The following is a 136,144-nucleotide window of genomic DNA, read 5'->3' as shown; positions in this document are numbered from 1 at the left end:
GGCTCTGACCTGTGTGTTTCCAAAGGACCTGCACTTGGTTTAATGCTCTGCTGTCACAGTCTTGCAATTTTTAATAGTTTTTGAGCAAGGAGTTTCACAAGTTGCATAGCAAATTTTGATGGTATGGCTGGTGAACTCAGTGATTAAAGCATGGCTTTTTAGGGATAGGCTAGGAAGTCAGTCTTGTACTTCTTCTTTAGAACAATCTAAATGTAATAAAAGGGAAGTGCTTTTGAGCAGACATTTGGGTACACCATTTTTCTCAGTCTCTGTCCTCACAAATAAGTGGCTGTGGAGCTTCTTATTTCACAAAGATGGAGATCGAGCTGTGGTTGTACTGGTCAGTACTCTTTTCATCTGGCACACGCGGGCGGGTTGGGTGCCCTACCCCTCCATTGATGAACAGCTTCACTTTATGGCTTTCCACTTAATATTTTTCCCTTGACAGAGAATCAGCCGAGGGTGGTTCATCTCCTAAACTCCAGCATGCTTGCCCAGCCGCATGTGCCCTCTGACCTTGCACAGCAAAGTCCTTTGGGACCTGCTCCACACCTTGGACTTTCCAGCACCCTCTCCAAGCTCTCTGCAGCCATTTGCTTTTAGCATGAAGAGGCTTGTTTTTAAATGAAAACCTGTAGAATTGTTAAACATGCTGTCTATTGGAGAAAATAACCTATTAACATGGAAAGACTTCAAATCAACCAAATCTCAAAATAGACACTGAAGTTGTTAGCAAAAGCAATATACTTCATGGCTGTTCCATCATGGGGTCATTTACAGAAAATGCTGCTGCAAACCAGTGGGTAAAAGCAATGGCCAATGTTTGTCTTGCCATCTGTCTGTGTGAGAGAACCAGGGAGCGAATGAGAAGCTAAATGAGTTCTACATGAACATTTGCTCACCAACTCACATAACAGGGGCAGCAAAACTCTGACTTTTTAAAGACCCCTGGGAGCTATTGACTGTGGTGAATGGGAGAGACAATTTATTAGTGTGATGTATGTTTCTTAGTTTCTAATGATACGTAAATTATCCCATGAGCCATGATACATATGGTTTAAAGAGAATTTTAAATGAAAGCGATTTTTTCCCCTAGTAACACTAATTGCCTAGCAGCAGTAAATTACTCATCCCCTGCTGCCTGTGGGCTGTGGTCATTACTCTCTCCTTGAGGTTGAGTAGATGTCCCCTAAGAGGAATGTTTGCTCTGACAAAGCAAAGTTATATCCTCACTTGTGAGCCTGTTGTGCTGGGTCTACAGAGGGGAGGGAGTTAATCATGTCTTTCAGATCTAACACCATGCATTCCTGCCATCTTGCATGTGTTATCATGGTAACAGGACTTTGAGTTGGGTCTTAGCTCTTGGGGGAAAATGAGAAGTATAAATTAAGGCCTCTTGAAGAGGACTAGACAATGCTAGAAGCGAAACTTGAACAATATATTGTACTTGACCAGATGGCCAAGGTGTGGAGTACGGGGTAGGGCTTCTCGATAAAGGGAATAAGGGAATACTGTGGCAAAGGCTTGGACATCGGAGAGAGAACCCGGGCAGTTAGGAAAACTCTGTTTTAGGCTGGTTAGAATATAGGTTATTATACTTGGGGAAAATGATAGAAAACTGGAGAAGTGACAAGGGAGGGCCACGAGGACTGTGAGTACCAGGGGAGGGCTTTGCACCTGGGAGCTACACGACCAGAAAAGGCAGCACTGTGAGGGATGGATGGCGGTGGGATGATATAAGTAGGGACAGTTACAAAGCTGCTGCAATCACCCAGAATTTTTTAAGAGTGATGTTATAACTCTGTGATCAAACACAATAACAAGCACAACGAAAAATTTGCCTAAAAATATCTCTAAGGAATATATACCAGATCTCACACATATGTTTAACTATCTGCATATATATTTTTTATAGAAAGACTATTCTGCTCAATACCCTGTCATTTTCTTGAGAGTTCATGCTTTTGGACTATGCGTTTAGAGGGGAAGGGTCTCTTTTAATCACTTTTATTATTTAGAATTATATTAATTAGGATGAATGGATTAAATGCCTGAGTAGTTCTCCATCCCACATATGTTTGTATGTATGTATGTATTTACTTATTTATTACTTTTATTAAATTTGAGGGGTGACATTGGTTTACAAACCATACAAGTTTCAGTGTACAGCTCAACCAAGCATCGTCTGCACACCGCTCGTGCACCCATCGCCCCACGCAGAGTCTCCGTCCGTCCCGTCCCCTGCCCTCGCCCGCCTCCACCCACCCCCCATTTCCCTCAGGCGCTCACCACACTGTCTGTATCTCTGTGTCATGTATATATGGTTTTGGTTCACCCCTTCACCTTGTTTCATCCAGTTCCCCTCCTGCCTGCCCTCTGACAGCTGTTCCATCTCTTCCACGTGTCCACGCCTCTGTTTCTATTTTGCTCATCAGTTTATTTCGTTCATTAGATTCCACATATAAGTAAGATGATATGGTACTTGCATTTCTCTGACTGGCTAATTTCACTTAGGATAATGATCTCCAGGTTCATCCATGCTGTTGTGAAAGGTTAAGGTTTTTTGTTTGTTTCTGTTTTTACGACTGAGTAGAATCCCATCGGGTGAGGGTCTCTTTTCATCATTTTTATTATTGAGAATTATGTTTATTAGGATGATTGGATTAAATCTGTGTTTCTATCACGTGAGTAGTTCTCCATACCGCATATTTAAAAGAAGCTTATCCAAGATTGTCTGTTTCTGTGTCATCGGTCCCCATCTACGTTACACATACACACATTCTGAAGTACTCTGACCTTGGCCAGCCACAGTTTGTGTCTATAAAGGCAGAAAAATGCATGGGTATAACTGTTAACAAAGCCAGCCTGACATCAGTAGTCTGAAGCTTATGGACTGCACAGAGACTTCATGAGATTCCATGCTCCTTGCTCCTCCCCACGACCCGTCAAGGTTTGGGCGTGGGATCACAAAAATTCAGAACTATATGTGGTTGCCTGGGTCAGTGTTACAAGTAAGTGCACAGAGGTGCTGTGTCTGTGTCTCCCTAAGGCTGGGCGGTGTGTGGGGCTGTGTGGGGAGGTTGAGGGTAGGGCTCAGGGGGGTGACCTGACTGAGGGGCTCTGAGAAAGGATTGTGTTGTGCCCACTCCCCGGTCTTGGCATGGATGGTCGTAGTGAGTGTAGTCATGATGGAGGAGTGTTCCTGCCACAGAAGACCTAGATGGGGGTCAGGACAGTGAGGATGGCATGGCCCCGCCTCACAAATGGAAAACACATGAAAGTGTAGAAGCGCCTGAGTGTGTGTGAGCTGATCTGCCCCCTTCCTGCCGGAGCCCTGCAGAGGTCAGCCGCTGCGTCAACACCGACCCCAGCGACACCTCCTTTTAGGCTCCCTCCGGAGAATTCACCCCATGAGGGTCAGAGGTGCAAACTCTAAACACTTCCTAACTGCGTGACGGTGCAGGGGGTGGGAAATTCATCAAGGGTTTCCTTACCTCTCAAAGCAGGAGGTCAGGGGAGCCAGGATGGGGGTTGGTGGTGACAGACTCTCGAAGCTCTGCAGGCTGACCCCTGACCTGCACCCTGAGGAGACAGTGGGCTGCCTGGCTCAGGCCACTGTAGGTCCAGCCTCTCAATGCCCTTAGGGGGCCAGGTGATGGCCTTAGGGCGGTCCGCACCGGCAGGTGACTGGTCAATCAGCAAGATATTATGTGGGGAAATTGTCACGTCCACAATCGTGTCTGGACAGCGAGGCAGCCCAGTCTTATCTCGTATCTCCTGTCTCCCGAGGGCTCCCCAGGGAATGCATGTGAGCTTCCAGACAGACAGATCTGGAGACTGCTTCCCATCTCTTGTCTGGAGAAGCTCTTAAGAGACCACAGTTATGGACTGAGGAAGAGGAGGGTGGGTCAGTGATGAGTATTGTAGAGCCTTGTAGAAATGGCTCCATAATCCATCGGGCAAAGATGAGCATGAGGCCGATGAGGGAAGTCTGGGTGTGGGCGTGGCTGTGGCTACGGGGGGGGGGGGGGATGACAGGACTTCCCTCTCACACTTCTCTCTAGGCTTAGTAGGGAGGTCCTGCCCTTTAGTCCTTGTACAAAAGAATCCGTCAAAGTTTCCCCATGTATATGGTTGTGACAAAAGAATTGACATTTATTGTTCTGCATTAAAAATGAAGCAACTAAGTAGGATAAAACTCACGGATATATGTATTTCTTCCCCATTGGCCTTTTTAAAGAATGGCCATTCATGTTCACCACAGGCAGCTCAGAAGGGCAGTTACTGAGGCAGAGACAGGCTAGTATGATCAACCAGTATCACCCAGAATGTGTCTTCAAACGATAACTATTCATCACTTTACAACCATGTAGCCAAATAAGTTCCAGGTGAATTAAAAACTTAAATGTGAAAAACTCAGCCTCTAAAAGAACTAGAAAAACTATATTTAAAATATGTATTTTCCGATGGCTTTAGGCGACCCCTGTGTTTTGGTCGTTCGACCCCTGCCAGGGTCGTGACCCACAGGTTGAGAACCGCTGCTATAGATGAACATTGATCAGCTCCAAGAAGTAGGAAAGACTTTCTGAGTTTAAAGCTACACCTGAACCATCAAAGAAAAATCAGATTTACTACGAAAAAATAAAAAATTATTTAGAGAATTAACAATGTAAATAAAAATTTTAACGTGCACCAGGAAAAAAATAATTGCAGTGTATATACTGGCTTTGTATTTTTACTGTCTATGAAGAACTATCAGAGGTCCTGAGGGTCACCCCCCAATGACAAGGGCTAAATTTTCTGTGTCCCTGCATTTCATGAGCATAGCAAGCTTCTTGGAAGGTTGCAAGCACTCAAAGTTGTATATTTTTAAAAGTTGCATTTGGTTGAGTACCTACTATGCACATGTATTATTGCCGCTCACCCCAACAAACTTACAGCATCCATATCGGGATTCTATGCACCAAAGGGAAACACTGAGCACAGAGTAGGTTGCAGAGTCTGGCTTCACATCCAAAGCCTGTGACCCCAAAGCCCTCCTTCACTTTCTGGTTCTGCTGCCAGTCTTCCAAATATTACATACTGAATAGAATTAAATAGGGAAAAAATGTTCGACCTACTTAATGAGTAATGTGACTTCTATTTTCAAACAACACCTCATAAAGCAACATTCCTTGGACTCACAATGCTGGTGGTACTAATGAAAAGGAATTGGTATCTTCATGGAGGAGTTGAAAGTTCCATAGAACAGTGGTCCCCAACCCCCGGGCCGCAGACCGGTACCGGTCCGTGGACCATTTGGTACCAGTTCGCAGAGAAAGAATAAATAACTTACATTATTTTTGTTTTATTTATATTTAAGTCTGAACTATGTTTTATTTTTTGAAAAATGGCCAGGTTCCCTCTGTTACATCCGTCTAAGACTCACTCTTGATGCGTGTCTTGGTCACATGATACATTTATCTGTCCCACCCTAAAGGCCGGTCCGTGAAAATATTTTCTGACATTAAACCGGTCCATGGCCCAAAAATGGTTGGGGACCACTGCCCTAGAAGATCCTAGAAGGTCCATAGACCCACAGAAGGTCTTTAACACTAAATTGCCAAACGATTTAGATAAGCTGTTAAGCTGTCCCAACCCCCAGAGTCCTCATCTGTAATACAGGGATAATAAAATTGAGAATACAGAAAGGTTAAGTAACTCGTCCAAGGTCACACACAATAGTAACCACTAGAGCTGAGACTCAGACAGAAGCAGCCCATCTTTAGAGCTGGATAGTTCACAAGGTTGATGTAATGTCTGGGAGATAATGGATGTAAGCAAGCTTTCAAATGGATCAACTGGACTTATTGGTAAATGGAGATAAACAAGTTATAAACCTGGGTTGTTCTGATGCAAGAATTGTGAAAGTCAGAGCTTCATAGGAACAGCTCTGAAATCTGGGTGCGTCCTTCTTAATTTATTAAAAATAAATTAAAGTTTATTTTTAATTTCTATAGCTTAAAATGGATACTGGCAGACTGATTCTCCCCTCCTTCCACCCCCTTTATGTAAACTAGTATGGTAGTCCTGATTAATTAGTCAAAGTCAACATGCCCACAGTTAGAATCTTATATATTTGCTTCTTTAAAAAAGGGAAAAGAAAAGGAAAGAAAATTAAAAAAAAGGAAAAGGTAATTGCCTCCACAGGGGTGGAGTTTTTGGCATGTGCAGTAATGAATCACCAAGTAGTTATGATTGAAAAAAGATAGCCACCCCATAAAACCTCAATCCAGCACCTCTTTCATCTCACTGGCCAGAAGCCAGGAGAGTGGGCGTTAATAATGAGTGTTAATATCACTCATGTACTTTTCATGCCTCACTGCAGTATTTGATCATGGACAAAGTCAGCAGCTGTATGCTCATCTCAATTAGTGTAGTTTTTGGAAAATGCCCTTCATAGTCTCTGTCTTTCTAATCTATTTAATTTATTTTTCTGAATCATTTGCAAGTAGGTTGAATAATATTATATCCTTTTATGTCTCAATACTTCAGTTTCTGTTTCCTAAGATCAAGAACAATCTCTTATAAGATCACACTACAATGATCAAATTTAGGGAACTTGACATTGATACAATGTTTTTTATCAAATCTGTTGATCTTTCCTCATGATTAGATTCAGGTGTGCATTTTGGGCCAGAATATCACAGAAACATTGTGGTGTCTTCCTCAGGGTGTACTGTCCAGAGGCATATGATATTGGTGTACCCCTCACAGGTGATATTTATTTTGATTGCCCAGTCAAGGTGTTGTTTGGTTTCTCATTATTGTGGTGGCCATAAAAATGCATGGCTCAGATCTGTGGTGAAAAGCATAGCTGGTGGTCGCCCCAGCTGCTGCACTCAGAAGCCTTCGGCATGGAGACCGCCCTTCCCATTGGCTGCTCTCAGCCAATGAGTGACTTCAACAGCGATTTTAAGGCAGGCCCGGTCCTGCCAGACAGGGGGACCCCTCTAATGGGCTTCCCATCAACCTGGCTGAATTTCTCTTAGAACTGTGCTGCATCTAAGGCTCCACTACTTCACGCTTCATCTTTTACTCTCTCCTTCCAGATCAGACCAGCATCGCAGTCTGCTAGCCCTCCCTGCCAGCCCTGGTTCACTCCCCCTTCCCCCCCCACAATAATTCTTCTGCATTTCCAATCCTGTCTGAACTAACACAAAGTGATACCAAAAGTGTAGGAGGAAACAAGTGATAAACGGAGATTTGGGACTGACGTCCTCGTCGCTGGTGGGTGAAGAGGTTGCTGTCTAGAGGGGTACAGGTGGCGCACAGATACAAGGTGGTGGCCCCGCTGCCAAAGATTTCACTGGTGGTGACCTGGGGAAAGGTTCTTGTGGTAGGGAATGCCGCCAGAGCTGCAGTGATTCGGGATGAGTCCAGCATTTAGAAGATGTGTATAAAGGGATGCCTACAAAAACAGTAGAGTTGGCTCATCACTTGTAAGTTGATTGACACTCTGCAGAGGTATGAAAAACAAGTACATAGTGAAAGGTGAAGTGTGAGGACCAGAGGTCTCGGTGTTAGTTTACAAGAAGGTCCTGCTCTCTTGTGGTGCAAGAGCAGGTAGACTGAGCCGTCCACTGAAGACTTTCCTACCTGTGTTTTATAAATTAGAAGATGGAGGCTCAGAAAGATGAAGTAATTTGCCTTTAGCCACTCAGCTTTCTGACAGGTCTGCCTACTCTTCCTGCAGAAGCAGGTGTGTGTGTGTGTGTGGGGGGGGGGGCATGGATTCTACAGGAGCAGAACACCAGGGCCTTGGGAGGGAACATCGCTGTATCACACTCACTAGGTGTTCTATCTCATACTCTTTTCACTACAATTTTGACTTATCTATGTATGTATTTATTTATTTGCCAGATTATTTATTTATTTGCCAGATTCATGTTCTTCACCTCAGAATTCAGGATTACTCAAATGAGAGGAACAGATCAAACTGTAGCTAAATATGACAAGACATTCTAGCCATGCTTACAAGGGCTAGAAAGCCCATTACTAAGAAAATACATTTATTTAAACTAAACACTGAAATGAGTTTTCTTCTCTTTGGGTACGCATATAGCTCTGGCTGTTGTACCATGAGAGAAAGGTGAATGGTCAGAACTGTTTTACTGGGCCATGATTGCTTTACATTTATATGTTTGGAAATATATAAATGGGAGTAATTTTACTCTTAAAGATTAAAGTACAGTAACATAATTGAGATGTTACAGGCTTGTTCAAGAAACAGTCAGGGAAAGCTCTTTTTAATGCTAACAATCTATTGTAGGACCATGGACACATAATACTACCTTTTATGTGCATTTACACAGTACTAAAAAGTATGCAAAGGGCTTTCACATGTATTATTTAGTTTTATTTTCACAATATCCTGCACTACATAGAACAAGTTTTATTATTCCTTTTTTTTATATAGTGAAATTATATTCTTTCACAAACAGAAAAACTAAAGTTAATTGAAATGCCCATGCATTATAAAAAAATGAATCTAAAACCTGGCAGAAGAGGAATGCAATTTCTGAAACGACCTACTGTTCTGCCTGGAAACTTCCATTTATTTAATAATATTTAATATTTAATATAGTTGCTAATTCACTGGTGTCAGGGCTCTTCACCTGCAAATAACCCCCACTTCAATCTAGAATTCCTTTTGCTGCTCTTTGCAATCAGAATTTAATAAACAAAATAACACAAGCACTCAACATGAACCTTTTTTTCTTTGATATTGTTAAAAAATTTAAGTATCTTTAAACCTTTTTGATTGTCATGGAATTAAAGAGAGAGGAAAGAACCAACCTAGTAACTCTAGATCTGATCTATCTATTTGGGAGGTGGGATAAGAAGGTGGTATTATTTTTTTCCAGTGATACTACTTACTTCTCTGAAAGGTGCAATTGAAGTTTTGAGAAAAGATTTATAGACAAAACTCTGCTTTTTTAGCAACGTAGCTTCTTAGAGAATTATTTCTTTTATATACGTGGAGATTCTCTTTACCCCAAATAGTGCTTTTTGTCTTAAGGTCTCTCTTGTTTGATATTAATACAGTTACACAGGCTTTCTTTTGGTATTTGCTTAGTCTATATTTCTTATCATTACGACCTAAATATATCTATTCACATATTATGTAGCTGGATTTGTTGGCTCAATTACAGTACAGTTATCTCTCCTTGAATAGAATCCTTTATTTTGTTTACATTGCTGTGATAACAGATGCATTTGAACTTTTTTCTGCAGTCCTAATTTGTTTTCCAAATATCGCGCTCTATCTGCTTGTTCCTTCCTCTTCTCCCTTCCTTCTTTTTGGATTAATGGAGTTTTTCTTTATTTCCTTCTATTTCTTTTATTTTAGTATATACTCTTAACTTTTTACTTAAATTAGAAAAATTTAAGTTAATAAAAATCTCTGTGCTAGTCTTTACTAATATAAGAAACTTAATTAAATCTTATGTCTCAGGTCACCCTCATTCTCCATTTACTGTCTTACGTGTTTTTCTTGTCTAGTATTTTAGTTCCTTTTTCCGTCTCCTTTTCCTCACAAATTGCTATTTTTACCTATTGTCTGGTATGGGCAATGTGTATTCAGGTTTACTCATGCTTTTACCACTTACCTTAGTAAAAGTGCTTTTTGTGAACCACTTCTTCTTTCTGGGTTCAATTTCCTTTTTTTCTTTTTTTTTTCTTTTTTTTTTTTTTTTTCATTTTTCTGAAGCTGGAAACAGGGAGAGACAGTCAGACAGACTCCCGCATGCGCCTGACCGGGATCCACCCGGCACGCCCACCAGGGGGCGACGCTCTGCCCACCAGGGGGCGATGCTCTGCCCATCCTGGGCGTCGCCATGTTGCGACCAGAGCCACTCTAGCGCCTGGGGCAGAGGCCAAGGAGCCATCCCCAGCGCCCGGGCCATCCTTGCTCCAATGGAGCCTCGGCTGCGGGAGGGGAAGAGAGAGACAGAGAGGAAAGCGCGGCGGAGGGGTGGAGAAGCAAATGGGCGCCTCTCCCGTGTGCCCTGGCCGGGAATCGAACCCGGGTCCTCCGCACGCTAGGCCGATGCTCTACCGCTGAGCCAACCAGCCAGGGCCTCCTTTTTTTCTTTAGTAGCTCTTTTATTGAGCTTCAGTCTTCATCTAAAACATATCTTTATTGCACCCTCAGTTTTCAATAATTCCTTAGCTGAAAATTAAATCCTATGTTGACCACTGTTTTTCTTCAACACCTTGGTACTGATACTCCATTGCTATTGGTCGCTGTTATTGTTAACAAGTATTAACAGTTTAGGTGATCTGTCTGCTCTTGCCAGTTGTTTTTAAGATTTATTCATTTTATATCCTTCATTGTGTGTATGTGTGGCATTTCAAAAACTTAATTGTTTGAGATCATTGTAGCTCTTGAACCAAAATATTCACATCTTTCTTCATTTCTGAAAAATACTGAGTCATTTGTTTTTTAAAAAAAATACATTTCTTTTTGCTCATTGTCTTTTCTCGATTTTTGAAACCAATTAAAAATGTTTTGAACCATCTAACTCTCTTTTCTGTATCTCTTAATCTCTCTTTCATAGTTGCAACCTCTTTTCTCTTTCTGCTACTGTCTGATGAATTTCTTTAAATATATCTTCTTTTCTTTTTAGGTGAGAGGACAGGAGATAGTGAGGCAGGCTCCCACATGTGTGTGCTCTCACCAGGATCCATTTGGCAACCTCTGACTGAGGACAATACTCGAATACTGAGCTATTTTTAGCACCTGAGGCTGATGTGCTTAGACCAACCAAGCTATCTTTAGTGCCAAGGGCCACACTCCAACCAATTGAGCCACTGGAGGTAGGAGAGGAAGAGGGAGAGAAGGGGGAGTGAAAAGGGAGAGAAGCAGATGGTCGCTTCTCCTATGTGCGCTGACCAGGAATCAAACCGGGGATGTCCATATGCTGAGTCAGTGCTCTACCCACTGTGCTACTGGCCAAGACCTAGATATATCTTTTAGCTCATTAATTCTTCCTTCATCTGTTTTTAAATTTTTAAGGGGTTGATTGAGTTTTTTATTTTAATGACTCAATTTTTCATTTCTATAAGTTCTTTCTGGTTCTTTTTTATGCTAACCTCTTTCTCCTTTAAAGTGTATTACTTATATTTTCAATTTCTTGCATGAGCTGGACTCATTAATATGGAAACAGAATATAAATTTAATTTTTTCTCAACTGCCCATTTACATCTGATATATGATTGGCCTTTTTTCTGTCTTTTATATGAAAGCTTAGTCAAGTCTCATAAATTTTCTAGCTATTATTAGATAATTAAGTATCTTGTGATTACTTTTAGACACAGACACAGATCTGTTTCAGTAACTAATTTCCTACCTGGTATATTAATTAAATTTCTGAAATCCATTTGAAGTTAAAAATTTTCTCCTTCCAAGGCTGGAATTTTTCCAGCGGGGAACCTGAAGTGGGAGAGAGGCTCTGGTTGTCACTGGTGTTCCTTCTCTCTCCTGTGCTCTCTTCTCAGTCGTCTTAGTCCCTAAGCTCTCGGGATCTCTCCCAGGAGGCTGGGGGAATGAAACAATCAGCACACTCTTCCGTGGCTGGTACTATCTTCATCCGACTCTGAGGCTCTCCAGATAGCAAATGTTCAATAACAGTCTCTCTCTCATAGGATGCATTTCTGGGTTTTTCAGAGATTACCCCCCACCCTCACCCCCACCCCCAAACACCTCTAGGAAATTATAGCTGCAGCTACCATGGGTGGGCCAAGCCTCACTTGGAGCCAGTTCTTCCTGCTCCAGTCTTAGTCCTGGATTTCATAACCTTTTATTTGTGTGTTTATTCCTCCATGCATGGACCATTAGTCTTTTTATTAATATTTATACCATTTCTCCTCATTGTTATTTGCCTCCACAATTTCTGGTCCTACCATGACAATCAAAGTAAGCCATGTCCCAGGAATTAAAAGCAAACTGAGATTTAAGCCTCCTAGAAAATCTTCTATTGTAGCAAGATAATTTATCATGGAAAGTTTTCTTGCTTGTAAGTAAAATATTAATGTTTGCAGCACATAAATTTATGTGATATAATTATTACAATATGCTTCTTTCATAAAATTATAGAGTACTATTTTTTTAATATTATTTCTTGTTTTAAATTTTAGTACATTAAAAAGAAGGCTGAAAAACCTCACAGTTCTTGATCTTCCATTTTAAATGAGTCAAACTTGTGTTTTACACAGACTAAAGGCTAACAGATCAGATCGTTTTTATATGGGATTTGTGTCTTAGTCTGTTGTGTTAGTATCCAAAATACAAAAACATTAAATATTAATGTGGCCAGTACTCATCAAATCCCATTGAAAAAAATCAATCTGGGAGATGAAATATTAGTGTTATATTACAACTTTCTTTTGCAAAACAAGGAAAAGAATTTAGTGCGTAGACTCCAGAAAATTCTAACAAGATTTATTTACAACTGTTTTCTTTTTCTTTATCAGGTTTACCAGAATAAATATTTGTACAGCTGAAAGCGTTGCTAGTAGCGGGTTGTTGGTGGCTGCCTCAGGCAAGGCAAATATCTAGTCATAGCTGGAGCATCAGATTTGGGAGAAGTAAGCCTATTATAGAAGGGGTATCGTTGTTCACATGTGGTTTTGGCTTTGCCTGAGGGACCTTCAGCACCCCACATTCTTGACTATATACAACCTTCATGATGGTCTCTTACAGTATCTTAGTGTAGTATCTACAAATTTCTCAGGCTGCAAACTTTGTCAGCAAGCATATAACTATTTTTCTAAAATTGGACCTAAATTCTATCTTGACCCTCTTGATTGAAATTTTAGTTGTCTTACTTTCTAGGTAAACTTATGGAAGTTCACCAGTCTTGTTTGTTTGATGTTTATACTTAGGCTCTGCCCCTTGCATTTTCTCTCTGGTGTGAGATTTGGGTTCTGAATGGACTTTGTAGTATTTAGGTGTTGGGGTGGGGTGTGCGGTAATGCACTTCTGGTTGACTACATCGTTTTGAGAAGTGAATGCCCCTCCTAATCATGCAGGCCTCGGGTCCTGCCGCATCCACAGCTGATATTTCCCTTAGGTACTTTCCACAAAGAACTGATTTTAGTGTCATTCTTGTCACTCTGGGGCCCAAAGAAAACTCAGGATTCGGTTCCCCTTATGTCTAGCTATATCATGTCACCACTTCAGTTCTGCTGTTTCCATATCACCATGGCATGGGACACTTAATGCATGAATGTTTCCTATCAAAGACTCAGATGGCCAGCCGGGCATAGTACACTTTTCATGTTTGTTAGAATAGGCGAGGTTCTGCTGTGGTGACCAATGCTTCCCAGAGCTCAGCAGCTCAAAAGAACAAAGGTTTGCTTATCAATTGCGTGCCACTCCTGAGTCAGCCATGGTGCTGCTCCGTGCCCTCTTTATCTTGGCTCCGGGCTGACGGAGCCGCCTCTATCAGGGACATTGCTGAGATCAGGGTGGTGGAAAGGAGGAACTTTGGGCTAACTAGTGCAGCTCATACTTTATTAGCCAAAGTAAGTCAAATGGACAAGCAGAGAAATATAATTCTCCCTGAGGGAGGGGCAGCTTATACTTTTAAATAATACAGTCTACCACATTATCTCTGAGTTTCTAGTTTAAGGGATGGTGTGTGCTTCTCTAGTAACAGCCTGAGGAGTGCTGAGGGGTCAGAAACCTCATGCCCATGTCCATTGTTGTTTCTTCTCTGGACCCATTGGAGAACCTTGTCCCATCTTCAGGGAGTGTGGCCTGGTTCTTCATCTGTTTTCTTCTGATTTACTGTTTATGGGACAATAAAGTTTGAGTTCAGCTTATTTCAGCATTTAGCTCTTTGAAACTCAAGAGAACCCACCTTTTGCAAATCACAAACCTTGTTTTATTTAGCAGAGAGAGAGAAAGGAAGGAGAGAGATGAGAAGCATCAACTTATAGTTGCAGCACTTCCATTGTTCATTGATTGCTTCTTTTTTTTTTTTTTTTTTTCATTTTTCTGAAGCTGGAAACAGGGAGAGACAGTCAGACAGACTCCCGCATGCGCCCGACCGGGATCCACCCGGCACGCCCACCAGGGGCGAAGCTCTGCCCACCAGGGGGCGATGCTCTGCCCATCCTGGGCGTCGCCATGTTGCGACCAGAGCCACTCTAGCGCCTGAGGCAGAGGCCACAGAGCCATCCCCAGCGCCCGGGCCATCTTTGCTCCAATGGAGCCTTGGCTGCGGGAGGGGAAGAGAGAGACAGAGAGGAAAGCACGGCGGAGGGGTGGAGAAGCAAATGGGCGCTTCTCCTGTGTGCCCTGGCCGGGAATCGAACCCGGGTCCTCCGCACGCTAGGCCGACGCTCTACCGCTGAGCCAACCGGCCAGGGCGATTGCTTCTTATATGTATCTTGACCCGGGGACTCCAGCTAAGCCAGTGACCCTTTGCTCAAGCCAGCAAAATTGGGATCAAGCCAGTGACCATGGGATCATGTTGATGATCCCACACTCAAGCTGGTGACCTCGTGCTCAAGCTAGATGAGCAGGCACTCAACCATCAACCTTGGGGTTTCAAACCTAGGACCTCAGTATCCCAGGTTGATGCTCGATGCACAGTGCCATTACTAGTCAGGCAAACCTTGCTACTTAAATTATTGTTTTCTTTTGTTTGTTTGTTTACTGCTATGAGTTTCAGAAAAATCTACTTAGGAACCCGAGAGCTAAAAACTGTTTTCTTTTATTCTTTTTGGGTTTGGTTTTTTTTGTGTATTTTTCTGAAGTTGGAAACAGGGAGGCAGTCAGACAAACTCCCGCATGTGCCCAACTGGGATCCACCCGGCATGCCCACCAGGGGGCGATGCTCTGCCCATCTGGGGTGTCACTCCTCTGCAACCAGAGCCATTCTAGCACCTGAGGCAGAGGCCACGGAGCCATCCTCAGCGCCTGGGCCAACTTTGCTCCAATGGAGATTTGGCTGTGGGAGGGGAAGAGAGAGACAGAGAGGAAGGAGAGGGGGAGGGGTGGAGAAGCAGATGGGCGCTTCTCCTGTGTGCCCTGGCCAGGCATCGAACCTGGGACTTCTGCACACCAGGCTGACGCTCTACCACTGAGCCAACCGGCCAGGGCCAACTTTTTGGGTTTTTTATCTTAAAGATTTTGTCTGCTTTGTATCCTCCTTTATTAAATGCTGCCCAAAACAAATGAATGCTGAGGGGTCAGAAGGGCAAAATAAGAAAAGGTAGTAAAATAAAACCTCAATTATTATCTCCAAATGCAATTTTATAACAGTTGTAAAGAAAGTGAAATGGTTGTTAAAATAAAGCCTGCTCTGTGGAGGAGAAATTTAGGGCATTATTATTTTGAGGGATTAAAGTGTGTTGTCCTTGGTGGTGGCAGATTACAGTTCCTCACCCCATGATGTCCAAGGCTCGTTGAGAGGATGCCTAGCTTTTGCCTGGGACCTGTCTTCTGAGAAGGTCAAATGTTTGCCTATGGAGGAAGTTAGCCCCCTCCTCTTGGATTCTGGTTTCTTGGATCTTATAAAGTTGAACAAACCCTCAGGTCTCAATTTGACTGTACACATTTTACTTTACCTATAATTATTTGTTTGAAAAGTCATGTGATCCAATAATAAAAATATTATTTTTAGAAAATGTGGCTTATAAATGTTATACATGCTCATTGCAGAAAAATTTGAAATTGTGGAATAGTATATACAAATAAAAATATGATAATTTCACCTTCTTATAATGTCTATAGTTAACATATTAGAATGTGGTATTTTTTCTTTTATACAAACACATTTTTTTAAAAAGTGAAACAGATTTAGTTATGCAATTTTTATTTTATTTTATATAAAAATTAAATATAAAAGGATGAGAATATTCTTGTCATTATATATTCTTTGAAAACATGATTGCTAAGGCTGCATAACATTCAGTCCTATAGATATATAATAATTTGTTTGGTCAGTCTCCTACTGGATTTTTAGGTCAGACTTACAGCTTGTTTCCTAACATGTCAATTGTATAAGTAATACTGAAATGTTGATATTTGTGTTAAAATCTTTGTGTGGTGCTGGCCAGATAGCCTGGCTGGTTAGACCTTTGTTCTGAAGCACAGAAGTTGATGGTTCAATCCCTGGTTGGGGCACATACAGGAACAGATTTATGTTTCTGTATGACTATCTCTCTGTCTGTCTCTCTCTCCCTTCCTCTCTTGCTAAACTCAATAGTAAAAATAAAATAAAAATCTTTTTGTACCTTCAAGGGCATCTTTAGGAAATCTTTCTGGATGTGAATTTACTGGGTCAAATGGTATGAACGTTTTTAAAGTTCTTGTTATATCATAGTATGTTATGCCCAAGATCTCATAAATTGTAAGGTGCACCAATATTTTATGTACCACTGAGAAAGAATATGATACCATTTAAACATAATGCTATCTTATCACATATACCTTTCATTTTTATGATTTTTTAAAAATTTTTTTATTCAGCGATGGGGGGGAGGCAGAGACAGACTTCTGCATGTGCCTCAACCAGGAACCACCAGGCAAGACCACTAGGGGGGATGCTTTGTCCATCTGAGGCAATGCTCCATTGCTCAGCAACCGAGCTCTTTTAGCACCTAAGTCAGAGGACATGGAGCCATCATTTTTTAGCACCTGGGGCAAACTTGCTTCAATTGAGCCATGGCTGCAGGAAGTAAGAGAGAGAGAAAAGGAGAGAAGCAAGAGGGAGAGGGGTGAAGAAGCAGATGGGCACTTCTCCTGTGTGCCTTGACCAGGAATTGAACCCGGGACATCCACACACTGGGCTAATGCTGTACCTCTGAGCCAACTGGACAGGGCCTATTTTATGATTATTGAAAGAGTTTTGGGACTTACTTAAGCATATAGTCAACTTATATTTTATTCTTGTGTTCCCATAAAAGGTAGGGAAACACCGTAGCTAAAGTATACACTCTGAAACTTTCTCATCACTTTGACTCTGTGTGGTCCTTGACCTGAGTGCCATTGGGAACATTTGGATGCAGTATTTTTTTTAATGTTTTATCTACTTTGGGCTCCATGATTTTTCCCAAAAGCTGACATGCATTTTTTAAAATTTGGTCTATATGGGCAGGCAGAGTACAAATCACAACTGCTGCTTGGCTGACAGTGATCATAAAACACATCTCAATTTAGAGATATAAGGTCTACCGGAAAGTTCTGTCCGTTTCTATCACAACAAGTTTCGACACATAAGCACGTTTATTTGGCGCATGTGTGCCTCTCTATTTTTATCACTTAATGTATACATACTGACATAGCAAATTAACTAAAACAAAGTTGATTCACGTTAGTCTTATGTGTGAAGCGATAGTGTACCCATGGCTACTGATAAAGTTCATTTATGCCACTGTAATTTTTACGAATTTCAACAAGGAAGAAATGCTACAGAAGCATGTCTGTTGCATCCACCATATTTCCCAGACTTAGCACCCTCCGACTATCACTTGTTTTTGTCTTTACAAAATTTTTTGAAGGGCAAAAAATTCAAAAATGAAGAAGATATCAAACAAGCACTGGTTCAATTTTTTGCATCAAAAGATAAAACATTTTTCAAAAATGGGATATACAAATTGCCCTCACGCTGGCAAGAAATCATTAATAATAATGGCAATTATATTATTTAATAAAGTTTATTGACGGTAAGAAAAATTTGTATTTTGTTTTATTCCAAAAATGGACAGAACTTTCCGATAAACCTTATATTAACATGTGATAAAAGAAAGTGCTTCTGAGAATGATGAAGGCTGCTATACTGCAAATTGTCAACCAGAAAAGTTTTACCGATGTGCAGTCTCACCAGCACAATATGAAGCTACCCATTTCCATTAAACCTTAGTCAATTTGGGGGATTTTTATAATCAAAAATCTTTGCTGCCTGACCTGTAGTGGCACAGTAAATAAAGCGTTGGCCTGGAGCACTGAGGTCGCTAATCAAGGCACATACGAGAAGCAACTACTATGAGTTGATGCTTTCCGGTCATTCACCCACCCCCTCTAAAATCAATAAATAAAATATTTTTTAGAAATCTTTGCCAATTTGATAGGTGACAAAGTGTATATCATTTTAATTTACACTTGTTTTACTACTAGATCAATTGAGATTTCTTTTTATATGTTTTTGGTCTTTGTATTTCTTTTTCTGCTAGTTCTTTATATACTTGACTTGTTTTTCTGTTTTGATGTTAATCATTTGAATATCAATAGTTCTCTACATACCTCTCAATAAGTAATGTAGGATGGGTGTTCATCTTTTACCTAGCATATGCCACAAACAGTTTTCGTCCCTAATTTTTAGTTTGATTTTTTAATTTAAATTTACAGAATTAGTTTCATTATGTACAGAAATATCTAATTTGCACACAGTCAAGTTAAATAATATTTTCTGTGATTTCTTCTCTCTTTCTTATGTTTTAAAATGTTCACCCTCAATTTTGAATCAAATAAATATTAATCTTTTCTCATCTAATTGTTTTATGATTATTTCTCTTTTTTAAACAAATTAAAATTTTAATATATATGAAAATTTACTTTGTTAACCGTCTAACCTCATTTCTCCCCAAAAGCTAATAAATTAGATCAGGGTCACTGACTGAATAAGCCTTTCTTACTTATTTAAGATGGCAACTTCTTTAAATATAAACATTTTTATATTTACTATAATTTGTTATGGGATAGCTATTCTGGTCTAATGTTTAGTCTCTCTAGTTTTGTACCTTATTAATTAAGTCACTATGTAAATTATCATCCAAAATAGGATGCTTTTGCAAGTGAATTATGCCTGGATGACAGGCACAAATCTGGGCCCTGGGGTGCCTTAGTTGTTACAGTGTTATAAAATTTTCCCTATCTGCAAAAATAAAAGTTACATCATGACTTTTATATTCAAAATTGGTCACTCTTTGCTCAAGCACAAAAATATGCAGAATTAAATAGTGATAGGATGAATATCTAAGAAGTATTTTTGAATGATGCCTGTAAGTCATATGAGATTGTTCAATTGAAATGAAATTAAATTGATTTTGATTTTTGGTTTTCTGGTATTTGTTGACTCTTTCTGTGCCTTCCTATCACTTTGCACTTGAAGATACATGCAATTGAGAGACACTCTACAGGGCATCCTCTGGCTTAATGCCATCTCTCCTTTTCTTTGGTTTCTGTGGTTAACCTTTTGTTCAGTCTTTCCTCAGAACCTTCTAGCTAACTGGCATTTCAGGTATCACTTACATCTCTTACTTAATAGTTGCCATTCCACTTTCATATATTATTCACTTGGTCATAGGCATTCTCATTGCTAATTAGTACAGATGAACAAAATGTACCAGTTTTGTTACATTGCAGTTCAGATATTTCAGTTTGGTAATTTCCCACAGTTAAGAATGCAAAATCTGGCCCTGGCTGGTTGGCTTCAGTGGTAGAGCCTTGGTCCAATGTGTGGATGGCCCAGGTTCAATTCCCGGTCAGAGCACACAGGAGAAGCAACCGTCTGCTTCCCCACTCCTCCCCCTCACTTTTCTCTCTCTCTCTCTCTCTCTCTCTCTCTCTCTCTTCCCCTCCCACAGCCATGGCTTGATTGATTTGAGTGCATCAGCCCTGGGCACTAAGGATGGCTCTGTGGAGCCTCCGCCTCAGCCTCAGCCCCAGACAAGGATTGCTGGGTGAATCCCAGTTGGGGTGCAAGCAGGAGTCTGTCTCTCTTCCTTTCACTTGGAACCAACCAACCAACCAAACAAACAGAATGCAAAACCTATGAATTCTAGTCCATATGGTCAGAAGTCCAAGCCAAGTGTGGGACAGAGGAATGTGGGCCTCCTTCTATAAATCCAGAAAGAAGACATTTGTTGGAATCCCACATTGCTTGTTTCTCACTGTGGCAGGAGGCAGGCCTGTTTTTAATTTAATTTGTGTATTTATTTATTTTGCGCATTCATTCCCTTCCAAGTAAAATGCTGGCTGACACAGGGTCTCCAAGACCATCACAATTCTTTTCCATCAAACACTGTGGAATGCCCCCACATTCTCCTTATAGAAGCAATGTTTTAAATCTTTCTGTCTCCAGGAACACAAAACACAGCACTGTATACAGGAAGCTGATCCACAAGTGTACATTGGAAAAGTTTTGAATTCCAGCCAGGAATCTTTAAGGCAAAGTATAGCCTCTGGGCTTTGTGCTTGCCATTTTTTATATTATTTTAAACTTAGTTTCACTAATAAAAAAAATTTTGGTAGAGAAGTGAGATACCACAGACCTTATAAGGACATAAAGAAGGTTTTGGTAGATGATCCTTGAACTTCTTTTTTAAAAACTAGGATTTGGGGCCACCCCTTTATTTGTTCTTATCCTTTGCCTGTTTTCCCAGTTTTCCTGTCCTTGCCTGTAGGTCTGTCTATATATAAGCTTGTGCTCTTTCTGCCCTCTCACCTCTGCATCTGCTTTCTAGATCACTTCCTTGTCTTCTGCCCAAATACAACCCACATTTGTTAAAAATTATCTAGCTAAAATGTCATTTTCTTTTTGCAGCACAGTTCACGTATTCCCCTCCCCCCCCCTCTTTTTTTGAAGGATTCATACATTAAAGGCAATCATATCTGGCAATGCTCAGGTTCAGGAAGTTCCCAAGTTACAATAATGTGTTTCCAAACTGCCTTGGCTAATAAGTTGTTTGGGACTTGGAACAAATTTTTCCAGCAATAGTGGTCTCTAACTGGTATTTACAGTTCCCAGTCTAGCCTACCACAATTTACTCATTCAACATACTCCACATTTGTTGAGTTAAGCATTTGCTAAGTGCTGGTGGTTGAAAGTTTTTTGTGTTCACCAGGTTGCCCTTCAGCACTCTGCTGTTTGAGTTGGGTAGTCACTCCCCTCACCCCCTTCTCATATGTCATCTGCAAGGGTGTTACTTGTTCTGGGAAACATGGTCTTTCTTTCATACTAGTTTTGCAAGTTGTAGCCCTCTGCACACAGTTCATCAGTAAGACACCATAGTAATTTTCTGAAAACCCAGGTGAAGCAACAACAATTTGTACATGTCTACAAAATTCAGCCACATGGCTGTGAAGGTTTGAGGTCTTCACAAGGCTGTTGTGGCCTACGGGATGAGGTCCATTGCACAAGGCATAAAACATGGTCTTAAGAGAGAGCAGAATTGGACCTGAAGATGGCAGCAGAGTAGGCGGATGCACAGACACACAGCTCTCACCACCAAACTGGAATACAAATCAATTTAGGAAAAATCAGCGTGAAAAACCAACTCTGGACTACAAGAACAGCTCTCAAAAAACAAGGAGCAAAGAAGAAGCCACAACAAACCTGGTAGGGAGTGCCTGAATCTCCCCTGCTTACAGGAACAAAGGGAGGGGGTGAGGCTGAGAGCCCAGAGGGGATCTCACTCCAGGGAAAAGAGCAGAAAATACTGTTCACAGCCACTTGCCTGGCAACCAGGGAGCGAGGTGTATTGAAAAGATCAGCTTATCTCCCAAGTGGAAATGAGAGAGAGAGGGACAGACCGTAAGGGGCTAAGCAATGCAGGAGATGACCTAAAAGAGCTGACTCATCCAGTACTGGAGGCAGCCATAGCTGGAGGAGGGTCTGATCCTTCCCCACAAAACAGTACTGAATTGCTTCTGGATCAGAGATCTCCAGACATCTCTCCAGCTCCAATCAGCACAACAAGACACAGCTGAAAACAAGAAGTGGGGAGGAGGGGCAGTAACTCAGGTCTCCATGGAGATCTGAGATACACCTCCCCCTACTGAAGCTGAGAAAACACCCTGCCCCCAGAGAAATTAGTTGGTGCAAGAGGCCTTCAGAGTCTCAGGTTACACCCACCACATTCCTGGATACAGTTTCAAAGAAGCCCCCTGCTGAGATCAGTAAACAAGACTATCACCTGTTAAGAAAACAAACAAATCAAGACTTCAAAGCTGCCCAAATCCGAAAGTGGATTACAAATAATAGCTGATACCAACCCAAGAAGACCTAGAAATAACACAACTGAAAACTGGAGGCAGACAACACCAAGCCTAGACTCAACCAACTCTACAAATAAAACAAACAAACAAAAAAGAGGATGAGAAGACAAAGGAGTGCAATCCAAATGAAACCACAAGAGATACCTTCGAGAGATGAACTGAGTGATATGGAAATAATCAAACTTCCAGATGCGGAGTTCAAAATAATGATTGTAAGGATGCTTAGGGATCTTAGAACAACAATGGATGGTCATTATGAACACTTAAATAAAGAAATAGCACATATAAAAAAGAATCAGTCGGAGATGACAAATACAATATCAGAAATAAAGACCACAATGGAAGGAATTAAAAACAAGATAGATAGAGCTGAGAATCGAATCAGCGAGTTGGAGGACAACTGGAATGAAGGCAGGAAAGCAGAGAAGAAAAAAGAAAAGAGACTCAAAAAGTCTGAGGAAACTCTTAGAGAGCTCTGTGACAACATGAAGAGAAATAACAGCCACATCAGAGGTGTTCCTAAAGAAGAAGAAAAAGAACAAGGGATAGAGGCTTTATTCAATCATATCATAGCTGAAAACTTCCCTAAATTAATGCAGGAGAAACTCTCACAAGTTCAAGAAGCACAGAGTACTCCATTAAAGAAAAACCCAAAGAAACCTACACCAAGACACATCATAATTAAAATACCAAAGCTAAGTGATAAAGAGAAAATATTAAAAGCTGCAAGAGAAAAAAAAAGCTATCACCTACAAAGGATCCCCTATAAGGATGACATCCAACTTCTCAACAGAAACACTTGAGGCCAGAAGGGAATGGCAAGAAATATTCAAAGTAATGCAGAACAAGAACCTACAACCAAGACTACTTTATCCAGCAAGGCTATCATTTAAAATTGAAGGAGAAATAAAAAGCTTCCCAGACAAAAAACAACTCAAGGAATTCATTACAACCAAACCAATGCTGCAGGAAATGTTAAGGGGCCTGTTGTAAACAGATCAAAGTGGGAAAAGAATATAGCAAAAAAGGAATACAGCTTTAAAGAATAAAATGGCAATAAACAACTACATATCAATAATAACCTTAAATGTAAATGGATTAAATGATCCAATCAAATGACATAGGGTAGCTGCATGGATAAGAAAACAGAACCTGTACATATGCTGTCTACAAGAGACACAGCTTAGAACAAAAGATACACATAGATTGAAGGTAAAAGGATGGAAAAAACATTTCATACAAATGGAAGTGAAAAAAAAGCTGGGGTAGCAATACTTATATCAGACAAATTGGACTTTGAAAAAAAGGATATAGTAAGAGATAAAGAAGGCCACTACATAATGATAAAGGGAGTAATCCAACAGGAAGATATAACTATTATAAATATCTATGCACCTAATATAGGAGCACCTAAATATATAAAGCAGACTTTGATGGATTTAAAGGGCGAGATCAACAGCAATACTATAATAGTAGGGGATTTCAGTACCCCACTAACATCACTAGATAGATCCTCAAGAAAGAAAATTAACAAAGAAACAGCAGACTTATTGGAAACACTAGATCAACTCGATTTAATAGATATCTTCAGAACTTTTCACCCTAAAGCAGCAGAATATACATTCTTTTCAATTGCTCATGGTACATTCTCTAGGATAGACCACATGTTAGGGCACAAAAGTGGTCTCAACAAATTTAAGAAGATTGAAATCATATCAAGCAATTTCTCTGATCCCAACGGCATGAAACTAGAAATGAACCACAACAGAAAAGCTCAAAAATTCTCAAACACATGGAAACTAAATAGCAGGTTGTTAAATAACGAATGGATTAAAAATGAGATCAAAGAAGAAATAAAAAAATTCCTAGAAACGAATGACAATTAGCATACAACAACTCAAAATTTATGGGACACAGCAAAAGCAGTACTGAGAGGGAAGTTCATAGCACTACAGGCACACTTTAAGAAGCTAGAAAAAGCTCAAATAAACAACTTAACCCTGCATCTAAAAGAACTAGAAAAAGAACAGCAAGTAAAGCCCAGAGCTAGTAGAAGGAAGGAAATAATAAAGATCAGAGCAGAAATAAATGACATAGAGGCTAAAGAAACAATACAGAGGATCAATGAAACTAGTAGCTGGTTCTTTAAAAAGGTAAACAAGATTGATGAACCTTTAACTAGACTCACCAAGAAAAAGAGAGAGAGGACTCAAATAAATAAAATTAGAAATGAGAGTGGAGAAATAACAACTGACACAACAGAAATACAAAATGTTGTAAGAAAATACTATGAAGAACTGTATGCCAAAAAACTAGACAACCTAGTGAAATGGACAAATTTCTTGAAACATACAATCTTCCAAAAATCAATCTGGAAGAATCAGAAAACCTAAACAGACCGATTACACCAAATGAGATCAAAACGGTTATCAAAAAACTCCCAACAAAGAAAAGTCCTGGGCCTGACGGCTTCACAACTGAATTCTACCAAATAGTCTAAGAAGAACTAAGTCCTATCCTTCTCAAACTATTTCAAAAAATTCAAGAGGAAGGAAGACTTCCAAGCTCCTTTTATGAGGTGAGCATAATTCTGATTCCAAAACCAGGCAAAGACAACACAAAGAAAGAAAATTATAGGCCAATATCTCTGATGAATATAGATGCTAAAATCCTCAACAAAATATTAGCAAACCGGATGCAACAATATATGGAAAAAATCATACACCATGATCAAGTGGGATTTATTCTGGGGAGGCAAGGCTGGTACAATATTCGTAAATCAATCAATGTGATTTATCACTTAAACAAAAAGAAGGAGAAAAACTATATGATAATTTCAATAGATGCAGAAAAAGCATTTGATAAAATTCAGCACCCATTTATGATCAAAACTCTCAGCAAAGTGGGAATACAGGGAACATACCTCAACATGATAAAAGCCATCTATGAGAAACCCACAGCCAACATCATACTCAATGGGCAAAAATGAAAAGCAATCCCCTTAAGATCAGGAACAAGACAGGGGTGCCCCCTTTCACCACTCTTATTTAACATAGTCCTGGAAGTCCGAGCCACAGCAATCAGACAAGAAGAAGAAATAAAAGGCATTCAAGTTGGAAAAGAAGAAGTAAAACTATCATTATTTGCAGATATGATATTATATATAGAAAACCCTAAAGTCTCAGTCAAAAAACTACTGGACCTGATAAATGAATTCAGCAAAGTGGTAGGATATAAAATCAATACTCAGAAGTCAGAGGCATTTTTATACACCAACAATGAACGGTCAGAAAGAGAAATTATGGAAACAATCCCCTTCACTATTATAACCAAAAAAATAAAGTACCTAGGAGTAAACTTAACCAAGGAGACTAAAGACTTGTACTCGGAAAATTACAAAGTATTGTTAAAAGAAATCAAGGAAGATACAAACAAGTGGAAGCATATACTGTGCTCCTGGTTAGGAAGAATAAACATCATTAAAATGTCTATATCACCCAGAGCAATCTATAAATTCAATGCAATACCAATTAAAATACCAATGACATACTTCAAAGATATAGATCATATATTACAAAAATTTATATGGAACCAAAAAAGAACACGAATAGCCTCAGCAATCTTAAAAAGAAGAATAAAGTGGGAGGTATCACACTTCCTGATATCAAATTATGCTACAAGGCCATTGTACTCAAAACAGCCTGGTACTGGCATAAAAGCAGGCATATAGATCAATGGAACAGAACAGAGAACCCAGAAATAAACCCACAGCTCTATGGACAACTGATATTTGACAAAGGAGGTAAGGAAATACAATGGAGTAAAGACAGCCTTTTCAACAAATGGTGTTGGGAAAATTGGACAGCTACCTGCAAAAAAATGAAACTAGATCACCAGCTTACACCACTCACAAAAATAAATTCAAAATGGATAAAAGACTTAAATGTAGGCCGTGAAACCATAAGCATCTTAGAAGAAAACAGGCAGTAAGCTCTCCGACATCTCTCGGAGCAATATATTTGCTGATTTATCTCCACGGAGAAGTGAAATAAAAGACAGGATAAACAAATGGGACTATATCAAACTAAAAAGCTTTTGCACAGCTAAAGACAACAAGAACAGAATAAAAAGACAAACTACACAATAGGAGAACATATTTGACAATACATCTGATAAGGGATTAATAACCAAAATTTATAAAGAAATTGTAAATCTCAACACCAGGAAGACAAACAATCCAATCAAAAAATGGGAAAAAGAAATGAATAGACACTTCTCCAAAGAGGATATACAGATGGCCAATAGGCATATGAAAAAGTGCTCAACATCACTAATCATTAGAGAAATGCAAATTAAAACCACAATGAGATATCACCTCACACCAGTCAGAATGGCGCTCATCAATAAAACAACACAGAATAAGTGCTGGCGAGGATGTGGAGAAAAGGAGACCCTCCTGCACTGCTGGTGGGAATGCAGACTGGTGCAGCCACTGTGGAAAACAGTATGGAGATTCCTCAAAAAACTGAAAATCGAACTGCCTTTTGACCCAGCTATCCCACTTTTAGGAATATACCACAAGAACACCATAGAATGGCTCCAAAAGGAAAAATGCACCCCCATGTTTGTGGCAGCATTGTTCACAATAGTGAAGATCTGGAAACAGCCCAAGTGTCCGTCAGAGGACGAGTGGATTAAAAAGCTTTGGTACATATATACTATGGAATACTACTCAGCCATAAGAAATGATGACATCGGATCATTTACAATAACATGGATGGACCTTGATAACATTATACGGAGTGAAATAAGTAAATCAGAAAAAACTAAGAACTATATGAATCCATACATAGATGGGACATAAAAATGAGACTCAGAGACATGAACAAGAATGTGATGGCAACGGGGGGTAGGGAGGTGGGGAGAGGGGGGATGGGGCGAGGAAGGAGAGAGGGGGTGGGGTAGGGGAGGGGCACAAAGAAAAGCAGATAGAAGGTGACAGAAGACAATTTGACTTTGGGGGAGGGGTATACAACACAATCAAATGTCAAAATAATCTGGAGATGTTTTCTTTCAACATATATACCCTGATTTATCAATGTCACTGCATTAAATTTAATAATAATAAAAAAAGAGCAGAATTTCTTAGATGGTGTGGGGCAGCTTATCATTCAGGTTGTTTCTTGGAATAAGTTCCTAGTTGGCGTACAAAAGTTGAATGAAGAACAAATGAATGAATGAATGAATGAATGAATGAATGGCAAAGGGTTACAGGCAGTCACTGGGCACATGCACTTGCTGTTTCCCAAGTTTTGCTGCATGAGTAAGAAGGACCTCAGATTACAATATTTCCCTTCTGTGAGGTCACCAGGAAGGCCCAACATTTAGCATGTGTCTGATCTCATTTTGCTTTGCAGAGTTCAGAGAGAACAAAGTCTTCATGACATTGTTTTACATTGCATCTTTCTTCTTTACCAAAGGTGGGTCAGTGGAGGCTTTATATTTATTTCCTCTTTGAAAAACAAGGTACCCAGGACTATTTACCCTAGGAAGCTAAAAAGTATTTCGTAACTTTAAATACTTTATGTTTCCTGTTTCAATCAAAAGATGCCTAGGAAAGGCCCCAGGCCAGATATACGTGATCATCCTTGGACTCTGGGGCTGCCTGCACCCTTGGGTAGTTTTGGGGTTCGAGTTTTAGAACAAGTGTTCAGCCTGGCAGTGAGCCTGCTTCTTTCTCACAATGGGGTTGTGGGTGGATGGGTGTAGGCTGCACTTCCCCCGCTGCCTCTTCAAAAGAAACCTGAGAGACAGAGGGACAGCACTTAATACGGATCTTTGAGGTATGGCTCTGTAAGGTTGTGGATGATAGCGGTCCTTTTGTTGGCTCCCTCTCCTCCAGGCGGGCCACCCTCCTGGGGACCAGTCCCAGGCCGTACAGCATCTGCAGAAGAGCATGATCCGTGCCTTGCCGGTGGGGGGCGCTCTTCCATGGGAACGGTTAGACGCCCAGGGTAGGGCGGGGCAGGGCGGGGACGCGGCCCCTCCGCCCCTTCAGCACCACCCCTTGCTCCGCCAAACTTCCCTTGGGCTCCGGACGCGTCGCAGCTGCTGTTGAAAAGGAGGGGCGCCGCCGCCACCCACTGGGTCCTTCGGTGCAACTCGTGCCAGGCGGGAGCCGAGCACCTGGTCGCCCCGTCGCGCACTGCCCGAGGGTATGCGGCAGCCGCAGGGGCCCCCGCTCCCGGGCTCGGCGGCGCGGGCGAGCGTGAGCGGTGAGTGGAGCGCCAGGCACTTGGGAGGGTTCCCGGAGTGCAGCTGGCCGGGGCACGCGTGGGGAGGGCGGTTTGCAGGGGCCTCCGCAGGATCCAGCTTTCGGGGTTGCCTGACGTCCAGCCCGGGGCCCAAACCCGCTCCAAGCACCTGGGACAGGACCCTTGCGGTGGAGTGTAGAGCACCTTGCCCTTTACCACTGCGCCCTCTCCCCCCAAGAGCAAAAAGTATTCGGGATGCCGAAGCCGCGAAGCGTGCGCCCCGGCGGTGGGCGGGTGGGCTGGGCGCCGAGGGCGCGGCCAGGCTCCGCTCTGCTGTGGACAGGTGCTTCTCAGACTGTCCTGCCGGCGTCTGCGGGAACATAGGTTCTCCCGCGGGGCTCGGGGATATAACAGTTACTCCTGGTACGGTGGTGTGTCAGGGAGCAGCTCGAACCATGCAAGGCATCTAAAACTTCGGGAAATAATTATTATTAACTAATAGCACTGTTGGCAGGTTGTGCTTAGTAAGAGTAAGTGACGGTTCCCGTGGAAGACAAAAGTGCTTTGTTCTGTAGCAGTGTTACTTTATTGCTTTCCCTCAGCAAGCTGCGACTACCCAAAATTGTTTAGACATTTCTCAAGCATGTAATTTGAGGAGTGACCGTGAATGTTGAAGACAATTTAATCTTATTAAGGTAACCATGAAAACGACTCTCTAAAACATTTGTAGGCAATTTTTAAGTGAGTTATTTCCACGAAATGCCTCCCCCCCTTTCCGCCCGTAACTTGTTATTGCAGCACACTTACCTCCTCACGCCTTTGCCACCCAGAGCATTACCTGTCTTGGAATGTTACTTTAGAAGTTAAGGGCTGCCTCGCTTCTTACCCTTCCTACTTGTTTTCTATGAGTTAAAGAATAAAGTACATGTTAGGCACAAGCAGATGATCCCTTTATCAGTAGGTTGTTATTCCATGCACTGCACCATGTTTCATTAATGCATGAACTTTTGTATTGCTAAGATTGTTGGGTTTTCTGGTGAACTATCTATCAAGTTGCTACCCTGCTTCCCATGAGACATTGGGTCCAATTTTGTGTGATTGAGTAGTGAGTAGAATTCCCCCCCTGCACCCCCCCCCCCCAGAAGTGATACAGTTAGAAACACACAGCCTTGGCTCTGTTGATACCATGCTTTTCTAAACAAACTGAACTATTTAAAAGAAAGAAAGAAAGAAAGAAAACCCTGCAAGCAAACCCTTCCAATGAGGCTTATGTATTTGACATAAGCTTCCAGAGTTGTTTTTTTTTTGACCCAGTGTCATGACCCCGTATCAGAACATTTAACCATTTGGGTATAACTTACATTGGCTGTCACTGTCATAGAACTAGAAAAATAGATCATTTAGGCACATCTTTTTCTTGTATATTTTTGTCTTTAGAATCCAAACTTTGTGGCTTTGATTTAAATACAAATGACACACCCTCTTTTCTAAATCTGACAAATGCATAAATCAACTACCTGATTCTTTTAGATCAGATCTATTTTAGTTATCTGGCTGTTTTATAAGACATTTGATAGAACAGATCTGTATGTTTTCTATGAATGAAAACTGAAATGAGAACACTAAAATTCTTGATTGTTTTTTGCATATGTTCATCAGAATCTGAGAGTCTACAACATGTTCATTCTCTCATTTTTCCAAAACGCACGCGTGTGCGCGCGCGCACACACACACACACACACGAACAAATGTGCACACAGCATTGTAGCTGGGCAGCAACTAAGGCACACACTTTCAAAGTCATATCCACAGGATTATGGCTGGCTATTTCTCTTCTAGGTTTTCCATCTTCCTGCTGGGAACAAAAATCCACCATGACTTAAACCCAGCCTCCTTTCTCTTTGGGCTGGAGCAAGGGGAATCGCTGTAACTCGATTGGGAATTACTATAGCTCAGATTGCCCATTAGCCTTTCTCCTGGGAGTAGACATTAGCTCAAAATGCTTTCTGGCCTGTGATTATACCCAACAGGGTGGTTAAGTCTGATTGCAAGCTTCTAAATGGCAGAGCCCAGGCCCAAGGCATTATGAATGTCGTATAAAGAAAAGAGCAGGGCTCTTCAGTCAGACCAACCTTTGTTCCCAGCCAGGCTTTGTGACCTCGGATACACTGCTTTGCCTCCCTAGACCTTTATTTCCTTGTCTGCAAAAATGAAGGTTATAGCCACCTCCCAAGATTAAAGAAAAGCACTTAGCACGGTCTCTGATATACACAAAGTACTCCTTAAATGCCAGTTGGCTTCTCTTCTCTTCTCTTCTCTTCTCTTCTCTTCTCTTCTCTTCTCTTCTCTTCTCTTCTCTTCTCTTCTCTTCCAGGTAGACATTAAAGTATTGACATTTCTGGAAATATGGGTGTTAAGAGTACATTGGTCCATCAAGAGTGCAAAGATAGATCCCCAAGCTATAGGTGACTTCGAGAACTTCCACACCCTTTCCTTACTTGCCAACCCCCTTCCTGGCTGTGATCCTTTTGCTCGTTCCTCATCAGCCCTCCTGCAGGTACTGAGCTGCCTTCTCTCTGGCCTTGCTGATCCTGTGTCTCTCCTACTGGATTCTGTATGTATGTGGAGGAGTCCCCACATACATTTTCTACCCCAGGGATGTAGTCCTGCTATGGATGGGAGAGGTGTCTGCAGAAGCCCTGAGTGTGCACTTTCACAGTGCTGGGTTAGAGAAGCAGTTGGACTATGGGGCCCAGGTTCTAATACAGGTCCCAATTTTCTGAGTTCAAATGACCTTGAATAAACCACTTGTCATCCTTGAATCTGTTTTCTCATTTACACAATGGGAATAATACCATATCTCCCCATGTATAAGAAGCACCTTTTTATGAAAAAATTGGGTCTAAAAACTGGGTGCATCTTATACAGTGGTTGTAGATTTTTTTACTTTCATTTCCCACTTTTTTGTGCTTGTTTTTGCACTCATCGTTGAAGACAGTGACTCGTTATCAGACACAGATGAGGACAAGCTAACAGATGGGAGTTTGACAGTGATGAGGAGTTGTATGAATTTTATGATGAATAAAACTTGAGTTCAATAACTTTATGTAATACTTTTTTCTCCAAATTTCGGGCCCCAAAATTACAGTGCATCTTATACATGGGAGAGTCATACATGGGGAATTACAGTAATTCCTTTTTCTACCCACCTACGCAGGTTGTTGGGTCCCAGTTGGTCATGTATGTGAAAGAGCTTTGTACCCCATGAGGGCCATATAAATGTTGGGAGTGAAGAGGCAGGGCCTCTAGATGCAGGACACCGTGGACAGGCTGTGAGGTGGTAGGGTCTCCATGTGGGTGTTGGGGCACTAAGTGGACGTGGCTGCAGTCTCTCCACTCCCCTCTCCTGCCTCTGATGTAAATGAGACATCAAGGACACAATCCCACTGAAGGTTGAGAAACTACTCCGTGGGGGCACAAGAGGGAGATAAATTTTAGGACTGAGATGACTTAATTCTGTGCAATTGAAGACAGAGGGCAAAGTTCCAAAGAAGCTTTATTTCCCTCTTAGAATTACCTGCATTGTCTGTTCATTGCAGTTCTTACTGGACAAAAACAGCGAGCTGACTAACCAGCCAGTATGTCAGAAGAGAGTGGTGGTGGCAGTCATCAGACATGGGAGAGAGGTGCCCCATGCAGTCCTCACTGCACTGTGCCTTCGTGTTAACATGGGTCTCTAAGGTTCACTCTCCAAATCACTCAAATCACTAAACTGACTCAGGGCATTTCCCCCTTTCGAACAGTTAAGCTAATTATTTTGTTCAATCTGAAAAGTATGTTGCTGTCTGCCTGACCTGCCTGGTAAGCAGGTGAGTAGTAGCCAGTGAGAAGAAGGTTCTGATTTCCTGGGTTGTACCCCAACTCTTCAATTCCAGGCTGATGTCTCTTCTTCTTTATTCCTCTGCATGTCCTGGCCTGGCCTCTGCAGCACCGGGCCCCTAGACTTCTGTCCTTTCTGCCTTTTGCCTTGAACTCCTCCCTTGCCTGTGATCCTGACACCATCCAGGCTCCATGGACCTTACCTCTCAGATGTGAATCATTCGTACACCTCAGGCTGGGCCAGACTTGCGGTCACTCTGGAAAACAACGCGCCCAGTACAGCCTTCCTCACCCCTTTCAAAGGTTATGCATTGGCCCCCCAGTTACTCATCAGCAAGTCCTATGTCTTCTTTGTTACCTGGGGCATTGCAGGTTTCACTAGCCTTGGCCTTGACTCAGCCATGTGCAAATTCAGAGGTATCTAGGGATGGGTGGTGTGGCAGGTGGCAGGGTTGCGTTGGAGTGTACTTTAGCCCCTCCATAAGCTGTACAAGTTTGCCCCCAAAGCCCTCCAAGCAAACACAAGATCTGCATGAAAGCAGTGTGCTTGCTTTGTAAATGCAGCTTTAAGCAAGCCTCCTAGGGTCCCCTTTCACTGAGACTGTCCCAAAGACCCTCTTGTACAGAGATTCTGAAGCAGTCTCAGGATAATTCAGACTACGAGAAGCGTGGGCTGTGGAGTCAGTCAGAGTCCTTTAACTCCCCAAGGGGAGCTAGACACCCAAAGATAAGGCTTGGAGTCCTTGGGAGCAGCTAGTAATGAAAGACAGAAACAAGGGATCAGGTAGAGAACACCACTGTTTTGTTTGTCTTCCTGCCCTGTTGACTTTTAATAGATCAAGTCCTTTGAATTAGGGGCTTTTCCCCTGGCCTAAACTGTCATGTGGATCTAGCAAAGAGGAAATAAATATAATCTTTTTTTTAATATCCCCATAGCATTTAAATTAGTCAGGGTTTTCAAAAAACAAACAAAAACAAAAACCCTATAGGATATATAGGATATATAGGATATATAGGATATATCCTATATATATAGGATATATAGGATATATAGGATATATATATGGAGATTTATCATAGAAATTGGCTCCTGAGATCAGGGAGGCCAAGAAGTCCCAGAGTCTGTCACCTGCAAGCTGGAGAGCCAGGAAAACTGGTGATGTCATTTAGTCTGGGCCTGAAGGCCTGAGAATGAGGAGCACTGACGTCCAAGGGCAGTGAAAGATATATGTCCCAGCTCAACCAACAGGGCAGATTGTCTACCTTGTTGCTATATTCTGGGCCTCAGTGTATACCACACGAGGCCCACCCACAGTAGTGAGGGCTATATCTGCTTTCCTCTGTCTACTGAGTCAAATGCTAATCTCTTCCAGAAACACCCTCATAGACACACCCCAATAATGTTACCAGCTATCTGGGCATCCCTTCACCCAGTCAAGTTGACACATAAAATTAATTATTGCACCACCAAATCAGGAAACTGAATTGGTACAAAACTACCATCCAATCCATGGAGCCTGTTCATATTTCATCAGTTGTCCCCTAAATGTTGTTTTTCCCCTGTCTGATCTAAGATCCATGGTAACTTCATCATGTCTCTTCAGGAATCCTTTTTCAGACATTCCCTGTTCCTGAAGTCCTTGCAGTTGTACGGATCTCAGAGTATAGTTCTTACATTCTGCAGGATGACTCAGCCTGAGTCTAGCAGGTATTTCTGCAGAACCAGACTCAGGTCATGTGTTCCTGGCAGGAATACACACTCTGCTCTGCTCGGCACATAACACTAGCTGGTACAAAATGTCAGCCTGTCCTACCCCTGGAAGATTGGCTTGAGTCACCTGGCTATGTTGGTGTTTGACAAATCTTCCCACCTTAAATTTATCATTTTTCCCTTTGAAATTTATTGGTGTTTGTGAGCAAGTATTCTAAGATTATGCTAATAGCTTATTCTCATTAAACCTCCACCTACAGCCTTATCATATTGATGATTTCAGCCTGAATCATCAGCCACCTCTATGAAGACTGCCAAATAATGATTCTTCATTTCTGTCACTTCTGTATTTGTTAGTTAGCATTTTATTATAAGGAAGAACGATTTTCTCCCTCATTTATTCATTTATATTAGGAAGTATTCATGGATTTCCTTTATACTCAGGATGTTGAAATCTGTTACTATTGGTCAAATGGTCCTCAGTTTGGCCAGTGGGAGTCCCTTTGAGCTGGCCTTTTGACATCCCTGTCATTTACTGAGCACTTCAATGTTTAATTTCTGGCACTACGTGATATTCCAGGCTCATCTTGTACTTTCCCTGACTTAGTCATTCCTCCCTTTTGATAGAGAATGGTATTCAGAAACCAAGATATGGAAGGTGGACGTGCCCATTGTTCCTGGGTGTCACTGCTTTAGGTCTTTGAAAGCACAGAGCTGGGAAATAGAAACATTTAAAAAATTTTCTACAGTACTCCATGTATTATAAAATTATTAATTCATACTAATACCTCCAATTCCAATCCAACACCCAGGGACCTTCTATTCTTCCCTCTTTATCTCTTTGTATTATATATATCTTCTCTGGCAGTTAGAAACTCAGTCCCATTATCTTTAATATTTGTACTTATTTGTGTACAGTATATCCCCCAACCACAAAGGCCATCCTGTCTCCTCTGTGTCCGCTTGCCTTCCCACACTGCCTCTTGTCCTTGGCTGCCACGCCTGCCAGCCCACGTGTCTTTGCAGCCTCATTATCAGCCTCCAGTTCCTCTAGTTCACTGCTCTGTGTGGCTTCCCAACCAAGCTGCCCATGCCTCTGTGCACCCAAACTGCCTCCCATCATACTGCATTGTCAGCCACATGCTTAGCCCTCAGTTCTAGGGAGAGAAGCAAAGAGAAGGCAAAGAAAGAGAGAGGATGGGAATGAAAAGGAAGCAAAGATAGAAATGGTATATATATTTTTAAAGTTTTAATACACATTGCCAGATTGCCCTCCCAAAAAAATGGGACAATTTACAACAGGGGTCCCCAAACTTTTTACACAGGGGGCCAGTTCACTGTCCCTCAGACCGTTGGAAGGCCACCACATACAGTGCTCCTCTCACTGACCACCAGTGAAAGAGGTGCCCCTTCCGGAAGTGCCGCGGAGGCCGGATAAATGGCCTTAGGGGGCCGCATGCGGCCTGTGGGCCCGTAGTTTGGGGACACCTGATTTACATGTTCACCAGCATATTATGAGAGTGCCATTTTCCCTAAACCTTTGCCAACACTGAATTTTATCCATCTGTTTAAATGTCAATCTGATCACACTTTACTTTTGTCTCTATTACAGCTCATGCCATACTCAACCGTGTATTATATTTACTTCTGTTTTATCTTACCCTTTAGATCAGGGTTTCTCGGCCTTGGCACAGTTGATATTTGGCTGGATAATTCTTTGTTCGGGGCTCTCCTGTGCATTGTAGCATATATAGCAACATCTCTGGCCTCTACCCACTACATGCTAGTAGCACCCCTCAGTTATGCCTACCACAAGTATCTCTAGAGATTAGGAGAGGTCCCCGGGGAGAGTGGAGGATTAGCCCTGGCTAACTATCTGCTGCTCTAGATAATGAGCTCCCTGAGTGCATTTTACCTCTTTATACATAGGTGTGGGTTTTTTTGTTTGTTTGTTTTTTGACAGAGACAGAGAGAGAGTCAGAGAGAGGGACAGATACGGACAGACAGGAAGGGAGAGAGATGAGAAGCATCAAATCTTCGTTGCTGCTCCTTAGTGTTCATTGATTGCTTTCTCATGTGTGCCTTGACGGGTGGGGGTGACTACAGCAGAGCAAGTGTCCCCTTGCTCAAGCCAGCGACCTTGGGCTCAAGCCAGCGACCTTTGGGCTCAAACTGGTGACCATGGGGTCACGTCTATGATCCCACTCTCAAGCCAGTGACCCCATGCTCAAGCTGGTGAGCTCGCACTCAAGCCGGCAACCTCAGGGTTTCGAACCTGGGTCCTCCTGGTTACAGTCCGACGCTCTATCCACTGCACCACTGCCTAGTCAGGCTATACTTGTTTTTATATATCTTTTTCCTGTGTATAGTGAACAGTGGCAAAATCTCAAGTGGACAGGAATGAGAGGAATCAGTGGCTGGGTAGAATCCACTCTAATGGGACCAATGGGTCTTGCCTATTACATGTACGTAACTTTCCACATATGTGAAATTTATGAACATCCAACAGAGGGAAAGGAAAAGAAATATCAACAAGGATTGCCACTAGGTCATTATTAGTCTTTCTTAGTTAATTTCCAGTTTAATTTCTTATAGGCAGATAATTGAAGTCTGTGGCCTAGGTCAACTGGTAGACTATTTAGTTGATGAAGAAAATAACATGCTTTAGGAGAGGGTGTTTCTTAAATGACATCATTCAACATGTTAGAAGTAAACTGGTTGCTTGCTCTTCTTAGTTTTCCCTAAAACAAGCAAACTGACTAATCTTTGCTATTTTCTATCATGTATTTAGAGTTTTAGCCTATCATTTTCATTTGATTATGTGAACTTGCCTCATAAACTTTTGTCAAAAATTCTAAGTAGAGCCCTGGCCGGTTGGCTCAGCGGTAGAGCGTCGGCCTAGCGTGCGGAGGACCCAGGTTCGATTCCCGGCCAGGGCACATAGGAGAAGCGCCCATTTGCTTCTCCACCCCTCCGCCGCGCTTTCCTCTCTGTCTCTCTCTTCCCCTCCCGCAGCCAAGGCTCCATTGGAGCAAAGATGGCCCGGGCGCTGGGCATGGCTCTGTGGCCTCTGCCTCAGGCGCTAGAGTGGCTCTGGTCGCAATATGGCGACGCCCAGGATGGGCAGAACATCGCCCCCTGGGGGGCAGAGCACCGCCCCGGTGGGTGTGCCGGGTGGATCCCGGTCGGGCGCATGCGGGAGTCTGTCTGACTGTCTCTCCCTGTTTCCAGCTTCATAAAAATGAAAAAAAAAAAAAAAAATTCTAAGTAGAGATACATTTACTAATTTTTATTGACGTTTACCATAATCATATTGTCTTTCTTCTGGAACCAGTAAATGTTTATAAAAGGGAATAATGTTGTTATAGAGGACAAGTCTGCATATTTCATCTCTTGGGGGACCATAAAATTAACCACTGAAAAAAGGCTGCAATGGCCAGTGTGGTGACAGGATCCCGGGACCAGAGGGATGACAGCTGGTCAGAGTGAATCAGTCTCTCCCAGGTTTAGTTTTCTTATGTGTAAAACAGAATGCTGCGCTGCTCATCTTACCATGGGAGCAAATGGGAGAAGAGGTGTGAACTCACTCTGACATTCATTCACTGGTATATCAACGAGTATATTTTGATGGATTACTCGATGATCCAGATGGAGTGAGTGGTACTTTAGAGGAAGTATTATAATAGAGTCAGAAGGTTAAACATGAGGTTTTCAATGCAGCTGGCTAACCTCCTCTTACACCTGTTCATCTAGGACTAAATGTTTTCCGTGGTAATGGGAAACACCAGCTAATGACTCTGGACAGGGTGGTAGAGGAGAGAAGGTCTTGGTTTTGGGGTGGTTATTCCAGGGACTCATCCAGCCTGCAGAAGGGAGTTGCCCCCTTTGGTCTTTCCTCCCTGGTAATCTCTGTTGGGACCCTTTCTCCCCTACCTTTTGGGAACAGGCTTGCTCTGTTGCTTACTGGACTTGTCTGAGGCCCATGGACGCAGCTGTGAGCTGAGGGCTTTTATTAGCCATATTATTCACTTTGTCCCATAACCCAACAAGTTAGAGTTTGTCTCCCTTTTGTAACAAAGGAAATTGAGTCTCAAAGAGGTTAAGGAACTTTCCCTAGGCCCCACTGGTAAAGAGCAGTAATGAAATTAATACTGTTTGTCAGAAGCTATTCTAAGTATCTTATATAAATCTCCTAACTGTTTTAGGAAGAAGGTACTGTTATTCCCATTTTATAGGGTTTTTTTTGACAGAGACAGAGTTTTGGGTTTTTTTGACAGAGACAGAGTCAGAGAGAGGGACAGATAGGGAGAGACAGGAAGGGAGAGAGATGAGAAGCATCAGTTCTCTGTTGTGGCACCTTAGTTGTTCAATGATTGCTTTTTCATATGTGCCTTGACCGGGGGGCTACAGCAGACAGAGTAACCCCTTGCTCGAGCCAGCGACCTTGGGCTCAAGCTAGAGATCTTGGGCTTCGAGCCAGCGACCGTGGGATCATGTCATTGTCCCACATTCAAGCCAGTGACCCCGCACTTAAGCTGATGACCTTGTGCTCAAGCTGGTGAGCCCATGCTCAAGCCGGCAACTTCAGGGTTTTGAACCTGGGTCCTCCATGTCCTAGTCCAATGCTCTATCCACTGTGCCACCACCTGGTCAGGCTAGATGAGGAAATTAAGGCACAGAGATGTTAACTAACTTGCTGGTAAACAAGGCTTCAAACTCAGACCAGCTATCTTCAGAGTTTCTGCATGTGGGAATCTGGTTTCTGTCTTATCCCTGTATGTCTTTCTGGCGCCCTTGCTGAAGATCAGTTGACTGCATAGGTTTATTTTTGGGCTATCAGCTCTGTTTCATTGGTCTATACCTTTCTTTATGCCAGTACAGTATTGTTTTGATTACTGTAGCTTTATAATATATTTTTTAAAATCAGAAAGTTTGAGGCCTCCAAATTTGTTCTTTTTCAAAATTGTTTTGGCCCTTTGGAATCCTTTGTGGTTCTATATCAATTTTAGGATTTTTTCTGTTTCTGCAAAAACTTTTGATCTATATAACTTTCTTAGGAAGTATTAGCTACCATGTATTGAGCACTTCCTAGGTACTGTGCGTCTTGCTGAACACTTTATAATCATAAATTTAATTGGATTTAACAATCCTATATGGTAGATGTCGTTGTTATGCCATTTTTAGAAAGGAAGGAAAAGGCTGTGGCTGGATAAGCAGTGCGTGAAGTTAGCGTCGTTGCTGAAAGGGGCGAACTCCACCTGACCCAGGTGCAGCTGAGGCCAAGTAGGCTGCTCCTTTCCCCTCACCAGCCCACTCCTCTTGTGCGTCACAGCCCACCGTGCTGTCCTTGAAAGGTTTAGTTTACCAGAACTCCGCAGGCCTGGCATTCCCTTCTCTAACCTTGGTTTGATTGATTGACAGAGAGAGGGATAGGGACAGACAGACAGGAATAGAGAGAGATGAGAAGCATCAATTCTTCATTGCAACACCTTAGTTGTTCATTGATTGCTTTCTCATATGTGCCTTGATGGGGGGTGGGGGGGGGGTTACAGCAGACTGAGTGACTCCTTGCTCAAGCCAGCGACCTTAGGCCTTCAAGCCAGCGACCTTTGGGCTTAATCCAGTGACCTTGGGGCCATGTCTGTGATCCCACGCTCAAGCTAGTGAGCCACACTCAAGCAGATAAGCCTGTGCTCAAGCTGTTTAACCTCTCTTTTAAATAAAATGTTTATTATTTCTTTATTCTGACTGAGAACATCCATTATATGATGGAGGAATAGAAACAAGAAAAGCACAAGCAAATAAAACAAAAAACGAAAACACTCCTATTCAGAAGGGTGGCAGATAGATGTGTAGCAGCCACAGGTTACTAAAAATGACTCAGCTCGGAGGGGTAGGAATTATTCAGACCTCTCTGCCCTGGCTGTGAAGTCAGTTTGTGGCTGGTCCCTGTTTCTGCTCTCAGGGAGCAGACTTCCAGGGGCCGTGACTTTGACTCCGTTCCCTGGAAAGTTCTTTTTTGTCCATTACCCTCTGTGGCCGTATCCATGAGAAATGTCTAAGATTTTATACTGCCTATTTTTTTCTTCTAGGATTTCAATGGACTTGAGTTTAACATTTAAGTCTTTAATCCATTTGAGTCTATTCTTGTGCACAGTGTAAGAAGGTGATCTAATTTTATTATTTTGTATGTGTTAAATTTTCCCAACACCACTTATTGAGCAGGCTATTTTTACTCCATTGTATATATGTTTTTGCCTCCTTTGTCAGATACTAATTGACCGTAAAGGCGTGGGTTTATTTCTGGGTTCTCTGTTCTGTTCCATTGATCTGTATGCCTGTTCTTGTGCCAGTACCAGGCTGTTTTGATTACAATGGCCTAGTAGTATAACTTTATATCAGGAAGTGTGATACCTCCCACTTTATTCTTCATTTTCAAGATTGCTGTGGCTATTCAAGGTCTTTTGTGGTTTCATACACAGTAAATTTTGTCCTAGTTCAGTGAAATACACCTTTGGTATCTTTATAACAATTCATTTGAATCTGTAGATTAGACAGTATGGACATTTTGATTATGATCATTCTCTCTATCCATTAACACGGTACTGAGGAAGACTTGTGTCTTCCTCAGTTTCTTCAGTGTCTTATAATTTTCTGAGTACAGGTCTTTTACATCCTTGGTTAAATTAACTCCTAGGGTTTAGTTATTACTTTTTTTTTTTTTTTGAAGCAATTGTGAATGGGATTGTTGTCTTAGTTTACCTTTGTGATAGTTCATTATTGATGTATAAAAATGCAACTTATTTTTGTATCCTGCTACTTTATGAATTCAATTCAATCCTAGTAGGTTTTTTACTAGAATCTTTAAGGTTCTCTATATACAGTAACTTATCACCTGCAAATAATGACAGTTATACTTCTTCCTTTTCAATTTAGATGTCTTTTATTTCTTCTTTTTGTTTGATTTCTGTGGCTAGGACTTCCAGTACGATGTTGACAAAGAATGGTAAAAGCAGACGTCCCTGTCTTCTTCCTGATCTTAATGGAAATGCTTATAGTTCTTGCCCAATGAGTCTGATATTGGCTGTGGGTTTGTCATATATGGCCTTTATTACATTGACGTGTGCGTCCTCTATTCCCACTTTGCTGAGAGTTTTTGTCATAAATGGGTGCTGGATTTTATCAAGTACTTTTCCTGCATCTATTGCTATAATCATGTGGGGTTTTTTGTGTGTGTGTGGTTTTTTTGTTTGTTTGTTTTGTTTTTGTATTTTTCTGAAGTGAGAAGCAGGGAGGCAGAAAGATAGATTCCTGCATGTGCCCGACTGGGATCCACCCCGCCTGCCCAAGAGGGGGCGATGCTCTGCCCATCTGGGATGTGGCGCCATTGCAACCAGAGCCATTCTGGTGCCTGAGGTGGAGGCCATGGAACCGTCCTCAGTACCTGGGCCAACTTTTGCTCCAGCAGAGCCTTGGCTGCAGGAGGGGAAGAGAGAGAGAGAGAGAGAAAGGAGAGGAGAAAGGATGGAGAAGCAGATAGGTGCTTCTCCTATGTGCCCTGGCTGGGAATTGAACCCAGGACTTCCACACACCAGGCTGATGTTCTACCGCTGAGCCAATGAGCCAGGGAAGATCATGTGATTTTTATCCTTTATTTTCTTGAGGATTTTAGCGTCTATGTTCATCAAGGATACTATAATTTTCTTTCTTTGTAGTATTTTTATCTGGTTTTAGAATTAGGATAATGCTGGCCTCATAAAATGAGCTTTGACTCTCCCCTCCTCTTGAATTTTTGGAAATAGATTGAAAAGGACTGTTTGATAAGATTCACCTGTGAAGCCTTCTGGTCCAGGACTTTTGTTTGCTAGGAGATTTTTGATTACTGCTTCAGTTTCACTAGTTGTAATCTGTCTACTAAGATTCTCTGATTCTTCCTGATTCAGTTTTGAAAGATTGTACGTTTCTAGGAATTTATCTATTTCATCCAGATGGTCCAATTTGATGACATGTGGTTGTTCGTAGTACTTTCTTAAACCCATTGTGTATCTTTGGTGTCAGTTTTTACCTTTCCTCTTTTATTTCTTATTTTATTTTGGGGGGGACTCTCTATTTTTTTCTTCATTAGTCTGGTTAAAGCAGCGGTTCTCAACCTGTTGAGAACTGCTGAGTTAAAGGCTTGTCAATCTTATTAATCTTTTCAAAGAGCCAGCTCTTGGTTTCATTGGTATTTTTTATTCTATTTCATTTATTCCTGCTCTGATCTCTATTATTTGTTTCCTTCTACTCACTTTGGGCTTTTTTTGTGGTTCTTTATCAAAGTTCTTTAAAGTTAAGTTATTTCAGATTTTTCTTGTTCCTTGAGGTAGCCCTGTAATGCTATGAATTACTCTGTTAGGACTGCTTTTGCTGTGCCCCATAGATTTTAAGTGGTTGTGTTCTTATTTTTATTTATTTCAAAATATCTTTTTATTTATTTTTTATATTATTGTTAGTTCATTCATTGTTTAGTAACATGTTATTTAAATTCCATGTTTTGGTGTGTTTTTCAGTTTCTTCTTTGTGATTGATTTCTAGTTTCATACCATTATGGTCAGAGAAAATGCTTGATATGATTTCAGTCTTCCTAAATTTACTGAGACTTATTTTGTGTTCTAACATGTGGTCTATCATAGAAAATGTTCCATGTGGGCCCTGGCCGGTTGGCTCAGCGGTGGAGCGTCGGCCTGGCGTGCGGGGGACCCAGGTTCGATTCCCGGCCAGGGCGCATAGGAGAAGCGCCCATTTGCTTCTCCACCCCCCTCTCCTTCCTCTCTGTCTCTCTCTTCCCTCCCACAGCTGAGGCTCCATTGGAGCAGAGATGGCCCGGCGCTGGGGATGGCTCCTTGGCCTCTGCCCCAGGCGCTAGAGTGGCTCTGGTCGCGGCAGAGCGACGCCTCTGAGGGGCAGAGCATCGCCCCCTGGTGGGCAGAGCGTCGCCCCTGGAGGGCGTGCCGGGTGGATCCCGGTCGGGCACATGCGGGAGTCTGTCTGACTGTCTCTCCCCGTTTCCAGCTTCAGAAAAATACAAAAAAAAAGAAAATGTTCCATGTGTACTTGCAAAGAATGTATATACTGCTGCTTTGAGGTGAAATGCTTTAAAGATATCAATTAAATTTAGCTTGTTTACTGTCATTTATGGCCACCATTTCCTTCTTGATTTTCTGACTGGATGATCTATCCAGGGATGAGAATGGCAGTTAAAATCTTCTACTATGACTGTATTACTGTTAATCTCTCCCTTTATGTCTATCAAGATTTGCTTTACATATTTAGATGCTCTAATGTTGAGTGCCTAAATGTTTATAAGGTTATATCCCCTTTTACATTGTTCCTTTTATCATTACATGGTATTCTTCTTTGTCTCTTATAGAGCCTTTGTTTTACAGTTTGTTTTGTCAGATATAATAAAATTTCTCCTTTCCATTTGCATGGAATACTTTTTCTATCCCTTTACTTTTAGTCTGTGTGTATCTTTTATTCTTAGGTGAGTCTCTTGTAGACAGCATATATATGGGTCTTGCTTTCTTATCCATTCAGATACTCTATGTATTATTTTTTTTTTTTTTGTATTTTTCTGAAGCTGGAAACGGGGAGAGACAGTCAGACAGACTCCCGCATGCGCCCGACCGGGATCCACCCGGCAAGCCCACCAGGGGCGACGCTCTGCCCACCAGGGGCGATGCTCTGCCCCTCCGGGGCGTCGCTCTGCCGCGACCAGAGCCACTCTAGCGCCTGGGGCAGAGGCCAAGGAGCCATCCCCAGCGCCCGGGCCATCTTTGCTCCAATGGAGCTTTGGCTGTGGGAGGGGAAGAGACAGAGAGGAAGGAAGGAGGGGGGGTGGAGAAGCAAATGGGCGCTTCTCCTATGTGCCCTGGCCGGGAATCGAACCCGGGTCCCCCGCACGCCAGGCCGACGCTCTACCACTGAGCCAACCGGCCAGAGTCACTCTATGTCTTTTGATTGGACCATTTAAGCCATTTACATTAAAGTGATTATTGATAGGTATATATTTATTTCCATTTTATTTATAAAACTATGGTCCTCTGTTTTTTCTCCTTCTTCTTCCCCTTCTCCTTCTTTTTCTCAGGCCCTTTAACATTTCTTGTAATATTGGTTTGGTGGTAACAAACTCATTTAGCTCTTTCTTCTCTGGGAAGCTGTTTATTTCTCCTTTAATTTTAATTGATACTTTTTCTGAGTACAGTAGTCTTGGTTATAGGTCCTTGCTTTTTATCATTATTTCATGCCTGTCCCTTCTGACCTGAAATGTTTCTGTTGAGAAATCAGCTGACAGTCTTATGGGAGCTCCCTTGTAGGCAACTAATTGTCTTTCTCTTACTACCTTTAAGATTCTCTCTCTGTCTTTAACCTTTTCCATTTTTATTATGATGTATCTTGGTGTGGGTCTTTTGGGGTTCATTTTGTTTGGGACTCTCAGTTTCCTGGACTTTTGTCTTTTTCCTTCACCAGGTTAGGAAAGTTTTTGGTTATTATTTCTTCACATAGGTTCTTGATCCCTTGCTCTCTCTCTTTTCCTTCTGTGGTAACCCTATGATGCAGATGTCATTATTCTTCATGTTGTCCCAAAGGTCCCTTAAGCTATCCTTATTTTTCTTTTTAATTCTCTTTTCTCTTTAGCTGTTCTGATTGGGTATGTTTTTTTTTTCTAGCTTGTCTTCCAAATCTCTGATTTGATTCTCTGTTTCATCCATCCTACAGTTTATTCTTTCCAGTGTATTCCTCATTTCAGATACTGTATTCTTCATTTCTTACTGGTTCTTTTTTATGGTTTCTATGTCCTTTTTCATGCTGTTGTAGTTCTTATTAAGTTCCTTATAATTATCACTAAGTTCTTTGAGCATTCTTATAACCATTTCTCTGAATTCTATGTTTGATAAGTTGTTTGCTTCCATATCATTTGGCTCTTTTTCTAGAGATTTTCCTATTCTTTCATTTAGGGTCTGTTTCTTTGTCTCCCCATTTTGACTGCTTCTTTGTGTTTGTTTCTATGTATTAGGTGTGTCTATTATGACTCCTAATCTTAGGCGGTGGCCTTATGTAGTAGTTGTCCTGTAGAACCCAGTGTTGCTATCTCCTTGATCACCTGAGTTGGGTGCTCCAAAAATTTTACTTGTGTAGGTTATGTGAGCCTTCTGTTGTAATTTATTCTTGATTGCTTTTGGCTCGTTTGGCCTAGGATCAACCCTCAGGCTGTGAGGCTTAATCTTGACCATGACTTGCAAGTTGCTGTGCAGGTGCTGACCATGTGATGCAGAATTCACCTAAGCAGGGTCTGGTGCCCGCTGACATCTCCCTTTGGATATGCCTCTTATGAAGCTTATTGGATTCTGCTCTGATGTTGTCTGAAGCTGGCCCATGGGTATGTTGGCTCTGGGACTCTGGAGGGACTCTGATGCAGGCCAATGTCAGACACTGCCTGTGACTGGCCTTGGCAACCTGTTTAGACCTATAAAGTGGTCCACAGTGTGGCTGCCTGGTGCAGTTCTTATAAGCATTCCTTATTTCCCAACTTCTCTGCTTGGCCTACCTCTTTCTTCCCCTCTTTAGTGGTCTCTGCCTTAAGGTCATCTAAAACCCGGACTAAGCTGTACCCTTACTCTAATATTTACCGTATGTCTGTGTTCCCTTTGTTCTGTGGCAACATCTTATTGAGAGGCCCTTTGAGAGGATGTAAGCAGTGATGCTCTTCTTGCTATTTGTAGTTATAGAAGCAGTTAACTTCTCTAATCTTCCAGGGCCCCCAGTTTCTGGATGCTATCTGTTCTTTTCCACTTTTGCTTACAAACTTAGAAACAGTTCTGGTCTGGGTTTCTCTCTTTCTTGTAATGCCTTGCTCAAAGCTTCAAGGGGGAGCCCCATGCACTCCCATATTGTTTCTTTTCAACACCCTCACCGAAGCTGCAAGCTTCTTAGGCCAAGAGGCCCCAAAACACGTGACTTGAAGAAAACACAAACAAAAGTTTATTTTTCTCTTGTTAACAGCCCTGAGGTAAGTGGTTCAGGTTCAAAGGGTTCTGTATGTCTCGTTTCTCCACCATCTGTAAGGGCCCTGCTTCTGCACTCTCATTGCTTAAAGACTGGTTTCTTTTTTTTAAAATTAATTTTAATGGGGTGACATTGATAAATCAGGGTACATATGTTCAGAGAAAACATCTCTAGGTTATTTTGACATTTGATTATGCTGCATTCTCATCACCCAAAGTCACCTTCTAACTGGTTTTCTTTGTGCCCTTCCCCTCCCCCAACCCCCTCCCTCTCCTCCCCCCACCCTGTAACCCCCACACTCTTGTCCATGTCTCTGAGACTCATTTTTATGTCCCACCTATGTATGGAATCATATAGTTCTTAGTTTTTTCTGATTTACTTATTTCGCTCAGTATAATGTTATCAAGGCCCATCCATGTTGTTGTAAATGATCCGATGTCATCATTTCTTAGGCTAAAGAGACTGGTTTCTTTATTTGTAGTGTGCCCAAGCCCATTGCCTCTGGTTTCTCTCCCCGTGACCATCCACTTGTGTTTACAGCACTGTCAAGTTGCTGTAAACATTTGTAAGTGCTTATTCACGATATCTATACTTATCTCCTCATTGATGGAAACTAGTTCGTGTATACTTTGAGTCATGCTTCTGGGGTCTTGCCTTGTCTTAGCGATGAATGCTGGATTGCAGGTCTGTTTGTGATCCAACTTGCAGGAAGACAAAGGAACACGGAGGAGTGCACGCTCATTGTTTTAGGGCCGACCTGGGAGTGGCGCACTTCAGTTATGCTCACCTTCGGTTGGTAAGCACTTATTCATGTGGTCACCTTAGCTATGAAATCTGGTAAATGGAGTTTGTTACTTGATAAGGAAAGGAAAACACAATTTAGGAGTCTGTGCCATAGAACATAAAGCTAAATAATGATACAAAATATAATTACAAGAGAAGTTGCAATATACAACATACAATTGTTAATGAGTTGGAAGAACAGCTGAGCTCACTGTCACACCACACACAGGATTTCTTAGGAAATGGAATCTGGGCTGGGACCTTTTATTCAGCCCGAGATTCAGAGGCTGGTTGTGTGGTCAGTTAACAAGGGGAAGTTCACGTGAAAAGAGGCTGAAACTCATTCTTGAGGGAAGTCCAGAAACCACACAGCCAGGTTTGGGACTGAGTTAGAATCCACAAGTGTGCTGAGGAAGGAGCATCTTTGAAGCCCTGGAACACTACAGTAGACAGGACCCAGGGGGGCATCAGGGAAGAGAGCCCGATCATCCATCCTGAGCCCAGGAAAAGCACCGAGAACAGGGAGCACTAAAGGTCCTGACCAGGGTGAGTGTGATGAAGCCTCTCCAATTCCAAACCTCTTTGCCAGCTTGTGAATGATGTACTATAAACCAGTGGTCCCCAACCTTTTTTGGGCCACGGACTGGTTTAATGTCAGAAAATATTTTCACGGACTGGCCTTCAGGGTGGGACAGATAAATGTATCACGTGACCAAGACAAGCGTCAAGAGTGAGTCTTAGACGGATGTAACATAGGGAATCTGGTCATTTTTTAAAAATAAAACATCGTTCAGACTTAAATATAAATAAACGGAAATAATGTAAGTTATTTATTTTTTCTCTGCGGACCGGTACCAAATGGCCCACAGACCGATACCGGTCCGTGGCCCAGGGGTTGGGGACCACTGCTCTAAACAACTAAGGAGACCAGGGACCAACACCATTTTAGTCCCTTTCATTTAAAACCTGGTGTTTAAACTTGAAACTTTATTTCTTTTTGTGGCCTCATCATCTCCAGCAGCAGAACTGAGGGAGATTGAGAGTTCTAACTTGCATACCTGCTACCCTCATGGTGACTTTTTTCTTGTCTATTTGGAAGGCAATTGGTCACTTTTTTTTTTTTAAATAATTTTATTTTTTTAATGGGGTGACATCAATAAATCAGGATACATATATTCAAAGATAACAACTCCAGGTTATCTTGTCGTTCAATTATGTTGCATACCCACCACCCAAAGTCAGATTGTCCTCTGTCACCTTCTATCTTGTTTTCTTTGTGCCCCTCCCCACCCCCTTTCCCTCTCCCATTCCCCCCTCCCCCTCGTAACCACCACACTCTTATCAATGTCTCTTAGTTTCACTAGTATGTCCCACCTACGTATGGAATAATACAGTTCCTGGTTTTTTCTGATTTACTTATTTCGCTTCGTATCATGTTATCAAGATCCCACCATTTTGCTGTAAATGTTCCGATGTCATCATTTCTTATGGCTGAGTAGTATTCCATAGTGTATTTGTGCCACATCTTCTTTATCTAGTCATCTATTGATGGGCTTTTTGGTTGTTTCCATGTCCTGGCCACTGTGAACAATGCTGCAATAAACATGGGGCTGCATGTGTCTTTATGTACCAATGTTTCTAAGTTTTTGGGATATATACCCATTAGAGGGATTGCTGGGTCATAAGGTAGTTCTATTTTCAGTTTTTTGAGGAACCACCATACTTTCTTCCATAATGGTTGTACTACTTTACATTCCCACCAACAGTGTATGAGGGTTCCTTTTTCTCCACAGCCTCTCCAACATTTGCTGTTACCTGTCTTGCTAATAACAGCTAATCGAACAGGTGTGAGGTGGTATCTCATTGCCGTTTTGATTTGCATTTCTCTAATAGCTAAAGAAGATGAGCATCTTTTCATATATCTGTTGGTCATTTGTATTTCTTCCTGGGAGAAGTGTCTATTCATATCCTCTTCCCATTTTTTTATTGGATTGTTTGTTTGTTTGTTGTTGAGTTTTATGAGTTCTTTGTATATTTTGGATGCAATTGGTCACTTAACATGAAAGAGAGAGGACATGAGAGGTGTCAGGGCTTGAGATTATTATTGAGGAGTCATCACATAGAGGTCATAGTTTATGCTCTAGTAGTTCTAGTGGAAGAAAATGTAGAGGAAAAAGAGAGGGCCGAGAACTGAGTCTGGAATAGACTTCAAGACTGATGGAAGAACAGGAGACAGACGTAAATACTGAGTATGGTGGGACAAGGTCCAGGAGAGGATAGAGTCACAGAGGCTTGGGAGAGGAGTTTCAAGAATAACTGTTACCACTTTCCACAGTGAAGCCAAAGAAAAAGAGGACTGGAAACAGGATTTGTGAATTATTCAATAATTTAGAACACATTTGTATTTTGTGCCAATTATAAGCAAGTTTCTGTGCTTTTGTTTCAAAAAAGAACAGGGAGACAGAAGGATACCAGTTCTGCTGCCAACAGATTTAGAAGTGAGGTTAAGACAAATAAATATTTAATAAGTATGTTGAATGCCATACACAGGTTCCAAGAATGTATCAGCCAATTCCTTAAGAGAATAGACTATACTTTCTTTCTACTTCCATATTACCCAAGTGTTACTCAGTATAGTGTGATCAAGTTTTTGTCTCCTCTGCTTCCAGTCAGCTAACTGAAACTCACCAACATGTAAATCGGTATTTGTTGTCCATTGACTGCATGCCCCTATGTTGGGCATCAGGTGCCCAAACATGAGTAAGAGACTCTTCTAGCCCTTAAGAAGGTGGCCCTGGCCGGTTGGCTCAGTGGTAGAGCATCGGCCTGGCGTGCAGAAGTCCCGGGTTCAATTCCTGGCCAGGGCACACAGGAGAGGTGCCCATCTGCTTCTCCACCCCTCCCCCTCTCCTTTCTCTCTGTCTCTCTCTTCCCCTCCCACAGCCAAGGCTCCATTGGAGCAAAGATGGCCCAGGCGCTGGGGATGGCTCCTTGGCCTCTGCCCCAGGCGCTAGAGTGGCTCTGGTCGCAACAGAGCGACGCCCCGGAGGGGCAGAGCATCACCCCCTGGTGGGCAGAGCGTCGCCCCCTGGTGGGCGTGCCGGGTAGATCCCGGTCGGGCGCATGCGGGAGTCTGTCTGACTGTCTCTCCCCGTTTCCAGCTTCAGAAAAATACAAAAAAAAAAAAAGAAGAAGCTAAGGAGGTAAAGGCTGACACTGAGCAGGGAATGCTTCTACAGTGCAAAATCAGGGGATTGTCCTGAGACAAGAGAGTCTGAATTTAGTAGAGAAAAACCACTTTAGGAGAATCAATGAGTGCACAATGAAAGTTCTGGTTGTATAGATTCCAGCTCTTAGATTGCTGTGATGTTTGTATTCATCGGAAGGATCAGGTGGAGGAGCAGAGGTGAAGAATGCTGCATTAAAATGAGGCTATGGATGCAACAGGGACAAGCTTACTCCTGAGCCCTCCCTCAGTGCTCTGAGCCGCCAAGCTTTTTTGTCTACTCAGGGACTATGTCTGGCTTGTGTCCTCAGGGTCTAGAGACCTATTGCATTTATAGCATCTCCACCAGGGCTGTAGATTACAGAGCTTTCGGGAGAGCGGCATTTACCCAACATCCCCCACAGCTAGCCCTGCACTGGAAATGCCACTCAGGAGCATGTGTCAGTGGTGCCCAGTGAGATGCAGCCCTTGTACTAAGTCAGTGTTGCTTTGCCTCGCATCAGGCTGCAGTGCCCATGGCTCAGGTTGTCATTACTGTCCCCCGTGCCCTCCTCACAGGCCTGGTAAGGAAAGTCCCCTACTTCCTTATCTGCAGTGTCTGTGTCAAGCCTGGTTTATCCTTAGGCACACATTAACACTAAATTAATGTCATTTATTTCCATGATGAACAAGACTAGGCCCACAAAGAGAGTTGGAACTGATCCTGAGACTGCACTGTGCCGGGATCTGCTGGAATCCGGGGCAGTCATCTTTGTTTTGTCTAATTCTGATAACTGGGTAAGCCACTCATTCATTGAATCCCTGTGTGTAGAGAAATTTACTAGGGTTCTGGTATGTGTAAGTGGACGTGGAGGGCATCAAAAGAATTGTGCTACTTGGTCAGTAGTTGCAGCCATCACGGCCATGCACATGTAGGTTCCCATTGGATTCAGGCAGACGGTAAAGAAACAGTGGGGCCAAAAAATGGTGGGCCATTCCTTTATTCAAGTCTTGCACCAGCTGATGAGCAGACACACAGGGGAAATACTTTTCATTCATTCAGAGCTCACAAACCCTGACACATTCTCCAGTTCCATAACCAGGAGAATCTTCTCCAGTTTCTCCTAGAATCAAAGGCCTCACCAGTCTCAGTAGGGCTCACCAAAGCCCCTCACCTCCGGTTCCCCATCTGCACACCTTCTCTCTCTCTGCACAAACTGGCTTCTTTCTTCAGCACTGCAATCTCTGTGCTCTCCCTGCAAAATATGGCTTCTCTCCTCTCTCTTTTCAAAACTCTGCCTCTTCTTCTCTCTCTTTTCAAAACTTCCTGGCCGGAAAACCTCTCCTCCAGCAAACATTAGCAAGACAATGGCCCTTCCCAAGCAGGAAGGTAATTTACAATTTCACAGATCACATAACTGGTGCTGCCCAACACCAATTTTTTTTTTTTTTCTGAAGTAAAACGCGGGGTTGGTGGTGGGGGTGGGGAGGCAGACGGACAGACTCCCACATGTGCCTGACCGGGATCCACCGGCATGCTCACTAGGGGGCGATGCTCAGCCTCTCTGGGGTGTTGCTCTGTTGCAATCGGAGCCATTCTAGTGCCTGTGGCGGATGCCATAGAGCCACCCTCAGTGCCTGGGCCAACTTTGCTCCAGTGGAGCCTTGGCTGCAGGAGGGGAAGAGAGAGATAGAGAGAAAGGAGAGGGGGAAGGGTGGAAAAGCAGATGGGAGCTTCTCCTGTGTGCCCTGACTGGGAATCGAACCTGGGACTTCCACATGCCAGGCCGATGCTCTACTGCTGAGCCAACCGGCCAGGGCCCAGCACAATTTTTTAACACTAAAAGTGAGCAAACTCAAAAAATAAAAGTTTTACACACGCATTTGCACAACATGGTCTATGCCAGAAAGAGGATTTATGTTGATAATCAGAAAATGTTATATGATCTAGATCAGGGGTCCCCAAACTACGGCCCGTGGGCTGCACGCAGCCCCCTGAGGCCAATTATCTGGCCCCCGCTGCACTTCCGGAAGAGGCACCTCTTTCATTGGTGGTCAGTGAGAGGAGCACAATGACCATCTCATTAGCCAAAAGCAGGCCCATAGTTCCCATTGAAATACTGGTCAGTTTGTTGATTTAAATTTACTTGTTCTTTATTTTAAATATTGTATTTGTTCCCGTTTTGTTTTTTTACTTTAAAATAAGATATGTGCAGTGTGCATAGGGATTTGTTCATAGTTTTTTTTTTATAGTCCGGCCCTCCAACAGTCTGAGGGACAGTGAACTGGCCCCCTGTGTAAAAAGTTTGGGGACCCTGATCTAGATTTTATTAAAAGATTTAAGAAAATTCATATCATACTAAAACCTTGTGAATTACACTTTTTGCTGTATTACAATGTGCTTTAAATGACATCTGTATTACTCAGAGTTCCACAGGAAACAGATCATCCAGTCAAACTGGTGATTGGAGTGGGGATGGTAACTTGGTAACTGGTGGAGGGCAGAGTTCATGTAAACCTGCAAGAGACAGTGCAGCTGCAGCACCCCAGAGCTAGAAACAGCAAAGAGCAGTTAACACCCCTGAGACCAGAAAGACCAGGGGAGGGAGTAGGAGAGGCTGCCGAAAGGAGCCAACCCACAGCAGCCAGGCAAAGCCTGTCGTGCTGTCCCACAGACAGCATAACGGAGAAGGTTGCAGTGGAGCTGGCGGACCCCGTGATGAGATCAGGCACAGCCCTTCTGTGCCTTTCACATGCATATCGCGAGCTGGCTGTCTTTACACAGATATGCTGTTTTACTACCAGTCTGGCCCTGGGTGGGAGAGGGAGGCAGGATGATGGGGCAGGCTGTGAGCCTCCCGCGTTTGTGATGAACCTGCTTCCTGATGAGTGTAGAATTTTTGCAGGGACCCTCTGACTTGTTTGTTTAGCAATTACACCCCACTTCTTTCAAATCTCTGAAGCCTTGATTAAAACAACTGTTTTCCACTACAGCCGCATGCTTTGAAAATATGATTTCCCTTGCTGTGTAGAGTTTCCGGATTCAGTCAGGCACTGATCTGGGCTGGTGTGGTGTTCAGAAGCGTGGAGGGATCACTACAGATCACTACTGACCTGTCGCTGGTGTCAGGGGCGGGGCATTATTTTGAACAAACCAAGTAGAGTAAGAAGCTCTTGAACATTGTCAGAGCCAGAGGCAGGATGTGGGGTCATGAAGTGGAACGAGCAAGGGAATGCAACACCATGGTTACGTTAGGACAAACAGTTTGGAACTAAATTTTATTCTCAATTTTACAACATGAAGAGATCTAATTTTCTTCTCATGGCAAGTCATTTGCTGTGAGCAAACACTTTGAAATTTCTCAAAAAACATTTTTACCAAGTGACAACATTCTTTGTACAAGAAGACTATCTCTTTAAATAGTTATTTTCACCTCCTTCAAAGCTGCTGACATATGATTACACAATGGTCTAAGGCAGCGGTTCTCAACCTGTGGGTCACAACCCCGCCAGAGGTCGAACGACCAAAACACAGAGGTCGCCTAAAGCCATCGGAAATACATAGGAGACCCCTGTGTTTTGCTCGTTCGACCCCCGCCGGGGTCGTGACCCACAGGTTGAGAACCGCTGGTCTAAGAATTGTTTCCTATATATTAGAACATGTGCAGTTATATTATTTATACATCTTATTAATTTTGATTAGCATCTTTACTTTGAAGAGGGTCAAAGGACAAAATCTATCTGTCATCTTTCTACCCTAATGAGTTAGATTAAAATTGTGTAATTGGGGTGGCGAACACAATGCAATATATAGATGATATATGATAGAATTTTACACCTAAAACCTATAGAATTTTATTAACCAATGTCACCCTGATAAATTCAGTAAAAAACTAAAAATCAATTGTATAACAGAAAAAGAAAACACAGCCTGACCAGGCAGTGATGCAGTGGATAGAGCACTGGACTGGGATGCGGAGGACTCAGGAAACCCCGAGGGCACTGGCTTGAGTTGAGCGCAGGGTCGCTGGCTTGAACATGGGATCATAGACATGACTCCATGGTTGCTGGATTGAGCCTAAAGATCACTGGCTTGAAGCCCAAGGTCGCTGGCTTGAGCCCAAAATCACTGGCTTGAGCAAGGGGTCACTCGCTCTACTGGAGCCCCCCGGTCAAGGCACATATGAGAAAGCAATCAATAAACAACTAAGGAGCCGCAGCGAAGACTTGATGCTTCTCATCTCTCTCCCTTCCTGCCTGTCTGTCCCTATCTGTCCCTCTCTCTGACTCTCTCTGTCTCTGTCAAAAAAAGAAAAAAAGGGGAAAAAAGAAAAAGTAAACACAATGAAAGATTTATGTTGCATCAACCAAACTAGGAATGTGCTGATCCATATAAAATCTTGATCTCACCTCTTATTTGGTTTTTAGTTCTGTATGTTTTCACATTTGCTTTCCTGTTTAATCAAGAGGATTAAGATAGTCTTCAGTCACCAGTGACATCTAGGGAACAATAAATTTGACTATGCTTGTTTGCTAAACAAGCCCTTGGATTGAAGCTGTATGTGTACACCATGGCCTCCCATAAATCCACCCACTCAGTGGAAAGAGAAGAAGCAGTAATTGAACCAGCTGACTGACAGCAGGCGGCCCTCCCTACCTAACGGGCTCCACAACGTGCTCTGACACAGGAACCTGTTTATTCCTATAAGGTCAGGCTGCAGTTTTTGTGTCACCACCTCTGAGCTGAAGTGTACTCGAGGCACGGAAGTTTCTCATTTCTCAAGCACACCCAGTGTGTGCCTGCCTCTCTGTATAGCTGTTGTCTTTACTACCAAGTAGAGGCACTGTCTATATTGTGGAGACCTCTTTCTATGAAGAGGACAGTGTCTCTTACTCAGAACAGTTTCATGTGCTTGAGATTACCATTCACTCTTAAGAAACAAAGTAATGAATCTTCAGCAAGTTTGAATTGAGCTTTCTCAAGAGAAATGATCTAGTGTATTAAGATAAGGTAGTGGCCCTGGCTGGTTGGCTCAGTGGTAGAGCGTCGGCCTGGCGTGCAGGAGTCCCGGGTTCAAGTCCCAGCCAGGGCACACAGGAGAAGTGCCCATCTGCTTCTCCACCCCTCCCCCTCTCCTTCCTCTCTGTCTCTCTCTTCCCCTCCCGCAGCCAAGGCTCCATTGGAGCAAAGTTTGCCCGGGCGCTGAGGATGGCTCTGTGGCCTCTGCCTCAGGCGCTAGAATGACTCTGATTGCGGCAGAGCGACGCCCCAAGATGGGCAGAGCATTGCCCCCTGGTGGGCATGCCTGGTGGATCCCGGTCGGGTGCATGCGGGAGTCTGTCTGACTGCCTCCCCGTTTCCAGCTTTGGAAAAATACAAAATAAAAAAAATAATAATTAAAAATAATTTTAAAAAAAAGATAAGGTAGCAGGTACCTACACTTAACAGGCATCCCCAAAGTAAGCATAGGAGCTTTACCCAATAATAGAGGAGGCTTCCAAGTTATAATTACAAACAATGTTCTTTTTAAATTGAATTGCAAACACATTGCTACCCTCTGTGTATTTTACCACAGCAAAGAGTAAAGTAACTGCTTATGAAAGAGGGGCTTTATTTATTTGTAAATTACTGCAGTATAGTAGAGTTGATAATATCCTTTCTCCCTATCTTAAAAAAATTTTTTTAAGTGAGAGGAAGAGAGAGAGCAGACTCCTGCATGTGCCTGAACCAGATACACCTGGCAACCTCTGTCTGGGGCAGATGCTTGAATCAACCAAGCTGTCCTCAGCACCTGAGGCCGATGCTTTTATCAAATGAGCTATCCCCAGCGCCCAGGGCCAATGCTCAAACCAATCAAGCCACTAGCTATGAGAGAGAAAAAGAGAGAGAAAGGGGGATTAAGGGGTGGAGAAGCAAATGGTCACTTCTCATGTGTGCCCTAACTGGGGATTGAACTCAGGATATCTGCATGCTGGGCCAATGCTCTATCTACTGAGCCAAGAGTCCAGGGCCTTAAAGGTTTTTTAAAATTATTTATTTATAGAACAATTTTATATGAACAGAAAAACAGTGTAAAGCCAGTAGCCATGGCCACCATCACAGCCGCCTGGCCCATGCAGGTTCACATTAGATTCGGACAGACAATAATGAAACAATGGAGCCAAGAACTGGTGGGCCATTACCTTTAATCCTAGTTTGCACCCGGCAGGCAAGTAAAAACACTCACTGGGCTCCAAAACCCACTTATTCAGTGTTCACACAGCTACTGACTTATCCGAGTTTCCTAGAATCAAAAGTTTCTAGCTCACTAGCCTTATTCATCTCTGTTTCCCATCTCCTCCTCTCTGCACAAACTCTGCACAAACTGGCTTCTTCAGCACTCCGCCATCTTGACTGCTTCTCCTCTCCTCCAGGTGTTCTCTCTCTGCTCTCCTCCCTGCTCTCTGCCCTCCTCCTAGAACACAATCACTCTTCCCCCGGAACGTGATCTCTCTTCCTTTGAAAATCTTTTGGCACAGCCTGACCAGGCGGTGGCGCAGTGGATAGAGCATCGGACTGGGATGCCGAGGACCCAGGTTCGAGACCCGGAGGTCTCCAGCTTGAGCGCGGGCTCATCGGGCTTGAGCAAAAAGCTCACCAGCTTGGACCCAAGGTCGCTGGCTCAAGCAAGGGGTTACTTGGTCTGCTGAAGTTTCACCCATGGTCAAGGCACATATGAGAAAGCAATCAATGAACAACTAAGGTGTCACAACGAAAAACTGATGATTGATGCTTCTTATCTCTCTCCGTTCCTATCTGTCTGTTCCTATCTATCCCTCTCTCTGACTCTCTCTGTCCCTGTTAATATATATATATATATATATATATATATATATATATATATATATATAAAAATCTTTTGGCGTGAAAGCCCTCCCCAACACATATTAACATAATCACGCCTATTCCAAGCAAGAAGGGCAAATAATATTATCACCTGGACGACAGGCTTCCATGTGGGCAGTGCCATCTTTAACAAAGTAAACATAATATATTTTATCTACCCAACACTGAGCAATAAATAGTATAGAGTTCCCACATTATACCCCCCACTTTGCACACAATTTGCCCCTATTAGTAGCATCTTACATTAATGTATATTTGTTACAATAATGAACCAATGTAGGTACATTATTATTTACTTACATTCATACTTTATTCAGATTTCCTTAGTTTTTATCTAATGTCCCTTTCCTGTTCCAGGATCTAGGGTACACATGATATTTAGATGTTATGTCTTGTAGGTTCCTCTTAACCATGATAGTATCTTAGATTTTCCTTGTTTTTGATGACTGATGGTTTTTGAGGAGTTCTAATTAGGAATTTTGTAGATTGTCTTCCAACGGGAATTTGCCTGAGGTTTTTCTCATGATCAGGCTGGGGTTATGGGTTGTAGGGGGAGATAACAGTGGAAAATGTCATTCTTAACATATTCTGTTAAAATTATGAACTAACAACATATATAACTTACCACTGTTAATGATCTCCATCACCTTGCTGAACTTGTGTTTGTTAAGTTTCTCCACTGAAAGTGACTCTCCCCTCCTCCATCTTTTTATACTGTCCTCTTTTGGAGGAAGTCACTGTGCACATTTAAAGAGTGGCAGTGATGTTCCCCTCCTTTAGGGTGCTATAGCTACATAATTTATTTGGAGTTCTGCATGGGTGATTTGCCTCTCATTTCTCATTTATTGTTTTATTTAGTCATTTACTTATATTATTATGGACTCTTGGATGTTCATTTTACACTTTGGGTTATAATGCTTTGATTTTATTGCTCAAATTATTCTAGTTTTGGCCATTAAGTCCCCCTCTCTTTTAAAGTTATGTTTCCTTGAGGAGCAATATTGTCCGATGTCTGTACTGACAAGGAAGAGGTCTCATTGTGGGACTGTCCTAAAGACCACCCGGTGTTGTTTGCTCTGATGAAGCCACTGTTCAAGAGTGGCAGACATTCCTCTTCACACCTGTCAGCCAGCAAGCCTGGAGCCAAGTCTCTAGAGGGAAATGAAAGAGTTGTGAGACTCAAGTTAGAAAGCATACAGAAGAAGAAAGCAGTAATGCTCAGTGTAGGTAAACGGTTAGGGTGCGTGCTTGCACACATGCACAAGGATACTCCCATTTAGTTCTACATTTAACAAGTGTTTACTGAGTGCCTGCTGCGTGCTGGTCATTGTTCCAGGTACAGGCCTGTGCTGTAACAACACAATGTCCCTGACATCCTCAGCCATGGGGAGATGGACTGTCACCCCAGAGGAGATAGCGTCAAGTAGTAAGAAATGCAATGAGGGCCCTGGCCGGTTGGCTCAGCAGTGGAGCGTCGGCCTAGCGTGCGGAGGACCCAGGTTTGATTCCGGGCCAGGGCACATAGGAGAAGCGCCCATTTGCTTCTCCACCCCTCCGCCGCGCTTTCCTCTCTGTCTCTCTCTTCCCCTCCCGCAGCCAAGGCTCCATTGGAGCAAAGATGGCCCGGGCACTGGGGATGGCTCTGTGGCCTCTGCCTCAGGCACTAGAGTGGCTCTGGTCGCAACATGGCGACGCCCAGGATGGGCAGAGCATCGCCCCCTGGTGGGCAGAGCGTCGCCCCTGGTGGGCGTGCCGGGTGGATCCCGGTCGGGCGCATGCGGGAGTCTGTCTGACTGTCTCTCCCTGTTTCCAGCTTCAGAAAAAAATGAAAAAAAAAAAAAGAAATGCGATGAGGAAAAGTACAGCACTAAAGGGCAAAAGTGCAGGGGGGCGGCGAGAGACTCTTTTAGAGAGTGGCAGGGACGGGATCTCTGACGAAGTGACATTTGAGCAGGAGTGAGGTGGAGATACAAGCCCTTTGAGTTTCTCAGGAAGAAGCTTCTGGGAAGAGGGAATGGCAAGTCCAAGACCCTGAAATTAATGGCTTGAAATGAACCTCAGCGGTCATATGTGTTTAAATATCCCATGCTCTCCCGATTTTGCCATTAACATGGATTATCAAAAGGAATCCAGTGAGCAAGCATGATTGCTTTTATGCAGGAGTGGTCTCTTTCCCAGCTGTGAGCATACCTAGCCTCCAACTCCCACGTGGCTGGAAATTCCAGAAAGGAGAGGACTGGTCGATATCTGTGGACCATGGGGAAAGAAAACACGCACAGCACCGAGTGAGCTTGTTTGGGCGACACCCTGATTCTTCCTGGGAGGAAGGGAGAGTGTACTGAAAGCCAGTGGAAAGGCCAGCAGCAACTCGTCTCGTAAGATGGAGCTAGAAATAAAGCTGCCCGAGTGGTTTTCAGACGTCTTAATTTTCATAATTGTTTCCACATTCTGGGCTGGCGGGGCATTTTTTTTAGAGAATCAAGTTTGGGAGAGTCTAAATGAGAGCTTTGCTCATGAAGTTTTCATTTGGATTCTACATATAAATTCTCTAAGCCATCATTTTATGAAGTCTTAAATTAAAGTTTGAAGTTGTGGTAATAGCTCCAAAGTTTAACATCTTTTGTTTCTGGGTCAGAACTATTCAAGCCCTCTATACTTTTAGTATAAAAGAAAAGAAAAAGTAAAAAAAAAAACAACTTGGGATTTGGCAGAATTAAAGCTTAGCAATGTTAAAGTTGTCTTGGTGTGGACCATATTGTGTGGCCTATTATCATAAGATGTGAAAATATGTTTGCAGAAAAATGCCTTTTTCTGTGCTTCCTAGGGCGTTTAAAACAAACAAACACCCTGAAGACTGTTTAGAATGACCCCTACCCCCTTTTATAGTGCAATACGGTATTTGAATGTCATTTGATGGTCATTCTATTTTGGTAATTCTATAGCTATTTTAAGTATGATGTGGTCTACCTGATATTTTGTTTCCCTTTGGAGAGACAGTATAGTGTTGTAGATAAGCATGTGGGCCTGGGAGCACAGCTGCCTGAGTAGAATCCAGGGTCTTCCCTGCACTAGTTGTGTGACCTCAGAGAAGGGCGCTTCAGTGTCCTCATCTGCAAAATAGCTATCTATGATAAGAGTATCAACAGCATTGCTGGAAGGATTAAGTGAGATGACTCATGTAAAATGCTTAGTCTGGCACCGGGCACAAATTGATCACTCAAATATCAGCAATTAAAAATACAGTAGTAATAATGAAGTAGAGATAGTAATAACCCAAGAACACATAGTTAATAAATGAAGGAGTTCTCTACTTGGCATATGTAGTGGGTGATGTGTAAGTCAGCAAAGGCACTCAATTGAACCTTTTCATATTAGTAGGGGAAGAGATAGTGTAGGACAGAGATTTACTCCTTCATTCCACAAATGCTGATGCTATAGACAGGAGCATAAAAGACAGGTGCCTGCTGTGCTGGAGCAGACTGGCCTAGGGTGGGGGATGGACTATAAATGCATAAACTCAAACGAAAATATGTAACAGGTGGTAGATGCTCTGGGGAAAATACAACAGGGCTCTCTGGTATGAGAGCTGTGGGGTTACATTCCACCCCCCTTCTTTTGGCCACCATGAGCTTGTTCTTTGTATCTATGGGTTTGGTTCTGTATTGTTTTGTTTATTCATTTGTTTTGAAAGTGGTATTTTTTGTTTCCACATATAAATAAAATCATATGGTATTTGTCTTTTTCTGTCTAATTTATTTCACTTAGCACTATACACTCTTAATACATCCATATTGTTCGAAATGGTAAGATTTCATTTTTTAATTGCAGAATAATATCCCATTATAGATACATATATACCACTTCTTTATTCATTCATCTATTGATGAATATCTAGAATACTTCCATATCCATGGCTAGTACGAGCAATGTTGAGATGAACATAGTTGTTCATATATCATTTCGAATTAGTGTTTTTGTTTTCTTTGGATAAATACCCAGAAGTAGAATTGCTAGTTTGTATGGCAGCTATTTTTAATATTTTCAGAAATGTCCATACCATTTTCCATAGTAGTTGCACCAGCTTATAATCCCATCAATAGTTTATGAGGGTTCCGTTTTCTCCACATCTTCATCTGCAACTTATTTGATGATTTATCATTGATAGCCATTCAGACAGAATGGCTTAGCAATGTTAAAGTTGTCTTGGTGTGGACCATATTGTGTGGCCTATTATCATAAGATGTGAAAATATGTTTGCAGAAAAATGCCTTTTTATAGGTGTGAGGTGATATATCATTGTTGTTTTAATTTCCCTGATGATTAGTGATGTTGAACATCTTTCATAGGTCTGTTGGCCATCAGTATGTCCTCTTTGGAGAAATGTTTATTCAGGTCCTCTGCCCATTTTTTATTTGAATTGTTTAGGTTTTTTGGTGTTATGTTATATGAGTTTTTTACATGTGTATTTTAGTTATTAACCCCTTATTAGACATAGATCAGTTGCAAATATCTCCTCTCATTTTGTAGGTTGTCATTTTGTTTTGTTTATGGTTTCCTTCACTGTACAAAATCTTTATAGTTTGATGTAGTCTTATTTATTTTAATTTTTCTTCTATTGATCTTGTCCAAGGAGTCATATCTGAAAAGATATTGCTAAAAGAAATGCCAGAGTGTTTACTGCCTGTGTTTTCTTCTAGGAGTTTTATAGCTTCAGGTGTGTGGGTTACTTCAGCTTGGTCAGAGAAGTTATCTCTGTGAAGGGGATATTTAGGCTAGGATCACAGAATCATGTTTTAAGGTATGAAAGTGGTCAAGAGAGGATAAATCTGATCATTTGTTATAAGTTCACCAACATTTTTGGTAATTTCCAGCTAAGAAAATACAGTGATCTGTAGTTAATATGTGCTGGGGACTGTCAACAACCTTGGTGGCAGATGGCAAAGGAGAAAAAAATCAAAAAGACTAGTTCACAAAACTTCTGGTTATTCATTTTTGGAGCTCTGGGGTGATTGCATTAGGAAATCTTTTATATAAGTGTTGGGGGAAAAAATTGGATCCTGATTGGGTTAGTTGTCAGCATATAAATAGTTTTATCATTACATGAAGCTTTAAGTAGAAAACCAATTTATTTTCATTATCACTGAAAAACTCGAAAATGTGCTTTGATGGTAAATGTAGTAATAATGAACATAAGTAAATCCTTGAGGCTTTTCCTTTGAATATTAATTTTGATGTTTCAGACTGTAGTTGTCAGAGAAAGGTAGAATACTTAGGTAGAATGTGTGCTCCTAAGACAGACTTTTATAAAGTAGCCTTTAAAAGTTTATTTATTTATTACAGAAATTGTGGAACAGAAAATCTGGAAATAATTTTTAAAAAATGATCTACAATTTCACCATTCTTTTTTTTTAATTTTTAAAAGAATTCATTGATTTTAGACAGAGAGGAAGGGAGAGAGAGAAAGGAACAGCAATCCGTTCCTGTATGTGCCCTGACCAGGGGTTGAACCAGCAACCTCTGCACTTTGAGCTGATGCTCTAAAAAACAGAGCTATCTGGCCAGGGCCACCATTCTTAATATTACACATATCTTTTTTATCTTTTTCTTTCTTTATTTTTTCTTCTTCTTTCTTCTTTCTCAAGTGAGAGGAGGGGAGATAGGGAGACAAATTCCTACATGTGCTCTGACCAAGATCCACTTGGCAAGCCCTGCCTGGGACTGATGCTTTGCCCATATGGGGCCATGCTCGCAACCAACCTATTTATAGCACCTGAGGTAGAGGCATACCCAGTGCCTGGGCTGATGCACTTGAACCAGTTGAGCCATAGATGCAGGAGGGAAAGAGAGAGAAAGAGGGAGAGAAGAGGTAAGGGGAAGGGTGGAGAAGCAGATAGGTGCTTCTTCTGTGTGCCCTGATGGGGATCGAACCTGGGACATCCACACACGGGGCCGATGTTCTACCACTGAGCCAACTGGCCAGGGCTACACTTATTAACTTTTTTCTGTACCTTTAAAATATAGTCAAGACACCTCCCATATTTATGGGTATATATACACATGTACATATATATACATTTACATATACATACATGTATAATAATTTGTAATTAAAATAATGTCATATGCTTTTTCTCATATTACCACAACTTCACAGTAAATGTAATTTCAATGGCGGCATGATATTCTCTCCTAATTTTTTTTTTTTTTTTTACCAATTCCCTCTTTTTTTTTTTTTTTACTAATTTTATTTTTTTAATGGGGCAACATCAATAAATCAGGATACATATATTCAAAGATAACAAGTCCAGGTTATCTTGTCATTCAATTATGTTGCATACCCATCACCCAAAGTCAGATTGTCCTCTGTCATCATCTATCTAGTTTTCTTTGTGCCCCTCCCCCTCCCGCTTTCCCTCTCCCTTTCCCCCCTCCCCCCCGTAACCACCACACTCTTATCAATGTCTCTTAGTTTCACTTTTATGTCCCACCTACGTATGGAATAATGCAGTTCCTGTTTTTTTTCTGATTTACTTATTTCGCTTCGTATAATGTTATCAAGATCCCACCATTTTGCTGTAAATGATCCGATGTCATCATTTCTTATGGCTGAGTAGTATTCCATAGTGTATATGTGCCACATCTTCTTTATCCAGTCATCTACTGATGGGCTTTTTGGTTGTTTCCATGTCCTGGCCACTGTGAACAATGCTGCAATAAACATGGGGCTGCATGTGTCTTTACGTATCAATGTTTCTGAGGTTTTGGGGTATATACCCAGTAGAGGGATTGCTGGGTCATAAGGTAGTTCTATTTTCAGTGTTTTGAGGAACCACCATACTTTCTTCCATAATGGTTGTACTACTTTACATTCCCACCAACAGCGTATGAGGGTTCCTTTTTCTCCACAGCCTCTCCAACATTTGCTATTACCTGTCTTGCTAATGACAGCTAATCGAACAGGTGTGAGGTGGTATCTCATTGCAGTTTTGATTTGCATTTCTCTAATAACTAAAGAAGATGAGCATCTTTTCATATATCTGTTGGCCATTTGTATTTCTTCCTGGGAGAAGTGTCTGTTCATGTCCTCTTCTCATTTTTTTATTGGATTGTTTGTTTGTTTGTTGTTGAGTTTTATGAGTTCTTTGTATATTTTGGATATTAGGCCCTTATCTGAGCTATTGTTTGAAAATATCATTTCCCATTTAGTTGGCTTTCTGTTTATTTTGTTATCAGTTTCTCTTGCTGAGCAAAAACTTCTTAGTCTGATGTAGTCCCATTCATTAATTTTTGCCTTCACTTCTCTTGCCATTGGAGTCAAATTCATAAAATGCTCTTTAAAACCCAGGTCCATGAGTTTAGTACCTATGTCTTCTTCTATGTACTTTATTGTTTCAGGTCTTATGTTTAGATCTTTGATCCATTTTGAGTTAATTTTAGTACAGGGGGACAAACTATAGTCCAGTTTCATTCTTTTGCATGTGCCTTTCCAGTTTTCCCAGCACCATTTATTGAAGAGGCTTTCTTTTCTCCATTGTGTGTTGTTGGCCCCTTTATCAAAAATTATTTGACTATATATATGTTGTTTTATTTCTGGACTTTCTATTCTGTTCCATTGGTCTGAGTGTCTATTTTTCTGCCAATACCATGCTGTTTTGATTGTCGTGGCCCTATAATATAGTTTGAAGTCAGGTATTGTAATGCCCCCAGCTTCATTCTTTTTCTTTAGGATTGCTTTGGCTATTCGGGGTTTTTTATAGTTCCATATAAATGTGATGATTTTTTGCTCTATTTCTTTAAAAACTGTCATTGGAATTTTGATGGGAATTGCAATAAATTTGTATATTGCTTTGGGTAATATGGCCATCTTGATTCTATTTATTCTTCCTAGCCAAGAACAAGGAATATTCTTCCATCTCATTATATCTTTTTCGATTTCTCTTAACAATGGTATATAGTTTTCATTATATAAGTCCTTTACATTCTTTGTTATGTTTATTCCTAAGTATTTTATTTTTTTTGTTGCAATTGTGAAGGGGATTATTCTTTTGAGTTCGTTCTCAGTTGTTTCATTGTTGGCATATAGAAACGCTATTAACTTCTGTATGTTAATTTGGTATCCTGCGACCTTACTATATTGGCTTATTGTTTCTAGTAGTCTTTTTTGTGGATTCTTTGTGGTTTTCGATGTATAGGATCATATCATCTGCAAAAAGTGATACCTTTACTTCTTCTTTTCCGATATGGATGCCTTTTATTTCTTTGTCTTGTCTGATTGCTCTGGCTAGAACCTCTAGTACCACATTAAATAAGAGTGGAGAGAGTGGACAATCCTGTCTTGTTCCTGATTTAAGGGGGAAAGCCTTCAGTTTAGTGCCATTTAATATGATGTTAGCTGATGGTTTATCATATATGGCCTTTATCATGTTGAGATATTTTCCTTCTATACCCATTTTGTTGAGAGTCTTAAACATAAAATTGTGTTGTATTTTATCGAAAGCCTTTTCTGCGACTATTGATAAGATCATGTGGATTTTGTTCTTTGTTTTGTTGATATGTTGTATTACGTTAACCGTTTTACGTATGTTGAACCATCCTTGAGATTCTGGGATGAATCCCACTTGATCATGATGTATTATTTTTTTAATATGTTGTTGTATTCGATTTGCTAGTATTTTGTTTAGTATTTCAGCATCTGTATTCATTAAAGATATTGGTCTGTAGTTTTCTTTTTTTGTGCCATCTTTGCCTGGTTTTGGTATGAGGGTTATGTTGGCCTCATAAAATGTGTTGGAAGTATTGCTTCTTCTTCAATTTTTTGGAAGACTTTGAGTAGAATAGGAACCAAGTCTTCTTTGAATGTTTGATAAAATTCGCTGGTATAGCCGTCAGGGCCTGGACTTTTATTTTTGGGGAGGTTTTTAATGGTTTTTTCTATTTCTTCTCTACTAATAGGTCTGTTTAGGCTTTCTGCTTCTTCTTGACTCAGTCTAGGAAGGTTGTATTGTTCTAGGAATTTATCCATTTCTTCTAGATTGTTGAATTTAGTGGCATAAAGTTTTTCATAGTATTCTACAATAATTCTTTGTATATCTATGGTGTCCGTGGTGATTTCTCCTCCTTCATTTTGGATTTTGTTTATATGAGTTCTTTCTCTTTTTTCCTTGGTAAGTCTTGCCAAGGGTTTGTCAATTTTGTTGATCTTTTCAAAGAACCAGCTCTTTGTTCTATTAATTTTTTCTATAGTTTTACTGTTCTCTATTTCATTTATTTCTACTCTGATTTTTATTATCTCCTTTCTTCGGCTGGTTTTGGGTTGTCTTTGTTCTTCTCTTTCCAGTTCCTTAAGGTGTGAAGTTAAGTGGTTCACTTGGGCTCTCTCTTGTTTGTTCATATATGCCTGAAGTGATATGAACTTCCCTCTTATCACTGCTTTTGCTGCATCCCATAGATTCTGATATGTCGTATTGTCATTTTCATTAGTCTGTATATATCTTTTGATCTCTGCACTTATTTCTTCTTTGACCCATTCATTTTTTAAAAGTGTGTTGTTTAGTTTCCACATTTTTGTGGGATTTTTTTTCCTCTTTTTTGCAGTTGAATTTCAGTTTCAAGGCTTTATGATCAGAAAATATGCTTGGTACAACTTCAATTTTTCTGAATTTGCTGATGTTGTTTTTGTGGCCCAACATATGGTCAATTCTTGAGAATGATCCATGTACACTGGAGAAAAATGTATACTCAGTCACTTTGGGATGAAATGTCCTGTAGATGTCTATCATATCCAGGTGCTCTAGTGTTTTGTTTAAGGCCACTATGTCTTTGTTGATTCTCTGTTTGGATGACCGATCTAGAGCCGTCAGCGGTGTATTGAGGTCTCCAAGTATGATTGTATTTTTGTCAGTTTTTGTTTTAAGATCAATAAGTAGCTGTCTTATATATTTTGGTGCTCCTTGGTTTGGTGCATATATATTAAGAATTGTTATGTCTTCTTGATTCAGTGTCCCCTTAGCCATTATGAAATGGCCATTTTTGTCTCTGAGTACTTTTGTTGTCTTGTAGTCAGCATTATCAGATATGAGTATTGCTACGCCTGCTTTTTTTTGGATGTTATTTGCTTGCAGTATTGTTTTCCAGCCTTTCACTTTGAATTTGTTTTTATCCTTGTTACTTAGATGAGTTTCCTGTAGGCAGCATACAGTTGGATTTTCTTTTTTAATCCATTCTGCTACTCTGTGTCTTTTTATTGGTGAGTTTAATCTGTTTACATTTAGTGTAATTATTGACACTTGTGACTTCCCTATTGCCATTTTATAGATTGCTTTCTGTTAGTTTTGTGTCTTGTTTGATCCTTCTCTTTCGTTTTTCTATATTTTGTTTTTATTTGGTTGTATTCCATACATCTTTCCTCTGTTGCTATCTTTTTTATCTCATGTGCTTCTGTGGTGGTTTTTTCAATGGTGGTTACTTTTAAGTAATGAAAAGGGTTCCTACCCTGTTCATTGTAGTGCACTATTTTGTGAGTACTTTTGCACTCCATCGTCCTTTGCTACTGTTAATCTCCATCCTCTCCCCCCCTTTCTTTTTGTTGTTGTCACAGTTTAAATTTGGTTTTATTGTGTTCTTCTTGGAGCTTTTACTTGTGGATTTATTATTTTTTTGTTGTTCTTTGTATCTGATTGGAGAACTCCCTTTAGTAATTCCTGGAGTGGGGGTTTTCTGATGATAAATTCTCTCATCTTTTCTGTATCTGTGAATGTTTTTATTTCTCCTTCATATTTGACAGATAGCTTTGATGGGTATAGTATTCGTGGCTGAAAGTTCCTCTCTTTCAGGACTTTAAATATTGGGGTCCACTCTCTTCTAGCTTGTAGAGTTTCTGCTGAGAAATCTGATGATAAATCTAATGGGCCTTCCTTTATATGTTGTATTCTTCTTTTCCCTGGCTGCCTTGAGAATTTTTTCTTTGCCGTTGGTTTGTGCCAATTTTATTATGATGTGCCTTGGAGTAGGTTTGTTGGGGTTAAGAAATCTCGGAGTTCTGTTTGCTTCATGAATTTGAGGCTTTAGTTCTTTCCACAGGCTTGGGAAGTTCTCATCTATTATTTGTTTGAGTATGTTCTCCGTTCCATTTTCTCTCTCTTCTCCCTCTGATATACCTATTATTCTTATGTTATTCTTTCTGATGGAGTCAGATAATTCTTGTAGGGCTATCTCATTTTTTTTAATTTTTGAGTCCCTTTCTTCTTCTCTCTGTTGTGCCTCAAGTTGCTTGTCTTCTATTCCACTAATCATCTTTTCTATCTGGCCTGTTCTTTTAGCTAAGCTTGTTACCTCGTTTTTCAGCTCGTGAATTGAGTTTTTCATCTCTGTTTGATTTGTTTTTATAGTTTCAATTTCCTTGGAAATATATTCTTTGTGTTCATTGAGTTGTTTTCTGAGCTCCCTAAATTGCCTTTCTGTGTTTTCTTGTATATCTCTGAGTATTTTTAGGATTTCTATCTTGAATTCTCTGTCATTTAGCTCCAAGGTTTCCAATATATTAAATTTTTTCTCCATAGATTTTTCCTCATCTATCTGTGTTACCTCTCTTTCTTTTGTATCCATGATATTTGATTTTCTCTTCCTTAATGGCATCTGAGGGTGGTTTTGTTGATAGTATTAATGAGATTTAATAAAGAATAAAAAGTTAAAAAAATAAAAAATTGAAAAAAGTTTTGTTTTTTTAAAAAAAATTAATAATGAAATAAAGAAAAATAAAATAAAATAAAAATTAAAAAAAAAAGGAAATTATTCCCCCCCTCCTTTTTTCCTCTCCTCTCCTCTTCTCTCTTTCTAGAGAAAATCTTGTGGTGAACTGTGAATTATATTGTATTAAATAGAACAAACAATGCCTGTAATGGAGGGCCTGAATTTGGGAAAAGTAATAAAGGGGCAAAAAAAAATAAATAAATAAAAATAAAATAAAAATAAAATAAAAAGGGGGGGTTATTGACCCACAAAAAGCAAATAAGGAAAAAATTTGGATCAAGAATAAAATGATTTGCGTTTAGGTGTTGGTTGACTAAGAGTTATGATGAGAGGAATAAGAGGGAAACAGGAAAATGGGGGGACAAATTAAAAAATTACTATTGTATTTAGTGGAATAAGAGCTTGATAAAATGGAGAGCCAGGGATGGGAACACTGCTAGTGAGTTAAAAAGGTGAAGTAAAAACCCCCCAAAATGCCACAAACATAAGTTTGAGTCCCAAATAAGATAATTTGTTCATTATTGAGGTTTGAATGAGAGGAGACATAAAGGAGAAAGGAAGAAACTAATATAGAGGGAGAAAAGAAAGAGAGAGAGAGAAGAAAAAGAGGGAACCACTAAAAGAAGAAAAAAGAAAAAAGAGGAGAGAGAGAGTTAAGGGTTTTGGAGTGCAACCCTCATAGAGAGAAAGGAAGAGGAAAGAAAAGATAATGGGAGATGTAACACTTATGGGTAGTGTAGTTCAAGGAGAGGAGAGAGTAAGACCGGTAGAGAGTTAAACGACCAAATTGGAGGAGGAAAAAAAAAATCAAGGATGAAGATAAGAGAAACAAACGAACAAATATAATAAAATGGGAGAGGTTATAAAGTCTGCGGATTATTCTTGATTTTGAGAGGTTATCTTCTTGCTTTTTCTTTTCTCTCCCTCTTCCTGGTCGGTGACTCTGTGCCCGGGTTCTGCCCCTTTGGCACGCTCAGGTAGAGGTTTGCAGTTGATAAGTCTCTATGGCAATGTCATGTATTGTGCTTTAGTCACGTTGGCAGTCGAGGCTCATTAGCATTTATAGGCTCCGACAGTGAGAGAGTCCGTGTTCCTGGAGCCTCTCTCCTAGTCTTTCCTTCCTCAATTAGTAGCCTGATAATCCAGCTATGGGGTTGCTGCTGCCTCTGTCTGGATAGTAAGAGGCTCAAAGAGCTGACCACTCCCCACTCTATTCCCACTCAGCACAGGGCTCTGGGTAAGGCTCAGTCAGTCAGAGCTGTTAGCATAAACAGCCGGGGCTTCCGCCCACTCAAAGACCTCTGGCTCTGCCACTCTGTCCGGTAACACGGGCGGGCACCCACTCCCGGGGCGCTTGGAGGAAACTCTCGCTCACTATATGCACGCGCAGATCAGGATGTCAGGCCGGAAGTCTCGCCCTCTGAGTGAAACCCCCCGCCCTCACGGAAAAGTTCCAGCGTTGGAATTGGCTCTCGCTCCGTCCCCGTGCGCGGCTTTTGCAAGGGGCTGGGGCGGCCCAAGATTCCGCTTTTGGCCCACACAAAGGCCCCTGACTCGGCCCCTCTGTGCGATAACACGGGCGGGCACTGCCGAGGCACTCGGAGGAATCTCTTGCTCACTATCTGTGCGCGCACACCAGGATATTAGACCAGCGGCCTCACCCTCTGAGTGAATCCCCCTCCCGCACAGAAAAGTTCCAGCATTGGAATTAGTTCTCGCTCTCTCCCCGTGCGCGGCTCCCCCAGGGCGCTGGGGTGGCCTGGAGATTCCACTTTTGGCCCACACAAATGCCTCTGACTCTGCCTCTCTGTGGGACAACACGGGCGCACACTCCCGGAGCTTTGGAAGGAATCTCTTGCCCACTATCTGCGCGCGCCGACCAGGAGATCGGGGAAAATGGCTGCCCCGCTTGTCTTTCTTTGTCTGGGTTTGGCGCGATTGTTAGCTGTATTGCCCGGGTTGTCACAGGAACAGTTTTTCCTTGGCTTGGATCTCCGTGCCACAGCCTGGTTCAGCCGTTTGTGCCGTGGCCTGGATCTATTCACCCCCTTTGCCTGCCTTAGTTTCTATATTCTCAGTTTCCAGTGAAAGCCGCCCTGTTTAGGTTAGTGAGGAAGGCGGAGCATTTCTTACTCCCTATTTCCTTCGGGGTTTGGTTATATATTTAGCCAATTTTTCGCTCGATCATACCTTCGGGTGTATTGCGAGACATCTGGAGGCTCCAAGGATAGGTTTTTCTATTTCTGGTTGAAGATCTTGTTGAGTTTTGGGGGAGATTTATCGGTATCGCTTCCTACCCCGCCATTACTCTGATGTCATCTCCTACCATTTTTTTTTATTTTTGTCTATTTTGCTGAAAAGTAGAATTTGACTTAATGGTAACCACCCTTGAAAAAACCACCACAAAAACACTTGACTTAAAAAAGGTAGCAACAGAGGAAAGAAGTATGGAATACAAACAAACAAAAACAAATGATAGAAAAACAAAAGAGAAGAATCAAACAAGATACAAAACTAACAGAAAGCAATTTATAAAATGGCAATAGGGAACCCACAAGTGTCAATAATTACACTAAATGTAAATGGATTAAACTTACCAATAAAAAGACACAGAGTAGCAGAATGGATTAAAAAAGAAAATCCAACTGTATGCTGCCTACAAGAAACTCATCTAAGCAACAAGGATAAAAACAAATTCAAAGTGAAAGGCTGGAAAACAATACTCCAAGCAAACAACACCCAAAAAAAAGCAGGTGTAGCAATACTCATATCTGATAATGCTGACTACAAGACAGAAAAAGTACTCAGAGACAAAAATGGTCATTTCATAATGATTAAGGGGACACTGAATCAAGAAGACATAACAATCCTTAATATATATGCACCAAACCAAGGAGCACCAAAATATATAAGACAGCTACTTATTGACCTTAAAACAAAAACTGACAAAAATACAATCATACTTGGAGACCTCAATACACCGCTGACGGCTCTAGATCGGTCATCCAAACAGAGAATCAATAAAGATATAGTGGCCTTAAACGAAATATTACAACACCTGGATATGATAGACATCTACAGGACACTTCATCCCAAAGCGACAGAGTATACATTTTTCTCTAGTGTACATGGAACATTCTCAAGAATTGACCATATGTTGGGCCATAAAGACAATATCAGCAAATTTAGAAAAATTGAAATTGTACCAAGCATATTCTCTGATCATAAAGCCTTGAAACTAGAATTCAACTGTAAAAAAGAGGGGGAAAAACCCACAAAATTATGGAAACTAAACAACATACTTCTAAAAAATGAATGGGTCAAAGAAGAAATAAGTGAAGAGATCAAAAGATATATACAGACAAATGAAAATGAAAATACGACATATCAGAATCTCTGGGATGCAGCAAAAGCAGTAATAAGAGGAAAGTTCATATCACTTCAGGCCTATATGAACAAACAAGAGAGAGCCGAAGTAAGCCACTTAACTTCACACCTTAAGGAACTAGAAAAAGAAGAACAAAGACAACCCAAAACCAGCCGAAGAAAGGAGATAATAAAAATCAGAGCAGAAATAAATGAAATAGAGAACAGAAAAACTATAGAAAAAATCAATAAAACAAGGAGCTGGTTCTTTGAAAAGATCAACAAAATTGACAAACCCTTGGCAAGACTCACTAAGGAAAAAAGACGCAGGACTCAAATAAATAAAATCCAAAATGAAAGAGGAGAAATCACCACAGACATCATAGATATACAAAGAATTATTGTAGAATACTATGAAAAACTATATGCCACCAAATACAACAATCTAGAAGAAATGGATAAATTCCTAGAACAATACAACCTTCCTAAACTGAGTCATGAAGAAGCAGAAAGCCTAAACAGACCAATCAGCAGGGAGGAAATAGAAAAAACTATTAAAAACCTCCCCAAAAATAAAAGTCCAGGCCCAGACGGTTATACTAGTGAATTCTATCAAACATTCAAAGAAGACTTGGTTCCTATTCTACTCAAAGTCTTCCAAAAAATTGAAGAAGAAGCAATACTTCCAAACACATTTTATGAGGCCAACATAACCCTCATACCAAAACCAGGCAAGGATGGCACAAAGAAAGAAAACTACAGACCAATATCTCTAATGAATACAGATGCTAAAATACTAAACAAAATACTGGCAAATCGAATACAACAACATATAAAAAAAATAATACATCATGATCAAGTGGGATTCATCCCAGAATCTCAAGGATGGTTCAACATACGTAAAACGGTTAACGTAATACACCATATCAACAAAACAAAGAACAAAAACCACATGATCTTATCAATAGACGCAGAAAAGGCTTTCGATAAAATACAACACAATTTTATGTTTAAGACTCTCAACAAAATGGGTATAGAAGGAAAATATCTCAACATGATAAAGGCCATATATGATAAACCATCAGCCAACATCATATTAAATGGCGTAAAACTGAGGACTTTCCACCTTAAATCAGGAACAAGACAGGGTTGTCCACTCTCTCCACTCTTATTTAACGTGGTGCTAGAAGTTCTGGCCAGAGCAATCAGACAAGACAAAGAAATAAAAGGCATCCACATCGGAAAAGAAGAAGTAAAGGTATCACTTTTTGCTGATGATATGATCCTATACATCGAAAACCCAAAGGACTCCACAAAAAGATTACTCGAAACAATAAACCAATACAGTAAGGTCGCAGGATACAAAATCAACATACAAAAGTCCATAGCCTTTCTATATGCCAACAATGAAATATTAGAAAACGAACTCAAAAAAATAATCCCCTTCACGATTGCAACAAAAAAAATAAAATACCTAGGAATAAACATAACAAAGAATGTAAAGGACCTATATAATGAAAACTACAAGGCATTGCTAAGAGAAATAGAAAAAGACACAATGAGATGGAAAAATATTCCTTGTTCTTGGATAGGAAGAATAAATATAATTAAAATGGCCATATTACCCAAAGTAATATATAAATTTAATGCAATTCCCATCAAAATTCCTATGACATTTTTTAAAGAAATGGAACAAAAAATCATAAGATTTATATGGAACTATAAAAAACCCCGAATAGCTAAAGCAATCCTAAGGAAAAAGAATGAAGCTGGGGGCATTACAATACCTGACTTTAAACTATATTATAGAGCCACAATAATCAAAACTGTATGGTATTGGCAGAAAAATAGACACTCAGACCAATGGAACAGAATAGAAAGCCCAGAAATAAAACCACATATATATGGTCAAATAATCTTTGATAAGGGGGCCAACAACACAAAATGGAGAAAAGAAAGCCTCTTCAACAAATGGTGTTGGGAAAACTGGAAAGCCACATGCAAAAGAATGAAACTCGACTACAGCCTGTCCCCGTGTACTAAAATTAATTCAAAATGGATCAAAGACCTAAATATAAGATCTGAAACAATAAAGTACATAGAAGAAGACATAGGTACTCAACTCATGGACCTGGGTTTTAAAGAACATTTTATGAACTTGACTCCAATGGCAAGAGAAGTGAAGGCAAAGATAAATGAATGGGACTACATCAGAATAAAAAGTTTTTGCTCAGCAAGAGAAACTGATATCAAAATAAACAGAAAGCCAACTAAATGGGAACTGATATTTTCAAACAATAGCTCAGATAAGGGCCTAATATCCAAAATTTACAAAGAACTCATAAAACTCAACAACAAACAAACAAACAATCCAATAAAAAAATGGGAAGAAGACATGAACAGACACTTCTCCCAGGAAGAAATACAAATGGCCAACAGATATATGAAAAGATGCTCAGCTTCATTAGTTATTAGAGAAATGCAAATCAAAACTACAATGAGATACCACCTCACCCCTGTTAGATTAGCTATTATCAACAAGACGGACAATAGCAAATGTTGGAGAGGCTGTGGAGAAAAAGGAACCCTCATACACTGTTGGTGGGACTGTAAAGTAGTACAACCATTATGGAGGAAAGTATGGTGGTTCCTCAAAAAACTGCAAATAGAACTACCTTATGACCCAGCAATCCCTCTACTGGGTATATACCCCAAAACCTCAGAATCATTGATACGTAAAGACACATGTAGCCCCATGTTCATTGCAGCACTGTTCACAGTGGCCAAGACATGGAAACAACCAAAAAGCCCTTCAATAGAAGACTGGATAAAGAAGATGTGGCACATATACACTATGGAATACTACTCAGCCATAAGAAATGATGACATCAGATCATTTACAGCAAAATGGTGGGATCTTGATAACATTATACGGAGTGAAATAAGTAAATCAGAAAAAAACAAGAACTACATGATTCCATACATTGGTGGAACATAAAAACGAGACTAAGAGACATGGACAAGAGAGTGGTGGTTACCAGGGGTGGGGGGAGGGAGGACGCAGGAGGGAGGGAGGGAGAGTTAGGGGGAGGGGGAGGGGCACAGAGAAAACTAGACAGAGGATGACGGAGGACAATCTGACTCTGGGTGAGGGGTATGCAACATAATTTAATGACAAAATAACCTAGACATGTTTTCTTTGAATATATGTACCCTGAATTATTAATGTCATCCCATTAACATCAATAAAAATTTATTAAAAAAAAAAAAAAAAAAAAAAGAAATAAAAAAAAAAAAAAAAAAAAAAAAAAAAAAAAAAAAGTAGAATTTGAGGCCAAGAGGTAGGAAGCTGCTTGGCGGGAAGTTCTGGCTACATGATTTCCCTACGTTGTAAGATGAAACTTCTTGGTCTCAGGATAATTTTTGTTAAAATATATATCTAAGAATGTGCCTGGCTCAAAAGGCAGTTTTCTGAGGAATCTCCATACTGTTTTCCACAGTGGCTGCAGTCTGCATTACCTACAGCAGTGCAGGAGGGTTCCCTTTTCTCCACATCCTCACCAGCACTTATTATGTGTTGTTTTGTTGATGAGCACCATTCTGACTGGTGTAAGGTGATATCTCATGGTTTTAATTTGCATTTCTCTAATGATTAGTGAAGTTGAGCATTTTTTCATATGCCTGTTGGCCATCTGTATGTCCTCTTTGGAGAAGTGTCTATTCATTTCTTTTGCCCATTTTTTGATTGGATTGTTTATCTTCCTGGTGTTGAGTTTTACAAGTTCTTTATAAATTTTGGTTAATAACCCTTTATCAGACATATTGTCAAATATGTTCTCCCATTGTGTAGTTTGTCTTTTTATTCTGTTCTTATTGTCTTTAGCTATGCAAAAGCTTTTTAGTTTGATATAGTCCTATTTGTTTATCCTGTCTTTTATTTCACTTGCCCGTGGAGATAAATCAGCAAATATATTGCTGCGAGAGATGTCGGAGAGCTTACTGCCTATGTTTTCTTCTAAGATGCTATTATGTTAAGTGAAATAAGCCAGGCAGAAAAAGAAAAACATCATATGACCTCACTTATTTGAGGAATCCTATGAACAATGTGAACTGAGGAACAGAATTGAGACAGAGGAGGGATCAAAGGGACTAGAGGAAAAGAGGACAGAGGGAAAGGGGATGATAGGATGGGATAAACCTGAAGGGAAGGGGGGAAGGCTCAATGGGGAGGGGGCAAGGGAGATGTTGAGGGAAATACGGGGGAGGGGGGATGCATTTGGGGTGACACTAGAATCTATGTAAACACAATAAATTAAAATCATTAAAGAAAAGAAAAAAAAGAATGTGCTGTTTTAGTTTTCATAAATTTCCACCAAATTTATGAACCCAAACTAAAATGTTAAGACTTCTTCTAAAGGAAACTAGGAAATTTTAAAGGTATTCTTGGTAGTATTATAATTCCAACATCTTCCCAACATATTATTAATTTTGATATTGCTGATGAATTAATCAAGGATAATGTAATTTTTTTTCTTTTTTTTTTTTCTTCTTTTTTTGTATTTTTCTGAAGCTGGAAACGGGGAGGCAGTCAGACAGACTTCGCATGTGCCCGACCGGGATCCACCTGGCACGCCCACCAGGGGGCGATGTTCTTCCAGCCGGGGCGTCGCTCTGTCGCGACCAGAGCCACTCTAGCGCCTGAGGCAGAGGCCAAGGAGCCATCCCCAGCGCCCGGGCCATCTTTGCTCCAATGGAGCCTTGGCTGCGGGAGGGGAAGAGAGAGACAGAGAGGAAGGAGAGGAGGAGGGGTGGAGAAGCAAATGGGCGCTTCTCTTGTGTGCCCTGGCCTGGAATCGAACCCGGGACTTCCGCACACCAGGCCGACGCTCTACCACTGAGCCATCTGGCCAGGGCCGGATAATGTAATTTTAAATTAGAAATATGTTTCTCTTAGGTATCTGAGCATATAGCAAAGTAAAATACATTATTAGTTTTTATTAGTGAAGGGACACAGTAATTGCATCATTAAAATTTCTCATGTCATTCTTTGATTTTTTGTCTTGAATTTCTATATACTTTCAACATTGTTGAAAGCTAAATTTTCTCCTTAGATACTTAAATTAAATTTTACTAGATTAATATTTTCTGCTCAACTCTGATATGCTGCTAGTAGGATCAGAAACACAATCTGTCTCAAGGGCAGTTTGACAGTATGTATCAGAAACTTTTAGATAAATTTACATTCTGTTACTTTATCAACTTGAAATCTATAGATTAATCTTAAGGAAATAATTGGGCAAGGATGTATGAAGATTAATACACAAGAACGTCCCCTTGCTTATGAAAGCAAAATATTGGAAACAACCTAAGTGCCTAACATTTAGGGATTAGTTAAATAAAGAGTGGTATATTCATATACTGGAATATTAAGAGCTATTAAACAATCAAATATGTCTACATTTTTCATTTGGGAAAATTATAACAATAAAGCATAGCTATTTTGGCCTGCTATGTGGAGTTATATGATATTGGCAATTAAATACTGGTGAATGTCTGTGAAAGAGACTAATTTTTGTTTTGTCATTATTAAAATTGAGCCCCCCTTTGTAATTGAATGGCACTAGAACTATGGGTCTCCTGAGACCACTCTCAGTTTGTTTGTTTTAAGCATGTAAGGTGATATTCTTACCTTCCATTTGCTATGGCAGAGAGACCGTGTCTAATTCATTTAAAAGTATCATCTTATTAAAATGTAAATTAAAAATAAGACTGCCTAAGATTCATTTCCGTCTTGTACTACTTCAAGTTGATATCTGATATGTTTATCCTGAGTCTGTATGTGGTATTGGATTAGAGAATTTACGAGAACCTTAAAAGCTGGGGATTTCTGGTAAGCGTTGCTGTTAGAGCCACTTCATTGCCAGCAGTGAACTGCACACTGCCCAAGCCTACTGGATCTCCAGCAGTTAAATTGCAGCCTCATTCCTTGTGAAAGGGTCCGTGGTTATTCTCCCCAGAAGCTAGATTTCCTGGCCTTCAACTCCAGTCTCCTTTGATAGGACCATTCATGGCTATCCTCAGACCCTTGTGAGGCAGAACACCTCGGTCCTCCTACCATGTATAGATGGATGGGCAGTCCATGAGCCTCTGGGATCTAAGAAATCTTGTCCTGATATTCGTATTTTCTTTGTTTGCCTGATACCCCAATATGGGGTCTACTTTCAGACATGTGTCCTGAGGACTTGCTCTCACTTGGCAGGTATGTTCTCATATCCTTGGATGTCTGCCCAAACTCCGGATCTCAGTCCTGCCCAGGGAGGCCTGTCCTTCCACCTCCCGCTGTGTTGAAGGGGCCCACAAAAGGAAATTGACCCGAAGTGATTGAGTTGGAAAACCCAGCAAACAAATTCACATTGGTACAGTTTGGTTAGGAGAATAAGAAAGAAGTACACAAAAAGGTAAGGAAGGAGTGTGGAGACCAGACTCCAGCCCTGTACCACATCTTAATGAGTGTTGTCATTGTAGCTTGAAACCAAAAGATGGTGAAAGGAGAGTCAAGAGTGGAATCAGAGTGGTAGAAAACTGATCTCCTGGGGAGGCCGTTTTGTCATGTGAAAAGTAACTCAACACTGTTATCTTGACAAGAATGTGCCTGCCATTACCAACCGGCCTTTGATTAATGAACGGAATCCATAAATAAGAAATGGGCTGGATACCACCAGGAGAAAGCATTGAAATGTTGTGCTGTAATTGTTACCAATACAGAGTGGATATTGCACAGTTCAGAATATTTGCCTTTTTAAATTTGCTGACATTGCTGCCTCCATGTTTGTTTATTCATTGATTCATTCAGCCAGTCAATCAGCCAGCAGCCAGCAGGTACCTGTCACAAGGCAGCCAGGAAAAATGGGTCCTGGGGTTATAATGGTAACATATACCCTCCCTCACTGAGCTTGCACCTAGCCTGGGAAACAGACAACAGTTACCAATGTGAGGTAATGCTGTGATAGGAGGTCAGGGGCTGGGGTCCTGGAGCAAGGAACATTTACTGAGATCCAGAAGGACTGAGAGGAGCTGGCCAGACAGGTCTTTGCAATGTTAGCTGGTGGTTTATTGACTTTGCAAAGAATGATATTTGTTTCTTCTTTAAATTTCTTTCTAGGATGTTCAGTTCTTCTCCACAATGAATGAGTGTCACTATGATAAGCATATGGACTTTTTTTATAATAAGAGCAACCCTGACGGTCCTGATGAGTGGACAGAAACAAAGCTTCAGATTGTTTTATGTGTTGGAACTTTTTTCTGTGTGTTTATATTTTTTTCTAATTCTCTGGTCATCGCGGCGGTGATTAAAAACAGAAAGTTTCATTTCCCCTTCTACTACCTGTTGGCTAACCTAGCTGCTGCAGATTTCTTTGCTGGAATTGCCTATGTATTTCTGATGTTCAACACTGGCTCTATTTCACAAACGTTGACTGTCCACCGCTGGTTTCTCCGCCAGGGACTTCTGGATACCAGCTTGACGGCCTCCCTGACCAATTTGCTGGTTATTGCTGTGGAGAGGCACATGTCAATCATGAGGATGCGGGTCCACAGCAACCTGACCAAAAAGAGGGTGATATTGCTCATTCTGTTTGTCTGGGCCATTGCCATCTTTATGGGGGCGGTCCCCACGCTGGGCTGGAATTGCCTCTGTGACATCTCTACCTGCTCTTCCCTGGCCCCCATTTATAGCAGGAGTTACCTCATTTTCTGGACAGTGTCCAACCTCGTGGCCTTCTTCATCATGGTTGTGGTGTACTTGCGTATCTATTTGTACGTCAAGAGGAAAACCAACGTCTTGTCTCCGCATACAAGTGGGTCCATCAGCCGCCGGAGGACACCCATGAAGCTAATGAAGACGGTGATGACTGTCTTAGGTAAGGGGAACCCAGTGATCCATTATTTTTACTCATTCGGCAAATATTTATTGAGCACCTACTGTATACAAGGTACTTACTAAGTCATAGGAATGCAGCAATGAACAAAAACAGACATAAATCCTGCTTCGAGCTTATACTCTAGTAGGGCAAGGCAAAATGAGTATTCTAATAGGGATAGACTAAATAATTTTGTAATACAGTTTATAATAGAATTTATATAATAAGAGGTTGATGAATCTTACCGGGAAAAATAAAGCAGGGGAGGGAAATGAGGAGTGCTGAGTAGGTATAGTTTGCAATTTTAAAAAGTGTTGTGAGGGACTTTTGAGCAGAGACGTGACGGTGGTTAAGGAACCAAGCATGTATATGTCTGGGGAAGGGCACTCCGTGCAGAAGGTCCAGTGAGATGGGGCCCTGAAGAGAAGGAGGCCAGTGTGGCTGGAGTAGAGAGAACAGGGGAAAGGAGAGGCGATGAGGTCAGAGATCTGAGGGGGTAGGGTGGGGCAACTCACATTATGGAGGGCTGTGCACTTATCATAAGGACTTTGGCTTTTGTAAGTGAGATGAGAAGCCATTGAAAGGCTTTGAACAAAGGAGTGACGTGATCTGACCTGGGTTTTAATGGCATCACTCTGGCCGATGTTTTCAGTAGGACCGGAGCAAAAGCAAGAGCTTTTCTTATGAGGGTATTTCAGTACTCGGTGGAGATAATAGCGGTGGGGACCCGAGGGCAGTTGGGAGGGATGAGCTACGGTCAGATTCTGGGTGTTGCTAGAGGTGGACTTGATAGGATTTGCTGGCTGGTAAGTTATAAAGGAAGGCGAGAGGAGAAGGGGAAGGTGGGGAGTGTTATTTACTGAGATGGGGAAGACAGAAGAGGGAGAGATGTGGGAGGGGTGTCAGGAGTTTGGTTTTGGACAAGCTAAGTTTAAGACCCGATTAGACAACTCTGTGGAATCCCTGAGTAGGCAGTTGGACATGTGAATCTAGAGTTCAGGATTTAAGTACTGTATGTATTGGAGAGTCATTGAGGGAGGAAGTGGTATTTACACCACAAGACTGGATGAGCTCATTATGGAGAAGAAAAGAGGACCAAGGAATGAGTGTAAGGAGCAGGGGAAGGCAGGAATCAACCAGCAAAGAGGCCCCAGAAGGAGCAGCCAGAAAACCCAGGAGAATACGGTGTCCTTGAAGCCAGGAGAGGGAAGCCCCGGGGGAAAGGGAGTGACAGCACCCGGTGAGCTTGTTGGGTTCAGCAGAGTAGGAGTATGTCAGTGACCTTGAGAAGACTAGATTAGTGTAGCCAAGAGCCCAATCCAAGTAAAATGAAGAAAGGGAGGAGAGACTTTAGGACGGCTCCTGAGAAGTTTGCATTGCCTGTGCGCCTGGTACCGAAAAGATATATTTGTGTGAAGAAGATTCCCTTCATTTTGTTTTCTCTGTGGTAGGTGGCCTGTTGCCCCCACAACCCCAGTCCTGGGTTACAGGTAGAATTTGTGACGTGTGGGCAGACAAGAACATTTGTGGTTTCACAGGCCTTGTACATTAGGAGGCCTTTCCTCAGCATGTGTGGTGACTGCAGCAACAGGGACTTTTGGTGAGAGAGCCGGGAGTATATTCCTGTCAAGTCCCAATGCAGAGGAATTATGGAATGAAACATTGGAAAACAACTCATATTAGAGGGTGTAGGGTGTATGTGGTGTGGAATGGGAACCAGCACAATGTCTCTTAAGTCCTGAAATGGCCAGTAAGACTTGGAGATCTGCACATACAGAATATGATTTTTAAAATAATTCCCAACTCAGGATTTATTTTAGTTAACAAATAATTAAGTAATGTTTAGTATGTGTCAAACATTCTCCTAAGTATTTTATGTATATTAACTTTAATGCTTATGGCAACTCTGTGAGGTAGGTACTATTTATTTAAGCTATTACTGGTGGAACTAAGAGTGACCAGTTGGCCTTTGGGGTTCACATGTTTAACACCACACTTTGCAGCTGGTTATGATTTGTTTGGACTTTTTACTGGTCTTGTCTTTGTTCTGCCTTCTGCTTTGACCACTTCATTCTTCTTTGAGTGCCTTGACAAGAACATAGACAAGAATAAGAAAAGGAGGGGTCAGTTAATCAATGTTTACACTCCTGAGCTAGAGAGTATATTTTTGGTGAAGAGTAAAGTTTGTTGTTTGTTGGTAGTGTGAACGCTGCTACTCTTCTTGCTTAACTTGCACACATAATTGTTTGCTTGGCTAGGTGTCTTGAGAAATTACCTGCCTGGGTTTTCCAGCATGTTACATTCACACGCAGCATGAAATGGAGAAGACTTCCGTAATCCTAGGAGGAGAGAATAGGACTCTGTGAGGCCCCTTGTGGTCACTGGCTTCAGTTTCGTGTGTGACTTTGTCTGGACTATGCGGAAGGATTTAAAACAAAGCCGCTGTGTGGTTTTGGTAGGTATGGTATTGGATAAGAGGGAAAATAACGGAATAAACAGTGAAATTGCCAAATAGGATAAGAGAAGTCGTGGCATTGAGATGGAACAACGTCGGGGAATTGGTTAATGACAGGAAGACAGTTTGGTGCTGAGGAATTGAGGAAGTCCCTCAGTGGTGAGACAGAGGGATCTGGTGGAAGACGGGAAGTTTGGGGACAGGGGAAATGAAACTGAAGAGCTAGGTGGCATGAGGTTTTTAGACCTGTCACTCCTGATTTCTTTGGGAGCAGAAAAATTTGGTTTCTACCCTACCTCACAGGTGTGATCTGAAGCACATCAGCTCACCTTTTTTTGTTGTTGTTGTTAAATTTTTTCATATGAGGTGGAATAGGTAATATTTAAGTTCTTTCAAAATTAAAAAATTCAATGATCCTATTGTAACAAAAAGTAACCATAGCCAACACGGAGTTCTGTGGACTATGTATCAAAGCACAGAGTCTTCCTCCTTGAGAACATCTACCATAGTATCTCCTTAAGGGAGGAAGCCCCTCAGTTGCTCTGATACTCAGTTGCCTGAGCCAAGTGTCTCCCATATGATAGAATATTAGAAAAATCCACAGTGCTGGCATCTACAATCACTGTCACTCATTTTGAATATATGGAAATTTATAATGATAACATGATTTAAACATCTTTATAAGAAAATGCTAAACCTTTCTATTTACTCCTTGCTATGTATGTTGTAAGAAAGGTTAATTTAAGGTTAAAGTTTCTTTTTCTTTTTTTTTTTTTACAGAGAGAGAGTCAGAGAGAGGGATAGATAGGGACAGACAGACAGAAACAGAGAGAGATGAGAAACATCAATCATCAGTTTTTTGTTGTGACACCTTAGTTTTTCATTGATTGCTTTCTCATATGTGCCTTGACCATGGGGCTAAAGCAGACCAAGTAACTCCTTGCTAGAGCCAGCGACCTTGGATCCAAGCTGGTGAGCTTTTGCTCAAACCAGATGAGCCTGCGCTCAAGCTGGTAACCTCGGGGTCTCGAACCTGGGTCCTCCGCATCCCAGTCTGACGCTCTATCCACTGCGCCACCGCCTGGTCAGGCAGTTAAAGTTTCTTATAAACACATCTTCTTTTAAATATTAAAAGGTTAATCAATAAGTACATCTTAACTGTTTGTTAAATCACATATAAGCAAAGGTTGTATGAATTCAGTGAGCTGAATCTCATTTTGGTAAAGAAAGAAAAGATGGACAGGTCTGTAGAGTTTGGGGAAGGCTTCTTAGAGAGCTTGGGATATTATCTGAAAGGATGAGTAGAATTTGTGTCGGCAGGAGGGCAAAGCATTCTCAATAGGAGGAATAGTGTAATCAAAAGTGTGATGGGGCCCTGGCTCGTTGGCTCTGCGGTAGAGCCTTGGCCCAGCATGTGGAAGTCTTGGGTTCAATTCCTGGTCAGGGCACATAGAAGAAGTGCCCATCTGCTTCTCCACCCTTCTCTCTCTCTCTTCCCCTCCTGCAGCCAAGGTTCCATTGGAGCAAAGTTGGCCCGGGCACTGAGGATGGCTCCATGGCTTCCACCTCAGGTGCTAGAATGGCTCCTGTTGCAACAGAGCAATGCCCCAGATGGGTAGAGCATTGCCCCCTAGTAGGTATGCTGTGTGGATCCCAGTCAAGTGCATGTGGGAGTCTGTCTGCCTCCCTGCTTCCAATTTCGGAAACACACACACACACACACACACACACACACACACACACACACAGTATGACAGTAGAAACATCTAAAACTTTTGCAGCACCAGAGGGAAAGGCCTGTGGAGCACAGATGTTGTAGTACAAAAGGAAGTAGCTCAGCTGTGAGCTGGCAAAGTTTAGTTGGCCATCCTCTTTGGAAGGAGAAAGGTAGACCAGGTGATCTTTGTGCTTCTTTCCAGCTTTAAGTTGTTGCCTGGACACAGAAGCTTACAGAGCTGGAAGGGGAGCAGATTCTTCCCTTGTTGAGGGAGGTGGTAGTACTGATGATGGTGATATGAATTTTAAATCTGTGCATGATTGGAAAGGCATGTAGTCATTGTGTTCCCATTTCAGCATCCCTGAGGCAGAATGCTTGCTCACTTCTGGGTTATGATGTGTGATGGGCCCTTTATGTGAAAGAAGTTGCTTATTGACTGTTCTCATCGAAAAGACGTTGGGGACCTATGATCTTACTTTCCACAGGGCACCAAGGCCCTGCCTAAGAAAGAGGCTTGTATTTTGAAATTCTACTTGTCAACATGGCTAATCATCTGCAGCAACCAAACACACGAGAAACCTCACGTGGAAACCTCTCATTTATTGTCAGACAACACGCCTTGTAAGCTGTACATACAGGGGTGTTTTGTTTCCCAGAAAATGAGCTGAACTTCCTTCTATTTTGCAATGTCTTGAAATGTAAAAGAAAAGGAAAGTTGAAAGGATGTGTGAACCATACTTTTGTTGATTTTTTTAGAGAGGAGAGAGAAAGAGAAGGAGGGGGAAGAGAGGGAAACATCAACTCATAGTATTTGCTTCTTGTATGTGCCTTGACCGGGCAAGCCTGGGTTTCGAACTTGCGACCTCAGCATTCCAGGTTGACACTTCATCCACTGTGCCACCACAGGTCAGGCTATAAACCATACTTTTGAAATCTTCCATGAACCTTCCTGTCTCTTAGGGTGGTGGCTTTCAAACTGCAGTTTGTAACCTACTAGCAAGTAGTCAAATCAATTAAGAAATTTTAACTGACACTCTTTTAAATGGCATGAAATAGAAGAGAAAGTATCTGAGGGCATTGCACGTAGTAGGTTTTAGGTATTGCTTTGTAAGGTGTGTACTGGTTTATGATATAAAATGTATTTTTTTATTATGTGTTATGATCAAGAACGTTTAAAAAGTCATGGTTTTAGAGTCAAGGGTTTTCTGTTTTTTGTTTTGTTGTTGTTGTTGTTTTGCTAATAGTAACTGAACTCTTTTAAAAGATGAGACACATTATAGTTAAGGAACTTTCAAAAGGTTTGCGGTAATTGAAACAAGAGCTGGATGATTTTCCTTCTGGTATCTCCCTCCCACCTCTCCACTTAGATCCAAGCTAAATCCTCTTTGTCTTCTTTCAGGGTAGAGAAGAGGGAGGCAAGGTGGAGGTAACAGAAGAAACAATAGTCGGAGTTCTCTTGCTAGGAACTGGGTGAAATGTAGTACCATTATGAGCCTTGCTAGAGCCCAACTAATAGTCATTCACAGCAGTTTTGCAACACTGTGTCCTTTTCTGTGTTTTAATACATTGTCCTCATTCTGTCTCACAGAAATCCTGCAAGGTCAGTGGGGATGCTGTCCCATTTTCCTGCCACTCCCCTAGATGCACCCTGTACTCAGCTATAATTAATTATTTACAGCTCCTTGTTTTGCATCCCTACACCTTTGCACTTGCTGGCATACCTTTCCTCTGGCTCTGCTGGGGAAACTCCCATTCGTCTTGGAAGAGCAACCCCAGGGCCTGTCTTCTCTGAACCTTTCTCTGCCCTCCCTGCGTCAGTCTGATGGCACCTCCTTTGGCCCACCTCTAACTTGTCCGTACCTTATTCAGTTCACTTAATTGTTTGCATGCCTTTATTTTGAAGTAGAATATGTATTCTTTGAACTCAGAGACGGTGCCTTATCTATCTTTGCATATCTAATGTGTAGCACACTGTATGTAGCACCCTTGTTGGGATTACAATAGAATGAATAAATAAGGAAATCGAGGTGGAAGGAAGTGAAGTGGCTTTTCAAAAGCTGGGACTATAACTACAACCCAGGTTTTCTCATATCCAGCCTGGCCTTTGGCACGCTCTGGGTTTGACGTGCCTGTGAGGTCAGAAGGGCCAGGGAATGAGTGAGTGTGTCATCTTATAACACGGAGACTGAGGTCTCAGAAGACTAAGTGGTAGTGCTACAATGGGGACAGGAAAACAAAGGAACATTTGTTGAGTGCCTACTATGAGGAGGTCTGCATGTGACCTGCTTTTAGGTTTTTATTTCATTTAATCCTCATAACAACTCTGCAGATCGTTTTACAGATGAGGAAACTCAGGTGGACTTATGCATCTTGCCCATTGATCCATACTGGTATAAATAAAGTTATTACTCATTTTGTGCTATGTGTGATCCTGAACATCTTCCATGTTTTATTTCATTTAATCTTCGTGACAGCCCCATGAGGGCAGTTTTGTTATTATTACAAGTGGAGGAAACTGAGGCTCAGATGGGGTTCAATGTCTTGCTCATGATTAGAAAGAGAGCTGAGACTGGAGTCCAAGCAGATTGACTCCAGGGCCCTCTCTCCAAGGTTAGTTAGCAGCCTCTTTTAAGTGGTGGAGCTAGAACCGCGTCAACTCAAGTAATGAGGTTTGTAACTTGTATGTCCCTTGATTTCTAGTTAAGTTTGTTTCTGGAGGTTCTAGCAGGGGAGCGCAGCTACTCGTATACCCTTGACTGAAGAACAGTCCTCTCCTCTAGCGGGGAAGGTCGTCCTCTTCAACGGAGCGCGCAGCTTCGGGAGGGACGCGCATGGAGCTGTGAGGGAGGAAGGGGACACCCGCCTAGCAGCCAGATCAGCTGAATCAACCCTGGCGATCAATGGGGTGACAGATGTCACAGCCAGATCGCCCTCACATCCGTTAAATTTGTTTCTGTAACGTCACTTGAACTCTCAAAGTATAGCTCGCTCTTGATTGGTTTTAAAGATTTTGCAGCATGATTGTGACTATTATGATGGTATCTCCCAATTTCCAAACTTTATGTTCACTAAAGTAAATGGCAAGAATAGGGGCTTTGAAAAGAAAAAGAACAGGAAAAAAAAAAAAGAATGGGGCTTTGTAATAGGGATAGAACCAGATTTAAACTCTGGGTTTGCCACTTCCAAGTTGTGTGGCCCTGAGCAATGTACCTAACCTCTCTGTGACTTCGTTTCTCCATCTGTAAGCTGGGGATGATAGCACCTCTGGCATGGCAAGGTTTTGAGGACACAGTGAGATAATACAGGTGAAGTACCTACCGTTGTGCTTGGCACATAGTCAGTACTAAGGAGAGTAAGCCACTCTTCTTAGGCCTTAATTTAATCCTTAAGAATCTTGTCCAATATTCAAACAGAGTACCTTACCCACCAGAAATGTCACAGGTACTGTAGAGATGGAGACTGGAGGCCTACTGTTGGTGCCATCATGATGGCAGGTTTTGTACTGTGGACAAGTAGCCAGAGGAAGCTAACGGAGCATGCTTTGCAGAGGCTACCTGACAGCTGGCGAATGGCACCACTTGGTCCCTGGGGACAGGGCCAATCTGAACATGTGGTCAGCACAGAAGAGCTCTGTGCTTGCATTGCTAGTTCCTCTAACCGCCCCCCGCCTCAAGCCCCAGGGAAATTCTGTTACTGATTCCTGTCTCTGACAGATGATCTTTGCATTAATAATTCATTTCACTTTTGCAACACTTATGAATAAAACATTATAAGCAGGACCCTGACCATCAAGTGTTAGCTTAATAAGAATCCCATAATACAGCACCAACATCTTGTGTGTAGAGCTCCAAGATAGTAGTCATAAGAAAATGTCCTCATCTTGCTAATGAATCCTACCGGGGTGCTGAGTTGGTCAGGTTCTACTACCACCTTTACTGGGATTGGAAATTTGCCTTTTGTCTGGAAAGAATGGGGACCAGAACCCAGATCTTTGATACTGTTTCTGTTTTCAACCTTTATCAATGAAATGTTCTTGCTCCATTTACAAAAGGGGGAGGGGCGCGCACACACACACGCACACCGCACACACAGGCACATGCTCAAGCAGAAACCGGGAGCCCGAAGAAGCTAAGCAGAGCCCCCGGAAAATTTGAAACATTTGTCTTCAGCTTTTGTGGCCTTATAGTGGCTTCTGTATCACAGGAGCCTGCTTTCAATGTTTGCTGCCTTGCATGCCTTAGTAATCAAATATCTGTTAAAAAAAATTAAAGCTTTGTCTTAAGAACTGTTGAGTGAAATGGTCAGATTGTTGGCACGCAGGAGCCCTCTTGTTGCTGTGCAGTTCTATCAGAACACCTAATTCTTTTCAGAGTCAAGCCACCCAGGCACCAGTAAGTACTTAGGGCATTGACTCCAGGGGGTGTTCATACTTTTGTTTTGGAACAGCTAATCCAAGGAGCACCTCTCGCAGATGCTTTTCCCATGCGCTGCAGGACATTGCATCAGGGGCCCCAGGGCAAACTGTACACGAGTGAGTGCAGAAGTATGATCTCCTCCCAACTGCTGCTCCCAGCAATGCTCTTTGACAGCCCGTCCCTTCCGGGGGATGGCGGTGACTGAGAAAACCGCAGTCTCTGATGTTAGGGGGAAACAGCTTCAAATTTAAAAAAAAAGAAAATTGTATATATATCACTGTACCACCTTTTCAAATGGTCTCCAGTTGTTGGCACTTCCACCACCAGTTTCGGTTCTGCCCTTCCCCTCTGTCTCTCCTCGTGTAGCCCTGTGCTATCTCACCTCGGGCTCTTGGTTCTTGGTTTTTCCCCCCTGCTTCACTGTTGCAGAGGCTTCCCTATGCAGTCAGCACAAAAGCCATTTTTCCAAATCATTGTTATTGTTTCCAGCGTGATCACTGCTTGCCCTCTTCCATTTCCTCCACGTCTCCGTCAATCCTGTTCACCCCGGTCCATCCACCCAGCCTCCCACTTCCAGTCACTTCCCTCAGAGCTTTCTTCTGGTTTCTCTTCTTCTTAGAAACCTGAAACCCTTCTCTTACTGGAACAATCATTGAATATTTCCTGAGTGTGGGGTACAGAAACACTTCTCAGTGTCTCCCTCTCTCCACCCCCCAACATTGCTGAAATAATTGACAAATAAAATGGTATCTATTTAAAGTGCACAACACAATGATTTAAGATGCATGTACATGGTGGGATGATTACCAAGATTAAGATAATTAACATACCTCACATTGTTAATTCTGTTCTTTTTGTGGGTATGTGTGTGTGGTGGGAATACTTAATATGTACTCTCAGCAACTTTCAGATATACAGTACCATATTATTAACTGTGGTCATCATATCGTACATTAGACCCTCAGAATTTATAAGTGAGGTTGTGTACCTACAATTTCATTCCTCCCCACCCCACGGACAGCCACCACTCTGCTCTCGAACTCTCTGCTCTGCATTCGGCAGCTCCCGCCTTCCCCTCAACCCGTCAGCACCGTGGCGCTCACACAGCGGCTCTCATTCCATGTTTTTGAAATTGGCTCTTTCTTTTTCCTTTAGATGCCGCATATAAGTGATAGCATATCGTATTTGTCTTTCTCTGGATTATTTTACTTAGAGAAGTTTCATTGCCCAATTACATCCTACTCTTCTGCCAGTACTCAGGCCTCCTGGAAGGTTTCGAGTTCCAGAACTCAGGAATGCCCTCTGTGAGGGCCTCGATTTCTGCCAAAGGAGAATGTGATTATTACCTGCCACGTCTCCAGGCTAACACTGGGAATAGCGCAGTGTGTGCTGACTCGTAATATAGTTTTTATCAAATCCGTGTTAACACTGTTGTTACTTTTAAAATTTCCACTGGGGACTGCTGAATCTAGTGTGTAGCTAAAGCAAACAGGTTGGGTGGGAAAAGAGAGTTAAGGATGTTTGCTGAAACCCCAGTCTGTCACAGACCTAGGGATCCCACATAAAACCCAGGAAAAAGGGCAGGTGACCCAGTAGTATTGGCTGGGGACACCACAAGCAAGCAGCCCTTCCCCCTGTCCTGACAGTTGTCCCTCCTGTCCAGCCACCCGCTCTGCCTCCCCAACCGGATGGTATTATAACTCTGCAGAGTGTGAGAAGAAAGGATCCCATTACCTTGAAGAATCAATAGCTGTTGAGAGATTTGCCCAAGTTCACCTTATAAATCATTGCTGGTGTTGAGGCCAGAGCTCTGGTCTACCTAGTTCTGCTTTTTCTGGGGGGGTCTCCCTTCTTCCTTGGTGAGACACACCTGCTTGGATGCCTGAGCGACAGTGATACACAGCAAGGTTTGTTTGTTTCCATCAAGTCAGAGAGGCTACTGCCCAACAGCAGGCCTGTTTTATCCTTTATGTTTTTAGAACAAGAAGAGATTTCTTTTTTTCATACTTACTTATCAGAAACATTTAGTGAGAACCTGCTTGATTTTAGGCAGTGTACTAACTGTAAACTGTGGCCTTTGCCCTGAAGGCGCTAGGAATCTGTGCTTGCACTTGTGTTTTATGGCTCCCAGGAGACATCCAAGGTTTACGAGTCAGTGATTGGCTCATGTGCGAGACAGATTAGCCAGAGGCAGAGCTCTATGTCGCTTTTTGTATGTATAGTTTATAAGGAATCCCTTTTATAGGCTTATCTGAGGAAATAGGAAATGTACCCCCCAAAAATAGATAATAAAGAAATATACACGAGGGTCAGGTGAGGGGTCCAGGCAAGAGTTGCTGGGCATGTCTGTAGAGGCCTTCTTGAAAAGTTAGGATTTGAGCCAGATCTCAGTATAAGTGGAGAGGACAGGGCAAGACATTGCAGATATGAGGAAAGGCAGGGTGGGGGGGCATGCTCATATCTAGGGAGAGAGATCAGGGTGAGGAGTGGGAAGGGGAACAGGGCAGACTGATTTCTGGAGTAAGCAGTTTGCATAGTAATGGCCATCTGGTTTGAGAGGCATAATGGAGCTAGAGAATAGAAGGCCTTGTATTCCAAGATGGTGTGGACTTTATTGTCAAACACCTGCATAGAGCAGGTGTATATCATTGGTGTGTGAACTGGGCCTGGAGTAGGTGGGATGCATAGGGAGGGTGGCACCTGTGGCTACTAGATAGATTCAACTTTCGTTGAAACACCAGATTAAATAGACCTGTGGCCAGTCTTCATCCCACAGCTAAACGGTGAGCACCTGTAGCATCTGGAGAGAACCGGCGGGTTGAGAGGAAGGTGGGAGTTGCTACACACTGATCAGAGTTTTAGAAAGATGGCAGGTGGGTGAGGGAGAGAGAGGAATCGTGATGGAGACTGCCCAGGGCTCTGTGGGTCGTAGGTGGTTCAGGTGTCAGAGAGGCAGAGCTGGCCTGTCATAGCAGGTACTGCAGGAAGGTACATCTGTCAGCAGCAGGCTGAGTCTACTCAGGGAGGGGGAGCAGCCGGAAAGGCCCAGCCGGGGCCGCCAGGCCGGGCCGCAGGACTGCTGAGTGTGACTCTGGCGGGAGGCAGAGCTGGAATGAGCATGTGACCAAGGTCAGATAAACCTGGAAGCAGGAAGTAGCTATTCATCCCAGAAACTAAGATTCCTTAAAGCCTTTGAGCTTTGCCCTTTCTCACCTCCCTGCTAACATCACCTTCTTGCTTCTTTTTTTTTTCTTTTTGTGACAGAGACAGGGAGAGAGACAGAGAGAGGGACAGATAGGGACAGACAGAAGAAAGGGAGAGAGATGAGAAGCATCAATTCTTCATGACAGCTCCTTGGTTGTTGATCCTGTTTCCTTCTGAGAAAATAGAAGTCATCTGGCATGGATGTGCCCAACGCCCCTCCCTTCCGCAGCTTAGCCAACCTGCAAAGGGCCCCTCCTCCCTTTAGCTTCCCAGAGCCACTGCTTCTGCCTTACCAGCAGCCAGCTCTCATCCTTATTCTTGCTCTTCTGTGTATGTGACCATTAAATACAGCCCCTGACCTCTCCCGTTTCTAACTACTGCTCCATCTCTCCTTCCCTTTATTGTCCTACTACTGCCTCACACCGCGGTGGGCTGCCTCTGCCCCTGCTGAAATGGTGCTGAAGCCAGCATAGCCCTCCCAGTTGCCGAATTCAGTGATCTGGCCGGACTTCTTTGTTGTCTGGTTGCCTGCTTCATGCTACAGTGTGATCATGTCTTTCCCCTGCTGTTCCTTCTCTTTCTCTTGTCCTGTCTCTCCCGGAGAGGAGAGAGAGGAGAGAGAGAAGAGAGAGAGAGAGAGAGGAGAAGGGGGAGGAGCAGGAAGCATCAACTCCCATAATGAGCCTTGACCAGGCAAGCCCGGGGTTTCGAACCTGTGACCTCATTGTTCCAGTTCAATGCTTTATCCCACTGCGCCACCACAGGTCAGACAGAAATGGGCATTTTGATAAAAAGGCAAAAATAGAAAGTATCACTAAGGATATTAAGATAAAACGAATAATTTTCATATATCTTCTCTGCTCACACTTGTGCCGCATTGTCCCATTAGACTTTACTTACAAAAAAAAAAAATGTTTTAAAGATAATGTTATTGAGGATTTCAAAACAGCTACAGCAGAGTGTGAAGCCAAATACAGGCTTCACAGTGACTGGATGGGCCACACGTACAACCATGCGGCTGGCTGCCAACTTTAACCCCTTGGCCTTAACTAACCCAGAACCAAATTACTATGATGCAGGGCACTTTGGGGTACTAGGTCTCATCGAATTTGCTCCCCCAGGACTAGAAGGGCTAGCCAGGTGCATTGTCTCATGATCTATCTCCTCGATTGTGAGAGGTACCTTATTTTCCCATGTATAAGATGGTCCCTGGTATAAGACGCACTTTAATTTTGGGGCCCGAAATTAAAAAGAAAAAGTATTAAATAAAGTTATTGAACTCAAGTTTTTTGTTGTTGTTGTTTTGTATTTTGTTTTTGGTTTTTGTTTTGTATTTTTCTGAAGTGAGAAGCAGGGAGGCAGAAAGACTCCCACATGTGCCTAACCAGGATCCACCTGCATTACCCATCGAGGGCGATGCTCCACCCATCTGGGGCTGCCGCTCTGTTGCAACCGGAGCCATTCCAGTGCCTGAGGCAGAGGCCATGGAGCCATCCTCAGCACCCGGGCCAACTTTGCTCCAGTTGGAGCCTGGGCTGCAGGAGTTGAAGAGAGAGAAGAGAGAAGGGAGAGGGGGAGGGGTGGAGAAGCAGATGGGTGCTTCTCCTGTGTGCCCTGGCCGGAAATTGAACCAAGGACTTCCACACGCCAGGTCGATGCTGTACCGCTGACCTAGCCAGTCAGAGCATATTGAACTCGTTTTATTCATCATTAAACAATGAACACAAAGACAACAAGCATGAAAAAGTGGGAAATGCAAGTAAAAAAATCTACAACCACTGTATAAGACTCACTGAGTTTTTAGGCCCCAAATTTTTCAAAACAGAGTGTGTCTTATACATGGGGAAATGCGGTATTTTCTTAGCGACCTCTTTGTCTCCTCCAGGGCAGATGCCTGTCTCCAGGGTAAGGCTCCTTATCACCGGCCTGAGCACTGACAGGAGGTAGACTGAGGCTGTGTGGCTGAGACTGCAGGGCTCCTGCTTAGAGCTGATACAAACTGGGTTCACCAGTGAGTCAGGAAGCAGTCTGTTCTTGCTTTTTGTCTGCTCCGTGCCTGCCCATCTGGGCCCAGGACAGGGCTTATGCAGCAAAGTGTTACAGCCAGAACAGTCCCTCCTGACGGGGCTCACCTCAAGAACCCCACAAATAGGCCTCAGATGAAAGGTCAGGACTTTTCGTGTGACTTGAATAATTCCTGCCTTGGAAGGTCAGCGTTTTCCTCCCCAGGATGTGCTCCAAACTCTTGGATTCTGGGGCTCCTTATGACAAATTCTCCTGTTCTGTTGAAGAGTCTGGGCTCCAGAGGAGTTATCTTGAGCTTATTTCTGAGGGCTCAGACACTGGAAAGCATGTAACGAAGTTCCTAGGATCTGCATGGCCACCTGTATATACAGCTGCTGCAACTTGCGGGACACACGGCAAATTTACAAACGCCACCTCAGAGTGGAGTTCAGTGTACTCTGCTGGGGCCGGGAACCAACAAGAACGCTGAGGGGCACAGCAGACCCCAGTTATCCTGGACACACTTAATGGAATCTCTGTGGAGCTTAGAAGCTACAACTGGCTCTTCAGTAGCATGGGGTGGACCCTCAGAAAGACTACAGGTGCTCATACAAGAGGTTAATATTAATTTCTGACGTAATAACTGAACTCTCCTTCATTTGTTCGAACGTGGAGGAGAAATACCGTATTTCCTCGTGTGTAAGGCGCTCCCATGTAGAAGACGCACCTTAAATTTGGGGCCTGAAATTTGAAAAAAAAATGTATTACATAAAGTTATTGTACTCAAGTTTTATTCATCATAAAATTCATACAACTCATCAAGCACAAAAAAAGCAGGAAATGCAAGTAAAAAACTACAACCACTGTATAAGATGCTCCCAATTTTATAGACTCCAAATTTTTCAAAGACGGGTGCATCTTACACATGGGGAAATAAGGTACTGTTCCTCTGCTTTAAGGCAACTTGCAGTTCAGGGAGAGTAGCACTGGTGTGAGTCTGGAGAACCCTTAGGCTTCTTCGTTCTTTGCTGGCTTCTGTATAAGGAGCACTTGTGCAGACCCTCCTGACTCAGGGAGTCCCTCTGAGCGTGGTCCCCAGAGACAATTCCGAGAACCAGCCACTGGATTCGGGACTCCTGTCTTCTGGGAGGAGACAGTGGCTAGTTTGGGGCCCCACAGGGACAGTCTGGAAGTTCTTAATTGAGGGCTTTCTTGGATTCCCTGACGTCGGGAATGAGGTAACGTAGAAGAGACGAGGCTAAGCCTACCCCAGATGGAAACTGCGGGGGAGAGGGGCCATGGTCTTCAGGATCTGCCAAAGAAGGACGGGGTCTCTAAACTGAGGAATTTGCTAGGACCTGGCTCTGCAGCCCCTCTGTAGCCCCAAGGGTTATGCTCTGGGGACCTGAGGACTTAAGGACAGCCTCAGGAGGCTCCAGGGACTCAATAGAGAATAGCCTTCTTGGATCATTTAGAGACTGGCTTCACTAAGTACCAGACGCTCAGAGAACACAGCTGAGCCAGGGCACAGGGGGCTCATCAGTCAGAGGCAGCCTTGGATAATGGAAAAGACAGAAGACTGGGGTCCGAGGGTTCTGTAAGAGAGACCTCATTCTCTTAAGGTCCATTAAAGACTGATTGGAGCACACTGATGCATGTCTTACATTTATCAGTTAGGGGCAGTAAGCTGAGACCACTTTTCATATGGTGAGCATGAAAGTTAGAGGTAAAACTCAGCACTCATGTTTCCCTATGAGATACATTCTCTAGCATCTCTGGGCTCCTCCTGAGTTTCCTAGAGAGCTCTCTAAGCATTCTCTTGGCACGTCAGGTCATTCCCTGACCTCTTGTAAATGGCCCCCTGGGATCCTGTGGCTTTCCTGGGTGGAGCTTCTCCAATACCTCCTGACCAGAGAAGGGTCACAATGGCAGAACCTGCATTTAAGGTTGAGGAATTAGTACGAGTGGGGGTTGGCCACATTCAAATAGAAAGCACTGGTCCCCTTCAAGCTGCCAGTGTTTGAGCTCTGCAGCAGATGGAAGGCTGGGGCGGCCGTCAGGCTGGGCTAGGGTTGTTGGTGAACATACTGTAGGCAAGGAACTGGCTGGATCTGGGAGGCTCACAAAGGCCTCTGCCTGCTTTACAGGTGATTCTGGGAGAGTGCCACAGACACATCAGTGTAGAGTGGCAGATCTGGGCCCTAGAATAATGCCAAGAGCCACCAAGGAAGGGTTGAGGTCCAGGCAGGAGATTGGGGGACAGCAGATGCCACTTCCTCCAACAACCAGGTGCATAGGCCACCTTGGGTCAGCAGGAAGTCAGGGTCAGAGGAGCCTGGCCACAGGTGGTGGGGACCTGGTTACAGACCTGGGCCAGGCCAGGGATCGGGATAACTGGTCTGTCCTCTGAAAGGCCAGCCGGACCCCGAGAGAGTGACAGGAGTCAGGGAGAGGCTCAGCCTCAGCAGACCTGGAGTACCAAGCAGGTTTCCATGGAGACCTCATTAGCAGGGTGAAGATGTAGCAGACACCAGTATTAGGGCTAACCTGAGGCCTAGCGCTCCTGGGAGTCCTCCTGATCAGAGAGGAGCTCTAACTGGCTCCAGGGGCTTGGTCTGCGGGGCTGTAAGAAGAGGGTCCCAGACAATTAGTTACAGAAATGTGGTTTCTGGGGGTGGGCTGGTGCTTTGTGTCAGGATCCCCGGGCAACACTGTCAACATTTGCATGAGTTCTCACCCCTCCTGTACACACAATCCTATTTCTAACTCAGAGGTCTGCTGGTAGAACCCTAACATGCCTATTCTGAAGAAACTACCAAAGTATTCTGAATATCCTCATCCCATGCAGAAATCCTTGAGTGGCACGAGTTACCATGACAGTGAGAAAGGAAAAAGAAAAATGGGTTTAGAAGACATTAAAATGATAGGCACCTCAGGAGGTGGAGACGTATTGGGCATGAGGGGAGTAACAAAAGGATGAATCCAGCTTCAAAGTTTTAAATTTGGATGACAGAAATAAGTATAAAAGAAACTGGTGGTTTAGAAATGGAAGAAGTCCAGCCAATGAAATAGAGAGGCCCACAGTGCAATCTCATATTCCTAAAAAACATAAGATACCATTGCTTTTGAAACCTTTGGAAAATACTCCCCCAACTGCAATATCTAGGAGAATAAACCACAGGGTAGCCCCTCAAACTCTCAGCACATTAAAGCTGCGTAATTCTGATAGGACCCATCTACTTAATACATTTCTTCTCTTCTGCCTGCCTATCGTAAAGAGACTTAACAAATTTTTGTCATTGCCATGTTCTTTTAGTTATTAGGAATAAACTATTTTGTTAGGTAGAAATTAGCCAGTTTGAATTTGTTTCACATCTCATTTGCTCTGACACAAATAATCCCTTTGTGGGTAATGAAAACAATTTAATGGTGTGGTCTGAAGGAGAAAACAGTATTACTCAAGCTGTTAACACCAGGAGACTTCTCGCTGACCTCTGCCAATGACCTACAAACTGTATTGCCAACATTATTGCCCTCTTGAGGAAGCAGGGGATGAAATCTTGCCCAAAAATATTTTAGAGAATGCTTTGTGTGGAAAGGTTGTTAAAAGAAAAGGCAGAGAGCCTGACCAGGTGGTGACACAGTGGATAGGGCGTCAGACTGGGACACGGAGGACCCAGGTTCAAAACTCCGAGGTCACCGGCTTGAGTTCCGGCTCACCAGCTTCAGCGCGGGCTCACTGGCTTGAGCTCAAAGGTCGCTGGCTTGAAGCCCAAGGCTGCTGACTTGAGCAAGGTCTCTCACTCTGCTAGAGCCCCCAGTCAAGGCACATATGAGAAAGCAATCAATGAACAACTAAGGTGCCGCAACGAAGAATCGATGCTTCTCATCTCTCTCCCTTCCTGTCTGTCTGTCCCTATCTGTCCCTCTGTCTGTCTCTGTCAAAAAAAAAAAAAAAAAAAGGCAGAGAAATGGAAGTAGCTGTAAATGAGAGGGAGAAGGAGCTTCTCAAATTAACCTGACAACAAGGTATTCTAGTTTTGAGCAGCACATATTCAACCCCAGTACGTCTGACTTGGGCACAGGCACCTGTGGTTATAGCATCTGGAAAATAAGTCACATGGGGACTAGGGCTTCCAAAGAAACACAGATTAGGCCTATAATTTCTAACTGTAATGCTCTGTGTTAGGTGAAGTTTTTGAGGCAGGAACTGCCTTATTTATCTTTGTATTGCACAATCGGCTGTATGTGGTGGGGCTCAAGAAATGTTTGTTGAGTTGAATTATCCAAGCAAAAAAGTCTTTAAGAAGGCCATCTTTTATTCCTGTGAAACATCTCTGAATGACACTCCCAAGGAGGAGAGAATAATTATTTAAGAAATAATGTCTAGGGGCAGTGTAGTTGGTTGTTGCCTACTGATTCAGCTATATACCTGAAACAGCTTGAAAATGCCTTTTCAGTCCTGGCCGATTAGCTCAGCCAGTTAAGAGCGTCGTCCTGTAGCAACAAGGCTGCAGGTTCGATCCGCAGTCAGGACACACACGGGAAACAACCAAAGAATGCACGACTGAGTAGAACACAAATGCTTCTCTTCCCCCTCCTCTTTCCCTCCCTTCTTCTCTGTCTCTTTAAAAATCAATAAAAGTTAAGCCCTGACTGGATAACTCTGCAGCATCATAATGGAGTGCAGAGGTTGCCAGTTTGATTCCCTGGTCAGGGTACGTAACAGGACTTTGTAATATTGGGCTAAAAAGTGCTTGTTTGAAGCTGAGGGAATTGGAGCCCACCTGCTCTATCCAGAAATGGGCCTTCTTATTCGAAGCCTTGGTACAAGTAACAGCTTTTAGGATTATGGCTACTGGGAATGGGTAGAACTTGGTGTCCAGCCCCTTGTTTGCACTTAGTGGTAGCACTGCCATAACAAGCAAACCTTTAGGAACTCCACGTGGATAAAGTCTCCCTTTGCCTGGTTGGTGGAGTGAATCATTGCCTCTGCTTTCTACAAGTCTCATATTTCCTCCAAGTAAAGACATGTTTGTTTTAGCAAGGCCTCTATTTGTTTCATCTTTTTAAAATACCTTGAATACTCTAAAGAACTTTTCCTAAACTCTTCTGGTTTCTGGCTTTAGATGCATGAAAGCATTGATTAGAGCATACTTAAAAGGTTAATTGTGATGATGGACCAACGTGCTTTGCAGGGTAAAGAACATACAGATTTTTGCCTGCGGTTTTATTTCATTTTGTAGTTCCAAGGGTGCTTATTACTGCTCCTGACTCTATCCCATCTCTTTCACCTTGAAGGGGTCAAAGTTCACAGAGCCCCGCCACCTACTGTCTGGGTGATGAATGGGATAGCACCAGGGTTAAATCAAATCTGAGCATTTGATTTCAGTTCTGCTATGGGGGAGGAATTTAATTTCTCTCCTCCCAAGTTTTCTCATCCATACAAGTCATAAGACAAATGCCTCCTAGAGTGTATTCTTAGGAGTAAACAAAATATGATGCTAACAAGAAGCTTAAACAGTAATATACAGCAATGGCTTCTTGGAATTCAGTTTTAAAATATTTCCAAAATTTGTCTTATGAATTTGACTTAGCCACCCAATAACCTCAAGCAGTAGACAGAACAAGAATTCCTAGTCTCATTTAATGAATTTGGAATAAATGAAGCCCAGAGAGGTGACAGAATTTCTTGATTTACATGCTGAGACTAGAGCTTACAATGTAAATAGTCTTATAAATATTAAAATGCTTTGGTTCCAGAATTGAAATGATGTTTAAAACCTTTATTATTTTTGTTGTTTTGAATGTAATACTTACCTGTTGCAAAGATTTGCACATTACAGAAATTTGTGATTTAGGAAGCAGAAGTCCCCCTCACTCCTCTCTCTTTAGAGAGATCAGAGCCCTGGTTAACGGCTTGATGAGCCATCTTGCAGACATTTTCCCTCAAATAATAAAAGTATGTGTGTACGACTCACACAGTAATCATTTTTGTATAGAAATATGTTCTTAATATTCATTGCTAGTTCTCTGCATTCTTTTTTTTCATTTGACCCAATATATCTTGGATATTTTTTAAATCAGTATAACATGTCTGTCTAATTCTCTTCAGTGACTATATGATTACATTTTATTCCACACTGAACTGTTGATATTATGTGGGATACTTCTAGTTTTTCACCTTTACAAATAATGCTGCATTGAGCATTCTTGCCTATATATCTTTGAGCTTTTGTGGGACTATTTTTATGGGCTGTATTATTCAAGAATTTAAGTCAAGAAAACACCCATTTAAAATTTTTGTTAGGTATTTCTAAATTGGCCTCCAACAGATGATATCAATCCACACTCCCACAAACAATGCAGTAAGTACTCTTTCTCCTCGTGCTTTTTCCATCAACACCAGGTTTTTATAATCCACATATCTTTAAATGAAGCGTTACTGCTTTAGCACAGGCATTTGAAAGCATGAGAGCTATCCATCTATCAACCCTCAGCAAACCAAGAGCAGAAAGCGTAGAGGGGTAAATTAGAGTTGACAGGGAGGTGAGCACATGTTAAGCTAGAAATGGAGATCTTTGGCTTCTATTCCTGTGCATTCATTCAAATAGGATTTCCTAGGGGTCAAGGTCCTATTTAGGCCCACGGAATAGAGTGATCCACAAAACAAACTCCCTACCTTCAGGAGCTGACATTTTAGTGTGGGTGAACCATAACCAAATAATGTAGAATATAATGTCAAGTAGTATTAAGATCTCTGATAAAAAAATAAAGCAATCAGTGCCACTCCATTCAATTTAATTTCTAAATTAAAAAAAAAAAAAGCAGGAAAAGTGATAGTGACAGAACAGAGCCGGTGGGAAGGGAAGCTACTTTAAATTGGGTGGGTCTGGGTGTTTCTCTGCCAGCATGATCCTGAACAGAAACTCACATGCAGTAAGGTCTGAGCTCCGTCAGGATCTGGAGGGAAACTTCTACCTAGGCCAGAAGCCCTGAGAAAGGAGAAGTTTGGAGGATTCCCGAAATAGCCCCAAAGCTTTACTGACTTGATTTGCCAGCAGAGGATAATTGGGCCGCTCACTTTCAAGAAGGCTTTGTTCAGGTGAAGGAACATGTGAAATGCTTATGTCTCTTTAGCAGAGCAATGCTGTTAGTGTAGACTAGGATTTTAACCAGTAAAATCTATCAGTGAGTGTCTGCCAAGGTTCAGCAGGCGTGGAGTTCCACTCAGCCTCTCTCCCTAGCAATACAACTGCATATGTTGAAACTTGTAACAGTGCAGAACAGACCCACTGCACCTCCAGCATGGAGCAGGCGAGCCCAGCACACTCATGACTGATGCGTCCTTCCTGCTATTTCTTGGCTTCATCAAAACCCAGTTCGTTATTAAATGTGTTTCAATAGAACTGGAAAGTAGAAGTCACAATTAAAAATGAAGTTTGTTAGAAGGTGGCCACAGAGAGTATCTGTCACTCACCACGCCTGGGAAGTTACCCCAGTGTCTGAGGATAGGTCACTCAGGGACTCCCCCATAGGCTGAGAGCCGCAGCCCGGAGATGGAGGAGTAGCTGTGTGGAGGGGGAGAGAGGACATGGGGAAAGAACAAAAGCAGTTAATGTGAGGATGAGGCAGGAGTTAGAATTTTCTGCAGGCCAGAGCCTCGTGGGCGCTGGGCTTCTGCTGAGCCCTGTCCCTCACCCAGGCTTGGCTTACCTAAGAGTAATGTAAAGCCCAGGTCAGGAATTTACTTTCTCCTTAGCCCTTGGCCTCCTCCTTTAGACCTCATCTTCTAAGGAAAGGGTAAAATTGACTAAAGTTTACAGGGGCTGAAGCAATGCTTACTTACTGGGAGGCTTACATTTCCTGCACACAAATGCCTCCATGTCTCAACATGTAGTGAATCTTTTTTTTCTTTGCTCTCCTCCAAGAGTCTTATGCAAGAAGGCTCAAACAAGAAAAACCTCCTTGTGAACAAAACAGCAGCCGTGGAAGACTTTGAAATCCATGCCAGATGTGATACTGAACTTGAAATTTAAACATAGAACTGTTATTATTATCTTCTGCTTTTAAGAGGAACTCCCAATGCTACCCTAATTTACCTATATAAAGAAAAAATGTGCTTACTCATAAGGACTTTCACAGACAATTTTTTAAATGACAGTTTTTAAAGAGTGCTGTGAGTAAGCAGACTGCTGAGGTTTATAATCTGTACAAATACTCTTCATTTTATTAAAATGTAGACTAATCGACTTAAGTGCATTTCTTTAATATGTCTCCTCAAAGCTCTGTCTTATGAAGCTAATGGAATCAGAAGGAAAGTGATTTTTGCTAGTTCATTTACATCATTAAATCTCTTCTATAGCCATATATTATGGATCTTTTCTTTTTCTTTTTTTTGCAACCACGCTGGGAAGTTTTTGGCTTTTGACCAGTGACTGAACTTTATTCTGAGATTCTAAAATTAGAGCAACTGATTAATCTGATAGTAGGGGTTATATCATATCGGGAAGAAACTATATATTTCAGTTTTTGGTCCTGTAGAGCTCCATTCATGTAGAGCTCCATTCATGCATTAACTATCCTTTTGATAACAAAAACAGGAAACAACTCATTTTGTTTCAGTGAAAAAGGAGAGAAACAGGAATGTCATAGAACCCAAAGGTGTGTTGATCACCATAACTAAGGAATAGCTTAGACCAGGGGTTGGAAAGCCCCGTGTTATCCAGGAAATTCTGTTCACTTTTCATCTGAATTTTTCCCAATGTACTGCTTTTATTTGTTTTATTTTTTCCCTCACTGATACTTTTGTTTATATGGTACATAACACGGCAACCAGTAGTTTCTAAGTGAATATATCAAAGTCTCTCTCTTTCTCCCATTTACAAATTTTCTGGGAATGGACTCAACTGACCTAGCCTGGAATTAGATGCCAACCCTTAGATTATTCACATGTGGCCAGAAGTTGAGATCTAGGGAGGGGATTTGATTGGCCTATTCTGGGTCAGGGGCTTTGAAGGAGCCAATTTTGGTCAGGAGTGGAATCAGGTGTGCCAGGAGTTTCACCTGTGGAAACGTGGCTGGAGAGGGGTGGTGTGTGCACATGCAAATGCAAGAGAGAGAGAGAGAGAGAGTGCAGAGGGAGAGAGCAGAGACAGGCAAAGAGAAACTGAGCAACAGAGAGAGTTAGAGACATGGGATGCGATACTTAATTATTCCAAGCCTGAAACATTATTGAGAGGGGTACAGTGTGGGGCAGCTGTGTTAGGCTTGCTCGCGGGGTTACTAGCTGCAAGCACTTTGCTTGATTAGTGCATAAGCACCTGACAGCGGCGCATGTGCATAGCCCATATAAGGCTATGGGTGTTTGCGTTGGAGAGAGATGGGGGTTGCAGAAGTATGGATTGCCTGCCCACCACTGTGAGGGGCCATCTTGCTGTTTGCCTGAGAGGCAGTTTCCCCTGCCTGTGTGCTTGTCCGCCATTGTGAGACTTTATTAAATGGTAATAGCCCAATGCTTTCCGGCTCTGCAGTTTCTCTACCGTCTGCCCGAATCCAGGGTGGACCTGCCTGGCCATGACAGCAGCCACCGGCATTACATCTGAAGTAGTGGGCAGGGTTCGGAGCAGACTGGTATGGAGCTGCCGACACCCTTAAGGGCTGGAAGAGAGGAATGGCTGTTCCCAGTGGCTCTCCCGGTGGGGACCGTGGGCTGGGTGTTTTTTACAATCCTGCAAGAAGAAACCAAGAGTTCTGTGCGAGAAGCTGAGTGAGGTTGAAAGCTCCAGGGTGAGTTATGGACCCAGCGGCAGCAACGGCTTGAACTGGAGGGAGTGCTGGAGAAGGAGACCGAACGGGTTCGAGAGTTGCAGTTTGCCCTGGAAGTTGAACGCTGGCAGCGGCAGTTGTTGGAGGAACAACTGTGGATTCAGCTTTGGGCCGAGAGCCGGCAGCCGCAGGAGCCAAAGATGGAGCTGTGCAGGCGGAGTGGCTCTGAGTCGGCAGGAGCAGGCATCTCCAGCTCCTCTTCTGAGCATGAGGAGGCTCAGGCTGAAGCTGCTGTCTGCACACTCAGAGCTTGGCCAGTGGTCGTCCAGAAGGTAAAAACCCAGCAGCAAAGAGTATCTACAGAGCCCCTGGTAGGCTTGCTGTGGTTATGGGGGTAGGGGTGGATGGCATCATGCTCTCTGGAGCAGAGGTGGAGAGGTTGGCCACTGTTGCCACGTGCTCCTATGTTGGGGCAGTGTCTTCAGAGCTGTCGTGATGGCTGGGATGAGGGGTGTAATGCCGGTGGCTGAGGCCAGGCAGGTTCACATTGGATTTGGGCAGATGGTAGAGAAACTGCGGAGCTGGAAAGCGTTAGGGCCCTTCTGTTTAATAAAGTCTCACAATGGCAGATAAGCACACAGGCAGAGGAAACCTCTTTTCCAGCAAACAGCAAGAATGGCCCCTCAGAGTGGCGGGCAGCCTGCCATCCACAGTCCCTCTGAGTGCAAGCACCCATAGGCGTATATAGGCTGTGCACACGTGCCTCTGCCAGGTGCTTACACACTAATCAAGCAAAGTGCTTGCAACCGATAAACCAGGGAGTAAGCCAACACAGCTGCCCCACACGCGGGGAGGCCTGAGGCCCGATGTGAACCTAGTTGCCTGTGGTGGACCTTTACCTTGGTGGTTTGCACACACAGCTGGGCTGTCTATCATGGACTGATCTCGGACTCTGACTATGAGAGACCCTGATGGGGGAGGCAGCTCCAGTGGATGCCCTTCTGCACCAGGAAGCTGCTTCTCACCCAGTTGCAGAGATGCACCGAGGACACTTTTTGGTTTCAATGGACATGGCCTTGGACTGTGTGGGCCTCCCACCTATGATGGGTGGCCTTGTTGGCACCATGGGGTGGGGAGTTGGAGGTGGGCCTGTAGTTAACTCCCTGGGCAGAGTGTTCAGGGAGACGCTGTGAAGGGCACCTTTGTAATTGTCAGTTTGGAATGTATGTAATGTACCTGTTGTTAGGCTAGTGACCCTAAAGGGGTGGAACGTGAGGCAGCTGTGTTAGGCTTGCTCGTGGGGTTACCAGCTACAAGTACTTTACTTGATTAGTGTGAGCACCTGGCAGTGCCACATGTGTATGGCCTATATGATTCTATGGGTGCTTACGCTGGAGAGAGATGGGGATTGCATATGCACAGATTGCCTGCCCACCACTGTGAGGGGCTGTTTTGCTGTTTGTTTGCCTGAGAGGCAGTTTCCCTGCCTGTGTGCTTGTCCGCCATTGTGAGACTTTATTAAATGGTAATGGCCCAACCCTTTCAGGCTCTGCGGTTTCTCTACCGTCTGCCCGAATCCAATGTAGACCTGCCTGGCCTTGACGGCAGTCACTGGCATTACATACAAGTGGAAGCAATCACCAGAAAAGTAGGAATCCTGACTGTAGGTGTCCATTTCAGTCCCCAAACATGAAGCCATACACACTAAATGACCAGAAAGTGTAGAAGCGGAAGCTTAGAGGATGACAGGAGCCACTGGGAATTTTCTAGAATCTCATGGGAGCTTTATCCATTTATTTGCCGCTAAAGGACAAACTCCACTCCAGCAAAATCCAAGGACTCTCCAGCTTTTTAGTTGTTTCAAAATGTTTTTATTAAGTTAATGAATAAAACATTATCATAAGGTACCATTTTATTATATCAATGAATAAAACATTATTTGTCATAAGGCATCATTGTCTCTCAGGCAAATAAAGATTTTTATGATTATGCTTTATTTTAAGTAGAATTTTAATCTCTATCACAAAAAATAAGAAATAGTTTCAGACATTTATTGGACCTGTGATCTTGAAAGAAAAGATGAACCTTAATGGATACTCGCATTTTTGTCACTAAGCTTTTGCAAAGTATGGGGTCAATGTTGAGAACTGAGATAACGTTTATAGTAACAGTTCTAGTTGCTGTTTTTGCACAAGGAAATTCCAGTGGGTATATAAGTGGGTCACAGATGTGAGGACAAAGGCTCTGGACTGCTCACCTCTGAAGAGACTTTTCTATCTCTGTGTCTCCAGCCCTGTTTTCAGCAAACGGGTCTCCATTTCAATTATTTCTGAGCAAAGACAGTGCTCCTAACAAAATCCTGGCATGGTGTTCACTCCTTTGGTTATCTTTTCCTAAACAAAATTGTTTTAATAGGACATCTGCATTGCTTTTAAGAGCATACAACTAACTTTTCTGTTGAAGTCTGAGGACACACTCTTTTTCACTCGTAGTGAGTAAATCCTGCAGGAAAGTTTCCCCATAAAATGGTACTTCTTTGGTCCTAAAGATTCTCACATTTCTGAGATCATACTGTTCTTAAGAACCATTTTTTAAACTTTCTTGTAAATGTGGTCCTCACCTGTCGGAGTTTTCTATACAAGTAAGTGTGCTCTGAAACTTCTGGATAATTTCCTCTTCAGAGTGGGTTAGGAGCCTACTCATTCCTCTGCTGGTGGTGGTGGCTGTGAAAAAGTCTACTGCCAGGATATTTTATAATGAACCATTAAGCCATTTCTCCAATGCTTTGTAACAGATCTTTGGGCAATATTTAATTCTAGGGTCACCATATATTTGAGGATTGTCAATTTCTCTTAGTCACTTCCTCTTGCCTGTAAAATTGAGCTCAATAATATTCACTCTATTTTACAAGTGCTTTTACTTCCTTCATTAACACCGTGCTAATAATAGCAAATACGTAGTCCTTATATGTGTTGGGAACTCATTGAAGTGGTCTGCAGATAATTAACTTTAACTCTTATACGAATTATGTGTTATCGTTATCCCCATTTTAGGCAGAGAAGTTAAATAACTTGGTCAAGGTCACAGAGTTAGTAATTAGAAGAGCTAAGATTTGAACACAAGCGGATTAATTCTAAAATGTGTTTCTAACCCTTAAACCATATTTCTGAGCTTTATCATTTATTCATTCAACAGACATTCAATGGCCCTCCTTTAGGAGAACACCAAAAATCAGACATTCTTTTCCCTTCAAGACCTACAGTCTGTAGTGCAGAAAACTGAGGAAATAGATAATGGTGAGTGTTCTGATAAACACAGGCCCTCCCAGAGCACTCAGAAGAGGCACACAACCCAACTTTGAGGAGATCAGGCACGTTCAGGGTGGTTTGGCTGTAGACAGCCCAACTTTAAGAGATTATGCAAGCTCATCTGTAAAAAGAGGAACATATTTATCTACCTCAAAGGGTTGATGAGAGGATGAAATGATCAAATGCATAAAAATGCTTCAAATAGCACCCCTCACATTAAGTATAAGCTGCTTTTTTGTTAAACCGGGCTCTGGAAGTTGTGGTTGTGTGAGGAACCGGGTTGTGAATCTATAAAGCATGCTGAAGGCAGAGGGAGCTGTAGCGACAGCGACAAAGACCCAAAAGTGAAAGCCAGCCGGGCCAGTTCAGGGCACTTCAAATAACACAGAAGATGGGAAGGTGTCAGAGGAGCAAGGAGGCAAGCAAGTCATTTGTGATGAGGTCATGAAGGACCTGCCTTTCAGGCTCTGGTCTTTGAGATGGTCCTGAAGACTTTTAAGCAGGGAGGTGGCTTTGTCAGTCTTGCCATATATAGAGATCGCTGACCACACTCTGGAGAATGAATTAGAGGTAATAAGACGGGAGGCAGGAAGGCCATTTGGAGGGCTATTAAAAATTAATCCAGGCTACAGATTATGGGAATCTGAACTAAGGGAGGGGTAGGATGGTTGGAAAGAAATGAATGGGTCAGAGAGATTTTAAGGAGGTAGAATTGACAGTACTTGGCAATTGTTCCCATGTGAAGGTAGAAGAGGAAGAAGTCAAGGATGACACCTGAATATCTGGCCTGGACAACTGAGTGGACAGTGATCCTATTCCCTGTAACTCAGGACATCTAATCCACACATAAAAGTGCAGGTTGTGGAATCACTGAGAATGGGACCGTGAGAGATAATGGAGTATGCAGTGAAAGGGTGATCTATGAAGGACTCTACAATGGACCCAGTGTAATACTGGGCAGTGCAGATTTCTTCGTATTCATGCAGGGAAGCTAATAACCAGTCTGTTGGCAACAGTGACCTTCAGCGTCAGATACCTTTTGCTTCGTGGACCCCCGCCCCCGCCTCCTGCTTTTCCTCTAGCCTCCAGTTCCTTCCCTAGTGGGAGGTAAGTGCAACTTGTTTCCCCCAGAGCTGACCTGATACTCTTTATGCCCCCGTACATCCAGATCTCTGGTGTTCTAGGGAGATTTTTAAAAAATCTCATTGTATTATACACTTAGGGACCTTAGGGGTCATCTAGTTCAACCATCCCAGGAGGGCATTTCACAAGTATATGATAGTACTGAATTATATATATAGTGAGAATATCATTTCTGAATCACATTTTTCTTCCAGCTACCAATAATATTATTTTTATTTTAGTTTCTGGGAAAATAAGAATATAAGTTTCTACCCAGAGGAGAAATTATTTTGATTTTACTTGATGCAGAGCAGAAGGGGCACGTAAACGAAAGTGAAGTTTGATACAATCTGCACAGACTCTCCCAGTCTCTCCACCCTCCTGTGTATGTATCTCATTTCTATCGTTAGTACTTCAGCCTTCCTTTTCAGTGGCAACAAACTGATAGACTACGACAGGCAGTCCCCAGGTTATGAACAAAATAAGTTCTGTAGGTGTTCTTTTTTTCTTTTTTTGTGACAGAGACAGAGAGAGAGATATAGAAAGGGACAGAGAGAGACAGGAAGAGAGATGAGAAGCATCAATTGTTAGTTGCGGCTCCTTAGTTATTCATTGATTGTGTCCTCACATGTGCCTTGACCAGAGGGCTCCAGCAGATCTAGGGAGACCTTGGGCTTAAGCCAGTGACCTCAGGGTTTCGAACCTGGGTCCTCAGCATCCCAGTCCGATGCTCTATCCACTGTGCCACCACTTCATCAGGCTGCAGGTTTGTTCTTAAGTTGAATTTATATGTAAGGTGGAATAGGTACATTTACCTATTGCAACCTAGATTTTTGTTTTAACATAGTGTTTATTTTTACTTTTCTGTGCATATAAATACTTCAACATTTTCAAACCTACAGAACCCATCTCCTTTGTAACCCCGAGACTGCCTGTATTTGCATGTGTGTATAATACATATAAAAAAATCAAGATTTTGCTAATGGACCTTATTTCCAGGTCTAATGATGAGATACCCCTGTCGAAGTTTGGCATTTCATCTACCCTGTGTCAGCTCCTATGGAGTTGGTGTCACCTCAGTCTCTTTCTAGAATGAGAAAGGACACCACATTCTCCTTGCTGGCCCAAACTGGCTACCTGCAGAAGGCACATCTCCTGAGGATGTGGAATCAGCCTAGAGGAATGTTCTATTTTTCTCTAAATAAGTAAAGTGCTGTGTTCATATCAAGCGAGTGTTTTTTCAAATTAATAAATGATAAAGTAAATGATTTGCTTTCACTGATAGAATTCTTTTTAAGAATATGGGGCTTTTAATTTGCCGGAGAGATCAGCCTTAATTGTACCATTTGCTAATAATAAGATTCACTTAAACCCTCTGTGTCTGTTTCTTCATCTAAAAAATGAGGCAATTAGAAAGTACAGAAATGGCTGTTCATTTTGAGACCTGTAGTTTTGAGATTTTGTTCTTTCTAAATTAATTCCCAAATAAGCTATTATGGTTGATTAAAAAGGAAATGTTATTATTCTTCCCTAGTATACAACGTATAAGTAAAAAAAAATAAAAGAATGTAATGGTTTTGAACTTTAGAACTTTATATATCATATATGACCATCTTTAGAAATTTTCTGAATATTTTATAAACATGATGGTTTTATATGAAGTCAGAAAATAATTCATGAATTTATATTGCTTAACTATTTTAATGTTTGATGAAGAATCTCATATGCTCAGCAAAATTATAGATTTTTAAGTAAAAAAAAAAGTGATGTTCCTAATATACCACAAAAATTAAATAAATTAACCACCCTATTTACATTTTGCAACCAGGTTGTGAGTCAAGTAGATAAAGAGAATACCATAAACAGTATCTGTGGAGGTGCCAAGCAGACTTTTGATAACTGGGCATAATATTCTGCTGGTCCAGAAGAGCTGTGGTCAGGCTGATAAAACAGGAGATTCCCAGTAACTGAATAGATACACTGAAGGCTGGTGATTAGCGATAGGATTGATGTCAATTTAGCATGAATCTCAAGGACTGTCTGAGAACTCTGCCCTTGGTCTGTATTTCCTCAGCAAAAGAGCAGTGACTTGGAGAAGATAGAAGGAACATTGCTTGTAGGTGGCAAACTATATTGGAGGTGCAAAGAGGAAAGAAGAGCTAATACGTTGGGTAGGAGATTTCAGATTCAAACAGCTGTCAACCGAGTAGAATGATGCTCGAAGCATAACCATTTTAAAAGAGTAGATGTGGTTATTAGATAAGATGCGTGTGTGCACATAACACGCGCACACATGCACACTGCCACTACACAACCACAAAGATAAGATCTTTTTAAAAACAATACATATGTGGAGGGAAGAAAAAAGACTGTTTTTACTGACCAGAAGTACTATAGTGTGGAGGACATTGTGCGTGCATTTCTCAAAAACTAGACTGCAGTCATAGACATAGAAATCAAACAGAAGAATCCGGAGTTAGAGAAGTTGTCCCACTTTCTATGGACATGAGCAAGTCCCCAGGGCACTGGAAGGCCAGCTCTGGCCATCACATTTTGTCAGTATAGTTTGTACCTAGAAAATGACTAGAGTTTTGAAGGACCCAGAGCAGACGAAGGAATTAGAGAAGTGTCACCAAAGAAGAGAATAAATGAGAACCTAATAGTTTTCTTAAAACAGTTTAAGAATTCTTAACTGGAAAAGCAATAATAATACAGAGGTGTGGAAGTTAAAGCTAGGATCAAGTTGTAGAAATTACAGAAGGAATATTTTAACTTACTATCAGAAGAATTTTCTAAAGATTAGAGCTGTTCTCCAATTGATCTGATTGCCAAGTGCAGTGGGGTGAGCTCCGCCTTGTGGGAGGTGATACTTTGATTTTAGGTGACCCTCATGTGTAGTGTTACTTAGGGATTCTTACATAGGGTGGGAGTATCGATAGGTAGAGAAACTTTAAGAGTTCTTACAAGCCTCAGAGTCTGAATCTACAAAAAAAAATTTTTATTAAATTTATTGATAAGATTTTTTTATAAGCATGGGAAGATGATATGATCTCATTTGAACTGGGCACAAGCATTAAATATTTTAACTGCATGGGTGTGTATCATCTACATAAAACGAACAATCTTGCCAAAGGCCCCATGCAGTACATTAGCTCCGGCTGGGCTCATTGGAATTGCCAAACTAGATGATTCATAATAAAAGCTTCGTACAGTGAAAACTGGGAACTGTGAAACTGAGGTTCCAGGTTATGGGAACATCATTCCTGTTCATCTACTTTCTCATTTGCTATTGGCTCCTACCTTGCAACCTAAGAGTCAGATTCTGCTCTGTTAGTAATAAAAGGTCTCCTTGCACTTGGAACAATATCTATATGTCTCATTATTCTTTTAGTCACTCGTTTGACCATTCACTCATGAATAAATCTTGATTGAGTGCACACTTTATATTAGGCACTGTACTAAGAACTGGGAATGCAAAAGTAACTAGGCTGTATGTCCTAGTCCTTGAGGCACGTGTGGGCTAGTAGGAAAAACAGGCATGCAAATAAAAGTATTTGCAGGGTCTCTAGTGCTGTAGTAGAGATAAGCTGAGTGGAGAGGGCTCAGCGTGCTACTTCTGCCGCTCAGGTCTTTGTCTCTTACTTCCATCTGTACCGCCATGACCTAAAAGACGAAATGTATTTTAAAAATTATTATCCCTTTGGGATTAATTGGAGAACTTCAGGCAGTTTCTATGTCTGGAATAATGCTGGTTACTTAGTATTTTTCCACACCTTGGCAGCCTCTTGAGTTTGACTCTGCCGTGCGCAGCCGGGTCAGCAGCAAGAATGGCTAACACATCGGGTTCTGCTGCTCTCGGGTTCTTCACGCATCAGTCATGTAGCGCTTACAGCAACCCCAGGAGGTGGGTATTTTTATTATTTCCATGTTAATGATGGGGTAACTGAAGCGCTGGTGGGCTCTGCAGACTTTAAAAGTGCCCAATGTATCTAAAAGCATGTGGTGGTAGATCTGGGATTTGTACCCAGCAGTCTAGCCCTTGAGGCCAAGCGGTCAAAACACTCCACCGCTCTGTTCCAAATCACAAAAGGTCTTTCCTGGTCATGAGAAGAGATCTAAAGGCTGCCATGAAGGACCTCAGATCTGTTCTCACTTGGGCCTCACCAGCCCCAGGAGGGAGATTTTACTGTCTGTATACAAGATGGGGAAGCAAGTTTAAGTAAAATCACCCAAGTTTACCTAACTAGTAAATCCTTTAGGATGTGTATATCATTAGGTAATACCAAATTAGTCATCCTACACAGTAATAAACACATTTGCTTCAGGGAACTAAGAAATGATACGTTGAAAGAGGGTGTTTGTTATTTTTTTATGGGTGAGGAATGAAGGGATAAAAAAATGAGCTTTTTGTTATTTGAGTATTATCATGCCTTCAGTTCCACAGTTTGAGTGAGGCAGTATCCTAGACTCCATTTATTTGTCCCTTATTAATTTAGGGTGTTTGATTTGTGTAAGATAAGTAGATGGTTTCTAATTCAAATATGTACTCCTTTAAACGTTGAATGCTCTTTCTCAGCATCAATTTAAGATTTAGATGTTTCTTCTTTTCTGATTAACAGTTTACGAATTTATATAGTTGTTTATACATTTTGATTTGCTAATCTCATTTGATTACTAGGATAGTAAAAGTAACTTTTTAAACAGTAGGTTCTTTCAAACTATGATATAATGTGGTTTAATGTGTTTAACCCAAATGTGGAAACACATGGACTGGAAGAAAAGCCTCAAACTCTTCTATCCTAAGTTGTAATAAACTGTCGCAAATCAGAAGAGGAGCCCTCGGCTTCCTGGGCATGTGTGATAACATGGTTTACAGTTCCTTCAGGTGAAATGTGCACTGGGCATTGTCCCAGCATGCTGTTGTCACAGCACCACAGGAGATGTCACAGCGCCGTGTCTTAATCCTGAAGGTGTTTGGTATATTTACATGTTATGTGCTTGGCCATTGGGTCAGGGGACAGATTGAAAGTGTTTTCTCTACCTAATAATTCACTTCCTGCATGTTCTTCAGGACCCCCCTCAAACTCTAGCATCTCTATCAGTTCTTCTTCATTCACCCCAACCTATAGCCATTTCTCCCAAGTTATTTTATCATTTGCTCATTCTCGTTACTTGATATATGTCACTTACTACCCAATGATAATTATTTTTATGTGTGTGCCTTTTTTGCCGTACTAAAGGTCAAAGAGTTGGAGGGTGCAGGAATTGTCCCTTAAACCAGTGGTTTTCAAACTTTTTACACTTGGAGGCTGGTGAAAATAGGAGAGTTATTTCAGGGACAGTTAAGGCAGAAATCCCCTGAGCATAAGCAAATTTGACTGGGATTGTTGGGTCTATAATCTTCATACAACACCAGGGTGGTTAACTCTTTCACACACTGGCACGAAATTTCTGGACGACCTTTCCGTGGTGGACAGGAGTTGAAAAACACTGCCTTAAAACCATCTTGTATTCCCAATACTTATTATAGGGAGTAATAAATGTGTCAATGACTATGGGAAGAAAGTGATCATCTTTGCCCACAGATGTAATGGTTAGGCAGTGCAGCACTGTTAGCACAGGCCATCCTTAAACTTGCTGCTTATTTGCAGGATACAGTGATGGAAATTAAGTTCAATCTAATTTTCAGTGAAAACAATGTCTTAAAAGGGAACTATATTCCCACCTAAGGGATGTTCATTCTAAAGGAAATTTTAACCAATACTCTGTTTTGTTAACTATGACTAAAATATTTGTATATAACATAAAGCATGTGTATGTATTTAAAGCATATGTGTGTATGTATATGAATTATACAGGGTAAATAGAGTAAGTATTGCATGTTTTAAGATTTAATTTACTTTTAGTTTATTTTTAACTACGGAAGTATAAGAGGTGTATGGACTTCTGGGAAAGGACTTAGGGGACTTGTAGAAATAACCAGAAAAACAGAGGCATACCTCTCGCACCCTTTGTAGGAAATAGTGGGGCCTTGGGCAAGGTAGAGCTCACAATTCAGGAGGAGACTATTGGAAGTTGTTTCAAATATTAGCAAGGGTAAAAAGGGTATAACTGGCCAAGAATACATCAATGAAAAATCACCGTAAATTAAACTACTGTGAGTCCAGGACTGCCTATGAAGTAATCAACTGTACATGAGCAAACAGGCTTTGGTAGATGACTCAGAGCTCCATACATCCGTATTGCTCAGGAAAAAGTGTGTTTTGAATTCCAATCAACCAACATGCAAAGTCTGGAAACAGAATAAGCTGCTGAGTAAATTCATCAGGTGGGTCCCCAGGTGCCGCAGCCTTGCACCTGCTGTGGCGGCATAGAAACATGATGAGGGCCTGCTGCTGGAGAAGTGTTCTGTCTGAAACCAGTGCATTGCAATCGCTCATTCTAGGTGAAAAGCCAGCAAGGGTCATGTTTAATTTTCTGTTGTGTAACTTCTGAGATTCCTGTCTGTGACATTTCAGCTTTCCTTTCCCGCTTCCTCAAAAATTGAGCACCTACGAAGGATACAGCCCTGATCAGGTGTTGGGAACCTTGGTGACTTTGGCAGCCTTCCTGCCCCCAGTGCTCTCAGCCTAGCTGCCAGAGAGAGAGATAATCCACTCATGGTGTCCAGTGTGACAGTGGCGTGTAGAGAGTGCCATGGAAGTGTGGAACAGGGAGCAGTTGATTCAGCCAGAGGGGAGTGACTACGGAAGGCTTCCAGGGAAGGTGACGAGTGAGCTGGCCTTCAAAGAATGAGGAAAAGATCACCAGGCAGAGAAGGAAGCAGAGGGAAGAACGGGAATCAAGTACGGGTGCCAGAACGAAGTTTCCTCCTTCCCTCCTCCCTTTGGCCTGCCCTGTCTCTGGAGGGCAGGTGAGTATGGGTGTGTGTGTGTGTCTAATTAACTAGAGTGTCAACTGAGAAAATATAATCACCAAGGGGTTCAGATACTCACTACATGACAAGTCCAGTTACAATAACAGGCTGCTTTTTAAACAATAAAAATAATAGAGAAATGCCCCAGCCATGAGAATAGGCTGACCTTGCCTGAGAATATTTTCCCCTTGTAATTGCACTGGGTTCTTCTAGACATCCTGGCTCTCATGAAATTCTTTCTCCTAAGATATCAGTGCCTTCGGTCCAATTTCAGTAAAGGTGTTGCAGGTCTGGGGACTTTTATAAGATCTCCTTACACAGTTGACTGTGGTTTAGAGCTTCACCTTTTCCCCCTTGTTTCCAGGGCCCCATGGGAAACCTCCGTGGCATCACCTCTGCTGCTCACGTTGCCCATCCTGCCTTTCACTGTGGTCTTTTACTCATTCTCTATTTGTGTTTTCCAACCTTACTTTACCTTCTTCTGTTTGCATCCTTAGTGTATATTTAAGCTACCTACTCCCTCATAGTTCTTCTGTCAAACTTTGAAAGTTTGCTCAATGCAAACTAAGAGTATGCTTCCAAAGAACGTATGTTTTCTTTTTCAGGTTGCATAGTTTGTTTGTTATAATAAATTATTAACTAGATCATGCTTTTCCAATAATTTCTTTTTCTTGAGTATGAGCCTGACTGATAGCATTCAGGTTCTTGTGTCCCACTCCAGACTCTTAGAATCAGAACTTCCAGAAGGGACTCAGAAAGCACTGTACACATGGAAGGAGTCTGTAAGTGAATTAAATGGACAGTTTTTACTTCTTTGCTTACTTTCTGATTGGGGTAATATGAATTAGTGACTCAGTAAATCAACCAGTCAACCAATAAACAAGTGCAGAGGGTGATAGAGGGAAATCAAGCAGAATGATATTTTAGGGAATGGCTGGCCTTGGTGCATGTTATATAACACAAAGGAAGACCTCTCCCTGGGGCGCTTTTAGGGCTGTGACCTACAGTATGAGAAGGAACTGATGAAATCAGCATCAGGGAAAGAGCTGTGTCTAACCTGTTTAGCTCTATGTCCTGAGTAATTAGCATTATCATTGGCTTCTCACAGGGGCTCAGTAAACACTTGTTGGATGATGCATAAAACCTTGGAATGGAATCTGAACAAGGGAATCTAATGAGTGCTGTTTAAGTTTGAAGGGGTCACTAAGTTAGGTGGGGTTATCATCACAAATAGGATACAAACAGAATTTCTGAAGAAAAAGAGAAAAATGAAGAAAACTGGGTAAAGAAGAGCATTTGAAAATAATAGGACCTAGTTGGGAGGAGAGTGGCAACAGGGCTGCTAAGGGGTCAAGAAAGTGAGCAAACAAGTACACGTTTGCCCCTCTGACATCAATATACCTCTGGTTACTAGGTTATTCAGTAAAGACCCACATCTTCTTGTGATGTGATTTGAGCAGTACGCTCTTGCAGCATATTGCCTTGTATATCACAAAGTAAACAAAAAAAATGTCTTTAGAAAATTAAGATGGTTTCACATTACATTCCTTTAAAGCCAATTATGATAAATAACCATTCCAACTAGCTTAGGGAAAAGTTAGATATGATCAGAAGTAACAAATGTATTGCTACAGAATGTGAATGGTGCTCTGATTCATACTCCTGCCAAATCCAAACTGTAGATGTTTGTCACTTGTTCCCCACCCCCCTCTTGGCAGCAGAAAGCATAAACAGTGCAAAATGAGTATTGGAGAAGCTGGCTGTTTAAGGATTAGCAGGGTGTACTCACAAGAGTATCTGCTCATCTGTGTGTATGTGTCCAATGCTTGCGTAGTCTGCTTTCACAGTGAGGGCTTCAAATGGGGAAAAGATGTGAATCTGTTTTCCTGTGTTCTTGTTTGTACCAGTTTTCAGATCTCAGCTGAAACTTGGGAACTGAGCTGTATATGACTTGCTCAATAACTATTTTGTTTGTTTGCATATTTTTTAAGTAAATGTAATGGTGATAAGCAAATTTTCATGTTTAATGGGAGTGAATTCTTCAAAGTAGTCCATATAGATATGACTTGTGTTTTCCGGCTGTCCCTGAATTTATTCAGTCTATAAAGCAGTCTCTGGTACCTACCCCATAGTGGAAAATGTCCACTGAGCACAAGTACTGGTAGTTCAGTAGTTGTCTTAAAGCCTTTTAATGCACTCCCAAGCCTCATATCATTCTTCAGAGCTCTGTTGACTCGATTCAGCTGCCATTCTTACTGAACTTTCTAAGCCCACAGTACTATGTAAGCGGAAGACTGAAGGGCAGAAGGGCTTGTCAGAGGCACAGAGACTGTTGGCTGTGGATGCTGGTGGCTTCCGTTGTGAGGGCACAAGTGAAGGGCCGCTGTCAAGTGATATCACCTGCTTGGGGCAATGGACGCTCACGGTAGTGACACAGTTACCAAGAGAAAAGGCAGAAGTCTGATCAGTAGGCTCTGCTTCATGAGGAAGAGAAGGACAGGCTTGTGTTTAAAGGTTTTAAGCTTCAGTTATCTGGAAAGTGGATTATGTGGGCCCTCATTCTCTGATAATAGATAAATGAGGGAATCTGGCAAGCCTCACCCCCATTATATGTAATCTGTGGTGGCTTCCATCTCCCTAGCCCCTGTTTTCAAGGGGAGGGCAGCCATAGTTATGCTCTGTCAGGCGGGGGAGTGATCACTTGGAACTGTTTGGTTCAGTGTACTGCACAGTATATTTCACTGTATTTACCTATGTGCTCTTGATGATTACTGCACCTAATGAAAAAATTTAAAAATTAATATTGCAATAATAAATCTTATATTTTATACAATCGATTTTTATTGATTCCATTTCAAGGGTTATAGCATGAATTTTACCCTTAATGACTTTCTCACACTCTTACTGTGAATTTTCCTATTTAGTAAACTACCTGTTGGTAAAATGAGGGAAACTACCTCTAAGACATTCATTGGGAAAGGCAATCTTAACCTTCTCTTTCCTCAACTATGGAGGATCAATTTACAGAGCTGCTTGCTGTAGAAGTCCAGTGCATGCAAGTATATTTGCTCCCAAAATAGAAACAGAAATAACTTTAGTGAGAGCATTTTTTTAAAGGTATGCTCATGGAAAAATATTAAGACAACAATAAAAGATGTAAGGAAGAAGGATAAATCACTTGGATCATGCTGCCTATATCTGCTATATTTGGATATGCATTTTGAGATCTTTTCTCTGTGTGTACATGTACACACACAAATACATGCTTAATTTATTATTTTTATTTTTTTAAAGCAGTATTGCTATTTTATTTTATTTTTGTGTGTGTGTGGCAGAAACAAAGAGAGTCAGAGAGAGGGACCGATAGGGACAGACAGAAAGGAAGAGAGAGAGATGAGAAGCATCAATTCTTTGTTGCGGTTCCTTAGTTGTTCATTGATTGATTTCTCATATGTGCCTTGACCGGGGGGCTACAGCAGACTTGAGTGACCCCTTGCTTGAGCCAGCAACCTTGGGCTCAAGCTGGTGAGCCTTGCTCAAACCAGATGAGCCCATGCTCAAGCTGGCGACCTAGGGGTCTCGAACCTGGGTCCTCCACATCCCAGTCCAACACTCTATCCACTGCACCACTGCTTGGCCAGGCTAATTTATTCTTTTTAATTAGAACAGGGGTCGGGAACCTTTTTGGCTGAGAGAGCCATGAACGCCACATATTTTAAAATGTAATTCCATGAGAGCCATACAACGACCCGTGTACGTTAGGCATTATCCAATAAAAATTTGGTGTTGTCCCGGAGGACAGCTATGATTGGCTCCAGCCACCCGCAACCATGAACATGAGCAGTAGGAAATGAATTGTAATACATGAGAATGTTTTATATTTTTAATGTTATTATTTTTTTATTAAAGATTTGTCTGCGAGCCAGATGCAGCCATCAAAAGAGCCACATCTGGCTCGCAAGCCATAGGTTCCCGACCCCTGGAATAGTAAGATTTACTTTTTGTTAGTAAACTCAGCAATATATTATGAATATATTTTATGCCAATATATATGTTTTAATAGCTGTGTTAATCAATATGATTGTTTTCAATAATATAATTTTCAATCAATATTATTGAGTTCAGTATTATGGTTTTCAATTATTTTAATCTTGTTTTAAAATATTGTTTATATTGAAAGCAATGAAATAGCTCCTATTCTTAACATTTCTTTCTTTTAAAAACTCAATGCATGGTGACCCTGTAAAGGACGGTAATTCTACCTGTTGTGGAGACCATTATGATATCTTGTATACACCTGCATGGTAATCATTAGCTCCTCTGTCTCCTTTGTCTTGTTACTTCCAGTGATTAGCACCATGCTTGACACTTAACAAGTGCTTGCTGTATGTTAGCTGAATAAATATCAAATATCTGAGAGCATTCTGGATGCTCCATCTCCACATACCATTTTCTGCTGGAATCATGTGACATGCATTTTAAATTTGCTGCAAAATTCTCTCTCTCACTTGGCATCATACAGATCATCTATTTTTCTGTTAAGTTACTTGGACTATACATTGGCCTTGACTAAAGGAAGCTATGAGTAAAACCCAGGATCATCAAAAGGAAACTTGCATGTCATTCAGTCCAACCTCATTAATATGTGGATGAAGAAACTAGGAGCAAAGAAATAGAATGGACTTTTTTTTTTTAAAGGATGCTGTGATCCAGTGGTCTGGATCTGAAGTACCTTCTCTGTGTATGACACTTGGCTGATTACTGGGTATCCTAAGATGAGTAAGATATAAAAGGGATCTCCCCTGAGAATGTCAGTCTAACAGAGCAACCAAATGCATATAGAAATTGGATACCATGTAATAAATTGTGTGTGTATGTGTGTCAGTGCATGCATGTATGGGCACACAACAGCAACTGAAGCACCCTACCAGGTGTGTTTATAAATTACCTAAGGAAGTACAGCAGGGGAAGTAACCAACACTGGGCAGTCGGAACTAACATTTTCTGAGTGTTTTCTGTTTTGGGCACTCTACACACATTGTCTTATTAATTCTCACAAAAATCCAGTTGGGTCATTACTGACATGCTCATTCCACAGCTAAGAAAAGGAGGGGAGGCCCAGAAGGGTGAGTTGATTTGACCATGGGCAAAACCAGGCTTTCAGTTCAGGGTCTGTTTGATCTGAAGCCTATGCTCTTTTTACTCTATGGGGATGGGAAGTGCGTTTCATTTCAAGGGCAAATTCCACCTGATTGCTGAGGCAGCTTGAAGCCCTGTGCTGTGAGGGAGTCCAGGCCACAGCTGGGGTGAGAAGTAAGGGGTGGGGTGGATTAATGAAGGTCACCATGCGTCGGCTGGAAGGTGGGAGCCCTCATGTCGGGACGCTGAGTTCCTAAGCTGCACCGTGCTCTCACTTTTCCAGGCCCAGCTACCTCTTACTCAGGCTCCCCAGCTCCTCCTGCTTCCTCTTCCCTTCCTCTGTGCTTGGAGTGGTGTTCTGTGCCATCTGGGTGTGCAGAATCTCATCTCCTATCCAGGTCAGCATTGCAGTGTCCTATGCTGTGAACCTCTTCAAAATTTTCAACCCCACCAAAGATACCCCTTTTACATTGCCCCAAGACTCTACCCTGTGAATGGCAGTTCATGTGGTGAAATATGCTTACAGCTTAATATGTTAGTGATCTTAGGTAAGGGACAACACAGGCCTTTCTAATTTGAAGGAATGACTCTGGGGAGAAGAATTTCAGACCCTTGGTCAGGCTACTTGGGATCTGTCAGTTGTGAACATGATACCAGGCACTGTACCAATGCACATAGCTGACCTCACACCTTTTCTTAGATGCTAGAGAGCCCTTGATATAATTGTTAGTGAGGTGCTGAGGTATTGTTGGCCCATGCCTACAATATTTAAAGGGAACTGAGAGGAGGAGATGGTGTTTTCTTATGCATTTTATGACTTCCAGCTGTTATCCAGAGTTAAACACTAGAATTAGGGCGAGGCTGTGGTCCTAGCTGGTATGCTTCTGCTTTAAATTTTATCTCAGAACCGCTTGGCACCATGATTTTCAATTTTCCAAAGCTGACCATAAATTTAAAACAAGTGTTTGAAAACAGTTGTCAGAGTCAAAAGATCCACCAATGGTAACAATAGTGTTAAATGAATCATTTGTGGAATGCTTAACTGCACATCATCTATTTGAAGTGTCTTAGTGTTTTTGTTTTCTGCAGTAAAAATAAGTCAGGTTTACTAAAGGCATATATTTTCATTCCTTTCACATATGTGACAATCTATTTTCTGAATTATTGGACTTCTAAAACACTGTGGGTAAGTGCATATGCATTTGAATGCAAACCATATGTGGAAGTGTTATTTTTAAATTATTGAATAAGTTCTTTATTATGGAAAGAGCATTTTCACTTGAATATTCTATTAGTGTGTAACTTACACACTGTAATGCTTCTAACCAAGAACGATTCACTTTTAAATTTTAATTTTAAAATTCTTTTGAAATAAGAAGAGCTTCCCTAAGATGGGGTTCACAACCTGATTTTTATGTAGAGTTGTAATTTTCTATTTTAGTAGCTCAGACAGCCCTGTGGCTTACTAGGTTAGCATTATTGCTTGTGCCCTGCCACATTTTTCCCTGGGCTAAACACAAAGAATAACAGAGTGAACATATTTAAAATATATCCTCCTTGATGAAATGAGTAGTCCACGTGCCAAAGTAAAACTGTTCTGTGTGAGTGATTGCTTTTGTTACAGCTGCTTTATTTGTGTGCCACTCACACATCAAAGTTTCTTTTTAACTGAATGTGTGAATTTTTAAACAGATGAAAATATGGCTATATTAATAGAAAAATATGAGTCTTCAAGAACAGGCTTCATGCAACTTGAAGCCTCAACCTTCTATGTATCCTGTCACTAAAACCCCAAGAATGCTAAACTATCTTAAATGCATTCCGGTGAGGGGCCCTTCTCCCAGAGCGATTAAGATTCTTCTTTCTTATTTTCTGATGTGGAGATAAGGTGTTAACCAGAGTATTGTTTGAGATAGTTTGAAAACTTCCAAACAAGGAGGGTGGCACTTATAGATTATTTCAACATAATATTGACTGGAGACTTTGAAAGATCTTTTATTTCACCTGTCACCAATATTTTCATTTGTCATTGTATCTTCCAAAGTGTTCGATGTTCAACATTCCTTAAGTTGATGTTTTTGACTACCTTAAATTACAGTCATTCAATATTATTTTAATACTTAATTGAGTTTCTGATATGATTCAATATACTTTAAAAATTAATATTGAACTTATTATATTGGTTTTTAAGCATAGCACTGAAGCTAGTTTATTTAATTACTAGAGGAAAACTCAGTTATAGTCTTTTGATTAGTGAATCTCTTAAACAGGTACTGAAAAAACATAGAACATCATTAAATAAAAAATAATTGCTTCTCAATAGAACTGACCCGTCACTTGGCAATAGAAGTAAATGAGAATTGTTAACCGAATGCGTTCATCATGGAGAACTTTACTCTTAGCAGCTGGCACATGGGAAGGTGGCCACTTAGTAAATATTTACTAATGGGAGGACACATGGCTCCTGTGCCCACCGACTGCTGATGACTCCCAAGTCCACATTTCTTCCTGGAGGTCTCAGTGCTCTGACACACGTCTGGCTGCCTTCTCCCTGTCTCTGCCTGGAAGAGCCACAGATCCTCTGGGTGCTCAATGCCTAAAATGGAACCACTTTCTCCTTCAAAACCCGCCCCTCCTCAGTCTCTCCCTCATGGTTACCAGAACCACCTGCTACCCAGTCACCCTGAGTTTCTTCCTCTCCCTCACTTGCTAGATCCAGTTCTTCATCCAGGGGTAATGTTTTCCTTCCTTGCTGATTCTCTAACCAGTCTCCGGCTCTCCTTTTGCACCACCACCACTTTTCCAAACCCTTATAATTTCTCCTGAATTTTAGGTCTTCGGATGAATCTTCTGGCCTAGGCTAGTGTTCTTGCACTTTAACTACACTATAGCGTTCCCCAGGGGCTGGTTAAAACTGGCGATGCCCAGGTCATACCTTCATCAGTTTCTCCTTTAGGAGGTGTGGGTTGGGCCCAGGAATCTGACCGTTAAGCAGGTACCCCAGCTGATTCAGACAAGTGGGAGCAGATGGCGAGGTTCACTTATCTTCGTCCATCCTGAGTATGCAGACAGTGCTTCACTCTGAAATGTAGGAGGAATCTGTGCCTCTGATTAAAAATCTTCAAAGAACTGTTATTCTATAGCAGTAGTTTTCCTATTATGCTTTGTGGGGTTTTCATGGGTTCCTCAGAGGGGTGTGTGGGTGTGGGTGGGGGTGTTGTAGTATGAAGATGAGAGTGAATTTTGCTACAAAGAGCTTTAGTCAACTTCCCCACCTACACCTTTTCTTTCTTTAGTCAGAGCAGCTCTGAGTTTGAAATTTAACAAGAGCTCTTCTTTGGGAAGGATTCCTTTACTTTTTTCAATAATGAATGATTTGAAAAAAACCCACTGATCTACAGAAGTGGATTTCCAACTTTTTTTTAAACTTGGAACTCACAATAAGATAGAATGTATATTCTGTATTATGGCTTGATATACATTACTGTGTGTAACTGAAGCAAGTTTTATGAAACATACCTTTACTATAATTGATAAACTCTGATGTTTTCTGTTCTGTTCTATTTTATTTTTTGGAAAATTTCTGGTTGCAATTTTGCAAAAATTGCAAATGTGCAAAATTGATTTTATAACCCACTAATGAGTTGCAATTGAATCTGAAAAGCCTCTGATCTCGTTTTTTTTTTAGTGTGATTCCTTTATGAACCTGGAACATAGAAATATTTTCTTGATCCTCCCATGTATGGTTTATTCTAGATGCTTAAGAGAGAGGTTAATAATCCATTACATACAATGCATACCCAAGGGCATTCGGGCTTATTCTCTTAATAAACTCTTGGTTTAAAAAAAAAAAAGCTTGGCCCTGGTCGGTTGGCTCAGTGGTAGAGCGCCGGCCTGGCGTGTAGAGGTCCCGGGTTCAATTCCCGGCCAGGGCACACAGGAGAAGCGCCCATCTGCTTCTCCACCCCTCCCCCTCTCTTTCCTCTCTGTCTCTCTCTTCCCCTCCCGCAGCCGAGGCTCCATTGGAGCAAAGATGGGCCGGGCGCTGGGGATGGCTCCTTGGCCTCTGCCCCAGGCGCTAGAGTGGCTCTGGTCGCAACAGAGCGATGCCCCGGAGGGGCAGAGCGTCGCCCCCTGGTGGGCGTGCCGGGTGGATCCCGGTCGGGCGCATGCAGGAGTCTGTCTGACTGTCTCTCCCAGTTTCTAGCTTCAGAAAAATACAAAAAAAAAGAAAAGCTTATGGGCTCTGATCTATACAGCAAATCCAAAGGCTTATGGGTTCTGATCTATACAACAAATTCAAACTGCTGAGAATTGTCCATAGGGTTCTTCCAAATCTAACCTAGCTTTGTTTCCTAGACTTCATCTTACTTCCTCAGTTACCATCTTGAAGTATATGGAATTCCCTAATGCATGATGCTGTTTCTCAGTTCTGCGTGGTCATTCTTGACCTTCAGCACTCTGCTCAACATAGTGTCATATCACCTGAGACCTTCCTTGACAGTGGTAGGAATCATCACATCCAGGTTTCGTGCCTGTCACTGCCTGAAAAGGACTGTTCACTGTTTACATCAGCAGAGGCTACAGCTGGTGTAATACCTGACCTTGGGTGGGCACTTATAAACTTTATTTATACTCAACTGACTCATCTCCTCTGCTGTGAGTGTGTGGCTTCATACTTAGTTCTAAGACAGACAGGTATAAGCACAGCCTGCATGCTTCAGGAGCTTAGCATCTAAGAGACAGGACATATGTATTTAAAAACTACCTCCACTATTGCAAATGCTCAAGAGGTTGTCTGGGGAGTCAGGCCTGGATTCAAATTACGACTGTTCTGTTTGTTGGCTTTTGGACCTACGACAAACTCTTGAGTCACTGTAATTTGTGATCCGTCTTAGGGCCTGACCGGGCGGTGGTGCAGTGGATGGAGCATTGGACTGGGATGTGGAAGGACCCAGGTTCAAGACCCCGAGGTCGCCGGCTTGAGCGCGGGCTCATCTGGCTTGAGCAAAAGAAAAAGCTCACCGGCTTGGACCCAGGGTCCCTGGCTCCAGCGGGGTGTTGCTCAGTCAGTCTGCTGAGGGCCCACGGTCAGGGCACATGTGAGAAAGCAATCAATGAACAACTAGGAAGTCGCAATGCGCAACGGAAAACTAATGATTGATGCTTCTCATCTTTCTTCGTTCCTGTCTGTCTGTCCCTGTCTATCCCTCTGACTCTCTGTCTCTGATTAAAAAAAAAAAAATCCGTCTTAGGTAAGACTAGAATCATAACAAGGGTAGCAACCTCATAGGGCTGGAAGTTGCTACTATTGGGTCCAATGTGGGACCAGGGAATCTGTTATTAATAAGCTTCCCTCATAGTTTCGACAGCCAGCTACGTTTGGGAACAAGAACTCATCTTAATCAGTGTTTCACCATACTGTCTAATTATGTTTGGGAAGCAAATCAAATTTGTTTGAATTTTATAAGAAGTTGAAACTCATAGTTTTATAGAATTTAGCAGTTTTCTACCTGGAAAAGAGTTCAGAAGCCACCTTTTTCCTCTCATTTACAAAAATATCACTTCTCTTTGAACATCTCAGGACAGTCCAGGCAAGGAGATACAGAGAGCTCTTGGGTGACTCTCAGGCTCTAAACAACCAGTTCTCCTCTAAACAGCCTCATTTGCTTAAAAGAGGTCTTACATCCAAATTCCACCTCTGTACTTTTCCATTTGTTTCAGATGACCTTCTGGACCAGGATAAGTCTGTACTTCCTCTTTCTATGTGATGGCCTTTAGGTTTTGGAGAGTTAACACATTGTGTGTCTTTCCTTAGCCTTTTCTTCTCTAAGAGACACATACCTGTTTTCCACATCTATTTGTTAATACCTGATTTTTTTTAAAAAAAATTTGTGATTTGGGTTTGGCATGCTCTCTGAAAACTCTGCTTGTTCCCAGCTGTCATGGTCTGAGCACTGACTCGACTAAAAAAAAGTTGTATTAGCTTTTTCTTCCAAAATTTATTGAAAATTGAGGGGGATTTATAAATATGTATTTCCTAAGACCCATCACCTGCCACTCTTTTAAGAAATAGCCCATTTGTATGTTTCTAACATCTCATACATTCTCTAAGAATTCTCCAAGATTAGAGTTTCCCAAGGCCAGACCATTCTTGAAATATTCTTCTCCTTTGACATTTTTTGGGCAGTTTCGTATCTAGCTGCTGACATACAGTAAAAACTCCAAAAGAATGAACTGTCAGATAAACTGCATCTGCTCTGCGATGTCCCGGGCGGAGGAGTCATGGAGCTAAATGGTGTTTCCCAGGGTTCCTGCCCTGAGTGTGGTCATCTCAACACCGCTGAGCACCCTTTCTCTAGCTTAGCAGTTAGTGTGTTGGAGCTGTTCTGTCAAAGACTTGCCTTTTGTTATTCTTGGAAACGGTATAAAGGAAAGGTCAGCAGATTTGTGTTTCTCTTCTTACTCCTGTGGCCAGCATATATTTTTGTTGGAATCCCTCCCTCCTTCCCTCCCTCCCCTTTTCTCTCCCCCTTTTCTCTCTCCCTCTCTCTCTCCTTCCCTCTCTCCCTCTCTCCTTCCCTCCCTCTCTCCCTCCCTCCCTCCCTCCCTCCCTCCTTCCCCAGGAAATATTTCTGTTAGCAAACCACAAGATGATTTAATTGTGATAGATGCAGTCAGATATGACATACTACAAATGGGACTTTAAAGGCCAGAAGTACCTCTCTGTCTTTCATCTCTCACTTAGTAATAAGATCCCTCTGGCCCACTGCTGAGCAGCCTAGCATGTGGACAGGAGCACAGGCTCTGGTGCCAGGTTACCTGGGTTCAAATCCTGACTCTTCCACTTATTAGCTGTGTGGCTTTTAGCTTATTACCTAACTTCTGTGTGCTTCAGTTTTCTCAGGTTTAAAATGAAGGTAGTATCAGTACCTGTTTCCAAGGTTTTTTATGGAGATTACATGGTAAATTCATATATAATCCTTAGAACAGTGCCCCTGATGTGTAATCATTGCTCAATGAAAAGTTTGTTAGGTGTTGATTGAATGAATTATATAATTTGATACAAAAAGGAAAATATATATGAATTATCCACATATGACAGAACATAGATTTGAATATTTATTTAGTGTTTCAGTTCTCTAATCCAAACTAGAGTTTTGTGCTGGAGTGGGAAAAAAAGCTTTTATGATTTTTTTAAAAATCCTATTTTAAAACATAGTTTTTAGGAAAACATATTGTCAATTTTCTTTTATCCTTTTTTTATGTGTATATGTGTGTATAAAATATATCAGACAAAATTATAGAAGATACACATACAGTTTAAAGAATAAAATGTTAAAAAGACCTGTTCACTTGCCACCCAATTTAATAGAACATTATCAGTATCTCTAGAACCTCTTATATGCCTAATCCCAGAGGCCCTCTCTCTTCTGCAGGAATAACCATGTCATAAATTTTGTGTTAATCATCTTGCTTTTCCTCGTGGTTTTACCACGTATGAATGGATGCACTGTGAGATATCAGAATGTTAAGATTTACCTTCTTTTTAAAACTATAACACAATGAACAGAGTTTCATTTTTGGTATATTTGGACTCATTCCCATCTTATTTTTTTAATTTGTCCCATTTTTTCCATGTTTTGCTCCCCATTTTCCTTTTTTGTTTGTTTTGGGGTCTTGAGGTCTTGTTTCCTTTCCTTTAGTTCCATGCAGCAGCCTCCTAGTGTGGTTCTAAGAGCTAATGGAGAGAAGGTGTGTGCAGTGCTTCCTGGGGAGGGCAGTGTGAGCCCCGCATTACCCGACCTGAGGAAGCAGATACGGAGGTGTAAAAGAACGTGGCGAATAGAGGGTTCCCAGCTCCTTGCCTCTAACCGGCCCAGGTCTCACATGCTCAGATGAAGGGCGGCAGTTTTCTTTGCAATTGTCAAAGCAAATTCTTAAGATCCCGTGATGCCACTGGCAGGAGGCAGGACCAGAAGAAACCTAACTGAGCAGCCTGAGGTCTGAGCACCCGTTGCTTGTTTTTCTCTCCCTCCAGGGGCCTTCGTGGTGTGCTGGACCCCGGGCCTGGTGGTCCTGCTGCTGGATGGCCTGAATTGCAAGGAGTGCGGCCTGCAGCACGTGAAGAGGTGGTTCCTGCTGCTGGCCCTGCTCAACTCCCTCATGAACCCTGTCATCTACTCCTACAAGGATGAGGAGATGTACAACACCATGAAGAGGATGCTCTGCTGCTGCTCCCAGGAGAAGCCCCGGGAGCGCCGGCCCGGCCGCGTCACCTCCACGGTCCTCAGCAGGAGCGACACGGGCAGCCAGTACACAGAAGACAGCAACAGCCAAAACACGGTCTGCAACAAGAACAGCTCCTGAGCCACAGACGCCCTCCGCCCGCCCAGCCTCCCTGGGGGAGGAGCTGTTGAGACTGGTTACCGTCTCTAACAAAGCTCATGTACAGTGTTATTTGAGGTCTGAATTAATCATTGCTAGATTAACAAAGAATCGTGTTACATAGTTTAAAAGCATGGGCAGTCCAAGGAGGACACAGTGCATTTAAGGGAATGCGCAGGAAGAGGGAGTAGAGCACAGGGCTCCCCGCACTGCCCTGGGAGCCTCGCGCCGCTGGCCCGCAAGCGCACTACGGGCTCTGCCACACTCTTGTAGCCATTCTCTGTGTTTTAAAAGATGTTGGTAAAGGGCTTAGGCCACAATAAATAATACTGTTACTTGAGCCACTTTACGTATCTGCTTGGAAAGCTTATGTAGTTCTTTCTGCATGCAATTAAAAAATTTTTAAATACTTCATCAATGAGAGATACATATGTATATCCATATTTTTTGCTCAGAGAAACCATGGCCAGTAGCTAGGAATTCAAAGGAATCTCAGAATAACCGATCAGTAAGGGTGCCAGATAAAACTTGATTTTTAACTTACAGAACATTCTGAGGAAAAGAACTTACTGTAAAGTAATAACAAAAAAGGTCAACACTGAAAACTTCTTTTGAAGCAAAAAAATAGCCTTGTGGTCCTCTAATTGTGCATGAGTGTGTAAACGCATCTGTATATTTATACATTTAAAAATTATATTTAAAGGCATCAAGCACAGTGATGAAATAAATTTACTGGCCACCTAGACTTCCCGGCCAAAGATTATAGCTGTAGAAATGACCTGTTGTTTTCTGAAAAAAAAAAAGACAAAGAGGTGATTCATTTGAAAATGGACATACAGCAGAGTAAGAGGTATATTGACAGCGGGCTGAAGTCCTCCCACGTAGGATCCAACAGCACGACACCAGTCCTTATTGTCGGTTTCTTCCACGCCTTGGTGGCTTGTCAGTTAGTATGTGGGATGATTGTCATGTCTCATGTCTGCCCACAGTTATCAACGTGCTTCCACTTCTTGTCTTACTAGTGGACTGAATTTTGATGGGAGTCCTATTGAAATATTTTCTTCTTCAAAGACCTAAGTAGGCAACATGAAAGGCAAGTCATTAAGGAAAAAGAAATGTTTCATAGACATAGGCTACTGACCAATTTTCTGTGCTAAGCAGTTAGAGTATATTCTGATTTTAAAGTAACAGTACCTTCACAGCAGATATTATAGTATTTATGTAGTTTGCAAAAGATGTTTACATTTTTTGGCTATGTGATATAACATTTATGTGCAAGAACTACTTGTAATAAAGGATTTGTAAAGTCATGCTTTTAGATATAGCCTAAAATAAAGTGTTATGATTTGAAGGTGTAGATTTCACAAACTCTGTGTAGTAAGTGGGTCCATCTGAAGCTTATATCAAAGCTACCTATAAAATAAAATTTTAAAAAGAATCTCTTCTCTTGTTGAGATTCATTATTGCTTTGTGTGTTTTCGAAGTAAAAACATAGGTTATGGTAACTATAGTACACATTCTTACTGCAGAAGAAAAATCACATTTGCCATGAAGTACAAACTCTTTTTCTGTTTTATGTAAGCATTTAGAATCTGCAGCTGGCCAAAGGGTGGGGAATTGAAATTGAGTTTCAGTCCCCAAATAGCTACTAAGGGATCTTTAAAGGTTTTATTTTGAGGAAAGTATCATTTTTAGCATCCTGCAGTAGAATGTCATATTCAGAAAGGTGTCTGGAGGAAATCCAAGTGTGAAAACTCATGGTGGGAATGCGTAGCTTTTGTTTTTATGTACACACATATCTCAGATAGTGCAAGAGTAGAGAAGTCATGTATATTTGGAAATGACAAGTGGTAGCAGTCACAGGGCTCATTGAGAAAACAGCAGGCCCCCTCATAGTTGGGGGAAAAAAGTAAAAAAAAAAAAAAGTTTCTTCTCAAAATTTAGGACCTGAAGCTTATCTCCAAGTCATCGGGAAGATGGTTCTAAAAATTTGAGTTAGATCTTTTCAGAATAGTTGCTTACAGCATGGGCTTCTCCCTAGCTAAACAAGATTTAATTTTCTTAGATTTATAGTACTGTCCAATGTGTTCTGATAAGTCTGTGTTGGTGGGAGAATTTAGTCCTTTGTGAAAACTGCCTGCTTGGAAAGAAATATTTTTTTGGATATAAGTTGTTGGCATTTCTTGGTGAAATTGTTTCAAAATTGGTGGTAAACTTTGGGTCACAGTATGACCTTTAGAAGCTCTTAGCACTGAAATGATTATGGCACGACCCAGCCCCCATTTGTTTAATTTCAAATAAGAACAATAAAAGCCCCCATCAATGTTCCAATTTCCCTCACAATTAGCAATCAAATGCTTTTTATAAATACTAAAAGTCAAAATTTAGAAATTTCAGTGCCACTGCTTCACTGGTACTGAGCATGTGCACAGCCCATAGATGGCCCGGGACCAAGGACTGGGTGATGTCAGTGGAATCAGCTTCAGGCTGCGGAGGGCAGAGGAATGGCTTGACATCTCTGTTTATCTGCTGATGCTGCCCCACATGACTTCAGGGCATGCCCTGAACCAGGGGTCAGGAACCTATGGCTCGCAAGCCAGATGTGGCTCTTTTGATGGCTGCATCTGGCTCGCAGACAAATCTTTAATAAAAAAAATAATAAAATTAAAAATATAAAACATTCTCATGTATTACAATCCATTCATTTCCAACCGCGGATGTTCATGGTTGCGGGTGACTGGAGCCAATCACAACTGTCCTCCCGGACAACACCAAATTTTTATTGGATAATACATAAAGTACATGGGTCATTGTTTGGCTCTCATGGAATTAGATTTTAAAATATGTGGTATTCATGGCTCTCTCAGCCAAAAAGTTTCCCAACCCCTGCCCTAAACCATGTTTGTAGGCTAATTTCCTCATGAGGTTAAACATATTTTGGGCTGACCAATGGTGGCACAGGGGATAGAGCATTGACCTTGGATGCTGAGGACCCAGGTTCAAAACCCTGTGGTCAACAGCTAGAGTGCAGGCTCATCTAGCTTGAGTGCAGGCTTACTAGCTTGAGTGTGGGGTCGCTGGCTTGAGCATGGAATCATCACCATGATCCCAGGGTCCCTGGCTTAAGTCCAAAGGTCACTGGCTTGAGCAGGGTTCTCTGGCTCCAGTTGAGCCCCCTGGTCAAGTTACCTATGAGAAGCAATCAGTGAACATCTTAAGAGATATCTAAATGAGTTGATGTTTCTCATCTCTTTCTCAAAAAAAAAGGGGGGGTAATTTGGCTTATTAGCTCATTAATCCTCGAATCATTTATAGAGGGGCAGTAGAAATGCTTGGCTCTCTTTTTTAGTTGAATGAAGGAGCGTAATGAAAGTAAACCCTGTTAAGGCACCTGTGAAGGTGACTTAGCAACAAACTCAAGCCTTGTTAGTGCCTGGAGTAAAAATAACCAAAACGCTATTCTACACAAAGACATCTCTCACCATGTACAAACAAGAATGAAAACCACGCAGAATAGATCTGACTTCTGGATGCTTAGCAGAGATTTATGTCCCCCGAGGTGGACCACCAAATGTGGTATTAAATTGCAAATCCTTAGGACTCCTTCCAGTGCTACACATTATCTTCCAGGCATAAGAGTTGGGGTTAGAATCACTTAAAGACATGAAGCATTTTTAAAGGGACATTGTATTTTGCATGTGGGTACTCTCATAAGCACATAATATACCTTAAAATACTTGTAAGTTAAGACTGGTTATCACAGAGGAATAATGTTGGGATGGGAGATGCTGTAGCTGTGGGATTTTTTTTGGAGGGGACACTAGCATCCTCACCAGTACTGTTTAGCGTGTGCTCTCTCCCAAATTAGCAGATGGCAAATTACTAATGGCAGTGGTTAGGGGTTCAGAGTGCTTTATTATACATAACTCCTGAGCTAAAGGCTTGTAGTGCAAACAATAGCACAATAGTCACTAACGTCACATGTGAAGGCTCCGGTGCACTTCTGTAAGCATATGGTTCACATCATACTATATAATGTGGTACTCCTGTATGCCAGTCCCTGAACATGGTTTGCAATTCACTGGGCCAGCCAGTTTCGGGATTTGCAGTTCTTACCAGCCTTTTAGAGCATATTTATGCAGCAAAACTTTTATTTTTTTAAGTGAGAGAGAGAGACAGACAGGGACAGACAGATAGTAAGGGAGAGAGATAAGAAGCATCAGTTCTTAGCTGTGGCACTTTAGTTGTTCATTGATTACTTTTTTTTTTCTCATATGTGCCTTGACCGGGGACGAGGGGTGGCTACAGCCAAGCCAGTGACCCCCTGCTCAAGCCAGTGACCTTGGGCTTCAAGTCAGCAACCTTTGGGCTGAAGCCAGCGACCATGAGGTCATGTCTATGATCCCATGCTCAAGCCAGCGACCCTACCCTCAAGCTGATGAATCTGCGCTCAAGCCGAATAAGCCCATGCTCAAGCCTGCGACTAGAGGTTTCGAACCTGGCTACTCAGCATCCCATGTCAATGCTCTATTTGCTGCACCACCGCTTAGGCATGCAGCAAAAAATTTTTTATATCAGCAACTTCAAGTTTGCATAATGTAAATTTCCATAAACTGCATCTGGATTGTATTTGTTATTAAAATTAGAGCCTGCACATTCTATATTAATCACAAGATTGTATTAAAGATAAAATGAGGGGGGCTGCTTATAACAAACCCATGTCATTTTGTGCATAATAGGAAATGGTATCCCTTCCTCAAGATACTTGACTTGCATCTAGTGAAGAATCATCTAATACACTAATTTTGTTAGAACTTGACTGCTACCTTTCAGAAAACTGCTAATACATATGTACACCCTCAGTGTGACTGGCACACATAGATTTGCTCAGTTCACCACTCACCCAAGTGTACGGGACAACCATTGTGAGAAAGCACTAGACTGCAATTCAGAATACCTGAGTTATGATTTCCGGTGTGCCCTAAATGGCCTCTGAAACTCTAGATCTGATTGTTGATTTTGTTAATGAGGTTCTCACATTAAATGATCTGTAAAGACCTTGCCAGCTCCCAAATTTTGTGATTCTATACATCACCTTCCAGGTGTGACTTCTCAAAAGAACCCTAAGTCTTTCAATTCTTTTAATTTTGCTTCTTGCATAGGGATTTCAAAGAAAAGAAGCTCTGTTTCCATTGATCGCAGTTGGTTCATAAGCTTTCGTGCATAAGAATCACCTAGGGAGACCACCTAAAATCTATGAGATTAAGGCAGTGTGAAGTGTGTAACCATAAATCCATCACTGATATATAAAGGGAAGGATTTCTGAAGGAAAATGGCACTGCTATCAAAATGCAGAACCTAGAAGTCTCGGCGATCTGCTCCTGTTTGCTAAAGTGAACTTGAATTCAAAATGTGTAAGCTGCTGTTTACTCCAGGAAGGCAAACAGAAAACACACATTTATTTTTACATTCAATTTAATCAACTTCTTTGAACAATTGCTAGGTGCTAGGGAACAAGCAAACAAAAAGTCCCTGTCCTTATTTGTTCACGTGCATGAGAAGTAGGGTGTACAAAGTATGAAGTGCTTCCCTAGCTTATAAACATCCATTTTATATGATAGAAAGTATTCATCTGGGAGAAAAGAGATCATGATGAAAAGATCTGGGCACTGAAATGAGAACAAGACCTCAATTCAGCACTTACTGCTCCTGCGACCTTGGTCCAAGTACTTCACATTTTTGAGCCAGTTTTATCATTTGTTTAATGGGGGCCATAGTGGAGTCATGACACACTTAAGTGAATTATTTAATCAGTTAAGTCAACTTAGTTGATTGCAAATGTAAAAATTTGCTTAGGACAGGGCAAGTAGAAAACTGGATCCCCTTGTTCTCATCCCCTTGTTCACCAAATCTAGTCAATTATCTGTTTCTATAAATGAAGTTTTATTGGAAAAAAAAAGTCCTGTCCTAAGCAATTGGAAAATCATAAATCAAATGTATATACAAATAATGCAAGGGAAATAAAGTGAAAGGGAGCTGAAAATATGAGGGATAAACATGTACAGATGGAGTCAACCTCAAGGTATCACCATGGCAGACGGTGATACTGGTGTTACAGATGTTCTCTGTATTATGTAGAATCTTCCAAAACCTAAGGGAAAAAAAGGAAGTCACCTAAATGTGTGACCTTTTGGGTTGGGATCAGTTTACAATATACGGGTCTGGGATCTGCAGCTGATAATCTAAATTAGGGTTGTGTTTTTCTTAGGTAGATGCCTTACCATACATGTATATAAATTAGGAGATAGACATATCAGTCAGTCATCAGCGAGAAAAACAGAAAACATGCCAGGTACTTGAAGCAAGAAGGTATTTAAAATAGGCAGGAGCATGCTCATTAAACAGTTGGAAAGGCCAGAAGAGCAAAGGTAAGGGGAACTCACAGCTCTCATATCTGCAGCTAACTTCCAGGGAATTATTGCCACACAGGCCACAACTTCTGGAAATGCCTCCCGTACATTACAGGTGATGCACAGAGGGGCACCAGAAGTCACTGTAAAGTCTCCAGTCTGCCACACAGGCCACAACTTCTGGAAATGCCTCCTATACATTACAGGTGATGCACAGAGGGGCACCAGAAGTCACTGTAAAGTCTCCAGTCTGCTGCTACAGGAAGAAAATGGATATCTTCTGCTTTTCTTCTGTCTCCCTCATCTCTCATAATTGTCAGCCACTGGAAGAATCTAAACTGGGATAGTTACTGGCTTTGTATTCTAGGAATTACAGGGTGGGGGGAAAATACATTTTTGGTTGTTCATATGGAAAATAATACAATAATCCATAAATAATGCAAGAATAAACTGTGTTTAACATACTTACAACTAACTGTATACTGCTTTTGCTTCACCCTGTAGAGTTCCCAGACTTCCAATCTTTCAGATTCAGGGGAGAGCCCGGAAAGGACCAGCCAGTAGATAACTCAGCATGTAGGGAAAGGAAAAAGAGGAGAAGGGGTCTTCTTGGCTTCGGAAACTTCCCCATTTCTAAGATATGGGTCCTATTAGTTTTTCTTGGCTGAGAGCAGGAGATACTATAACTACAAGAGTAACAGGTAAAAATTCTCTAAAAAAAAGAGTTGGTAGATACAATTTACGGGTTTTACATGATAACACATGAATCTTCTGAAGGCTGAATGGGAATAAGACAAAAAAGAACATAAGAGCATAGCTTGCTTATTTTGGCTATTTATTATCCAAACCCATGATGTCAAAGTTAAGATTAGAGGACAAGAAACAATGTTTGTGGTCACAGTTGATATACAACCATGGCAAATACAGTTCTATTTAATCTTTTCTTCAGGTCCAGATGGTGAGTAGAGAATGATCCTGAAACAATTATTAAGCCAAAAATGACTTCACACATCAAAATTTGACACCTATTCTCAGAATTGAGCCCAGCCGGATAGCTCAAATAGCTCAGTTAAAGCATCCGGTCAAATACTCAGTTTGCTGGTTCAATCCCTGGTCAGGGCACATAAAGGAATAGATCAATGTTTCTATCTCTCTCACTCTCTCCCTTTGTCTCTCTCTAAAATCAATAAATTTTAAAAAGTTTAAGTCATAATTGAGTGTTCTGTGGTCTAAAAAAATACAATAAATTAACTCCTTCCTAGAGTGGAACAAAAATAGATCTAAGTTTCAGAGTTTGTGATTTGTTTGGGGAAAGTAGCAATAAACTTTCCTTTTCTGATAGAAATAAGGGCCTGATTTATGCATCCTGTGAGAAAGTAATGTAAGGATTATCTTAATTTTACAGTTGAGGAAACTGAAGTCCGTAATATTGAATGAGTATTGAAGTA

The 136,144-nt window shown here is 41.9% G+C and overlaps 1 protein-coding gene across 3 annotated transcripts; it reads left to right on the top strand.

The window, feature by feature from the left end:
- Nucleotides 1–28,190: 28,190 nt before the first annotated feature.
- On the top strand, nt 28,191–129,694 carry LPAR3 (lysophosphatidic acid receptor 3). 3 transcript variants are annotated; one of them, XM_066376682.1, is made up of 3 exons: nt 28,191–28,329; nt 79,094–79,850; nt 127,940–129,694. In XM_066376682.1, the coding sequence occupies exons 2-3, from the start codon at nt 79,115–79,117 to the stop codon at nt 128,266–128,268; spliced, it is 1,065 nt and encodes a 354-aa protein (XP_066232779.1). In that variant the 5' UTR covers nt 28,191–28,329; nt 79,094–79,114; the 3' UTR covers nt 128,269–129,694. The 3 variants fall into 3 exon arrangements, with proteins under 3 accessions (XP_066232779.1, XP_066232781.1, XP_066232780.1); XM_066376684.1 differs by lacking the exon at nt 28,191–28,329 and adding an exon at nt 46,633–46,739; XM_066376683.1 differs by lacking the exon at nt 28,191–28,329 and adding an exon at nt 78,320–78,389.
- Nucleotides 129,695–136,144: the final 6,450 nt, after the last annotated feature.

This window comes from Saccopteryx leptura, chromosome 3 (genome assembly GCF_036850995.1).
Source record: "Saccopteryx leptura isolate mSacLep1 chromosome 3, mSacLep1_pri_phased_curated, whole genome shotgun sequence".
Lineage (NCBI taxonomy): Eukaryota > Metazoa > Chordata > Mammalia > Chiroptera > Emballonuridae > Saccopteryx > Saccopteryx leptura.
The sequence above is the reverse complement of the archived record's forward strand: the minus strand, read 5'-3'. Positions and strand labels throughout refer to the sequence as shown.

What these genes read in the sequence shown, in the direction of transcription:
- LPAR3 (XM_066376682.1), top strand. Translation starts at nt 79,115, where the DNA reads ATGAATGAGTGTCACTATGATAAGCATATGGACTTTTTTTATAATAAG. An exon ending in GACGGTGATGACTGTCTTAG is followed by an intron (nt 79,851 to 127,939) that starts GTAAGGGGAACC and finishes CTCTCCCTCCAG; the next exon opens with GGGCCTTCGTGGTGTGCTGG.